Source organism: Peromyscus maniculatus, chromosome 8 (genome assembly GCF_049852395.1).
Source record: "Peromyscus maniculatus bairdii isolate BWxNUB_F1_BW_parent chromosome 8, HU_Pman_BW_mat_3.1, whole genome shotgun sequence".
Taxonomy (NCBI): Eukaryota; Metazoa; Chordata; class Mammalia; order Rodentia; family Cricetidae; genus Peromyscus; species Peromyscus maniculatus.
In genome coordinates this window covers 102,453,154-102,595,755 of record NC_134859.1, presented here as the reverse complement: position 1 = coordinate 102,595,755, position 142,602 = coordinate 102,453,154, and the positions used below count along the sequence as shown (strand labels likewise).

Genomic DNA, 142,602 nt, shown 5'->3' with positions numbered 1-142,602 from the left:
TTCCAGGACAGCCTGGGCTACATAAAAGAGAGACCCTGCCCACCCCCCAAAAAAACCAACTACCAAACAAACAAACAAATAAATCACTAACAAATAAGAGCCACCAGGAGGAAATAGGAGAACTCAGTTTAGAAGAGAGTTGGAGCCTGGGTAGAGGAGGCAGTGCCTGCCTGGATAGAGGCCTTAGGAGTGGAGGTCAATGGAGAGACTGAGCCAGATTCACAGTTCCAGGCTAATTCTTAGGTTATCAATCACACTATTCAATCAGGCAGGGTTCCTTGTCCTTGTCCCTGAAAAGAACACCTTGGACACACACCTGGGTAAAGAGACCGGCCCACAGTGTAGGACACCATCATTACCTTCTGGATATAGAGCTTATTGTGACCTTGTCCCCACAGGCCAGTGCTGAGCAGCATCTACTTCAAGGTCCTGGTCTTTCTGGAGGTGCCCCTGCTCCTGAGCATGCTCAGTGCGGTCCTCTGGGTGAACAGGCCTCAGAGTTGCTCTGGGGAGAAGCATCATTGTCCTGATTATGAGAATCAGTGAGGTCTGTTGACATCAAAGCTCTGTTCATGTCCCTGGACACAGCTCTTCTGGTGGCAGAGGACAACAAATAAATCTGTGATTCTGAGAATACTCTCAGATTTTTAGAAGACTCTTTTTGCTGTGTCAAATGCATAAAAGAATGTGCCCAATTAATACATATACATACATATTTTAATAGAATATCTTTACTTATGCTTTGATAAATTCACACATATACAACATCTCTCTATCATATCCACCTCCAACCCCACTCTCCCACTCCTTCATGTGTTCCCTCCTCCGCTTCATGGTCTATTCCCTCCTTCCATTCTTCTTTCTTTTCCAAACCCACTGAGTCCATAATGTCGCCTGCCAGAATGCTAACCGATCTTATTGTCTTGGTCTTGGACAGGTGACCACAGCCACAGTGTCATGAGTGCAGTGACCATGCCTCAGCCAGATCCCAGCATCTCACAGCACTCACCTCCTCACCTCTGGCTGTTGAATGCTTTCCTCTCCTTCTTCCTTCCATAATGTTCCTGAGCCTTGGGATAGAATGGGGTTGCGTGGGGTATGATGAAGGCACCTTCTGGTAGCGTAGAGGTGCCTTGGGGTGACGAAGGGTAGGGTTTGATATAGATGTCCTGTTTATGGCTGATCACTCAATTGTCACATTTTCTCAGCACTGAGACCACAGCAGAGGGAAGCTTCTCCTACCCAGGCTGAGGACAGCACTAATCAGAGTTTATGGATATAGATATTTAGAAGGCAGTTTGACAACATGTCCAATAAATAGATACACCTCACAAGGAAAGATACTTGGCACTGTGTCCTCCTCCAGATACAGTAATAGAATGTGGTCCATACTGACGATCCTCCTCTCTGACGTCACATTCCTGCTTTCTACCCTCCTCGGTGACAACCTCAACCTGGTATTTCTTTTCTGCTGGCCTTAAGGTCTTGTCACATACATGAACATGGGTTTGCACAGGGTGTATTGTTTAGTGTCTCTGTTTGGAGTTTTTATATAGACAGAGTTATACTTTCTTTTCTAGAGACAGGGTCTCATTATGGAGCCCTGGTCTAGAACTCGCTATGTAGACCAAGCTGGCCCTCAACTCACAGAGATTCACCCACCCGCACCAGCTGCCTGTACCAGTGTCCACTCTTTCCCTCAGTGTTCAGGAGTAAATCCAAAGCCTGACATGCAGAACAAGCACTTTGTCACAGAGATGCATCCGAGCCCTCTTCCTCTGTCTAACTATTTATCTGTCTGTGTGTCTGTCTGTATATCTCTCTCCCTTTCTCCTTCTTTCTTTCCTTCCTTCTTCCCTTTCTTTCATTAGCAGGGTCTCACTGTGTAGCCCAGGCTAGTTTCCAGCTCCTCATCCTCCTGCCTCAGCCTTCCTAGTTCTGGGATTACAGGCATGTGCTACCATGCCCAGTTGGCAGGCCTCATTTCTAAGTCTTTGGTTTTATCATTTGACATCGTTGTGTCTTGGAGGTCCATGCACACTGATGTGTTGACACTGTGACGTGCATCTTGTTTGTGTTGCTCTGGCTGGCTGTGTTAGCACACTATTATATCGTTTTCCTCTGCGGTTAAACTCTTTAGAGCATCCTTTTCCTTTTCTTCTGCCTCCTTCCCTCCTCCTCCTCTTCCCACCCTCCCCCATCCTGTGTTTGTGATGAAACAGAACACAGATGGATGACTTGGTCATAAGCATGTGTCCTGAAGGCCTGCTTTCTGTGTGGGTTCCGCAGATCCAATTCAAGTCCTTATGTTCACACAGCAAACATTTCATTGACTGACCTACCGCCCCAGCCACATTTTTTTTTTTATATCTTTTGATAAATGGCTTTTAATTATAATGAACCAAATTAGTCTACTGATTATACATTTTGCCTCTCATTTAAGAAATTATTAATACCAAGCCAAGCACGTGTCTGTAATGCCAGCACTTGGGAGGTAGAGGCCTGAGTTCTGGAGTTCAGTCATCCTCAGCTACATTGTCAGTTCCAGTTCAGCTTGAGCTCCATAAGACTCTGTCTCCAAGAGCAAGCAGGGCCTGGAGGGATGGCTCAGCAGTTAGGAGCACTGGCTGCACGTCCAGAGGACCCAGGTTTGATACCCAGCCCCCATATGGCAGCTCACAACTGTCTACAACTCCAGAGGATCCAATGCCCTTTCCTGGCCTCTGTGAGCACTGTCATGGTGCAAAGACATGCACAGATGCACAGACATCCATGCACATAAAAACAAATAAGGGAATTTTTAAATAAACAAACCAAAGCCTCAGAGAGGATGAAAAAAAGGAGGAGGAGTAAGGGGGGGGGATAGTAACAACAACAGAGAGAAATGGAGGTGATATCCTGAAAATTAATTTTTTTTATGTTTCTTGTAAACATTTTTATTTTATATCTTACATTTTTATTTATTGGTATTTATTATTTTTGTGTTGTGTGTGCACACATGTGCATGTCACAGCACACATTTGGCAGTCCGTGAACATCTTTGTGGAATCAGGTCTCTCCTTCAACTTCCACATGATTCTGAGAACTGGATTTGGGCCCCAGGCTCACACAGCATCTTCAACCACTGAGCCATCCTCCTAGTCCTTGTGAAGGATTTAAAATTTTTTCCTTTTATGAGTAAGTATGTCCTTGACCAATTTTTTTTTTTTTTTGTTTTTTTTGAGACAGGGTTTCTCTGTGTAGCTTTGCGCTTTTCCTGGAACTCACTTGGTTGCCCAGGCCGGCCTCGAACTCACAGAGATCCGCCTGCCTCTGCCTCCTGAGTGCTGGGATTACAGGGGTGCGCCGCCGCCGCCGCCGCCGCCGCCGCCACCACCACCACCACCACCACCACCCGGCCTAACCAATTTTTAACTGATATTTTTCAGACAAGGCCTTGCTCTGTAACTCTGGAAGGCCTGGAACTCTCTATGTAGACCAGGCTATCCCAGAACTCACAGAGACCCATCTGTCTTCACCTCCTGAGTGCTGGAATTAAAGGTTTGAACCACCGTGTCTGCTCTTTACTGGTTTTTCCATCAAGGCTGAACTAATAATCGATTTTTTCCTCTCAATTAATTGAACACTTATCACATCTTCCCAGTGCCCCGCAATGCCGGCCACTTTGAGGAAGACACTGATTCTGAATATGTTTGGTTTTTTTTTGGCTTCTCTGGTTTGTGTGGTTTGTCTAATTTCTCAGCTCTGAACAGGTCCACTGCTGTTTCATTGCTAGAGCTTTAGTCTCAAGTCTTGATGTCATGTTACTCTTGTGGATGTCAGGAGGTCTGTATACAATGGTCGGGTCCTCTTCTATGCACACCTTCAGACTAGCCAATCATTTCCTAAAAAGAAAACCCCATCTGAGCTAGAGAGATGGCTCAATGGTTAGGAGAAGTGGCTGCTCTTGCAGAGGAGCTAAGTTCAGCTCTTAGTACCCACACTTGTTATCTCAGAACTTGGCTCAAGGAATCCATCGCCCTCTTCTGGCCTCTGTGGGCACTGCACTTACACATACATATGGGTGGGCAGAACACTCACACATGTAAAAAAAGAAAGTAAAACTTTAAAAACGAAAGAAATGTTGCTGAAAGTCCGTTTTCTAAGTCCCCTGGCTCTGCTTCCCCCACCTTCAGTGCTGAAGTTACCGATGTGTGCCACTGTTCCCAGGTTTTAGGAAGGTGCTGGGGACCTGAACTCAGGTCCTCATGATTACATGACAAGCACTTTACCCATCCCCCTAGACTACACATTTAAAGATTTGATGACACACAATTCTTCAAATTTTCTTTTAAAGGTTATGTTTGGTATTGTCTATAAAAATCAATAGCAGCCTTGTATTTGTTGCAACTTTTATACAGTTTTAAAGCATCTATCTACTATATTTATTGACTCCTCCCCAACTCGTGTGTGTGTGTGTGTGTGTGTGTGTGTGTGTGTGTGTGTGTGTGTGTGTGTGTGTGCAGAGGTCACAGGAGGGTGTGAGTTGCCTTGCTATATCACTCTCCACCTCATTCCTTGAGGCAGGGTCTCTCCCTCAAGTGGAGCTCACTGCTTTTTTGGCTAGGCTAGTAGCCAAAAGGCCTGAGTTTTGTAGCTTTTTGTCAACCTTTGAACTCATGAATCATGATTTAATAGGGATTTCTTGTTCTGAATGGGGGGCAGGTCTAGGCATTTAGTTTTCTGAGGTGTGGATATCCAAATGTTTCAGCAGTGTGTGTTAAGCACACCATCTTTCCACACTGCTTTTGCTTTTGTCAAAAACCAGTCAGACTCATTTGAATGGAAGACATGTGACATTACCTAGAGCCCAGGAAAGGATGAGGCCACTAAAATATGGATTCTGAACCAAGGACAGAGCACCCACAGTTCAACTTACACAGACAAATTTCCCTTGAATTATTGTGAGCAAACCAGAACATGCCTGTTAGTCCGTGCAGAACCTCAGATGCTAGTCTGTGACCACTGACCAGAGGATGGAGACTTGAGAGCTGTGGGTGTATGCCTGTGCCATATGGTGCTCCCAGCAGGCATGGGGACTGACCTAAGGTGCACAGATGGGCGTGTGGGAATGAGGAAGGGAACAGTCAGCAGGGCAGAGTCAGCTCTTCTGCCTGCCTTGTGACTGGGCGTGTGTGGTGTCACACCTTCAGATCTTGCTGTCCTTCTAATAAGCAATGAGACCGTCCTAGATCACAACCCTTTTCTGTAGCAGTTTAATGTCCTGGCTGCAGATTCTTTAAAATTCCTATTACCTACCTATCAGGCTCAATCTTCTTTCCCCTTGTGGTGTCTGTTCTGAGGTGGCTTAGGCCAGTAGATGGCAGTGTCTTCTTAATCTTTCCTTCAATCAGCATCCTTTGTTAAATTAACTTTGTTTATTTTACATCCTGACCACAGTTCCCCTCCCTCCACTCCTCCTATTCTCTCCTCCCTCCTCACTTCTATCCACCCCACCCACTCCTCCTCTGTTTGGCAGGCTTCCCATGGATCCCAACAAAGCATGGCATATCCAGTTCAGTTAGGACTAAGCTCCTCTCCTTGGACTAAGACTGGGCAAGGCAACCGAGTATGAGGAGGAGTTTCCCAAAAGACATCCAAAGCACTAGGCACAGCCCCTGATCCCACTGCTATGAATCCCACAAGTAGACTAAGCTACAACTGTCACACATATGTAAATCACCTAGGTTGGTCCCATGCAGGCTCCCTGCTGTTGGTCCAGACTCTGAGCTCCTATGAGCCCAGGTTAGTTGTTTCTGGGGATTCCCTTGTGATGTCCTTGTCCCCCCTGGCTGGTACAATCCTTCCTCCCTCTCTTCAGCAGGATTCCCCAAGTTTGGACCAATGCTTGGCTGTGGGTCTCTGCATCTGTTTCCACCAGTTACTGGATAACGGCTCTCTGATGACAACTGGGGCAGTGCCAGTCTATGAGTATGACAGAATATAGACCTCAGCCTAGAGTTCTTAGAACTGCCAACATCCTCATTCAAACTTCCCTGTACACAACCTAGTGATGCACCTACAGGGTATTCTCCTAGGTGATTTCAAAGCCAGGCAAGTGGGCAATGAAGATTAAATGTGTGTGTGTGTGTGTGTGTGTGTGTGTGTGTGTGTGTGTGTGTGTGTATGCTTAAATTTTCCTCCCAAAAGTTTGATACCAGGCTTACTCTGTACCTGTATCTATGGACACTTACAACTTGTCCTCTGGATTTAAACCAACTGCAGATTCCCAACACTTGGGAGACTCACACTGCAGAGAGTTTGAAGACAACTTGGGGTACACAGTAAAACTCTGTCTTATACAAACAACACAAGAGGTTGTGGATTCATCTCAGTGGGTAGAGTGCTTGCTGGCATTCATGAAACCTTGGGTTCAGTCCTCAGCCCCTCATAACACTGAGCATGGTGATGAATGCCTGGAATCCCAGCAGTTTGGTGCCAGAGGAAGGAGGATCAAGGCAGATTGAGCTACATGAGACCTTGTCTCAAACCCAAACTCTCCCTGTCTCTGAGGGAATACCTGTGGCCCAGGTGGCCATTGTGACAGGTGTCCCTGGCCAGAGAAATCGCTGCTGAGTTCATAGCAGTGCTGCCCCAGGCTGAGCCTTCTGCAGTGCCCGTCACCACTGGGCTAGCCTGGGCTGCCTTGTGCTCCCTTGTCACTGCAGTCACCCTCCTAAGAAAGCTGAAAAGAAGTTTCAAAACCACAGTCTCCCCAGCAGACTTGTGGGTGCTTGTTGAATACAATCATCCCTTCCTGTCCAGTCTGTCATGACAGGGGCCCTTTAAGGCTTAGCTCATGCTGTCAGAGAAATGCTGCAGGCAAGCAGAAAACCAAGGCCAGACAGAAAATCTCTGAACAGGTACAAGATGTTTGAAAATGTTCTTTTGTGCTGAAGAAGGAAAATTAAATGGGTGTAGAGAGCCATAGGGAAAAAATTAAATACTTAGAAAATAATAAAGTAAGTCTTCAAAGAGAGAGTAAAGTAATATAAACAGAATAAGCCATGTAAGAATGGGAAATGCCATACACAGGGCATTTAGACATTATGTAGTGCTTTATTTACTTCAAATATTTTAAATGTTAATGAACAAAAAACAGCTACTGTGGAGAAACAATGAATAGTAAAAAAACTGCTGAATTAAATCATCATATATATTTTAAGCATGTCTTAACTTCAGAATGAAATTCAGGAAATGTGTTACATTGGGGGAGAGGTTATACTTTTTTTTCCACAGGAAAGAAAAAGCTATGGACTCCTTCAAAATTAATAAAGATCATATTTGATCAGGGGAGATCTTCTGAAATCATGGCTGCAGATGAGGAAGGAACCAAGAAAACTATAAGACAGGTAACATTATATGCTGGTCCCTCTACATGGGAACAGCTCTGAAACTGGATGAGCCATGATAAATCTTGTTGCCTACAATGTGCTCCTGACAGTTTGGGTATGTAGTCCAAACAGACTTATAAAATTGACAGATGCCTTTTACCTGCTCAAATATAGAACAGAGAATCATCTTTAGATGATTTGTGCATACCACACATTCCATACTTGTGTTAATGTAGATATGTATGTTACTTTTAAAAGTTTGTATGTTTTCAGAACAAAAGGACCAGACATTAATGAAGACAAGACTAGTAGCCCGGGTGATCCAGACTCAGAATGCCTGTGTTGCTGTTTCCTCAGAAATCTGCATACAGGACAACTTCAAAGCTGCTAGCTAAGATGATCCATCCTCACAGACACCTAGCCAGGATTTCAGTTAAGCCCTGCACTTTTCCATCACAGAGAAACTGGACAACCAATGATACAACTAGCTCTCCCAAGACATGACCATTGTCCCAATTTTCTCTGGGTCACCTGAAGATGCCATCACCCCCAGACAACAAGAAGCAATTTTAAGAACATGTCACTCACATTCCTGAGAGGTATGGAAGGTTGTTTTTTGTCATTTAGTGTTTTACAGATGTTTGTTGTCATTTAGGGGGGGTTGAGTACAAATTATTATTGTTCATGATCATGGAGGAAACTAAACAAAGAGTTAAATTAAGGGATTTCTTCCTTTTTATTTCCTCTATCCTCCTTCCTCTTTTATCTAATGTTGGGGAAAGAAAGGGGAATATGGGATGAAAAAATGGGGGATATAGGAATGATAGGGTAAAAGGGTAGATTTTTGAATCTACTTTGAAACTAAAAAGCAACTACTAGTCTCAGTATTTTACACTGCATGGATTTTTGTGTATTGATATGAATTTAAGTTTATTTTTGTTACAACATATTGTATAGATGTTTCTGCTCCTGTTTAAGGTATTGTACCTATACAACTCATTTAAAAATGTAATGTAGTGTTTTAGCCCTGAAAACTACCATTTTAAACTGTTTAGGATAATTAAGAAATGCAGGTTAATAGTCATCTATAACAATCAAGCTTGTCATCATATTAGGTACGTTTTCAAAGTTAAACAGAGATACATTTTAGATAGATAGGTGGTCTTTAAACACTTCAGAGATTTATAGAATATGACATTTAAGATGGTTGAATAACATAAAGCTTTCATGACAGTGACACTGTCTGCTCAGCACCAATCTCATTTGAAGCAGATGACAGGCACTGAAGAATCTCCACATGAAGTTTGCTTCAAATGTGGCAAAGCTGACCATTGAGCAAGAAACTGTTCTTGCCTTGAATGCAACAGTATGCTGTTCACATCGGACAAATAGGAGACAAAAGAAGTTGACTGTTAAACTTTGCAAAAACAAGGAAGGCCAGTCCTTCAAAGTTTCTGCTCCAGGAAAAGTCGGTCAGATACTCTGGGCCTGAAGGCTGAAGATGGATGCTCCAACATTGCAGAGGAATCTTGAGTGACTGTCCAGGTAGCCAGCCATCTCTGTCATTTTTTAGTTTTGGAAGTTGCTTGCTCTGTACTTTCTGTTTACTCAGGTAATAGTTTATCCTTCTCAGGTCTCTGATGGCATTAAAGACTAGATAGTTATGGTTTTACAGTTTTCATTGCTACCAAATTTAAAAAAGAAACTCAGAAAGAGATTTAAAGTTTATAAAGGTTGAGAAACATACAAGCTTAAGTTGTTTATCTAAAACTGTTTTAATCTCTAAAAGGACATCTTTGCCTAGTAATACAAGTTATGACAGAAAGTGATTTAGGTACAAAACAACAGACTCATCAAGTAGAATAGATGATAGAGTAATTTCTCCACAGTTGGAAATCCCAAATGGGCTGGACATTGGGAATGTAATTCTTGCCTGATAATTGTTTTTATTGTATATAGTTTATTGATGTTAGAGAAAGAGCATTTTATTGGATTTCTAAAAGGGGCAAATGTTGGAATAATCTTTTTGTACAAAGTATAAAGATGTATCTTTCTCCTCCCTTACTGATTGGTTTAATAAAGAGCTGAACAGCAAATAGCTAGAGAGGAGAGGATAGGCAGGACTTCCGGGCAGAGTTAGGAACTCAGGGAAAGATTTTGAGGAGTTGGATATTCCCCAGACAGACATGGAGGAAGTTGGACTTAGGGTACTGAGGAGAGGTAATGAGCTATGTGGCAGAATTTAGATTAATATAAACAAGTTAATTTAAGTATTAAGAGCTAGTTGAGGGGGGTGGAGAGATGGTGCAGAGGTTATGAGTATTGGCTGCTCTTCTAAAGATTCTGAGTTCAATTCCCAGCAACCACATAGTGGCTCACAACCATCTATTATAGGATTTGATGTCCTCTTCTGGCATACAGGTATATATGCAGAGCACTCATACATAAAATAAAAAGACATAAAAATTAAAGAAAAAAAGAACTACTTTGGAACAAGCCTAGGCTAAGGCCAAGCTTTCATAATTTTTAAAAGGTTTCTGTGTCATTATTCAGGAGCCGGCAGTCTACAGAAAAGCTCGTTACATGCTCTCCTCTCCCATGATCCGCTGAAGCTCACTCATGTCCCGGGTGAGCAGCGGGATTGGCTGTATTGTATCTGCCTCTACTGTTCTGTCTATCTGTGTCTCTCCTTGGAAGTCCCACCCATTTTTCAAGTTCAGATCTACCATTGCATCTATCACCTGTACCACACAAGCAATGGCTTGGTCTTCTCAAAGACTGACTTCCTCTTTCAGGAAATATGCAAAAGTGAGAAGTTGTCAAGGCAGTGAATGAGAGAGACCTAAAGGAAATTCAGGCTGAACCACAAGTCCTTGCAGGGTGTTGGCATCAGTCACCACCATGGCCAGGAGAGGAGGCAGGACCATGTGGCTGTTCCCTGCTCTGCTCCTCTTCCTCCCAGGTAAGTAGCTGGGGCTTTAAGACATCACAGAGTCAGTGGTGGCACAGGACACAGAGTCTGCCCTGGGTTAGGGAAAACAGGAAAGGCTAATTCATTCACCAGCTGCTTACTCCCGAAATAAAAGGCAAGTCTTTGGCATCTGATGGATCCTATGGGTGCTTCAGAAAAGCCAAAATAAAAAACAAATTTTCAAAAATCGTCCAGAGTGTGTTTCTCAACCCTGTTGCTCCACAAAAGCAGTTGAGTGAATGGATAAATGAATTATTTTAAAAATATGTTTATACTTTATATTTGGCACTTTGAGATAGGATCTCATGCAGCCTAGGATGATCCTGAATTTGTGATCCTCTGGACTCCATCCTGAGTGTTGGGATTTCTAGTATGCATCTCAATTTCGAGTTGCATGCTGATTTTTAATTGACACAGTATTTAAACATAGTTATAGTGGCTGGGTGTGGTAGTGTATGCATTTAATGTCAGCACTCAGAAGGCAGAGGTAGGTGGACCTCTGTGAGTTCAAGGCCCATCTGGTCCACATAGGGAGACTTGTCTCAAAAAGAGAAAAGAAATTGACAGGTACAATGTCATATCTGCATGTGTGTATGTATATAGGATTTGACAGTCAAATCTAGGTAGCTGACGTTCCACCGCAGGCATTTGTCATTTTTGTGTACTAGAGGCATCGGAAATCTTCTCTATGAAGTAATTTGAAATACTGAATCGTCAACCATATTTCTCAGCTGTGTTGTACAACACTAGACGTTGACAACTCACCAAACGACCCCTACATCCTCAGCACTCTCTCTGTCCACCTCTTCCCTGGCACCCTGCCCAGGCCAATAATGGCTATTCTGTTCACTACTTCTTTGATGTTAACTTTCATGCTTTTTGGAAAAAAAATCTGTCTACGAGGTGTATGCATGTGTAAATATTTAGTGTGTGTATGTATGTGCTTAGGAACATATGTGTGTGCACACATATATGTGGAAGCCAGAGATTACCATTGGATACCTTTATCCCGCTCCACCTTGTTTGTTGAGACAGGCTCTCTCACTGAACCTGGAACTCACTGACTCAGTCTAGGTGGCCAGTGATGGATCCCCAGGGATCCTCCTTTCCCTGACTCCCCAGCTCTTAGGGCTACAGACACACCCCACCTCATCTGAATTTTTCTATGTGTTCTGAAGATCCAAACTCAGGTTCTCCTGCTTCTGCAGCAAACACTTCACTGACCTGTTCATCTCCCCATCCCCTAGACCCAGAGAATAACTTTTTAGCTTCCACATATAGATAGAAATCTGTGGTAGTGTCTTTCTGTGTCTGGTTTATTTCACTTCCTCCAATCCCATCCCTGGATGCAAATGATGGAATTCATTCCATCTACAATCCTATTTCACTGCATTTATGTACCACACTTTATTACCCATCCATCCACAACGAGGCTCATCCTGTGCCATGGCTGTTGTGAATCTGCTGCAGGAAACACAGGGGAAGGATCACTGCAGTACACTCACTAATTCTCTGGACTCTGGGCTTGCTTTCTATCACTGTGATACAGACCATGGCCAAGAACAGCTGGGGGAGGAGAAGACTTGTTTACTTACATGTCCAGATCACAGTCCATCATGGAGAGAATCCAGAGCTGGAGCTCAAGATGGGCAGGAATCTGGAGGCAGGAACTGAGGCAGAGATCCTGGAGGAGTGCTGCTTACTGGCTTGCTCCCCATGGTTTCTTCAGCCTGCTCTCTTTCATTACCCAGGAATGACACCACCCACAGTGGACTAGACCTCCCCACATCAAGAAAATGTCCCCCAGACTTGTCTACAGGCCTGCCTGATGGAGGTATCTTCTCAGGTGATGTTCTTTCTTTGCATACCCCCAGGTGGTGTCAAGTTGACAAAAAGCTCACTAACACAAGCTTTATCTCTGAGTGTAGCTGCTGAATTATGTGGCAGTTCTATGCTTTTCTGACGAATGTCCATACTGTTTCCCACAATGTCTAATTTCCATTCCAACCCACAGCGTGTAGGACTTCCACTGTCCCACACACACATCTACAGTTGTTATATTTTGTCTTTTTGGTAATATCCATTCTGACTGGGGGATGATGACGGCTCTCTGTGATTCTGATTTGCATCAATCCTCCTGACAATTATTGAAATAGAGCATTTCTCCATCTATTTATTGACCATTTGTACATCCTTTTAGAACTCTTTACTGTTCATCTGCTCATGTGTGTGTGGGTCTGAGCAAGTGTGCATGCACACCTTTATCTTTTTATTTTATTTTATTTTTGGCACATGGTCTCACTATGTAGCTCCAGCTGGCCTGCAACTCTTTTTGTAAACCAGGCTGGCCTTGAACTCACAGAGATCTGCCTACCTCGGCCTCCAGAGTGCTGGCATTAAAGCATGCACCACCATGCCCTACTCCTTCCTTTATTTTTTTGAGACAGGGGTCCACACTGACACTGAGGCTGGCTTGGATGGCCACGACTTCCAGGATGCCCTGTGTCTACTGCCCACCTCTGTGCTGGGCTCCAGGGACACACCAGCACTCCTGACATTTACATGGTTGCCTTGAACACACACTCATCTCGATGCTTAGGCCAACACAGCAGGTGTCTCATGACTAAGCCTTCTCCACAGCGCCTCAGTAGACCATTTTTTACTGGATTATGACTGCTGGTAGACTCTTGAGTTGAATTCTTGCTCAAATAGTCTAGAAATGAACCCCTTGTCAAATGCATAGTCTGAAAAGATGCTCTCCCAGGCTGCAATCTGGGTCTCCACTCTGTTGTTTGGGTCATTTTAGTTTGAAATAATTACATTCAGTGACTTTTTTTTACCTGTGCCATTAGGAACACACTTTGGTGTTATTGTTGTTGTTATTGTTGAATCTAATACCCTGAAGGGCTTCCTTTACTTTTTCAAAGCAGGTATTTATTTTGTTTATTTTGTGCTTCCTATGTAAGTAACACACACACACACACACACACACACACACACACACACACACACACACACACAACTCCTAGAGACTGCCGGACTCCCTGAAGAGGCCTCTGCATGGCCACAGAATGTGATGTCTTCTGATGGACCTTTTGAGGGCCATGGGTACTGAAATGAACTCACGATTGCATCCTGTGTACAATCCCTTCTGACACGTCCTCTGCTCCAGGGTAACACAAAGATGGTTGCAAAAGGATCGTTAGAAATGTAATTTTATTGTCCACTGCGGAGTGAAGAGGTGTGGATGACAGAAAACATGATTGCTCATTGTCACCATTTACCTTCTGAGACCTGTAACTGGGCCCTGAGCATTTTTTCTTGAGTCTTTGATCAATAGAATGGCGATGATCTGTCTTGAGAAAGGGGTTGCTCTTAATTGATGATAAGTTGTGAACTCTTTTCAACACAGGATATTGTGTCCCATTCTTGGAGTGGGATATCAGTGGTCCATGGTTTTGTATTTTCCAGGCTGCTCCACTGCCCAGGATCCAATCACAGGGCCAAACATGTTGAGAGGTCAGGTGCAGGGCTCCTTGACTGTACATTGCCGTTATGAGTCATCCTGGAAGAAGTTCAAGAAGTACTGGTGCCAAGGAGCTGATCAGAGAACATGTGAGATCCTCATTCAAACCGATGCATCAGAGCAGTTGGTGAAGAAGGACCGTGTGTCCATCAACGATGACCAGACAGACTTCATCGTCACAGTGACCATGGAGGACCTGAGAATAAGCGATGCTGGAATTTACTGGTGTGCGATTGAGAGATTTGGACCTGATAACATGTTTAACGTTAATGTGAACATTGACCCAGGTAGGAAAAAATTCCAGAAGCTTCTGGCTAGGGTCAGGAATCAGGGAGCCTGAACTCATTACTGTAAAAGTCTTACTGGGAAAGATAACCACAGCTGACTCCTCTGCCCCTGTTTTCTACTGAGATAAAGGTGAGTTGGGGAGGCCTTGTCTTCCCGCCCCCACATGTGAGTCTTGCACATTCTCACTTGTGCACATCTGGGGACTGAACTCAGACCCTCAGGTGTGCTAGCCACGCACTTACCACTGAACTAAACTCCCATCCTGACACCCCCAACACCACCCTTTTACATAAAATAGATGAAGCCACAGAAGCTCTGTTTCTGCATAAGATAGAGTAATAAGGATCAGATTTGTGTCTGTTTAAACAACTACAGTAAAGACAATAGAGAAAATTGGAGCAGGAGAGAGGGCTCAGTGATTGAGAGCACTGACTGCTTTTCCTGAGGACTGGGTTTGGATCCCAGCACCCATATAGCAGCATACAACCATCTTCAACTCCAGTTCCAGGGGATCTGATGGCCTCTTCTGGCCTCCATGGAACCATGGGCACATGGTGGCCATATATATGGTGCACATAGATATGGGCAAGCAAACACTCGTAGACATATAAATAAATATTTTTTAAAATAGAGAGAAACTGCAAAACTGAAGTTTTCCTGCATCTTGCACACCAGGCAGTAATGAGTGAGCCAGGAAGGAAGCGGGTTTTAAAGGGGGGCTGCTTTGCTCCCCACATCATCTTCCTTTAGAAAAGAATTAACGTGAAGGTTTGGATGGTGACTGGAGAGCAAATCCCTTAGTTACTAGTGGGAAAGATTAGGTCATACCCAGAGCTGGACTGTCCACAGGAGTGAACCATGTGCTGTTTGTGTCTTTAGCTCCAGAAACTTCAACTAAAATAATGTCAATCATGGCCCCAGTCCTGACAACCACAGCGTCGACCATGGAGAACACTGGCAACTATGGAGGGACTCAAACCAACACCCACACCTGGTAAGCAGAGCTGGACCCCGGCAGCTCTTCCATCACTGGGCTGTCCCTGTGGCCTCTCCTCTGAATAAAACACAAGATGCCCAGGAGTCCCAAGATACATGAAAACCTTTCATTCTAGCTCATGTACATCCCAAGCATTACACGGCAATATCTATAATTTTGAAAAGGTCACTTATCTGAATATCAAATTGGCCGGGCCATATTGTAATTTTATTTGCTAAACTCAGTGACTATCTTAGAGGGACACTGGGGCTGCTGTATTCTCCTGTCAAAGTTTGAGGTGGGCTCCCCAACCTTTTACCTTTTAGTATACCAAGGCTTCCCTCCTAAACCTCAGCTACAGGAAGGCAACATCTTTATCTGAGTGTCAAAAGAGACTGAGCCTGGACTTTGTTGTCTCCCCATGTGTCCCCCAGAGGGCAGGACAGAGGGCCATGTTTGGGTCTCCTCTGAGTTAGAAGAGATTCTTCTCCCATCATCTCTTGCTCCAACTTCATAAACAAACCTTGTTCCAATGCAACTCTGCCAGCAGCCAGTGTGGGGTCTCCACCGTGAGAGGAGGACATGGGAAACTGAGGGCGGTGCTGTGCCAGTATTATGCTCGTCACTCTAGAAGGTGTCCAGAGGAATTCCCAGCACCTTATAGCTGCTTTGGCATAATTCCTTCCCAGCCTGTTGGGGTCAAGTCTCCAGGTCAAGGACACAGCTAAAACACAAGCCCCCACACCCCCCTATAGCAAAGGAAGAGGTCGCCTCACTAGCCCTCCCTGAGAATTGTCCCTCAAGTCTTATCTAGTCCCGCTCCCTTCCGACCTCTATTGTGTTCTTTCTATCCACTAAATCTTAAGGTAGACAAACATGTCTCAAAACACTCCCACCTTGTAAGCTAGCTTGAGGATCACTTTTTAAATTTTCTTTCTCTCCTAGTACTTTGGAAACGTTCTTGTTAATTTGTTTTGTAAGTGGATGGAGTGTTAGTTATGGAGAGACAGAACGTAAGAGGATCCAGAAATGTATAGAGTTCAAGAGATTGTAGAGCATGGACAGAGCTCAGTCCTGGGAAACATGTCAGCACACCTGATGCATGGTCTGACAAGTGGCAGCTCTTCTCTCTTCCAGGAACATGTTCATGCCAACCTGTGACTCACAGAGTATCTGCAGTTGTAGATCCTTTCCATGAGCTCAGGATGGCCTTGTGTTGGGCCAAAAGAGAAATCAAGGATGGTCAAAAAAGGAGATGGAGTCTTGGCCAGGGGATGAGGATGACAGAGAGGTGGGAATAGGGGATCAATACTGTTCAGGGCCTCAGGCTCCATGGGGTATAATAAAGGAACAAAAAAAAGTAAAACATGAGTATCAATTCATGTGACAGAGTAGGAGCAGCCACCAACCATTTCTTGATGTAGTGTGTCCAAGCCTCCTAAGATGTATATCAGCTTCCACATAGGCAGTGAGGAGATTGGGCAGGGCAATCTGGGTGAAGAATGTAGCAGAAGCCAAGGTCGAAAGATCAGGGAACAGGGAAGCCTGCAGCCTGACTGGAATGCAGACTAGATGAGGAGGACTTCTGGGAGACCAGCTGTCAGGAGACCAGAGTTGGGGTTCCTACCTGACCTATTACAGGGTCCCTTGAAGGAGGGAGTGAGGAATTTGAGAAACACTAGACAGAAATTATAGAAGTAGATGAAGAAAAAAGAAACACAGGAGAGGTTGAGGAGGGCTCTGAGTCAATACCTAGCAGCCTTGAATTTGTTTCCAATGGGCTTTTTATACACTAGCAAGGGGAGAGGCAAAAGACCTCCCACTTTCAAGATCAAAGCACAAGGTACAGCCAAGTGTAGACCCTTCCAAACACCTGGTAACTCATGGCCCATGGCAAAGCATCTTGTGATTAGGCCTTGAAGTATAAGACACTGGTGACCATGCCTTTGCACCCTATTATGCAGCCTTGGAGAGCAACATCAACTCTGACCCTCTGACCTTGAGTCAAACCCAAAGTTGAAATCATTGTGGACTCACACAGTCAGCCAAATAGAGAAGGGAGTGGTTCAAGAAGAGAGGTGGGAATCAGGAGAAGCTTCCCCAGGCTGGAGCTTAGCCTGCAGGCAGCTTGACCAGCCAAGGACCTGGAGGGAGGCCATCCTGCTTGCATCCAGGTTGGTCCTTATCTGATCACTGAAGGTTAGGACATGGACACGAGGAAGCCTGAGACCTCTATGCCCGGTGACAGCTTACTTTGTCTCCTTCATTTCCTGCAGGTCCCTGCTGAGCAGCATCTACTTCAAGCTCCTGGTCTTTCTGGAGGTGCTCCTGCTCCTGGGCATGCTCAGTGCAGTCCTTTGGGTGAACAGGCCTCAGAGGTGCTCTGGGGGAGGTGAAGTTGGCCTGGTGAAGGCCCAGAGTTCTGATGCCCAGTAAAGATAGAAACACCTTCCAAAAGACACAACATACTATCTCTCTCCCTGGTGTGGTGTCGTGTGTGTGTGTGTGTGTGTGTGTGTGTGTGTGTGTATGTGTGTGTGTGTGTTTTTAAACATTGTTGGTGCATATGTGTATGTGGAGGACAAATTTAGGTGTCATTGTACTGTTGTCTGAGACAGGATTTCTCATTGCCCTGGACCTTTGCTAAGTAGACAAGGCTAGCTAGTGGGGAACTCCAGGGACCTACCTGAATCTACCTCCTATCTGGGAATTACAGCACACAAAACTGCCCCAGCTTTACAACACACACACACACACACACACACACACACACACACACACACACACACACTCACACACACGTCAAAACAAAATAATAAACCCATGGGCTGTGGTGATACACTCATGTGCTTGTACTTACAAGGAAGGCAAGCTCTTTACCAACTGAGCCGTCTCCCCAGCCTAGAAAAGAATATTTCTATGAGGAAATGACTGTGGTCAGCAGTACCATGACTCTGGGGTACTGTGGGGTCAGCCACCTCTTATAGCAGGGACAGCTGAGAATCTGGAACCCACTCAGGTTCTCCCTTACTCAGAACATTCTACAGTGCTTCCTAGGCCTTTCTTCCTCTGATGGCCTCCAGTGAAGGAGAAAATACAAGATAAGTCATGTTTCTTTTTAGGGCCCCAGTTTCCTGGAGGACAAAGTCTGTGGGCAACCATACAGATGTTTAACCAAATATCTGGGAAATGTGGCTTCACCAAGTGGCATAAAAGTTTGCAACTGTCATTTTGGATGTCTGTAGTTTACAGAGAGAAAACACCCTGCCTGTTTTCAACACAACTCAGTGACTAAACCTGTTCCAAACACAGATGGAGCAGTTGACTGAGTCTCTGTGCCACCTGTCCAGGTTCCCAAGGTGTAGCTCAGACTTGCTCCTTGATGTCCGGATACTCAGCTCAGTGAGACCAAATGAGGAGTGTTGTGGAATATTATTGTAACTATGTAAAAATGTGTTACATTTGTTTATGGTGGATTTGTTTAACTATGTAAAGATATGTTGCTGTTTCTCCTTACCTGCCTAGATAAAGCACTTGGTAGATCTAATTAAAAGCTGAATGGTCAATATCTAGGCAGGAGAGGGATATGGGCACAGGCAGGCAGAGAGAATAAATAGAAGGAGAAATCCAGGTTCGAGAGAAAGTGGAACAAAGAGAGTGAGGGAGAAAGAGAGGGACACAGCAGAAGCCAGGCGGCCAGCTCCTGGCCAGACAGAGACAGCAGGAAAGTAAGAATACAGAAAGAAAGGAAGGTAAAATGCCCCGAGGCAAAATATAGATGATGAGAAATAGGTTAATTCATAAGAGCTAGCCAGACATGTAAATTGGCGTGAAAGGGGCCTTCCAGAACCCATGTAAGCCACCTCCCTCTGTGCCTCCCAAACTTGCTTCACTAAAGCCATACAGGATCTACTGACAACCACTGGACTCCTGCTAATTGTCTTCATCAATAATAAAACTATTATGAAAAGAAAAAGAAAAAAAAAGAGCTAGCAAGAAATAAGCCTAAGCTAAGGCCAACCATTCATATATCTAATAATAAATCTCCATGTCATGATTTCAGGGCTGGTTGGTGGTCAAAAAGAAATATCCTGCCACAGGGGAATTAACTGGTGAAGGCTGCTTTCCTCTCAGGAATCAGGAGTCCACATCAGCCCCTTGCATTGTAGAATAATCTTTTTGTACAATTTGAAGATGTGTCACACAGATTGCTTTAATAAGAGCCGAATGACGAATAGCTAGGCAGGATTTTCTGGACAATGAGAATGATTAGAAGGGGAGTTGCCAGCCAGATGCAGAGGAAGCAGGACATACAGGAGAAGAGGTAACAGCTTCAAGCCACGTGGCGGGATGTAGATTAATCAAAATGGGTTAATCTAAGTTATAGGAACGAGTTAGAAACAAGCCTAAGCTATAGGCCAAGCATTCATAATGAAAAGAAGTCTCTGTGTCATTATATGGGAGCTGGGTGGTGGGACAGAGAAAAACTCGATACACTGTTGATCCTTCTAGGGTCGATCTCCACACCTGGTCACTCGACTGTCCTTCTGTTCCTTCAGAAGCATCTGTTCAATGTGTAAGCATTACACACCATCCAAATACAAGCTTCAAAATGAGAAAGACCTGGTTGAATCCACAGAGGAACCTGAAAGGTTCAAAGGTAAATGCTCAGCCTGAAAATAGTTGTTCCCAGCTCTCCAGCCTCAGCCATGCTGAGTTATGCACCCCATAACACGCAGTGCTCTTATCAGGCTGGGCTCTGACACCAACAGCTCAAACTCACATCTAACATGGATGTGCTCCCCACTTTGTGTGGGAAGAGACCCCATGTGAGCATCTTCTCCTGGATGACATGTTTGGACCTCTAGTGAGTCTGCTTTGGTTGAGACAAGGCTTTTCACTACTTCAATGGAGTAGTAGAAGGTAAGTTGCCTGTGTTCTACCCATGTTTGGACAAGCAATTCTAATTAAACTCAGTGGTATGTACACACACACACACACAAACACACACACACACATACAGAGAGAGAGAGAGAGAGAGAGAGAGAGAGACAGAGAGACAGAGAGACAGAGACAGAGAGACAGAGACAGAGAGAGATGTCACGTAAGTAGGAGAGGGCTGCATTAGAAAGAAGTTGGCTGGGCGGTGGTGGTGCACACCTTCAATTTCAGAAGAAGGGGGGCAGAGGCAGGTGAATCTCTGAGCTTGAATCCAGCCTGGTCTACAGACTGTTTCAGGAAAGACAGGGCTATACAGAGACAATGTCTCAAAAAAAGAAAAAAATGGAAGGAAGGAAGGAAGGAAGGAAGGAACGAATGAACGAACGAATGAACGAATGAAAGAAGGGAGGGAGGGAGGAAGGATGGGCAGAAGAAAGAAGCCAGGCTGTGACTGACCACTTCTTTAATTCCAGTTCTCAGGAAGCAGAGTCAGAATGATCTCTGTGAGTTCAAGGCCAGCCTGGTCTACAGAATGAGTTCCATGACATCCAGGGCGCCACAAACAAGCCCTGTCACAAATAAATAAATAAATAAATAAATAAATAAATAAATAAATAAATAAATAAATAAATAAATAAATAAATAAATTAATAATAGAGAGAAAGAAACAAAAACTTCCATGGAGATTGCCAGAACTCTCTGTCATTTGCCCATGATATGAAGATAGATTTTTTTCTCACTTCTTCTATAATGATGTCCCTGAGCAGAAATATCAGGCAAACACACTCCCATCTGCCTCAAGCACCCCTGATCTGGCACAAACAGATCATGAAGAAACCACACCACCCACTAATTCATCTCCTTCTTCCTCCCACATCAAGGGCAACTCGAAGTAACTTGCCCCATGCTACATACATAATATTAGCTGAGGTCTGTGATCCCAAGTCTAGCTGTGTTCTCTGTCCCACAGGCTGCACAAGCAGATTCTGTCCACTAACCTTGTGTTTTTAACCAGTTATTGCCCATTCTATAAGGACACCATCAAAGCTCTAAAAATAACCAATGTAGCACAGACCCCACACTATATCAAAATTCCTTCAGCACTGTCTGCACTCATAGAATCTTGATAGGGAACCAGAAGAGTCAGCCCCACCATCATTAGGGACACTTGGGGAGAGATCTTGTGAGACAGGAGTCGGTCATTTATTCTGGCATGTTTGTTCTCCCTGGAATCTAGAACAGACTTTCTCTGACTACCAAGTAAGCCCTATGGTTCCAGGTCTCTAAGGCCACAGAACAACTAACCCAGAACGGGGAGGGGGTCCGGGGGGAGCTGAAAAGGAGAAAAATTGGTGGAAGCCACAGAGTCCTGCTTCCCATCTCATAGCCTCCTTGATCTACAAACAGCAGTATCTCTAGATCTCAGCAAAAATCATCCATGTCCTATCTGATTCTCCTTGAGTATTGTCCTTTAAAAAATCATTGTGTGTATGAGTATGTATTTGTGTGTATGTGTGTAATGGTGTGCACATACATTTAGGAGAACTTTTCTGTCCCATTATCCCACTCCCCAGTAACTACAAAAAGGATTAACATGAATCATAAATGCTCAGCCGATAGCTAAGGCTTGTTACTAGCTAACTCTTATAACTTAAATTAACCCATTTATGTTCATCTACATTCTGCCACATGGCTTTGGTGCAGTGTTTCCTCACTATGCTCCCTTCCCTACGTTTTGGAATGGTAATGTATATTCTATGCCATTATACATTGGAAGTCTGTGACCTGCTTTTTGCTTTGGCTTTATAGGGGTTATACTTAAGAGATTACATGAATCTCAGAAGAGGCTTTGGACTTTTAAACATTGTTGAGACTTTGATAGACTATGGAACTTTGGAAATTAGACTAAATGCATTTTACATTATGATACTGTTAAAGGTTTATGGGGGCCAGAAAGTGGAATGTGGTAGTTTGATTGTATTTTGCCCCTATAAGCTCATAGGGAGTTGTACTATTAGGATGTGTGGCCTTGGTGGAGGAAGCATGGTCTTGTTGGAGAAGGCTGCATGGCACACCTTTAACCTGGGCCACACCTGTTGTTACATGACCACACATATACTGTTCAGTAGCCAAGCAAGGGGCCTTACATCCTACATAATCTGTGAGCTGTGTGGTCACGTAATTTGCACTCAGTGTGACCATGAAATCAATGCCCATGTGTCGCCTACTATGGGAGCCCTAAGTGCATGTGCAGGGGAGTCCATGAAAAGCAGGTTACAGACTCGTTCCTTTTCTTCTTCCCCTTCTTCTTCTTCCTTTCTCTCCGCACAGGTCTCCCAAACAGGCCTGAGTACACCCTTTCCTGTCCCTCCCTTCTAATAAACCCTCATAGTGGGGTTTGTTGTGCCTCGTAGCTTTTCTCTCATGGTAAACAGCACCGCATAATAATAAAACCAACACCACCTTCTGTTGGAGTGCGTGTCACTGTGGGGCGGCTTGCAGGTTCTTTTCTCGAGCTTCACTCAGTGTGGCAGTCAGTCGACTTCCTCTGGCCTCTGAGTCAAGATGAAGGACTCTCAGCTCCAGCACCACATCTCCCCGCCCACCACCATGCTCCCTGTCCTGACGACCATTGACTGAAGCTCTGAAACTAAGCAAGACACCTCAATTGAATGTTGTCTTTAGAAGAGTTGCTGTGGTCATGGTGTCTCCTCACAGGAACAGAAACACAAACTAATACAAACTCCATCCAAGAACACAGAAGAATGAAATGTTACCTAGCAACAGGGACATTTGATTATCTGGACAACTTCTGTAACGTTGGAGCACCTAACTTTGGCCCACAGGCCTAGCATACCCAATAGACATTTTTCAGAAGCAGAGAATTTTCTCTTGGCAAAGTTTGGCAGTTTCTTTTTTGTGTGTCCTGCTAATCCAGTTTGGACAGTATACTGTTAGCAATTGAGGAGAGGATTTCCTTTGCCAAGTGGTTAGCTTTTGACATGAAGAATGCAAACTCCTTATGGAGTTTCTTCGATGCCCATCATCTTTTCTGAAGTAGATTAGTGCTGCCAGGAACAGAAATGTCTCAGTGTTATGAAAAGTTTTAGGCTATTAAATACACTAAATGCCATATTCTGTAGGTCTTTGACGTGTTCAAGGACCATCTGTCTATCTACGTATATCTATGTATGACCTTGAAAACATACCTAACATGACCTATAAGACTGATTATAATAGGTAGCTAACTATTACTCTGTATTTCATAATTACACATTGCATTTTTAAATGAGCTGTATAAACACAATTCCCCACAAAAGAGTAGAAACATAAATGCAGTATAACAAAATTCACTTTAAATTTGTGTCAATAAACAAAAATCCATACCAATGTAAGATATTTGAGATTAATGGTTTCTTTTTTGGATATGTACGTGTGTGTGTGTGTGTGTGTGTGTGTGTGTGTGTGTGTGTGTGTGTGAGTGTGACTGTCTATATCTCTTTTCTTTTCTCTCCCAAGCCTTTGTACATTTTTAAACACACTGTAACCTGGTTACAGATTTTTTTTTTTCATCTGGATCTGTCTTTTATGAGGCTGAATATAGTGACCAATAAAGAGGATCTTGAGTGTCCAGTGGTGGTGGTTTATGCCTTTAATCTCCACACGTGGGAGTCAGGGGCAGGTGGCTATCAGTGAATTTGAGGCCAGTCTGGTCTGCAGAGTGAGTTACAGGACAGCCAGGGCTACACAGAGATACCCAGTCCTGGGAAAATAAATAAATATAGAAGAGAATGATTGAGAAAAGGGGATCAATATAGAGGCAGAAGCTGGATCATGAGGAGAGAGTTTATGTCACTTACAAATAGGAAAAAGCCACCCTGGGTGTCAGTCAAGTGGTGAGGTAACCAGATCTGTCTGTCTCTCTGATCTATTCATCCATCTACCTATCTGTTCTAGTCTGAGCTTTGTGGCAGTGATAAAACACTGACCAAGACCAACTTGCTGGGAGGAAAGACTTTATTTGTCCTCCATGTCAAGTACATTTTGAAGGAAGCATGCAGGAACTCAGCAGCAACCTGGAGGCAGGAACTGAAGCAGAGGCCTCGGGGAAAGCTGCTTACTGGCTTGCTCTACATGACTTGCCCAGCCTGCTTTCTTATAGAACTCAGGACCATCTGCCCAGGGGTGGCATCACACATGGTGTGCTGTGAAAGACCCCCACCAAAGACCCAGACACAGTTCCCCAGAAACTCAAAAGAACTGAGGGGAGAGATATCTTAAAAATAAACAGAACTGAGTTAGTTCCCCCTTCCTGGAGAGGGTGAAGTCAGGTGTTTTCAAAGAACAAAGTCAGGATGTCTGGTGGTGACTGATTAACCATGAGATGCCCCTCTCCAGAGATAACATGACCAGACCCCAGAGATGGGTTGTAAAACTCCTAACAGTGCAAATAGAGAAGCTGAAACAAGACAAAGTCCAGGCCCAGGAAAAACTGGACCAATCAAGGATAGACCTGTACTAACCCCCTCTCCTCTAAGAAATTTTGTGGGTTTTACTTATAAAAACTAACTTCCCCAAGAAAGAGTAACTCCTCCCTGCCTCACTGGGCTGTGGCCAGTGAGTGCTTGAGATGAGTTCCCTGTCACAGCGACTTGTAATGGAAATAAACCTTGCTTTTGCATTCTGGTATGCTCGTCCTCGGTGGTCTCTCTGGGGGTTACAATCTGGGCACAGGATGCTGACCCCTTCCGTATCAATTAGCAATCAATAAAATATCCCTATCGACAAGCTCACTGGTCCAGTCTGATGGAGACTATTGCTCAATAGAGGTTCTTTCTTCCGGGAGTCTCTAGTTTGTGTCAAGTTGACAAAAACTTACTAGACACTATCATCAATCTCTCTGTCTGTTGTTATCTTTCTATTCTTTCTCTTCTTCCCTTCCTTCCCAAAGGCCTTGTGTTAGCTGTTTTTCTCTTTACTGTGACCAAATAATGGGCCAAAAGCAGCTTGAGGGAGGCAGGGTAATTTGAGCTCATGGTTTGGAGGAATTTGCCGCCATGATGAAAAATGCACAGTGGTGGGTGTGAGGTGGCTGGCGACGCTGCATCCATGAGTAGAAAGCAGAGACATGATGTTGGTGCTCACGTCCTTCTTCCCTTTGCTGTTTATTCAGTCTGTCATGCAGCGCACAGTAGGCATGTTCTTGCAGCACGTGCCTCCACTGCCTGAGAGGGACCTGCCTGCATCCTGCTCCTTGGAAGGCCTAGATCACAATGGAAGAACCTGAAGAGACACAGGGAGGGACCCAGAGGTCCAGAGATGGCCTGCTAGGTGCATTGCATGTGTCCATGGCTGTGGAGTTGCAGTGATGAGCACATGATGTGTCTACACACACACTTCCTCTTTCAGTATCTCTAGGTTGTTCCTCTCTCTTTTCAGTGAGATTTTTTGCTTATCACTGTAAGGTGGAGTTTGGCAAGAGGCAAGAGAAGCCCATCCGTTGTCTTCTCCATTTCCTCTTTTCTCCATAGCAATTTTATGTGCTTCTGTGGCTCTGTTGTTCAGACAGATGTGGGGGAGTGTGAATCATCTGCCCCACCCCTGGAGAAAGCTCTGACCATCACCTTTCTACCCTTGCACTAATGTGACTCTTGCACTAATGACCATCTTCAATGTGCAGATGAAGTCAACTCTCGAGAATTGACAGAACAGGATGACAGCAGAAGCCTGGAACCCTGGCTGTGTGGACTCTGTACCTCACCAGAGTTTTGCGGGACACAAAAGTAAGTCACTAATTTCTCTAGTCTCTGAAGGTGGCTGTCAAATGTATAGTTTTATTTCCTATAGCTACCATGGGCAACGCACTAAGAACACAGCAAGTGTGAGCCCTGATTTTTAGAGATCACGGTTGGTGGACACGACTGCTCTGCTTCCAGCTCTGCTTTCTGCTCGCTCTGGGGAGAGGGGAACATTTGCCCCAAGCTACCGCCTTCCTCAAATCTCCTTCCCAGAGTGTCACTCACCACCTGTTTCATCCTGTTTCAAGATCCTGATTTCTGGGGTCTCCTTCCAGGCAGCAGTGTCTAAGTGTGGAGATGGTCCAACCTGAGTGTTTGGCTTCATGCCTCATCAGATTCCAAACTGAGCAGCAGCCAGCAGCAGCCCAGCAGCTGGGGGTCATTTGTTAGCCTAGCCTTGACCTTCATGACCTCCTTCTTTGTTTTCTACTTCCTCTTAGACGACCTGACCTGGTCAACACCCTCTTTCCTAAAAGTGAAGAATGCAGAAGAACCTAGCAGGGTGATCCTGATCTTGGGCCAAGTTTGAGACCAGACAGACTACAGCTGATTTCAGGTCAGCCAGGGATACATAGCTAGACCCTGTCTCTAGGAGACCAGGAAGATGACACCGAGGAGGGGTGGGGAGAAGGAGGAGAAGAGGAGGAGGAGGAAGGGGAGGAAGGAAACAAGTTTTCCTTCTGCCATTCTCCTTCTTTGTTTTGCCAATCTCCTTGGCTCCATCTTTCCTGTCAAAACCAGTTCTTTCTCACAGATTTGCCCATTTACTTCTTTCTGAAGGCTAACTAACTTCCTTGTTTCTGATGTCTATACCTAAGATCCCTCCTCTGACCAGTGCTTTTGACTCAGTAACATTTATAAATCCTTCAAGGTGATGTCCTTGAGTAAATGCTGTAGCAGTGGTGAAGGAGGGTCTAGAAAGCAGAAATGTTGTGTGCTAGTGTGTGTTCATATGGGGTGGGGGCATATGCACACATATGTGAGTGCACATGTACGTGTGTATGGGTGTGTGTGAGTGTGCATGAGTGTACCTGAGTGTGGAGTGTCTGGGTGTTGTTCCTCGGGTACTCCGCTTTGGGATTTTTTTTTTGAGACTTAGGGTCTCTCATGGCTGATTGGCCAGGGCCTCAAATACTTTCCAGCACTTTACCTGTCTTCCCAGTCCCAGAAATTAATTCTTGTGAAGTAAACAAGCTAGCCAAACATGGTAGCACATGTATCTAATCCCACACTCAGGAGGTTGAAATAGGAGAATGGCCATGAGTACAAAACCAGCCTGACCTACATGGAGTGTTTCAGTCTATCTGAGTTACATAGTAAGAACTTGTCTGAGAGAACCAAAGATAAAAATGATAGCCACATGTAGCAGCATATCCCTATAACTGAAAGGGTATACGGCGCTGGTTTGGTCGGCAGCGAAAGAGTCGTGAGAGGAAGAGTCACGAGCCATGGTTACCAGAGTTAGAATGTGCTTTATTAGAGAGAAGAGGGGGTAGGAGAGAGAGAGAGAGAGAGAGAGAGAGAGAGACTGAGAGGAGAGAGAGAGAGAGAGAGAGAGAGAGAGAGAGAGAGAGAGAGAGAGAGAGAGACTGAGAGCAGAGAGAGACACAGAGAAAAACACACAGGAAGACCTCGCGAGAGAGTGCATGGAGAGAGAGTGCAAAGAGAATCATGGGGTGCACATCTGGATCTTAGACTGGGATGCAGTCCCCGCTGATGACGTAAGAAGATGCCAGAGGAGCTGCTCTTATACAGAATCCTTACAATAACCCCTGCACTTTGGAGGCTGAGACAGATGGATCTAGGGTTGGAAACCAGCCTGGGATACAGAAAGACTGTATCAAAACTTTCATTAATTTAATTAAAAACAAAAATCAAATACCCATTACAGTTAAAATCAAAGCTTTCTCTTTGGTTAGATGTCAGAATATCCAAAGAAATAAGAGAAAGATCCCTGATGTTGATGACTGTGTGCCTCCACCTCTACCTGGGTACTCTTGAGAAGTGAGGGATAAGAGATTTAGATACAAATACAGACTGGAGAGAGAAAGACAGAAGCACAGGATAGCTTTAGTAGGGCCTGGGTCCTTATCTACTAGCCCAGAACTTTATTCAAAAGGACTTTTTACAGCAATGCCAAGGGGAGGGGCAAAAGACCATCTCTTTGCTCAATACAACCAAGTATAGACCTTTCCAAACACCTGGTACCCAGGCCTGTGGTCCATTCATCCCCTTATGCAGTCCTGCTGGGTAAAGCAAGCTCAGATATCCCTAGGAAACCTCTATGGCTCCCAATAGCTGTGACTGAGTTAACTTGGACAGTGTCCCCTCAACCTCATGTAGAATCTGTCATCCCCACTAGCCACGGTCCATCCTTCTCCTGTGGTCCAATGCTCCAGGATCTGTCTGGTAGACATGCCTTCTCCAGGAGCCAGCTTGATGGCCATGATGCTAACCTCCCACAGCAAATGACCCTCAGACTTTTTCCATAAATACACTTGAGTTCAGCCTAACCTCCCTGCTGTTACTGGGGTCCCCAAGGTCACTTGGGCTCACTGAGTCACCAGGACTCACAGAGCAGAGCTGTTTCCCCAACAGCTGTGATTTCCTGCAGAGAAGCATGTCATTTCCCTGTCCCCATGATGATGTGGCTTTATGTGACTCAGGGACCTCAGAGCAGAGACTATAAAGGCCACCATGGGGTTTTCTGCCACCTACAGTGGACTGGAGACATCTTCAGTCTGGGCAGGAGGGAAGGGTTAGCTGACTCATTTTTCCTAAGAACAAGAAATAAACTTGTGTGGTTGCAGCAGTCTAGAGTTGATGGTTTTGCTTTGGCAACAACTGTGGTAGAAGCCAGTGAACCCAAGCTGTGTGCACAGGTAGTTCAGAATGGGGATGGTGAGAATCCATTTCTGGGAGCAGCCAAAGCTGTGACTCCTCCTTCCAATCCTCTCTGCCTTCCAAGAGAAGCAGGTGGAGCAACCCTCACTCCTGCACTCTGTGAGGAGAGCCAGGCTCCCAGAGACAGGGCCAGCTCCTGAGCCACAATCTCAGAGCTCATGGAAGTAGCCTGGCCAATCACTGGACTGTAGTTACCCAGGAATGACCTGGCTCCCCAAGGCACATCCATCAATGCAACTGTGACCTGTGCAGGATCTAGAGGGGACATGGTTTATCACACACATGCATGCATTGTCATGTGTATATCATACCAGAGACATGTGAACATTCTGACATTGCTACACATGCCAACACATGTATGCAACACAGTGTACTTATGACACACACATGCAGGGCATAGTGCACACACTACACATGATAGATATATATTGCAAATATTATATGTGTATATTCCATATCTCACACAGCTATGCACCATACACATGCTATACATGCTACACACATGATGTATATATACCATGCACATCACATGTATATATGTACACAACTCTTTACACAGCGGTTTATACCACATAAATACTTTGCCAATGGTCCTGTTTCTCAGACAAGAGTCAGGGTGTATTAATAGGGGTGACTGTGATGGCCAAGGTTGTAACAATACAATATGAACAATGGCTTTGTTGCATAAACAGACACACATGTCCACATACACACTTTCTTACACATAGCCATACACTGCACCCCAAAACACATATGTACCAGTGCTGTGGGATAATGCTTTTGTACACTGGTTTAATAAAACGTTGATTGGCCAGTAGCCAGGCAGGAAGTATAGGTGGGATAAGCAGATAACGAGTATTCTGGGAAAAGAAAGACTGAGTCAGGAGACGCCAGACCTCTGTCCAGGGAGCAGCATGTAACGGGACACAGGTAAAGCCATGGAAAATATGGCGTCATTTAGATTAACAGAAATGGGCTGAGTTTAAGTGTAAGAGCTACTCAGTAGGGAGCCTGAGCTAATGGCTGAGCAGTTTTAATTAATATAAGCCTCTGTGTGTTTACTTGGGTCTGAGCGGCTGTGGACTGGATGGGACACAGGAAAACCTCAGTTACATAGGAACCCTGAGAGTACATGTGTGTGTTACAGTGACCGCTGAGAGTCCAGATGCGTGGTACAGTGACCCCTGAGAGTCCAGGTGTGTGTTACAGTGACCCCTGAGAGTACAGGTGATGTTACAGTGACCCCTGAGAGTCCAGATGCGTGTTATAGTGATCCCTGAGAGTCCAGATGTGTGTACCAGTCACCCCTGAGAGTCCAGATGCGTGTTACAGTGACCCCTGAGAGTCCAGATGTGTGTTCCAGTGACCCCTGAGAGTCCAGGTGTGTGTTCCAGTGACCCCTGAGAGTCCAGGTGATGTTACAGTGACCCCTGAGAATCCAGATGTGTGTTACAGTGACCCCTGAGAGTCCAGGTGATGTTACAGTAACACCTGAGAGTCCATGTGTGTGTTACAGTGTCCCCTGAGAGTCCAGGTGATGTTACCGTGACCCCTGAGAGTCCAGATGCGTGTTACCGTGACCCCTGAGAGTCCAGATGCATGTTACAGTGTCCCCTGAGAGTCCAGATGCATGTGACAGTGACCCCTGAGAGTCCAGATGCGTGTTCCAGTGTCCAGCTTGACATGGTTTCTGGGGATCTGAACTCTAGTCATCACCTGTGCAGAATGAGCACTTTACCCCCTGAGCCATCTCTCCAGCCAGTGGGGGTCCCTGAGACACCACACTCCTTGAAGTGGTCTTGGGCCTTCTAAGTGGCCACAAGAGGGCCACAGGAAGGAATCCAGATCCTACATAGAACTTCCTGTTACAACATTGTGTTTACAAATTTCTATACAACTCTAAGTTTTTCTTGTGTGTGCAAGTTCCTTGTCTGTCCACACTTATCTAACTAACGCAGCTCTTGCAGAGTGACTCAACATCACCATGAGGTACGGCTGGCGGCTCAGCTGTGGCCGTCACCGATACTTCTGAGCCCCTAGTCCTCACTCAAGTCTTCAGCACCAAGGGAATGTGGCTGTGTGTTTTGTTGGTACACTGATTTGCCACAGAGGAGGTTCTGTGACTCCACCTTGAATGTGACTCCCTGTTACCACACTCCTCAAGTCTGGGCCAGAGTGTAAGAACTGATGTGTTCACTAAGCTCAGTTATAAGTCGTTTGCTGTGCTATGAATCAAGCCCTGTGCTGGGGAGATATCACAGGTCCGAGGCCTGCTATAGGACAGACCGGAATCAGAACACATTCCCTCATCTCCATTAGCCATTGCTCAGCAGAGCTCTCTCTCTCTCTCTCTCTCTCTCTCTCTCTCTCTCTCTCTCTCTCTCTGAAAATGAGGGTGTAGCTCTCAGTTATGTCTCCACAACCTTGTCTCCCATGCCTGCCACCATGCTCCCTGCCATGATAATAATGGACTAAGCCTCTGAAACTGTAAGCAAGCCTCCAATGACAAGCTTTCTCTAATATGAGTTCTGGTCATGGTGTCTCTTCACAGCAGTAGAGTAGTGACTAGGACAGATACCAAGCATAGACTATGGCATTGGAGTCCCCAAGTGAATACACAAAGCAGATTATTTGTTCTTGTTGAGCTGATATTGAGTTGAGCATAAAGAAACAAAGGACACAGACAAAATTCAGACAGACACCCTGAAGATGTATATGTGAGAGGCAAGAACTAGAGAAAGTTACAATGAGAAAATTTCTGCATTGTCTGTTAATAGGGATTGGAAACGAATGGAATACATTTGATTGTCCAGAGGAGAGCCCCAGGCCAATGAAGAGCAAGTACCAATGTCCCCCTAAATGTCATCACAGCCTCTAGATACCGACATATATCAGAGAGTTGCAGATGCCTCTATGGTTAGGTGCATCACTGGCCTCCAGGAAGCATTCTCTTGCCTTCTTCCCCAACATGAGAGGGAAATGGACCTCCAACATTAGGAACTGAGTTGTCAGAAAGGAGAGACCTGAGGTTTTTCTTCATTCTCCCTCCCAACACCCAATACCTACCCAAAATAATGACAACAGGCCCATATCTAGATACGGGGCCATGACATACGAAGACAGAGTGGTCAGGTAGAGTGGCTGATGCCCATAATTTTTCTGCACTCAAGGAATGGAGGATTTCGGTGAGTTCAAGTTCAGCTTAAAATAGGGCATTCCAGCCCATCCTGGGTTCCAATGTGAAATACTGTCTCAAATAAACGAGGTCTGACACATATTTCAGTTGGTAGAGTGCTTGCCTAGGATGCATGAAGCCCTGGGTTAAATCCTGAGCACAGCATAAATGGCATGTGGTAGATCACACCTATAATAACCTAGATTCAGGAATTAGAAGCAGGAGGATCAATTCTACGTCATCCTTAGTTGTATAGAGCCAGATTGAGCTAGAGATCTGCCACAAACAAACAAACAAACAAACAAACAGAATAAGATGGAAGAGGAGAGAGAGCTGTGACCTACAAGTCTGTACCCTTTGTGGGGACTCAGTATCAACATAAACTGATTAAAGTATAAGGATCACATTGTTTGCTGAACCAGCTGTGTGAAGCCAGAAATAGTGGCAGAGACCCCATGGATTAAGAGCATGCTATGGAAGGCTAAGCTGAATTTTGGAAGGAGATGGTTCCTCTGTGCTCACAGGGAAGGAGCAAGAAAAGATTGACAGCCATCAGGTCCACTCAGGAAGTGGCATGTCACAGAGGGTGGAGCAGCCTGAACAAAAAAGGAAATACTTTCCAGGTCTCTGCCAGGAGTGGGAAGGTTGTAAAGCACTTAGCTGAAGGCTAAGGGACAAGTGGCATCTTAATCCATGGCAGTGGCTGTGGCTGTGTCCCTAACTGGATTGACAGGAACCAGTGCCCCAAGGCCTGGACCATCTTCAGAGCACTTCCTGTACCAGTTCATCTGGAGCCTTTCCGGTGACCAGGAAGCAGAGGACAGAAAGGAGAACTCGGCATGTGAACACTGGACGTTCTAAGAAAACACTGCCCCTCTCCTCTTGGGCTTGGTGTGGGCAGGAGACATCAGAGCAGAAGAAATGACCCCAGGAGTGATGGGAATGTGGCTGCCTTCAGCTCTGCTCCTCTTGCAGGTCCCAGGTGAGCACGGGGATGGGGGGGTGTGGGGTTACAGCTCTGAAAGGGGAACTCCTGGAGTAAGTGAGAGGGCAGGATGGGGGATGGGAGGTGGGAGAGAGCAGCCAGCAGAGGAAGATGGGCCCAGAGTGAAGACAAGGAGTGATGGGGGGGGGGGCGCAGGAGTGACCAGTGTCACCTCACAGGTGCTGTCAGGAATCAGTGCACAGTACAGTCATGACTACCACACCTGAGACAGTCAGGACCTGCTGAGAGGGTTAGCTGAGACAGGTATTGCCATAACACCACACAATCTTTATTGGGTATACACATGTATTTGCACACCAAAGGTGTATAAGCACTGATTCCTGCAAAGATACATGTTACACCCACAGAGACATACACACACATACATATGTAAAGACTCCCTCCCACCAGCTCTCTGTCTCTGTCCATTTATCTGTCTCTGTCTGTCTGTCCGTCCGTCCATCTCTCTCTCTCTCTCTCTCTCTCTCTCTCTCTCTCTCTCTCTCTCTCTCTCTCACACACACACACACACACACACACACACACGTTGTTTCCTCCTGGGCCCTTCCTTTCTCCAGGGACAAGCCCCCTCTCCGCCCCCTCTTCAGGACAACACAGGTGCTCACCTCAGTCCTGACTTTGGGTCTAACAAAGCCTGTCTCCTTTCTTGATTCTTTCTTTCTTTCTTTCTTTCTTTCTTTCTTTCTTTCTTTCTTTCTTTCTTTCTTTCTTTCTTTCTTTCTTTCTTTCTTTTTCTTTCTTTCTTTCTTTTCTTTTTCTTTTTCTTTTTTTTTAAAGATTTATTTACTTATTATGTATACACTGTTCTGTTTGCAAGTATCCCTGCAGGCCAGAAGAGGGAGCCAGATCTCATTACAGATTGCTGTGAGCCACCATGTGGGTGCTGGGAATTGAACTCAGGACCTCAGGAAGAACAGCCAGTGTTCTTATCCTCTGAGCCATCTCTCCAGCCTTTGATGCTTTCTTCAGACCAGACACCTCTTTAAGAGATGACTAAGGGAGGCCTGACCCCCATCCAACTGTGAGGGTGCAGAATTGGGGCTTGTGTTTTCCAGGCTGTGTCCCTCTGCGTGGCCCCAGCAAGGTGACAGGCACTGTGGGGGAGTCCCTGAGTGTGCGGTGTCAGTACAAGGAGGAACACAAGAATAATGAGAAATACTGGTGCAGAGTGACTATGCTACCATGTAAAGAGATTGTCAGGACCAGAGCCTCAAAAGAAGTTGGGAAAGGCCGAGTGTCCATCAGGGACCATCCAGGCATCCTCACCTTCACAGTGACCTTGGAGAACCTCACCCTGGAGGATGCAGGCACCTACAAGTGTGCGGTGGATGTGCCATTTATCAATTACTCCCTCTGGGAAATTGAATCCACCTTGTGGATCGATGAATTCTTCAAAGTTGTGGTGTCTGTAGTCCCAGGTAAGCTCCCTGAAAACAGGCCAGTCATTCCCTCATGAGGGAAGGAAGGCAGATACAATCGCATGGTGAGCTTGGTAAATCAGTGACTCAGGCCACAGGGGGTGTGAGTCCACATGTGCCATTCTGAGAGCGTGTGTGGTATATGTGATAGCAAAAGTACACCAATATCTGTGTGTGCATGTACACACAGGCACAATGGGGAACCTGAGTTCTTAGAAACTCTCTTTTTATTACATACATTTACTTATTTATTTATTTATTTATTTATTTATTTATTTATTTATTTATTTATTTATTTATTTATTTATTTAGTTGGACTAGCCCTGGTGTGTGCCAGTCAGAGAACTCACACTTAGTTCTCCCTCCACAGTGGGGTACTGGGGCTCTAACACAGGTCATCAGGTTTGACAAGCAGGGTCTTTCCCCACCGAGCTGTCTCATCAACCAATGTTGGAGATTCTCAGAGTGTCCCTTGTGACAGTCTGAGGCTCAGAGACAAGCCATGGATCAGTGGCTCTTTGTGACTTCCTGTCCTGATAGCAGACAAGTCCTCTCTCCCAGGTCTCACTTGGTCCTCTCCCCCTCTCATGTGGGAACAGAACCCAGCCTATCTACTCCCCTCCTTCAGAGGATGCCCTGGGCTGAAACTGAGTGGACACTTCCCTTCCATGGAGGTCCCAAGGTGCCAGCCTCATCACAGTGCTTCTGGGGCTTTTGAAAAGAACCAGAGACACAGGAAGTGTAGATTACATATCGGGGTTCTTGATTCCTGAGAAATCCATTCAATCCGTCCAAGTCCCCCTACATTCCCCTTTCCCAGGAACCATTTACTGCAGGAAGAAACTCAGAGAATCCCCCAAAAGTGCCCCTTCCCAGCAGAGGGTGAAGCTGGATGGAAGACAGTCTCTCAGCTCCTCTGGTCCCAATGTTCTCCATGTCTGCAGTCATTCTCCCCTAAAGGAGCCTTCATTGTTTATAGAACCGACTTAGTGCATCTCTTCAATGGCCCGGTGGGGCGGGGGCTGAAGGCGATGAACTGCTCTGTTGTTCCCAGCATTTTTCTATTCAGAGAGAGGGTCTTGTGTAGCCCAGGCTGGCCACAAACTCACTGTGTGGTAGGAATTCAACTGGAATGACTTAACTTCCTGACTCTGCCTCTCCAGCACTGGGATTACCGGCTCCCATCCCCACACCCAGCTTCCTGTTCTGGTTCTCAATTGTGGTTTCCCCCTCATAAAAGCTTCCCTCCAACATTGTCTGTGGGTTCATAGTGAGGAGTGTAGAACCAAATCCCACTGGTGTCTCTAGTTCCCCTCAGCAGAGGCGACTCTCCACAGGGTCCTTCAAGCATCTCTCTATCTAGAACTTCCCACATGGCCATTCCTCAGAGAAGAGTGTCCAGTGGCCTTTCTGGGTGACAGTGTGGGAATGACTGGGCCAGGCAGACAGAGTCCCACCACTCTGTGTCTGTCCCCAGAAGGATGGAAGACAAGGAGGCAAAAGGTGTCACTGAGGCCGGAAGGGACCTGGCACCAAGTGTCTTGTCACTGACACTTAAACTCTCCTCTGCAGGAAGACTGGCCTCAAGTTTGAAAGTGCCAACCAGCCCCAGTGCACCATGGGAAGGCCTGGGGAGGCAAGCCCTGACCAGGACTTGGTGGGGCCATGGGGCTTGTAGGCTGTCACACAGCGGTCCACCGTGTCCCTAGGGACCCGTGTGCAGCAGAGCTGCAGAGGTTTCAGTGGGGAGGACATGGAGTGGAGGTCACTGGGACAGTCTGTGTTTCCATCCTTTGCTCCAGTCACAGGCTCTAGCCCCGAGAACAGAGCAAATAACCTGGGGTCGCCCACATCCTCTCCAGTGCACACTCAGCCCAGCGTGACCACAGAGGACACAACTCCTGGTTCCAGCCTACAACCCCGGTGAGGACCCTGAGGGCTCTGGATTGTGGGTGGGGAATGCTGAGAGGGTGGAGGTAGAATGGTTTGGATCTCACTACTTGGGCATCTACTGCACCTTCCAATCCCACACTGTCCTGGGGGAGTGTCTTGTGAGCAACAGTTGCTCATCTACAGATTGGGACACAACAGTGACACCCAGACCCAGACCTGCTGAGACAGAGTTAGTTTCCTGTCAAGAGGTTACAACACAAACACAACCAGAATCTGGGGAGACAGCTCTGCTGGTGAAGGATCTGAGTTTGAGCCTCATCACCCACATGTCAGGCATGGAGGCATACACTCTAATTACCTGAGCTGTGGAGGTGGAGACAGGAGGATCCCTGAGATTCACTGGGCAACCAGCCTAGCCTACTTGACAAGCTCCAAGCCAATGTGAGATCCTGTCATATAACAATATAGATGGATCAGGTGTGGTGTCTCATACCTTTAATCCAGCACTTGGGAGGCAAAGGCAGGCCACTCTATGAGCTGAAAATCAGCCTGGACTTCATAACAAATTTCATTCTAGCCAGAGTCGCAGAAAGACCTGTCCCAACATCAACATAACAAGATGATGATTCTTGAGGAATCACACCCAAGGGTATCCTCTCGTGTTTATATTCATGCACACACATGTGCACCTACATACACACACATGAACACACACACACACACACACACCAGCAAATTAATTAATTTTATTTAATTCATAATTACTTAATGAAAATAAATACAGCCACTGGTCTGTTGTGGCACAAGCATTTAACCTCAGTAATTGGAAGGTAGAGAAATGTGGATCTCTGTGAGTTCAAGGCCATCCTGGTCAACATAGTGAGTTCCAGGACAGCCTGGGCTACATAATAGAGAAACCCTGTGCCCCTCACCCCAAAAGAACATAAGTTAATAGCAAAACAACAAAATAACAAATAAGAGCTACCAGGAGGTAATAGGGGAACTAATTTTAGAAGAGAGTTGGGGCCTGGGTGCAGGAGGCAGCCCCTGCCTGCATAGAGGACTTAGGAGTGGAGGTCCACGGAGAGACTGAGCCAGATTCACAGTTCCAGGCTACTTCTTTGGCTCAGTCACATAGCTCAATCAGCCAGGGTTCCTTGTCCTTGTCCCTGAAAAGAGCATCTTGGACACACACCGGGGCAAAGAGACCAACACACAATGCAGGTCATTGTCACCACCTTCTGGGAAGGGAGCTTATTGTGTCCTTGTCCCCACAGGTCCCTGCTGAGCAGCATCTACTTCAAGCTCCTGGTCTTTCTGGAGGTGCCCCTGCTCCTGAGCATGCTCAGTGCTGTCCTCTGGGTGAACAGGCCTCAGGGGTGCTCTGGGGAGAAGCAGCATTGTCCTGATTATGAGAATCAGTGAAGTCTGCTGACATCAAAGCTCTGTTCATGTCCCTGGACACAGCACTTCCAGTGGCAGAAGACAACAAATAAATCTGTGTTCCTGAGAATACTCTGAGATTTTTTTTTTTAGAATACTCTTTGTGATGTGTCAAACACATAAAAGAATGTGCCCAATAAATACATATACATACATATTTTAATAGAACATTATTACTTAGCTGTGGATTTCTGTTTAAGCAGTTTAATTCTGATGAACATAAATATTACCAGAATATTCTTCCTTACTGACATAGGAAAGTAACAGTATTCTCAGTCTCAAAAACAACCTTTAACATATCTTGCAAAGACCTTAGAACTAGTCCAAAGCAGACTAATCTGCCCCTTCAGAATGTACACAGACTAATTCCCAGATGTTGTTCATTGCTGAATCAAGGCCAGGCTGTTTCCATCAGTAGTTTCCTCTCTGCTGCTGGTGCATACAGTACCCTGACAGCTCAAGTTTCAGCCTATGTTTCATGTCTGGGACCCTCACCAACTTAGAGCTACGTGTGTGGGTCAATGTGCCATTACCAGCCTAGGAGAAACTAAGTGGCTTATCTTGTGTTTTGAGAATGGGTAGCACGCTGAAAATGTGACTTATAATTGCCCAGAGTTTGGCCCAGAGGGAGCAGCAGCATCGGTGTGAAGAGAGACGGCTGTGTAGAGCTATGTGAGAGCTGCTGCAGAATGGGTGTGTGTGTGTGTGTGTGTGTGTGTGTGTGTGTGTGTGTGTGTATGTGTGTGTGTGTGTGTGTGTTGAGAGATGGAGACAAAGAAGCATGAGAGAAGTGTGAGGACCTGAACAAGTTTAAGAGTGAATAAAGTGTGAAGAAATCATGTAGAAGTGTGTGTGTGTGTGTGTGTGTGAGAGAGAGAGAGACAGAGACAGAGACAGAGACAGAGATAGAGACAGACAGACAGAGAGACAGAGAGAGACAGACAGACAGAGAGACAGACAGACAGACAGACAGAGAGACAGAGAGAGAGACACACACACACACACACACAGAGAGAGAGAGAGAGAGAGAGAGAGAGAGAGAGAGAGAGAGAGAGAGAGAGAGAGAGAGAGAGAGCTGTGTGGAAGAGCTGCTGCTACTTGGAGGAGCTGTGTCTAGGAGCTGTGTAAGGTGCTGTGTGGAGAGAGGGCTGTTTAGATGATGCTTAGCTGTGGCTGTGTGGAGACAGGAAGATGAAGCTGCCTAGAAAAGAGATGGAGAAGAGAAATGTATGTCAGAGAAATTGTGTAGCCATGTGAAAAGATGTATGTCTGTGAAGATATGCAGCTGTGTGCAGCAGTGTGTAGATGTGTAGCTGTGTGGAGACAGGAAGAGTCAGAGGCCATTAATTTGTTATTAAGATAAAGTAAAAGAGAAAGTTAACATCAGAAAGCATGTGTGTTTCCTTATTTCACCACTAAGAGATGATTAAAACTTATTTCTAAATACACTCAGACAGAAAAAGTCTAGCCCTTGCTCCCTTAGTGGATTCTCTTGCATTACCCTGGAGGTGGCCTTGGAGCAGGCTCTCCAAAAGGCCCCCAATACCTTCATTCTGCTCTGTCCCAGCACTGCACAAGTCCCCATGGGGAATAAATGAGAAGAGGAATACAAGATGTGACAATGTGTTTACCATCCATGTTCACCACCTGGGGGGTTAACAAGACCCAAGATACAAAGAGGAGACTGGCCAAGCATCCATCAGAATTGTCCCATGAATCTCCCACTCACAATGAACTCAAGAGGGTTTCACTGGAGCAACAATGCACATATGGTGTGGGATTCACAAGAGTGAAGGAGGTGGTTCCTCTCCTCACAGAGATGGAGCAAGATAAGATGGACAGATCTCAAGTCAACTCAGGAAGTGGCTTATCACAGAGGATGAACAGCATGAACAAAAAAGGAAATGCTCTTAAAGGCTGGCCATAGGTGGGAAGGTTGTGAAGCCCTTAGCTGAAGGCTGGGGGACAGGTGACATCCTCAATCCATGGCCAGGGATGTGTCTCTCACTGGGAGTGATGGGAACCTGCGCCCCTGAGTCCTGGACCTTCTTCAGAGCACTTCCTGTACCAGTTCATCTGGAGCCTCCCTGGGGACCAGGAAGCAGAGGACAGAAAGGAGAACCTGACATGTGAACACTGGGCTTTCTAGAAGAACACTGCCCCTCCTCCTCTTGGGCTTGGTGTGGGCAGGAGACATCAGAGCTGAAGAAATGACCCCAGGAGTGATGGGAGTGTGGCTGCCTTCAGCTCTGCTCCTCTTGCAGGTCCCAGGTGAGCACGGGGATGGGGGTGTGTGTGGGGTTACAGCTCTGAAAGGGGAACTCCTGGAGTAAGTGAGAGGGCAGGACAGGGGGATGGGAGGTGGGAGAGAGCAGCCAGCAGAGGAAGATGGGCCCAGAGTGAAGACAAGGAGTGGGGGTGGGCAGGAGTGGCCAGCATCACCTCACAGGTGCTGTCAGGAATCAGTGCAGAGTACAGTCATGACTACCACACCTGAGACAGTCAGGACCTGCTGAGAGGGTTAGCTGAGACAGACATTGTCATAACACCACACAATTTCTATTGGTTACACACATGTATTTGCATACCAAATCTATATAAGCACTGATTCCTGCACAGATACCTGTTACACCCACAGAGACATACACACACATATATACATATGTAAAGAATTTCCCCCACCAGCTCTCTGTCTCTGTCTGTCTGTCTCTCTCTCTCTTTCACACATGCTCTCTCTCTCTCTCTCTCTCTCTCTCTCTCTCTCTCTCTCTCTCTCTCTCACACACACACACACACACACACACAAACACACACACACACACACACACACAGGTGTTGTTTCCTCCTGGGCCCTTCCTTTCTCCAGGGACAAGCCCCCTCTCTGCCCCCTCTTCAGGACAACACAGGTGCTCACCTCAGTCCTGAATTTGGGTCTAACAAAGCCTGTCTCCTTTCTTGATTCTTTCTTTCTTTCTTTCTTTCTTTCTTTCTTTCTTTCTTTCTTTCTTTCTTTCTTTCTTTCTTTCTTTCTTTCTTTCTTCCTTCCTTCCTTCCTTCCTTCCTTCCTTCCTTCCTTCCTTCCTTCCTTCCTTCCTTTCTTTCTTTCTTTCTTTCTTTCTTTCTTTCTTTCTTTCTTTCTTTCTTTTCTTTCTTTCAGATTTATTTACTTATTATGTATACAGTGTTCTGTTTGCATGTATCCCTGCAGATTAGAAGAGGGAGCCAGATCTCATTACAGATGGTTGTGAGCCACCATGTGGGTGCTGGGAATTGAACTCAGGACCTCTGGAAGATCAACCAGTGTTCTTATCCTCTGAGCCATCTCCCCAGCCCTTGATGCTTTCTTCAGACCAGACAGCTCTTTAAGAGATGACTAAGGGAGGCCTGACCCCCATCCAGCTGTGAGGGTTCAGAATTGGGGCTTGTATTTTTCAGGCTGTGTCCCTCTGCGTGGCCCCAGCAAGGTGACAGGCACAGTGGGGGAGTCCCTGAGTGTGCAGTGTCATTACGAGGAGATATACAAGAATAATTGGAAATACTGGTGCAGAGCATCACTGCTACCACCATGTAAAGAGATTGTTGGGACCAGAGCCTCAAAAGAAGCTAGGAAAGGCCGAGTTTCCATCAGGGACCGTCCAGCCAACCTCACCTTCACAGTGACCTTGGAGAACCTCACCCTGGAGGATGCAGGCACCTACAAGTGTGCGGTGGATGTGCCATTTATCAATGGCTCCTTCTGGGAAACCAATCCCACCTTGGGGGTGGATGACTTCCTCAAGGTTGTAGTGTCCGTGGTCCCAGGTAAGCACCCTTTATGTCTGGGCACCCTGAGTCCAGGTCCGTCATTCCCTCATGAAGGAAGGAAGCCAGATACAATCGCATGGTGAGCTTGGTAAATCAGTGACTCAGGCCACAGGGGATGTGAGTCCACTTCTACCATTCTGAGAGCATGTGTGGTATGTGTGATAGTGTATGTAAACCAATATCTGTGTGTGCGTGTACACACAGGCACAATGGGGAACTTGAGTCCTTAGAAACTCTCTTCTTATTATATACATTTATTTATTTATTTATTTATTTATTTATTTGTTTGTTTGTTTGTTTGTTAGTTAGTTAGTTAGTTAGTTAGTTAGTTGGACTAGCCTTGGTGTGTCAGTCAGAGAATTCACACTTAGTTCTCCCTCCACAGTGGGGTCTTGGGGCTCTAACTCAGGTCATCAGGTTTGACAAGCAGGGTCCCCACCGAGCTGTCTCATCAACCAATGTTCGAGATTCTCTGTGTGTCCCATGTGACAGTCTGAGGCCCAGAGACAAGCCATGGATCAGTGGCTCTTTGTGACTTCCTGTCCTGATAGCAGACAAGTCCTCCCTCCCAGGTCTCATTTGTTCCTGTCTCCATCTCAAGTGGGAACAGAACCCAGAGTATCTGCTTCCCTCCTTCAGAGGATGCCCTGGCCTGAAACTGAGTGGACACTTCCCTTCCCTGGACGTCCCAAGGTGCCAGCCTCATCACAGTGCTTCTGGGACTTCTGAGAGGAACCAGAGGAACAAGAAGTGTAGATTATATATCGGGCTTCTGGATTCCTGAGAAATCCATTCAACCTGTCCAAGTTCCCCTACATTCCCCTTTCCCAGGAATCATTTACTGCAGGAAGAATCTCAGAGAATCCCCTGAAAGTGCCCCTTCGCAGGCAGAGAGTGAAGCTGGATGAAGACAGCCTCTCAGCTCCTCTGGTCCCAATGTTCTCCATGTCTGCAGTCATTCTCCCCTAATGGAGCCTCCCTTGTTTATAGAACCTGAATTAGTGCCTCCCTTTAAGGGCCGGGTGGTGACAGGGGCTGAAGGCAATGAACTGCTCTGTTGTTCCCAGCATTTTTCTATTCAGAGAGAGGGTCTTGAGTAGCCCAGGCTGGCCACAAACTCGCTGTGTAGTAGAGATTCACCTTGAATGACTGATCTTCCTAATTGCCTCACTGGCACTGGGATTAAAGGCTCTTATCACGACAGCCAGCATCCTGTTTTGATTCTCAGTTTTGTTTTCCCCTCATAAAAGCTTCCTTCCAATAGCCCCTGTGGATTCATAGTGAGGAGTGTGGAACCAAATCCCACTGGTGTCTCTAGTTCCCCTCAGCAGAGGCCACTCTCCACAAGATCCTTCAAGCATCTGGCTTTCTAGAAATTTCCATCTGTCTGTTCCTCAGAGAAGACTGTCCAGTGGCCTGTCTGGGTGACAGGGTAGGAATGAGGGGACCAGGCAAACAGAGTCCCACCACTCTGTGTCTGTCCCCAGAAGGATGGAAGACAAGGAGGCAAAAGGTGTCACTGAGGCAGGAAGGGACCTGGCACCAAGCGTCTTGTCACTGACACTTAAACTCTCCTCTGCAGGAAGACTGGCCTCTAGTTTGAAAGTACCAATCAGCCCCAATGCACCATGGGAAGGCCTGGGGAGGGAAGCCCCGACCAGGACTTGGTGGGGCCATGGGGCTTGTAGGCTGTCACACAGCGGTCCACCGTGTCCCTAGGGACCCGTGTGCAGCAGAGCTGCAGAGGTTTCAGTGGGGAGGACATGGAGTGGAGGTCACTGGGACAGTCTGTGTTTCCATCCTTTGCTCCTGTCACAGGCTCCAGCCCCGAGAACAGAGCACATACCCTGGGGTCGCCCACATCCTCACCAGTGCACACTCAGCCCAGCGTGACCACAGAGGACACAACTCCTGGTCCCAGCCTACAGCCTCGATGAGGACCCTGAGGGCTCTGGATTGTGGGTGGGGGTAATGCTGAGAGGGTGGAGGTAGAATGGTTTGGATCTCCCTCCTTGGGTGTCTCCTTCGTCTTCCAGTCCCACACTGACCTGGGGGAGTGTCTTGTGAACAACAGTTGCTCATCTACAGATTGGGGCACAGCAATGACACCCAGACCCAGACCTGCTGAGATGGAGTTAGTTTCCTGTCAAGAGGTTACAACACAAACACTCCCGAGTCTGGGGAGACAGCTGTGCTGGTAAAGGTTCTGAGTTTGAGCCTCATCACCCACATGTCAGGCATGGAGGCATACACTCTAATTACCTGAGCTGTGGAGGTGGAGACAGGAGGATCCCTGAGATTCACTGGGCAGCCAGGCTAGCCTACTTGACAAGCTCCAAGCCAATGTGAGATCCTGTCATATAACAATATAGATGGATCAGGTGTGGTGTCTCATACCTTTAATCCAGCACTTGGGAGGCAAAGGCAGGCCACTCTATGAGCTGAAAATCAGCCTGGACTTCATAACAAATTTCATTCTAGCCAGAGTCGCAGAAAGACCTGTCCCAACATCAACATAACAAGATGATGATTCTTGAGGAATCACACCCAAGGGTATCCTCTCGTGTTTATATTCATGCACACACATGTGCACCTACATACACACACATGAACACACACACACATAAAAACACACCAACAAATTAATTAATTTTATTTAATTCATAATTACTTAATGAAAATAAATACAGCCACTGGTCTGTAGTGGCACAAGCATTTAACCTCAGTAATTGGAAGGTAGAGAAATGTAGATCTCTGTGAGTTCAAGGCCATCCTGGTCAACATAGTGAGTTCCAGGACAGCCTGGGCTACATAATAGACAAACCCTGTGCCCCTCACTCCAAAAGAACATAAGTTAATAGCAAAATAACAAAATAAAAAATAAGAGCCACCAGGAGGAAATAGGGGAACTAATTTTAGAAGAGAATTGGGGCCTGGGTGCAGGAGGCAGCCCCTGCCTGGATAGAGGCCTTAGGAGTGGAGGTCCACGGAGAGACTGAGCCAGACCCACAGTTCCAGGCTAATTCTTTGGCTCAGTCACACAGCTCAATCAGCCAGGGTTCCTTGTCCTTGTCCCTGAAAAGAACATCTTGGACACATACCTGGGCAAAGAGACCAACACACAGTGCAGGGCATCATCACCACCTTCAGGGAAGGGAGCTTATTGTGTCCTTGTCCCCACAGGTCCCTGCTGAGCAGCATCTACTTCAAGCTCCTGGTCTTTCTGGAGGTGCCCCTGCTCCTGAGCATGCTCAGTGCGGTCCTCTGGGTGAACAGGCCTCAGAGGTGCTCTGGGGAGAAGCATCATTGTCCTGATTATGAGAATCAGTGAGGTCTGTTGACATCAAAGCTCTGTTCATGTCCCTGGACACAGCTCTTCTGGTGACAGAGGACAACAAATAAATCTGTGATTCTGAGAATACTCTGAGATTTTTTTTAGAAGACTCTTTGTGATGTGTCAAACACATAAAAGAATGTGTCCAATAAATACATATACATACACATTTTAATAGAACATCATTACTTAGCTGTAGATTTCTGTTTAAGCAGTTTAATTCTGATGAACATAAATATTACCAGAATATTCTTCATTACTGACATAAGAAAGTAACAGTATTCTCAGTCTCAAAAACAACCTTTTACATATCTTGCAAAGACCTTAGAACTAGTCCAAAGCAGACTAAGCTGCCCCTTCAGAATGTACACAGACTAATTCCCAGATGTTGTTCATTGCTGAATCAAGGCCAGGCTGTTTCCATCAAGACTCAATCCTTGCAATAATTCCCTCTCTGCTGCTGGTGCATACAGTACCCTGACAGGTAAAGGTTCAGCCTATGTTTCATGTCTTGGCCCCTCACCAACTTAGAGCTACGTGCGTGGGTCAATGTGCCATTACCAGCCTAGGAGAAACGAAGTGGCTTATCTTGTGTGTTGAGAACGGGTGGTAGCACGCTGAAAATGTGACTTAATTGTCCAGAGTTTGGCCGAGAGGGAGCAGCAGCATCGGTGTGAAGAGAGAAAGCTGTGTAGAGCTATGTGAGAGCTGCTGCAGTGTGTGTGTGTGTGTGTGTGTGTGTGTGTGTGTGTGTGTGTGTGTGTGCTGAGTGAGAGATGAAGAAGCATGACGTGTAAGGAAATAAGTGGGTGAAAGAGTGAGAGAGTGATTGAGTAAAGAGTGAAGAAATCATGTGGAACTGTGTGTGTGAGTGTGTGTGTGTGTGTGTGTGTGTGTGTGTGTGTGTGTGTGAGAGAGAGAGAGAGAGAGAGAGAGAGAGAGAGAGAGAGAGAGAGAGAGAGAGAGAGAGAGAGAGAGAGAGATGTGTGGAAGAGCTGCTGCTACTTGGAGGAGCTGTGTATAATGTGCTGTGTGAAGAGAGGGCTGTGTAAATGATGCTTAGCTGTGGCTGTGTGCAGAGAAGGAAGATGAAGCTTCCTAGAAAAGAGATGTAGAAGAGAAATGTATGTCAAAGAAATTGTGTAGCCATGTGAAAAGATGAATGTCTGTAAAGATCTGCAGCTGTATGCAGCAGTGTGGAGATGTGTAGCTGTGTGGAGACAGGAAGAGTCAGAGGCCATTAATTGGTTATTAAGATTAAGTAAAAGAGAAAGTTAACATCAGAGAGCATGTGTGTTTCCTTATTTCACCACTAAGAGATGATTAAAACTTATTTCTAAATACTCTCAGATAGAAACAGTCTAACCCATGCCAACTTAGTGGATTCTCTTGCATTACCCTGGAGGTGGCCTTGGAGCAGGCTCTCCAGAAGGCCCCCAATACCTTCATTCTGCTCTGTCCCAGCACTGCACAAGTCCCCATGGGGAATAAATGAGAAGAGAAATACAAGACGTGACAATGTGTTTACCATCCATGTTCACCACCTGGGGGGTTAACAAGACCCAAGATACAAAGAGGAGACTAGCTAAGCATTCATCAGAATTGTGCCATGAACCTCCCACTCACAATGAACTCAAGTGGGTTTCACTGTGAGCAACACAGGCACATATGGTGTGGGATTCACAAGAGTGAAGGAGGTGGTTCCTCTCCTCTCGGAGATGGAGCAAGATAAGATGGACAGATCTCAAGTCAGCTCAGGAAGTGGCTTATCACAGAGGATGGACAGCATGACCAAAAATGGAGAGGCTCTCAAAGGCTGGCCATAGGTGGGAAGGTTGTGAAGCCCTTAGCTGAAGGCTGGGGGACAGGTGACATCCTCAATCCATGGCCAGGGATGTGTCTCTCACTGGGAGTGATAGGAACCTGCGCCTCTGAGTCCTGGACCTTCTTCAGAGCACTTCCTGTACCAGTTCATCTGGAGCCTCTCAGGGGAGCAGGAAGCAGAGAACAGAAAGGAGAACTGGGCATGTGAACTCTGGACTTTCTAGAAGGACACTGCCCCTCTCCTCTTGGGCTTGGTGTGGGCAGGAGACATCAGAGCTGAAGAAATGACCCCAGGAGTGATGGGAATGTGGCTGCCTTCAGCTCTGCTCCTCTTGCAGGTCCCAGGTGAGCAGGGGGAGGGGGTGGGGTGGGGACTACAGCTCTGAAAGGGGAACTCCTGGAGTAAGTGAGAGTGCAGGATGGGGGATGGGAGGTGGGAGAGAGCAGCCAGCAGAGGAAGATGGGCCCAGAGTGAAGACAAGGTGTGGGGGTGGGCAGGAGTGGCCAATGTCACCTCACAGGTGCTGTCAGGAATCAGTGCAGAGTACAGTCATGACTACCACACCTGAGACAGTCAGGACCTGCTGAGAGGGTTAGCTGAGACAGACATTGTCATAACACCACACAATCTCTATTGTGTACACACATGTATTTGCATGCATGTGTGTGTGCATACCAAACATACACACAAGCACTGACTCCTGCATATAAACATGGCACACCCACAGAGACATACACATGATATGTACATAGGTAAAGACTCCCTCATTCCCTCTCTTTGTTCTCTCTCTCTCTCTCTCTCTCTCTCTCTCTCTCTCTCTCTCTCTCTCTCTCTCTCTCTCACACACACACACACACACACACACACAGGTTGTTTCCTCCTGGTCTCATCCTTCTTTAGGCACAAGCCCCCTGCCCGCCCCTTCTTCAGGACAACGTAGGTGCTCACCTCAGTCCCGACTCCTGGGTCTAACAAGGCCTGTCTTCTTTCTCGATGCTTCCTCCAGACCAAAAGTTCTCTAAGAGCTGACCAAGGGAGTCCTGACCCCCATCCAGCTGTGAGGGTGCAGAATTGGGGCTTGTGTTTTCCAGGCTGTCTCCCTTCATGTGGCCCAGCATCATGACAGGCACAGTGGGGGAGTCCCTGAGTGTGCAGTGTCAGTACAAGGAGGAACACAAGACTAACGACAAATACTGGTGCAGAGTTTCACTACCACTATGTGAAGAGATTGTCAGCACTAGAGCCTCAAAAGAAGCTAGAAATGGCCGAGTATCCATCAGGGACCATCCAGCCACCCTCATCTTCACAGTGACCTTGGAGAACCTCACCCTGGAAGATGATGGCACCTGTATAGGTGGAGTGGATATACTGCTTTTTGATGACTCCTTGAGGGAGATCCATCCCTCCTTGGGGATGGATGACTTCTTCAAGGTTGTGGTGTCCGCGGTCCCAGGTAAGCCCTCTTCATGTCAGGGCACCCTGAGTCCAGGTCAGTCATTCCCTCATGAAAGAAGGAAGCAGATACAATAGCATGGTGAGCTTGGTGAATCAGTGACTCAGGCCACAGGGAGTGTGAGTCCACGTGTGCCTTTGTGAGAGCATGGTTGGTATGTGTGATAGTGTATGTACACCAATACATGTGTGTGCATGTACACACAGTCCCAATGTGAAACCTGACTTCTTTAGAAACTCACTTTCTATCACATCTATCTATCTATCTATCTATCTATCTATCTATCTATCTATCTATCTATCTATCTATCTAGTTAGTTACTTGGACTAGCCCTGGTGTGTGTCAATCAGAGAACTGGCACTTAGTTCTCCCTCCACAGTGTGGTCCTGGGGCTCAAACTCAGGTCTTCAGGCTTGGCAAGCAGAGACTTTCCCCACCGAGCTCTCTCAGCAGCCCCTGTAGGAGACTCTCTGTGTGTCCCACCTGACAGTCTCAGACCTAGAGACACTCCCTGAACCACAGGCTCTTTGTGACTTCCTGTCCTGATAGCAGACAAGTCCTCTCTCCCAGGTCTCACTTGGTCCTGTCCCCAACTCCATGTGGAAACAGAACCCAGCACATCTTCTCCCCTCTCTCAAATGCTGCTCTGGCCTGGGCCCAAGTGGACACTTCCCTTCCATGGAGGTCCCGAGGTGCCAGCCTCATCACAGTGGTTCTGGGGCTTCTGAGTGGAACTAGGGACACAAGAAGAAGGGTAGATTGCATTTTGGGGTACTTGATCCCTGAGGAATCCATTCAACACCTCCAAGTTCCCCTACATCCTCCTTTCCCAGGAACCATTTACTGCAGGAAGAAACTCAGAGAATCCCCCAAAAGTGCCCCTTCGCAGGCAGAGGGTGAAGCTGAATGGAAGACAGACTCTCAGCTCCTCTGGTCCCAATGTTCTCCATGTCTGCAGTCATTCTCCCCTAATGGAGCCTCCCTTGTTTATAGAACCTGAATTAGTGCCTCCCTTTAAGGGCCGGGTGGTGACAGGGGCTGAAGGCAATGAACTGCTCTGTTGTTCCCGGTATTTTTCTATTCTGAGAGAGGGTCTTGTGTAGCCCAGTTTTTGTGTAGCCAAAAACTGTAGTGTGTAGTTGAGATTCATCTTGAATGACTGATCTTCCTAACTGCCTCACTGGCACTGGGATTACAGGCTCCCATCCCCACACCAGCTTCCTGTTCTGGTTCTCAATTTTGTTGCCCCCTCATAAAAGCTTCTCTCCAACATCCTCTGTTGGTTTATAGTGAGGAGTGTGGAACCAAATCCCACTGGTGTCTCTAGTTCCCCTCAGCAGAGGCCACTTTCTGCAGGGTCCTCCAAGCATCTCTTTTTCTAGAACTTTCCATCTCTCTATTCCTCAGAAGACTGTCCAGTTGCCTGTCTGGGTGACAGTGTGGGGATGACTGGTCCAGGCAGACAGAGTCCCACCACTCTGTATCTGTCCCCAGAAGGATGGAAGACAAGGAGGCAAAAGTGTCACTGAGGCCGGAAGCGACCTGGCATCAAGTATCTTGTCACTGACACTTAACTCTCCTCTGCAGGAAGCCTGGCCTCAAGTTTGAAAGGGCCAACCAGCCCCAATGCACCATGGGAAGGCCTGGGCAGGGAAGCCCTGATCAGGACACAGTGTGGATATTGGGCCTTGTAGGCTGTCACACAGCGGTCCTCCGTGTCCCTAGGGACCCGTGTGCAGCAGAGCTGCAGAGGTTTCAGTGGGGAGGACATGGAGTGGAGGTCACTGGGACAGTCTGTGTTTCCATCCTTTGCTCCTGTCACAGGCTCTAGCCCCGAGAACAGAGCAAATACCCTGGGATCCCCCACGTCCTCACCAGTGCACACTCAGCCCAGCGTGACCACAGAGGACACAACTCCTGGTCCCAGCCTACAACCCCGGTGAGGACCCTGAGGGCTCTGGACTGTGGGTGGGGGTAATGCTGAGAGGGTGGAGATAGAAGGGTTTGGATCTCCCTCCTTGGGCGTCTCTTGCATCTTCCAGTCCCACACTGACCTGGGGGAGTGTCTTGTGAGCAACAGTTGCTCATCTACAGATTGGGGCACAGCAATGACACCCATACCTGCTGAGATGGAGTTAGTTTCCTGTCAAGAGGTTACTACATAAACACACCCAGAGCCTGAAGAGATGGCTTTGCTGGTAAAGGATCTGAGTTCGAGCCTCAGCACCCACATGTTGGCCATGGTGGCATACAGTTGAATTACCTGAGCTATAGAGATGGAGACTCACTGGGCAGCCAGCCTAGACTACTTGGCAAGCTCCAGGCCAATGTGAGATAATGTCAGATAAGAAGATAGATGGATCAGGTGTGGTGACTCATGCCTTTAATCCAGCACTTGGGAAGCAAAGGCAGGCCAGTATCTGTGAGTTTAAGGCCAGTCTAGAGTACACAGCAAATTTCATTCTAGCCAGAGCTGCAAAGTGGAACCTGTCTCAAAACAAATATAACAAGGTGATGATTCCTAAGGAATGACATCCAAGATTATCCTCTGGGCTGCACATTCATACACACATGTGCACCTGGATACACACACATGAACACACACAGACACACACACAAACACACACACACTCACAACAGTAAATTAATTAATTAACTAATGAAAATAAATACAGTCACTGGATTGTGGTTGCACAAGCCTTTAACACCAGTACTTGGGAGATAAAGGCAGGTGGATCTCTGTGAGTTGAAGGCCATCCTGGTGTACATAGTGAGATCTAGGACAACCTGGGCTACATAAAAGAGAGACCCTGCCCGCACCACAAAAAAAAACCAACTACTAAACAAACAAACAAATAAATCAATAACAAATAAGAGCCACCAGGAGGAAATAGGAGAACTGAGTTTAGAAGAGAGTTGGGGTCTGGGTGAAGGAGGTAGTGCCTGCCTGGATAGAGGCCTTAGGAGTGGAGGTCCACGGAGAGACTGAGCCAGATTCACAGTTCCAGGCTAATTCTTGGGCTATCAGTCACACTGTTCAATCAGGCAGGGTTCCTTGTCCTTGTCCCTGAAAAGAGCACCTGGGACACACACCTGGGTAAAGAGATAAGAACACAGTGTAGGACACCATCACTACCTTCTGGACATAGAGCTTATTGTGACCTTGTCCCCACAGGCCAGTGCTGAGCAGCATCTACTTCCAGCTCCTGGTCTTTCTGGAGGTGCCCCTGCTCCTGAGCATGCTCAGTGCGGTCCTCTGGGTGAACAGGCCTCAGAGGTGCTCTGGGGAGAAGCAGCATTGTCCCATTAGGAGAATCAGTGAGGTCTGTTGACATCAAAGCTCTGTTCATGTCCCTGGACACAGCTCTTCTGGTGGCAGAGGACAACAAATAAATCTGTGATTCTGAGAATACTCTCAGATTTTACAAGACTCTTTTTGCTGTGTCAAAAGCATAAAAGAATGTGCCCAATAAATACATACACATACATATTTTAATAGAATATCTTTACTTATGCTGTGATAAATTCACACATGTACAACATCTCTCTCTCATATCCACCTCCAACCCCTCCCTCCCACTCCCTCATGTGTTCCTCCTCCCCTTCATGGTCTATTACCTCCTACCATTCTTCTTTCTCTTCCTAGAATGCTAACCGATCTTACTGTCTTGGTCTTGGACAGGTGACCATAGCCACAGTGTCATGAGTGCAGTGACCATGCCTCAGCCAGATCCCAGCATCTCACAGCACTCTCCTCCTCACCTCTGGCTCTTGAATGCGTTCATTTCCTTCTTCCTTCCATAATGTCCCTGAGCCTTGGGATAGAATGGGGTTGCGTGGGGTATCATGGAGGTACCTTCTGGTAGTGAGGAGGTGCCTTGGGGTGGCATAGGGTAGGGTTTGATATAGATGTCCCGTTTTGGCTGAGCACTCAATTGTCACATTTTCTCAGCACTGAGACCACAGCAGAGGAAAGCTTCTCCAACCCAGGCTGAGGATAGCGCTAATCAGGAGTTTATGGACATAGATATTTAGAGGGCAGTTTGACAACATGTCCAATAAATAGATACACCTCACACGGAAAGACACTTGGCACTGTGCGCTCCTGCAGGTGCAGTAATAGAATGTGGTCCATACTGACCATCCTCTCTGATGTCACATTCCTGCTTTCTACCCTCCTCGGTGACAACCTCAACATGTTTTTTTTCTGCAGGCCTTAAGGTTTTGTCACATACATGCACATGGGGTTGCCCAGGGTGTATTGTTTAGTGTCTCTGCTTGGGGTTTTTATATAGACAGAGTTATACTTTCTTTTCTAGAGACAGGGTCTCACTATGGAGCCCTGGTCTAGAACTCGCTATGTAGACCAAGCTGGCCTTCAACTCACAGAGATCCACCCACCCGCACCAGCTGCCTGTACCAGTGTCCACTCTTTCCCTCAGTGTTCAGGAGTAAATCCAAACCTGACATGCAGAACAAGCGCTTTGTCACAGAGATGCACCCAGCCCTCTTCCTCTGTCTAACTATTTATTTATCTGTGTGTCTGTGTGTCTGTCTGTCTGTATATCTCTCTCTTTCTCCTTCTTTCTTTCCTTCTTTCTTCCCTTTCTTTAATTAGCAGGGTCTCACTGTGTAGCCCAGGCTAGTTTCCAGCTCCTCATTCTCCTGCCTCAGCCTCCAGAGTTCTGGGATTATAGGCATGTGCTACCATGCCCAGTTCACAGGCCTCATTTCTCAGTCTTTGGTTTTATCATTCGACATTGTTGTGTCTTGGAGGTCCATGCACACTGATGTGTTGACACTGTGATGTGCATCTTGTTTGTGTTGCTCTGGCTGGCTGTGTTAGCACACTATTACATCGTTTTCCTCTGCGGTTAAACTCTTTAGAGCATCCTTATCCTTTTTTTCTACCTCCTTCCCTCCTCCTCCTCTTCCCACCCTCCCCCATCCTGTGTTTTTGATGAAACAGAACACAGATGGATGACTTGGTCATAAGCATGTGTCCTGAAGGCCTGCTTTCTATGTGGGTTCCGCAGATCCAATTCAAGTCCTTATGTTCACACAGCAAACATTTCATTGACTGACCTACCGCCCCAGTCACCTTTTTTTTTAATATCTTTTGATAAATGGCTTTTAATTATAATAAACCAAATTAGTCTACTAATTATACTTTTTCCTCTCATTTAAGAAATTATGAATACCAAGCCAAGCACATGTCTGTAATCCCAGCACTTGGGAGGTACAGGCCTGAGTTCTGGGGTTCAGTCATCCTCAGCTACATTGTCAGTTCCAGTTCAGCTTGGGCTCCATAAGACTCTGTCTCCAAAAACAAGCAGGGCCTGGCGAGATGGCTCAGCAGTTAGGAGCACTGGCTGCACTTCCAGAGGACCCAGGTTTGATACCCAGCACCCGTATGGCAGCTCACAACTGTCTACAACTCCAGAGGATCCAACACCCTTCCCTGGCCTCTGTGAGCACTGTCATGGTGCAAAGACATGCACAGAGGCACAGACATCCATGCACATAAAAACAAATAAGGGAATTTTTAAACAAACAAAAACCTCAGAGAATTTGAAAAACAAGAAGAGGAGGTACGAGGGACGAATAGAAACAACAACAGAACTAAAGAACAGAGATATCCTGAAAATTAATTGTTTTCCTATTTCTTGTAAACATTTTTATTTTTATACCTTACATTTTTATTTATTACTATTTAGTATGTTTGTGGTGTGTGTGCACACATGTGCATGTCACTGCACACATTTGGCAGTCAGTGAACATGTTTGTGGAATCAGGTCTCTCCTTCCACTTCCACATGATTCTGAGAACTGGATTTAGGGCCCTAGGCTCACACAGCATCTTCAACTACTAAGCTATCCTCCCCGTCCTTTTAAAGGATTTAATTTTTTTTCCTTTTATGAATAAGTAAGTCCTCAACCAATTTTTGTTTGTTTGTTTTTCCAGACAGGGTTTCTCCGTGTAGTTTTTGGTACCTGTCCTGGATCTTGCTCTGTTCGAGGCTGGCCTCGAACTCACAGAGATCCACCTGGCTCTGCCTCCTGAGTGCTGGGATTAAAGGTGTGTGCCTCCACTGCCGCCCGGCTCTTGACCAATTTTTAACTGATGTTTTACAGACAAGACCTAGCTATGTAACTCAAGATGGCCTGGAATCCTCTATGTAGACCAGGCTAGCCTAGCCTGGAACTCACAGATACCTTACTGCCTTTGCCTCCTAAGTGCTGAGATTAAAGGTGTGAACCACCATTTCTGCTATTTATTGATTTTTTTCCATGAAGGCTGGACTAATAATCAATTTTTGTCCTTTCAATTAATTTAACTCTGCTCACATCTTCCCAGTGCCCAGCAATGCCGGCCACTTTGAGGAAGACACTGATTCTGAATATGTTTGGGTTTTTTTCCTGGCTTCTCTGGTTTGTGTGGTTTGTCTAATTTCTCAGCTCTGCACAGGTCCACTGCTGTTTCATTGCTAGAGCTTTAGTCTCAAGTCTTGATGTCATGTCACTCTTGCGGATGTCAGCAGGTCTGTATACAATGGTCGGGTCCTCTTCTGTGCACACCTTTGGACAGTTTCTAAAAAGAAAAGCCCATCTGAGCTAGAGAAATGGCTCAATGGTTAGGAGAAGTGGCTGCTCTTGCAGAGGAGCTAAGTTCAGCTCTTAGTAGCCATCCTGGTTATCTCAGAACCCAGCTCAAAGGATCCATCGCCTCCTTCTGGCCTCTGTGGGCACTGCATTTGCACATACATACCTGCAGGAAGAAAACTCATACATGTATAATAAATAAAACTTTAAAAAGGAAAGAAATGTTGCTGAAAAGTCCACATTGGGAGTCCCCTGGCTCTGTTTCCCCCACTTATGTGCTGAAGTTACAGATGTGTGCCACTCCCCAGGTTTTATGTAGATTTTATGAGTTCAGGTCCCCATGACTACATGACAAGCACTTTATCCATCTCCCTGACTACACATTTAAAGCTTTGATGACACACAATTCTTCAAATTTTCTTTTAAAGATTATGTTTTGTATTGTCTATAAAAAAATCAATAATTGCCTTTTATTTGTTCCAACTTTTATAAAGTTTAAAAGCATCTATTTACTATATTTATTTACTCCTCCCCAACTCGTGTGTGTGTGTGTGTGTGTGTGTGTGTGTGTGTGTGTGTGTGTGTGTACTCACATGAGCGTGCAGAGGTCATAGGAGGATGTGAGCTGTCTCACTATATCACTCTCCACCTTATTCCCCTGAGGCAGGGGCTCTCCCTACACCAGAGCTCACTGCTTTTTGGCTAGGCTGGTAGCCAAAAGGCCTGAGTTTTGTAGCTTTTTATTTAACATTTAATCTCCCCCATCATGATTTACTTGGGATTTCTTGTTCTGCATTGGGGAGAGCAGTTAGTTTTCTAGGGTGTGGATATCCAAATGTTTCAACAGTGTTTGTTAAACTCTCCATCTTCTCAGCATTGTTTTTGTTTTTGTTAAAAGCCAGTCTAACACATTTCAGTGGAAGATGTGTGACATTTCCTAGAGCTCAGGGAGAAATGGAGCCACCAAGGGATGGGTTCTGGACCAAGGACAGAGCATCCACAGTGGAACTTACACAGACAACAAATTTCCCTTGAATTATTGTGGGCAAACCAGAACATGCCTGTTAGTCCGTGCAGAACCTCAGATGCTAGTCTGTGACCTCTGACCAGAGGATGGAGACTTGAGAGCTGTGGGTGTATGCCTGGGCCATATGGTGCTCCCAGCAGGCATGGGGACGGACCTAAGGTGCACAGATGGGCGTATGGGGATGAGGTGGGGACCAGTCAGCAGGGCGGGGTCAGCTCTTCTGCCTGCCTTGTGACTGGGCGTGTGTGGTGTCACACCTTCAGATCTTGTTGTCCTTCTAATAAGCAGTGAGACCGTCCTAGATCAAGACCCTTTTCTGTAGCAGTTTAATGTCCTGGCTGCAGATTCTTTAAAACTCCTATTACCTGTCAGGCTCAAATCTTGAGGTGGATGTTCTGAGGTGGCTTCAGCCGATAGATGGCAGTGTGTTCTTAGTCTTACCTTCAATCAGCATCTTTTTCAAAAAAAAATATTTATTTTACATCCTAACCACAGTTCCCCCTCCCTCCTCTCCTCCCATTCTCTTCCCCCATCTCGGTTCTATTTCCACCCCCCAATCCACTCCTCCTCTGTTCAGAAAGGGGCAGGCCTCCTGTAGATAGCAACAAAGCCTCTCCTTGTATTAAGGATGGGCAAGATAACCAAGTATGAGGAATAGTTTTGCAAAAGTCAGCAAATAGCTCCTACTCCCACTGCTATGAGTCGCACAAGTAGACCAAGCTACATGACTGTTACATATATGTAGAAAGCCTAGGTCGGTCCCATGCAGGCTCCCTGCTGTTGGTCCAGACTCTGTGAGCTCTTATGGGCCCAGGTTAGCTGTTTCTGGGGATTCCCTTGTGATGTCCCTGTCCCTCCTGCCTGGGACAATCCTTCCTCCCTCTCTTCTTCAAGATTCTCCAAGCTGGGACCAATGCTTGGCTGTGGGTCTCTGCATCTGTTTCCACCAGTTACTGGATAACGGCTCTCTGATGACAACTGGGGCAGTGCCAGTCTATGAGTATGACAGAATATAGACCTCAGCCTAGAGTTTTTAGAACTGCCAACATCCTCATTCAAACTTCCCTGTACACACCCTAGCGATGCACCTAGGGTATTCTCCTAGGTGATTTCAAAGCCAGGCAAGTGGCAATGAAGATTAACTATCTTAAGCATATGTGCTTAAATTTTCCTCCCAAAAGTTTGATACCAGTCTTCCCCTGTACCTGTATCTATTGACACTTACAACTTGTCCTCTGGATTTAAACCAACTGCAGATTCCCAACACTTGGGAGACTCACACTGGAGAGAGTTTGAAGACAACTTGGGGTACACAGCAAAACTCTGTCTTATAAAAACAAAATAAGGGGTTGTGGATTCAGCTCAGTGGGTAGAGTGCTTGCTGGCATTCGTGAAACCTTGGGTTCAGTCTTCAGTCTCTCATAACACTGATGGTGTTGATGAACGCCTGGAATCCCAGCACTTTGGTGCTGCAGGAAGGAGGATCAAGGCAGATTGAGCGACATGAGACCTTGTCTCAAACCCAAACTCTCCCTTTCTCTGCAAACACCTGTGACCCCAGTAGCCATTGTGACAGTTGTCTTTGGCCAGAGAAATCTCTGCTCTGAGTTCATAGCAGTGCTGCCCCAGGCTGAGCCTTTAGCAGTACCCCTCACCACTGGGCTAGCCTGGGCTGCCTTTTGCTCCCTTGTCACTGCAGTCACCCTCCTGAGAAAGCTGAAAAGAAGTTTCAAAACCACAGTCTCCCTGGCAGGCTTGTGGCTGCTTGCTGCTTTCAACCACACCTTCCTGTTGGGGTGTCATGTGGGTGGCCTGGCCCTTTAAGGCTTGGCTTACACTGTTAGAGAAAGGCTGCCGGCTGCAGAAAGCCAGGTTCAGGCAGAGAAAACCAATGAACAGGTACAGTATGCTTGAAAATGTGCTCAGGTGTTTCTAGGTCTAAATGCATATTTATCCCTAGTAATACAAGTTATGACAGAAAGTGATTTAGGTACAAAACTTTGGATTCATCAAGCTAGGATAGATAATGGAGTACTTTCTCCAAAGTTGTTAAATACAAATGGCCTGGACATTGGGAATGTAATTCTTACCTGATAATTGTTTTTATTGTATATAGTTTATTGATGTTAGAGAAAGAGCACTTTACTGGATTTGTAAAAGGGGGAAATGTTGGGATAATCTTTTTGTACGATACATGGAGTTATCACTCTCCATCCTCACTGCTTTGTTTAATAAAGAGCTGAATGACCAAGCTAGACAGGAGAGGATTGGTGGGACTTCCGGGCAGAGATAGGAACTCTGGGAAAGAATAGAGGTGCAGGAGATTCCCCAGTCAGACGTGGAGGAAGTCGGCCTAGGGTACTGAGGAGAGGGAACTAGACGTGTGCAGAATGTAGATTAATATAAACAAGTTAATTTAAGTATTAAGAAGTAATTGGGAACAAGCCTAAGCTAAGGCCAAGCTTTCATAATTAATAAAAATTCTCTGTGTCATTATTCAGGAGCCGGCAGTCCACAGAAGGCCTGTTACATGCTCTCCTCTCCCATGATCCGCTGAAGCTCACTCATGTCGCGGGTGAGCAGAGGGATTGGCTGTATTGCATCTGTCTCTACTGTCCTGTCTATCTGTGTCTCTCCTTGGGAGTCCCACCCATCTTTCAAGTTCAGATCTAGCATTGCACCTATCACCTGTACCACACATGAATGACTTGGTCTTCTCAAAGACTGGCATCCTCTTTCGGGAAATGTGCAAAAAGGAGAAGTTGTCTAGGACGTAAACAAGAGAGACCTAAAGGAAATTCAGGCTGAGCTTTGAGTTCTTGCCGGGTGTTGGCATCAGTCACCACCACAGCCAGGAGAGGAGACAGGACCATGTGGCTGTTCCCTGCTCTGCTCCTCTTCCTCCCAGGTAAGTAGCTGGGGCTTTAAGACATCACAGAGTCAGTGGTGGGGCAGGGCACAGAGTCTGCCCTGGGTTAGGGAAAACAGGAAAGGCTAATTCATTCACCAGCTGCTTACTCCCTAAATAAAAGGCAAGTCTTTGGCATCTGATGGATCCTGTGGGTGCTGCAGGAAAAACAAAATCAAAACTTAAAAAAATAAAATAAATAAATCCAGAGTGTGTTTCTCAGTCATGGGTGCTCCACAAAAGCAGATGAGTGAATGGATAAACTATTCTTTTAAAAATATGTTTATAATTTGATATTTGGCAGCCGAGGATGATCCTGAACTTGTGACTCTGACTTGTGATCCTCTGGCCTCCACCCTCTGAGTGTTGGGATTTCTAGAAATGAACCTCCATTTCGAGTTACATTCTGATTTTTAATTGACACAGTATTTAAACATACTTCTAGGGGTGTGGTAGTGCACGCCTTTAATGCCAGCACTGAGAAGGCAGAGGTAGGTGAACCTCTGTGAGTTCAAGGCCAGTCTGGTCTACACAGGGAGACCTATCTCAAAAATAAAAAAGAAACTGATAGATACAATGTCATATCTGCATGTGTGTATATAGGATGTGACGGTCAGATCCCCGTAGCTGACATTCCACCACAGGAGTCTGTCATTCCTGTGTACTAGAGGCATCGGAAATCTTCTCTATGAAGTAATTTGAAATACTGAATCGTCAACCATATTTCTCAGCTGTGTTGTACAACACTAGACGTTGTCAACTCATCAAACGACCCCTACATCCTCAGCACTCTCTCTGTCCACCTCTTCCCTGGCACCCTTCCCAGGCCGATAATGGCTATTCTGTTCACTACTTTTTTCAAGTGAACTTTTATTAATTTGAAAAAAAATGTGTCACAAAGTGTATTCACATGTAAATGTTTGGTATGTGTGTGCTCAGGTACACATGTGTGTGCACACATATGTGGAAGCCAGAGATTACCACTGGGTACCTTTATCCCTCTCCACCTTGTTTGTTGAGACAGGCTCTCCCACTGAACCTGGAGCTCACTGACTCAGCCTAGGTGGCCAGTGATGGATCCCCAGGGATCCTCCTGTCCCTGACTCCCCAGCTCTTAGGGCTACAGACACACCCCACCTCATCTGAATTTTTCCATGGGGATCCGAACTCAAGTCCTCCTGCTTCTGCAGCCAACACTTTACTGACCTGTCCATCTCCCCATCTCCCTAGCCCCAGGGGATAACTTTTTAGCTTCCACATATAAATAGAAACATGTAATAGTGTTTTTCTGCATCTGATTTATTTGACTTTCTCCAATCCCATCCCTGGGCTGCAAATGATGGAATTCAATCCTTCTATAATGCTGTTCCACTGCATTTTTATATCACACTTTCTTATCCATCCATCCACATCGAGGCTGATCCTGTGCCATGGCTGTTGTGAATCAGCTGGAGGAAACGCAGGGAAGGATCACTGCAGTACACTCTTCATTCTCTGGGCTCTGGGCTTGCTTTCTATCACTATGATACAGACCATGGCCAAGAACAGCTGGGGGAGGAGAAGGCTTGTTTACTTACATGTCTGGATCACAGTCCATCATGGAGAGAAACCAGAGCTGGAGCTCAAGGAGGGCAGGAATCTGGAGGCAGGAACTGAGACAGAGATCCTGGAGGAGTGCTGCTTACTGGCTTGCTCCCCATGGCTTGTTCAGTCTGCTCTCTTTCACTACCCAGGAGTGATGCCACCCACCATACACTAGACTTTCCTGCATCAAGAAAATGTCCCCTAGACTTGCATCAGGCCATCCTGATGGAGGCTTCTTCTTGATTGATGTTCTTTCTTTCTGCATGCCCCTAGGTGGTGTCAAGTTCACAAAAAGCTCACCAACACAGGCTTTATCCCCAAGTGTAGCTGCTGAATTATGTGGCAGTTCTATGCTTTTCTGAGGAACGTCCATACTGTTTCCCACAATGTCTAATTTACATTCCAACCCACAGTGTGTGAGACTTCCACTGTCCCACATGCACATCTACAGTTGTTATATTTTGTCTTTTTGGTAATATCCATTCTGACTGGGAGATGATGACGGCTCTCTGTGATACTGATTTGCATCCATTTCCCTGAAAATTAGTGAAATAGAGCATTTCTCCATATATTTATTGAAAATTTGTATCTCCCTTAAAAACTGTGTGCTCAGTTCATCTGCTCATGTGTGTGTGTGTGTGTGTGTGTGTGTGTGTGTGTGTGTGTGTGTGTGAGAGAGAGAGAGAGAGAGAGAGAGAGAGAGAGCAAGTGTGCATGCACACTTTATTTTATTTTATTTTTGACCCAGAATCTTACTATGTAGCTCCAGATGGCCTTCCAATCTTTTTGTAAACCAGGCTGGCCTTGAACTCACAGAGATCTGACTGCCTCTGCCTCCTGAGTGCTGGCATTAAAGCATGCACCACCATGCCCTACTCCCACCCTTATGTTTTGAGACAGGGTTCCACACTGACACTGAGGCTGGCTTGGATGGCCAAGGCTCTCAGCATCTCCTGTCTCTACTGTCCACCTCTGTGCTGGGCTCCAGGGACACACCAGCACTCCTGACATTTACATGGTTGCTGGGAACACACACTCAGGTCTTCATGCTTAGGCTAACACAGCAGGTGTCTCGCTGACTAAACCTTCACCACAGTGCCTCAGTAGATCATTTTCTAATGGATTATGATTGCTGGTGGACTCTTGAGTTGAATTCTTGCTCATATAGTCTGGAAGGTGACCTTCCAGATCACCTATCAGATGCATAGTTTGAAAAGATGCTCTCCCATGCTGCAAGCTGTCTCTTTGCTGGGTTGGTTGAATCCTTTTAGATAGAAATAATTACAATTAGCAATTTTTGTTTTCTTACCCATGCCATTAGGAACATACTTTGGTGTTATTGTTGTTGAAGTCAATACCCTGTTGCTCTTCTTTATCATTTCTAGGCAGATATTTATTATTATTTGGTTTCGTCCCTGCTATGTAAGCACCCCACTTACTGAGCTGCACCCTCAGCCCTCACTGGGAGCTTTGGGTCAGATTTACAAGGATCTGAAGGACAGCACAGGATCTGTGAGCTGTGGACTCTGTACCACAGGAGAACAGATTGGTGGCGTCATTTTGGTCAGCTTCCAAGTCATTCATCCAGGGTGGTTCCCTAAAGAACCCCTAGAAACTGTTGGAACTGCCTGAAGTGGCCGCTTCATGGCCATAGGCTGTGGCTTCTTCAGATGGATTCCTGAGGGTCATGGGCACAGAAATGAAGGCAGAATCATGTTGTGTGGACAAGGTCTTCTGACATGTCCTCTGCTCCAGGGTAATGCAAAGATGGTTGCAAAGGGATTCTTTGAAATGTACTTTTATTGGCCATTGTGGTATGAAGAGAGGTAGGTGATGGGAAGTCATGATTGCTCAGTGTCACCATTTTAACTTATGAGACCTATAACTGGGCCCTTCAGCATTTTTTTAGTCTTTAACCAAATAATGATGATTAGCTGTCTTGAAAAGGGTTAGCTCTTCCCTGATTGTTACTCAGTTGTGAACTCTTTTTGGCACAGGGTAGTGCGTCCTGATTTTAGAGTGAGAGATCAGTGGTCCATGGGTTTGTATTTTCCAGGCTTCTCCACTGCTCAGGATCCAATCACAGGTCCAGACATGGTGAGAGGTCAGCAGCAGGGCTCCTTGACTGTGCTGTGTCCTTATGACTCATCCTGGAAGGATTACAAGAAGTACTGGTGCCAAGGAGCTGATTGGAGTACATGTAAGATCCTCATTCAAACCGATGCATCAGGGCAGTTGGTGAAGAAGGACGGTGTGTCCATCAGGGATGACCAGACAGACTTCATCGTCACAGTGACCATGGAGGAGCTGAGGACAAGTGATGCTGACATTTACTGGTGTGCAATTGAGAGAACTGGCTATGATCCCCATTTTGAAGTTAATGTGAATATTGACCCAGGTAAGAAAAATTCCAGAAGATCCTGGCTGGGGTGAGGAATCAGGGACCCTGGACTGATTACTATAAAAAGTAATTACTGGAAAAAGAAAGCACAGTTGACTCTGCTGGCCCTGTTTTCTACTGAGATAAAGGTGAGCTGGGGAGGCCTTGTCTTCCGCCCCCACATGTGAGTCTTGCACATTCTCACTTGTGCAGATCTGGGGACTGAACTCAGACCCTCAGGTGTGCTAGCCACGCACTTACCACTGAACTAAACTCCCATCCTGACACCCCCAACACCACCCTTTTACATAAAATAGATGAAGCCACAGAAGCTCTATTCTACATAAGAAAGAGTAAGAAGGCTCAGATTTGTGTCTGTTGAAACTACAATAAAGACAATAGAGAAAATTGGGGCTGGAGAGAGGGCGCAGTGATTGAGAGCCCGGGCTGCTTTTCCAGAGGACTGGGTTTGGATCCCAGTCCACACAGCAGCTCACAACCATCTTCAACTCCAGTTCCAGGGGATCTGATCTCTCCTGGCCTCCACAAGCCCCACATACACATGGTGCCCATAGATATGTGCAAGCAAATACTCATAGACACATAAATAAATATTTTTTAAAAATAGAGAGAAATTGCAAAACTGAAGTTTTTCTGCACATTGCACACCAGGCAGTAATGAGTGAGCCAGGAAGGAAGCGGGTTTTAAAGGGGGGCTGCTTTGCTCCCCACATCATCTTCCTTTAGAAAAGAATTAATGTGAAGGTTTGGATGGTGACTGGAGAGCAAATCCCTTAATTCCTAGTGGGAAAAGATTAGGCCATACCCAGAGCTGGACTGTCCACAGGAGTGAACCATGTGCTGTTTGTGTCTTAGCCACAAAAACTTCAACTAAAATAATGTCAATCATTGCCCCAGTTCTGACATCCACAGCGTCAACCATGGAGAATTTCAGCAGCTATGGAGAGGATCAAACCAGCACCCTCACGTGGTAAGCAGAGCTGGACCCTGGCAGCTCTTCTCACTGGGCTGTCTCTGGGGAGTCACTTCTCACTCCTCTCTTCTGGGAGGGCTTCCAGATAAAACATAAGATGCCCAGGACTCCTAGGATCCGTGAAAAGAGTTCATCTCTAGCCTATGTATATCCCAAGCATTACATGGCAATATCTATAATTTTGAAAAAGTCATGTATCTAAATACAAAATTATCATGGCCATCTTGTAATTTTATTTGCTAAACTCAGTGACTATCTTAGAGGGACACTGGGGCTGCTGTATTCTCGTGTCAATGTTTGAGGTGGGCTCCCCAACCTTTTACCTTTTAGTATACCAAGATTTCCCTCCTAAGCCTCAGCTACAGGAAGGCAGTATCTTCTTCTGAGTGACAGAAGAGACTGAGCCTGGTCTTTGGTGTCTCCCCTATGTGTCCCCAGAGGGCAGGACAGAGGGCCATGGTTGGGTCTCCTCTGAGTTAGAGAGATTCTTCTCCCAACAGCTTCTGACTGCAGCCCATAAATAAATCTCCTTGTTCCAATGCAACTCTGCCAGCAGCCAGTGTGGGGTCCACACAGTGCAGAGGAGGACATGGGAAACTGAGGGCTGGGCTGTGCTTGGATGATGCTTCCCACTCTTGAAGGTGTCCAGAGGAATTTCCAGCACCATTGCTATCTTGGCCTAATTCTATTGCAGCCTGTTGGGGTCACGTTTCCAGGCCCAGGACACACTGAACCACAAGGCTCCTCGACCCCCTACCTTGAAGGCAGATGTCACTTCACTAGCCCTCCATGAGACTTATTCCTCAGGTCCTATCTAGTCCCTACCCCTTGTACTGTGTTCTTTCTGCCCTCTAAATCTTAAGTTAGACAAACATGTCTCACAGTGTTTTGTAGGCAGTTTTTCCTAATGACCACTGACCAGCTCTGTCCCACCAGCTGCTCCCAAATAACCACACTGTGATTTATTATTAATTATAAAGCTATCAGTCGATAGCTGAGGCTTGTTTTTAGCTGGCTCTCATGACTTAAATTAACCCATTTCTACTAATCTATGTGCTGCCCCAATGCTCATTTACCTTATCTATGCACTTTCCATGTTCCTTCTTTCACATTTTGCTGGTGACCCCCAGATGCCACCCTTCTTTCCAGCATTCTCTTTGCCCTGAAAATCCTGCGATGTTTAGTTTTTTTTTTTTAATTAATCCAGTCACAGTGGTGTATATTCACACATTGTTCCCACCTTGTAGGCTATCTAGAGGATTACTTTTTAAATTTTCTTTTTCTTCTAGTGCTTTAGAAGTGCTTTTGTTAGTTTGTTTTGCAAGTGGACGGGAGTGTTAGCCACAAAGAAACAGAGGGTAGGAGGCTTCAGAAATATATAGAGTGTGGAGCATGGTCAGAGCTCAGTCCTGGGAAATGAGTCAGGACATCTGATGCATGGTCTGACAAGTGGCAGCTCTTACATCTTCCAGGAACACTTTCATGTTAACCTGCGACTCACAGAGTATCTGAAGTTGTAGATCCTTTCCATGAGCTGATGGCCTCGTGTTGGGCCAAAGGAGAAACCAAGGATGGTCAAGGAGGGAGATGGAGTCCTGGGAAGGGGATGAGGATGACAGAGAGGTGGGGAAGAGAGGATCAATACTGTTCAGGGCCTCATGGTTCCACAGGGTATAATAAAGGAACACAAAGAACTACAGTCTCAGTGTCAAATCCAATGTGACCGAGCAGAAGCAGCACCTACCATTTCTCGATGTAGTGTGCCCAAGTCTCCTAAGATGTATGTCAGCTCCCACACAGGCAGTGATGAGATTGGGCAGGGACATCTGGGTGAAGAATGTAGCAGAAGCCAAGGTCAGAAGCTCAGGTATCAGGGAAGCCATCAAACTGACTGGAATGCAGACTAGATGAGGAGGACTTCTCAGAGACCGGTCCAACAGAACAGATAGTCAAAGGGGAATTGAGGAAAATCAGACAAAACTCCCCAGGCTGGAGCTTAGCCTGCAGGCAGCATGACCAGCCACACACTTGCAGGGAGGCCATCCTGCTTGCATCCAGGTTTGTCCTTATCTGGTCACTGAAGGTAGGACATGGACACGAGGAAGGCTGAGACCTCTATGCCCGGTGACAGCTTACTTTCTGTCTCCTTCATTTCCTGCAGGTCCCTGCTGAGCAGCATCTACTTCCAGCTCCTGGTCTTTCTGGAGGTGCCCCTGCTCCTGGGCATGCTCAGTGCAGTCCTCTGGGTGAACAGGCCTCAGAGGTGCTCTGAGGGAGGTGAAGTTGGCCTGGTGAAGGCCCAGAGTTCTGAAGCCTGTTACAGAGATAAACATCTCCCTCTAGATAGAAAATGATCTCTCTCTCTCTGTCTCTCTCTCTGTCTCTGTCTCTGTCTCTCTCTCTCTCTCTCTCTCTCTCTCTCTCTCTCTCTCTCTCTCGTGTGTGTGTGTGTGTGTGTGTGTGTGTGTGTGTGTGTGTGTGTGTGTGTTTGACAAGCCCTAGGCATGTAGTAAGAATTCAGCTGGATATGGTAAAGCTATGCCTGGAAGAATCAAAAAATTTCCTAGAGGATTTGGTGTTATTTGGCTTTTAATATAGCAGCTGTCTTCTGCTATGAATTTCATGTGCACTTTCATAGTTTTTCCCAATTGATTCTTTTCCTAACAACTACTGAACAGTGTTTATTGATCACTCTTTGGACATACATATTTAGTGTATTTGGAGGACAGCCTCAGGAAAGGTTTCCTTCCTCCAGGCAAACAGAAGTAACATTCCAGACCACAACCTGCTTGTGGTGATATTGTGTTCCCCAAAATATTGTGTACCCTAATAAACTTATCTGGGGTCAGAGAACAGAAAAGCCACTAGATACTTAGGATAGGCAGTGGTAACACACGCCTTTAATCCTAGCATTTCAGGAGCAGAAATCCATGTGTTCAAGGATACAGCCAAGCATGGTGACTCACGCCTTTAATCTCAGAAAGCAAGCCTTTAACCCCAGGGAGTGAAGGCAGATAGCAGAAAGGTATATAAGGTGTGAGGACCAGAAACTAGAAGCTTTTGGCTGGTTAAACTTTTAGGTTTTGAGCAGCACAGTTCAGCTGAGAGTCATTCGGATATGAGGACTCAGAGGCTTCCAGTCTGAGGAAACAAGATCAGCTGAGAAGTTGGCCAGGTGAGGTTAGCTGTGGCTTGTTCTGCTTCTCTGATCTTCCAGTTCACCCCAATACCTGGTTCTGGGTTTGTTTTATTAATAAGAACTTTTAAGATTCCTGCTACACCTGCTAGTCTCCTGAATTAAGGTAAATTCCATCTGGAGATACCGACTAGATTCAGGTGAACCTTAGGTACACAGCTTTGTTTCTAGTGCAAGTTAAACTCAGACTCTCCTTCCCCTCACAGCCCAAGTGGCATTCCAGAGCAATTGACTCAGAACAAAAGGGCTTTTGCATACTGGGTGCTGTGAAGTGATGAGGCAGGTTACCTAGCTCTGAGCAGAGGTGCCTCACAGGATCAGAAGGCAACAGGGTGGAGTTTGCAGATGGTAGGGGTATTAAGACCAGGTCACCAGAAGAGGAGTGGGAAGGAGCAAGGACAGAGAAGAACAAAGAGGAAGAGGAGGACAAAAAGAACTCAGAGTTATGAGAGGACAGGAGGGAAAGGGACAGAGGGAAGCTAAACATGAGAACAGATCTGGAAGTGTGTAGATAGAATTTCATCTCAGAGGAATAAAGTGGACAGATAAAAGAGCACGGTGTACTTAGATTCTTCTCCCTCAGATTATTCACACAATTAGTAGTGTCTCTTCTGGATGCCTGGGAATAAAACTAAAGAGGCTAGACCCCAATAGTCTCCGACATGTATGGTGTGTGTGTGTGTGTGTGTGTGTGTGTGTGTGTGTGTGTGTGTGTGTACATTGTGGATGCATATGTGTATGTAGAGGTCAAATTCAGGTGTCATTCTACTATCGTCTGAGACAGGGATTCTCATTAGCCTGGACCTTTGCCAAGTAGGCCAGGGTAGCTGGTGGGTACCTCAGGGGCTCATCTGCCTCAGATATTATCTTACCATTACAAACACACTCAACTGCCCCAGTGTTCACACACACACACACACACACACACACACACACACACACACACACACACACACACCAAAACAAAATAATAAAACCCATGGGCTGTGGTGATACACTCATGTGCTTACACTTACAAGGAAGGCAAGCTCTTTACCCACTGAGCCGTCTCTCCAGCCAAGAAAAGAATATTTCTATGAGGAAATGACTGTGGTCAGCAGTACCATGACTCTGGGTTCTGTGGGTTCAGCCTCAGACTACCCCCTCACCCTATAGCAGGGACAGCTGAGGTTCTGGAACCCACTCAGGTTCTCCCTCTCAGAACATCCTACAGAGCCTTCCGAGGCCTTTCTTCCTCTGATGGCCTCCAGTGGAGTAGAAAATGCAAAAAAAGTCATGTTTCTTTTTAGGGCCCCAGTTCCTTGGAGGACACATGTCATCCCAAGTCTGTGGGCCACCAGCCAGGTGTTTGACCAAATATCTGGGAAATGTGGCTTCACCAAGTGGTATAAAAAATTGCCACGGTCATATGGATGTCTGTAGCTTACACAGAGAACACACTGTATTCTCTTTTTTGTCAACACAGGCCAGGGTTGTGCATTCCAAACACAGATGGAGCAGTTGGCTGAGTCTCTGTGCACCTGACCCATGGGGCAGCTCAGTCTTGGTCCCTGAAGTCCAGACTCTCTGCCCAGTGAGACCAAATGGGGAGTGAACTGGGTGAAGGCTGCTGTCCCTCAGGAGTCACGAGCTCATCTCACCCCGTGGACCCCTCTAGGGCCGGTCTCCACACTAGGTCACTCCGCTGTCCTCGTGTTCCTTCAGAAGCATCTATTCAATGTCTAAGCACTACACACCATCCAAATACAAGCTTCAAAATGAGAAAGACCTGGTTAAATCCACAGAGGAAGCTGAAGGTTCAAAGGCAAAGGCTCAGCTGGAAATAGCTGTTCCCAGCTCTCCAGCCTCAGCCATGCTGAGTTATGCACCCCACAACACGCAGTCTTCTTCTCACACTGGGCTCTGACACCTCACATGGATGTGCACCCCACTTTGTGTGGGAAGAGACCCCCGTGAGCATCTCCTCCTGGATGACATGTTTGGACTTCTAGTGAATCTGCCTTGGTTGAGAGGAGGCTTTTCATTGCTTCAGTGGTGTAGGTGCTGGTCAGCTGCCCATGTCCAGTAAATAATCCCCACCCACACTCAATCCTAATTAAACCCAGTGGAACACACACACACACACACACACACACACACAGACACACCACACACAGATGGTATGTAATCAAAAGAAGTGCTCATTACACGAAGGTAGTGGCACATCCCTTTAATCCCAACACATCTCTAAGTTCAAGGCCAGCCTGGTCTACAGAGTGAGTTTCATGACTACAGGGAGAAACCCTGTCTCCAAAAAAAAAAAAAAAAAAAAAAAAAAAAAGGAAAGAAGTGGAAACAGGAAGGAAGTTGAGGAAGAGTAGTAGCAGTGAAAATGACCAATATTTAGTGTATATACTTGTGAAGCTGTAAAAGCATTTTAAAATAATGAAATAATAATTTAGCAAGGGAAGAGTTTCCATCTGAGTGTCCCCACCTTCTTTCCACAGCAGATTTTGTCAGCACAGCATGTCTTATGCGTGTGATACTCATGCCCCCTTCTGCAAACAGCCCTCTGGGTCCGTCCCCGCCCTTCCTATTTATGCAGATTCTTTGTCCGCACCGCTTCCCCTTTTCTTATTGCTCAACTTGCTGCCTTGTTGGCAAACTTTCACCATGACGTGTTTCGCAATTCTAGAGGGCCCGTGGGCACTGTATTTCTTCCTCCTCTCATGCTGTGATTGTCTGTGGCTGGAGGCCTGGAAAATCTGCCCTGGTGGTGAAACACCAGACCTCTCTGTCATTTGCTCATGATATGAAGATAGATCTTTCCTCAAGTCTCCTGGGATGATGTCCCTGAGCAGAAATGTGAGGCAGACACACTCCTGTCTCCCTCAAACACCGCTGGTCTGGCACAAACAGATCGTGAAGAAAACACGCAGCCCTCTAATCCATCTCCTTTGCCTCCCACATCAGGGAAAACTAGAAGCAACTTCCCCATGTTACATAGAAAACTGTAGCTGAGGTCTGTGACCCCAAGTCTTGCTGCATCCTCTGTCCCACAGGCTGTACAAGTTGGTTCTGCGCACTGAACATTTGTATTTTCACCAATCTGCTTTATGTCATTGCCCACTCTAGGAGGACACCATCCCAAGCTCCAATATAAAAAATTTAGCACAGACCTACACTATGTAAAAATTCCTTTAGAAATGTCTGCACTTATAAAATCTTGGTAAAGAAACCAAAAAAATTAGCCCCATCATTGTTACTGGACTGGACATTGTTATATATTAATGGAGTTTTTTGTCTGAATCTGTCAAATGTTGATGGACTAGACATCATTAATGTAATTTTGACTGTGTATATATTGTATATAATTATTGGATATTATTTTTCTTGTATTAGTTTTAAGTCTTTTTTAATTTTAGACAAAAAGGGGAAATGTGGTGGTATTGTGTTCCCCAAAATATTGTGCACCCTAATAAACTTACCTGGGGTCAGAGAACAGAAAAGCCACTAGATACTTAGGCTAGAAAATGGTGGCACTCATGCCTTTAATCCTAGCATTCCAGAGACAGAAATCCCTCTGGATCTCTGTGAGTTCAAGGCCACATTGGAAACAGCCAGGCATGGTGACACACGCCTTTAATCCCAGGGAGTGGTGGTAGAAAGCAGAAAGATATATAAGGTGTGAGGACCAGAAACTAGAAGCATTTGGCTGGTTAAGCATGTGGCTGGTTAAGCATTCAGGCTTTCAAGCAGCACAGTTCAGCTGAGAGCCATTCGGATATGAGGACACAGAGGCTTCCAGGATGAGGAAACAAGACCAACTGAGAAGTTGGCAAAGTGAGGTAGCTGTGGTTTGTTCTGTCTCTCTGATCTTCCAGTATTCACCCCAATACCTGGCTCAGGTTTGATTGTATTAATAAGAACTCTCTAAGATTCATGCTGGACACTTGGGGAGAGATCTTTTGAGACAGGTCCTGGTCATTTTCCCTGGCATGTTTCTTCTCCCTGGAGTCTAGAACAGACTTTCTCTGACTCCCACCTGAGCCCTGGGTTCCAGGTCTCCAAGGCCACAGAACAACTAACTAGGGGGCTGAAGAGGAGAAGAATTGGTGGCAGCCACAGGGTCCTGCTTCCCGTCTCACAGTGTCCTTCATCTACAAACAGTTGTGTCTCCAGATCTTAGAAAAGAGCATTCACATCCTATCTGATTCTCCTCTGAGTTTTGTCCTGAAAAAAATAATTTGTGTGTGTGTGTGTGTGTGTGTGTGTGTGTGTGTGTGTGTGTGTGTGTGTAATTGTGGGCACAGACAGATGGTGATATATTGTGTACCTTAATAAATTTACCTGAAGATCAGAGAACAGAACAAGCTCAGGTAGTGGTGGCACACACCTGTAATCCTATCACTCTGGAGGCAGAGATCTATTTGGATCTCTGTGAGTTCTAAGCCATCCTGGACCACATGAGATTGACTCAGTCTAGGAGAGGAACAGAGCCAGGCAGTGGTGGCACACACCTTTAATCCCAATACTTGGGAGTTGCATGCCTTTAATCCTAGCACTAGGAAAGTTGAGACAGGAAATGATATGGCTGGGGCGGGAAAGTTATATAACGCATGAGGAGACAGGAACTAAAGTCTTTTGAATGAGGAATCTTTTCAGACTGAGGAGTCCCAGAGGTAAGAGGCAGCTTATTCCTTTGTCTCTCTGATCTCTCAGTATTTACCTCAATTTCTGGCTCTGGGTTTTTATTAAAAGACCAATTAGAATTTGTGTTACACAGACACCTACACTGTGTGTGTGTGAGTATGCTATGGCAGGAGTGTGGAGGTCAGAGAACACTGTTATACACTCGGTCCCTCCTCAGCCTTTCCTTGGGTTCCAAGGACAGAACTAGGGGTGCTGGCATTTACTTACTCAACAGTAATTTCACATATTTACCCTTATTTCTTTTAATTCCTCCCTCTGCCTTTTGTTAAATTCTTCAACTTCCTCCCAATTTCAAGCCTTAAGATACAGTGGCTCAGGGTTCAGAAACGTGACAAGGGACAGTTGGTGCCAAGTGTAGGGGAAGGGAAGGAAGGCAGATTCTGGAGCCACCTCAAGGCCAGAGCATCACTGGAGTCCTGAGATCACAGTCACCATACTGCCAGGTACCCTGGTATGAGTTTCTTTTTGTAATTAAAATTTTTATTTTATGTCCATGGGTATTCAGCCTGCATATTTTTCTGTGTACTATATGTGATCCTGGTGCCCACAGAGGCCAGAAGAAGCCAGACGATCCCCTGGATCTAGAGATACAGAGGGTTGTGAGCTGCTCTATAAACGCTGGAATCAATCCTGGCTGGTGGAACAGTGGCAGGTGCCCTTAACCGCTGAGCCATCTCTCCAGTTCCTGCCATGAGTTTTTTATTTATTATTATCATTTTAAATTATGTGTATCTATCTGTATGTGGGTATGTGCATGTGAGTGCAGGTGTCCAGAGAATCCAGAAAAGGGTGCAGATTCCTTAGCTGGAGCTCAGGTGGTGGTAAGCCACCTGGGGGCAGGGATGCTGGGAACTGAATTCAGGTCCTCTGCAAGAGCAGCAGACATTCTTTTTTTAATTTTTATTTATTCATTCATTTTACATGTATGGGTCTTTTGATTGCACACATATCTGTGCACCGTATGCATGTCTAGTGCCACACAGAGGCAAGAGGAGGGCGTCAGCTTTCCTGGAACTAGAGTTAAGGATGGTTGTAAGCCTCTATGTAGGTGCTGGGTATTGAACCTAGGTCCTCTGGAAGAACAACAACTTAACCACTGAACCATCCCTCCAGACCCTAGCATGGTTTCTGACAAGGACAGACACTGTCCATCATGTATCCAAACTGACCACACCAATTAATAATGAAAGGGGCATGATGAACAAATTGTGAAGAGATGCAGGGTGGTCGTGCAAGTCCTCTCTAGGGACATGGCTTTTCGTCTGGGACCCACAGGGGAAATGCTATAGAATGGCAGCCAAATAATCTGCTTTAAAACCATGAAATGAACCAGGGGGTGGGAATGCATGCCCTTAATCCCAGCACTCAGGAGGTAAGGGAGACAGATCTCTGTGAGTTCGAGTCCTACCTGGTCTACAGAGTGAGTCCCAAGACAGTCAGGACTGTATAGAGAAACCTTGTCTCAGAAATAAAGAGGATGATGAGAGAAGGGCAGCAAGGCAGAGGCAGAAATGGGATCATGAGGGAACAGTGTCAATCACATAGGAAAAAGCCAGCCTCTGTGTCAGTCAAGGACAAGCTGATCCACCTGTTTGTCTGATCTATGCATCTATCCATCGATCCATCGATCCATCTATCCATCTATCCATCGATCCATCGATCTGTTCTAGTTTGCTCTTGTTGTTGCTGTGATAAAACACTGACCGAAACCGACTTGCTGGGAGGACAGGCTCCATCTGGCTTCAATTTCACGATCCTGCATTCTGAAGGACGTGTGAGGGAACTCTGCAGGAACCTTCAGGCAGGAACTGAAAAAGAGGCCACGGGAACGCAGCTTACTGGCCTGCTCTACACGGCTTACTCAGCCTGCTTTCTTGTAGAACCCAGGACCACCTGCCCAGGGGTGGCATCACATATGCTGGCTGGGCCCTTCCATATCAATTAGTAATCAAGAAAATATTTGGTCACAATAGTAAGAAAAATAACTAATACAAGGCCTTTGATAAAAGAAGGAAAGAAGAAAAAGAAGAGAAATATAATAGACAGATAGACAGACAGACAGGTGACAGTGTTTAGTAAGTTTTTGTCAACTTGATACAAACTAGAGACTCCTGGACGAAATAACCTCTATTGAGCAATAGTCTCCATCAGACTGGACCAGTGAGCATGTCTGTAGGTATATTTTCCTATAGCAATATGACATGAACGATGTCTTGGTTGCATATTTTGTCTCTCTCTGTGTCGGTGTCCATCTGTCTGTCTGTCTGTCTCTCTTTTTCCCTCTCTCTCTGTCTCTCTCTGTCTCTGTCTCCCTCTCTCTCCTTCTCTCTCTCTCTCTCTCTCTCTCTCTCTCTCTCTCTCTCTCTCACACACACACACACACACACACACACACACACACACACACACACACACAGACACACTCCCCACCCAAACACACATGTGCAAAAAAGTAAACACAATCACATATACAGAACTTAGTTCCCCTGCCCCAGGTCTTCCCTGTTTCCATGGACACCTTCCCTCCCTGTCCCCTTACTTCCCTACCCCTCAGTCTCAAGTCCAGGGTCTGACAAGGACAGGGTCCCTCCTCAGACTCCTCTAAAATAGAGGTCACTTTAGGACCAGATCCCAGGGAGCCTCAAGCCTGGCCCAAATGAGAAGCCAGAACCGATACTCATGTTTGCTGTGGATATTGTTCTATATAAATAAAACACTGGTGGCCAGTGACGAGGCAGGAAGTAGGTGGGACAAGGAGAGAGGAGAATTCTGGGAAGCGGAAGGCTGAGGAGAGAGACTGCAGCCACGGCCAGGACAAGCAGCATGTGAAGACGCTGGGAAGCCACCAGCCACGTGGCAAGGTATAGATTTATAAAAATGGGTTAATATAAGATAAAAGAACAGTTAGCAGGAAGCCTGCCACGGCCATACAGTTTATAAGTGATATAAGTGTCTGAGTGATTATTTTATAAGTGGATTGTGGGACTGCGGGGCTTGGGGAACCTGGAGAGAAGCCCTCCAGCAACAAATGGCGCCCAACAGCTCGAGTTTCCACCTTAAACCTCAGAATATTTAATAACCAATTCTAAACAGAGCCAAAACCAGGTTCCTGCTTTTTATCTCATACGGGCAGCTAGACAGCGCAAAACGCAGGTTTGAACACTGGCGGGTTCCTGGCGTGTGTGTTTGACCATCAGTATGGCGGATATGAGGCATCTGCCAGCGGCACATTAAGCTGTGTGGTAGATTTAGTCTTTACTACTATTAAAAAAAAAAAAAAAAAGAGGTTTCTGGGCTACACGCTGCTTTGATAAAAACATAGACCTACTATTTCTGAGAATTGATGGCTCCTCAAGCTGGCGGAAAACGTACCACTGCCATGTTGGAAAGCTGAAGTGGGCGGAGCCAGCAGCCACAGCGCTGTTTCAGTCTTAGAATGTACAGTTTAAAGCAATAGGCTCGAGGTAATATAAAACATAAGCCACATAAAGATGGCTACCACACAGACAATCTGGATTATGTTATCTTTGATATTCATAACTGAAGAAAAACATTTGATTGCAAAAGCTGTTAAGTTATGCCAAAATGTATATTTTAAAGGTACCTTCACTTCAAAATTTGGATTTAAGGATATGTTGCTTTGGAAAAGAGATTCTGCTTTTGTTTCCACAGAAAGCCAGAGGCTGTGGATTTGTTCCAGATTAAGATACATCAGGTTTCACCAGCCAAGACCCCCTGAAAGGTCTCCGATGACACCATGGCCCAGATGATCCAACATCCAGAGCGGTTTCAAGGCAACTGGTTCACACAATACAGCCTCACGGACTACCCCATAGGTCTAAAATTTTCTTTACATCCCCATAAGATACAGCGCCCCCCTCCAGCAGGAAGTAGTAAGAGATGCTACGCCCAAATTCCCAAATATACCAAGCTGGCTTTAGAGGTGGAATTGGCTCACTCCCCCTCTAAACCCAGACATATTGCTTTAAAAAAAAAATGGTTAAGAGATTCTTGTGTCCCAAATCAGAAGAGCCCTCTGGTGTGGGACAGAGAAAAACCAATATTTTTATTTAAAACAGGTTGATTATAAATGTGATCTCTTTCTAAAAAAGAAAAGGGGATATGATATGGATATATAGGATATGGAGATGATAAGATAAAAGGGTAGATTAATGAACCTACTTTTAAAGAACAACTTGTTTAAAATGTTTTACATTGGTATAGATTTTAGTTTATGTTTAAAATGTTTTACATTGGTATAAATTTTGGTTTGTTGATACAGACTTGAGGTTAATTTTGTTATACTGTATATATATATTTCTATTCTTGTTTGAGGTATTATGTTTATGTAACTCATTTAAAATTGTAATGGATAATTAAAAATAGATTAATAATTAGTCATCTATGATAATCATATCTGTAGCCATGTTAGTTAAGTTTTCTAGGTATACATAGATATATTTCAGATAGATAGGTAATCTTCAAACACTTCATAGACCTAGAGAATATGGCATTTAAATAACTTAGAATTCTATTGACGTGAGACACAATTGCTCCTGGCTGCACCAATTGATCCCGAGAGAATGTTGGGCTTCTAAGACATTTCCATTTGGAAGTTTGTCTTTTTGGCACAAAATGGCCTACTGGGCAAAGAACTGCCCTTGCCTTGATGGCTGACAGTACAAATGCAATGCTCTCCTTTCTGGACAAGCGGGACACAAGGAAAGCGACCACTGTTCTCTGCCAAGACAGGGTAAGATGGTCTTTCAGAAATCCTGCTTCTGAAAATGATCTGTCAGATACTCTAGGCCTGTAGCCAATTTGAATGCACCAACAATGCTGAGAAACATTAGGTGACTGTCCAGGCTGCCAGCTGTCTTGGTCTACTCTTACAAGATTCCCGAAAGTTGCTTGCATCCATCTACCATTTCTCAGGTACCATTATGTTCCTTCTCAGGTCTTTGATGTGGTTGAAAACTAGATAGTTGTAATTTCCTCAGTTATGATAAAAGATAAGTTAGATATAAAACCTTAAACTCACAAATATAAGATAGATAGGACATCTTCTTTAATATTGTAACTATAATTCTTCTTCGGTAATTGTTTTGTTATATATAATTTTACCATGTTAAAGTTAAAACCTTCCTTTTTAAAAAAAAAAAAAGAAAAAAGGGCAAGTGCTGTGGATATTGTTCTATATAAATAAAACACTGGTGGCCAGTGACGAGGCAGGAAGTAGGTGGGACAAGGAGAGAGGAGAATTCTGGGAAGCGGAAGGCTGAGGAGAGAGACTGCAGCCACGGCCAGGACAAGCAGCATGTGAAGACGCTGGGAAGCCACCAGCCACGTGGCAAGGTATAGATTTATAAAAATGGGTTAATATAAGATAAAAGAACAGTTAGCAGGAAGCCTGCCACGGCCATACAGTTTATAAGTGATATAAGCGTCTGAGTGATTATTTTATAAGTGGATTGTGGGACTGCGGGGCTTGGGGAACCTGGAGAGAAGCCCTCCAGCAACACATGTTTCCCAGGATCCTTCATCCTGCTCTGTCCCAGCACTGTACAAGTCTCCATGGGGGGAATTTCTGAGAAGAGGAATACAGGACATGACAATGTGTTTACCACCCACATTTACCACCCAGGAGGATTAACAAGATCCAAGATGCAAAGAGGAGACTGGCCAAGCATCCTTAAGAACTGTCCCATGAACCTCCCACTCACAACGAACTCAAGAGGGTTTCACTGGAGCAACAAGGCACACATGGTGTGGGATTCACAAGAGTGAAGGAGGTGGTTCCTCTCCTCACGGAGATGGGGCAAGATAAGATGGACAGATCTCAAGTCAGCTCAGGAAGTGGCTTGTTACAGAGGATGGACAGCATGAACAAAAAAGGAAATCTCTCAAAGGCTGGCCATAGGTGGGAAGGTTGTGAAGCCCTTAGCTGAAGTCTGGGGGACAGGTGACATCCTCAATCCATGATCATGGATGTGTCTCTCACTGGGAGTGATAGGAACCTGGGCCCCTGAGTCCTGAAGCATCTTCAGAGCACTTCCTGTACCAGTTCATCTGGAGCCTCTCAGGGGAGCAGGAAGCAGAGGACAGAAAGGAGAACTTGGCATGTGAACACTGGACTTTCTAGAAGAACACTGCCCCTCCTCCTCTTGGGCTTGGTGTGGACAGGAGACATCAGAGCTGAAGAAATGACCCCAGGAGTGATGGAAGTGTGGCTGCCTTCAGCTCTGCTCCTCTTGCAGGTCCCAGGTGAGCACAGGGATGGGGGTGGGGTGGGGTTACAACTCTGAAAGGGGAAATCCTGGAGTAAGTGAGAGGGCAGGATGGGGGATGGGAGGTGGGAGAGAGCAGCCAGCAGAGGAAGATGGGACCAGAGTGAGGACAAGGAGTGATGGGGGGGGCAGGAGTGGCCCGTGTCACCTCACAGGTGCTGTCAGGATTCAGTGCACAGTACAGTCATGACTACCACACCTGAGACAGTCAGGACCTGCTGAGAGGTTTAGCTGTGACAGACATTGTCATAACACCACACAATCTCTATTGTGTACACACATGTATTTGCATGCATGCATGTGTGCATACCAAACATACACAAGCACTGATTCTCACAGAGACATACACTCATTATTTACATAGGTAAAATCTCTCTCTCTCTCTCTCTCTCTCTCTCTCTCTCTCTCTCTCTCACACACACACACACACACACACACACACACACACACACGTGTTGTTTCCTCCTGGGCCCTTCCTTTCTCCAGGGACAAGCCCCCTCTCCGCCCCCTCTTCAGGACAACACAGGTGCTCACCTCAGTCCTGACTCCTGGGTCTAACAAAGCCTGTCCTCTTTCTCGATGCTTCCTCCAGACCAGGCAGCTCTCTAAGAGCTGACGAAGGGGGGCCTGACCCCCATCCACCTTCCAGGGTGCAGAATTGGGGCTTGTGTTTTCCAGGCTGTGTCCCTCTGCATGGCCCCAGCAAGGTGACAGGCACTGTGGGGGAGTCCCTGAGTGTGCAGTGTCAGTACAAGGAGGAACACAAGACTAATGACAAATACTGGTGCAGAGTGTCACTGCTACCATGTAAAGAGATTGTCAGGACCAGAGCCTCAAAAGAAGCTGGGAAAGGCCGAGTGTCCATCAGGGACCATCCAGCCACCCTCACCTTCACAGTGACCTTGGAGAAACTCACCCTGGAGGATGCAGGCACCTACAAGTGTGGGGTGGACATGCCACATATTGATGACTCCTTAGGGATCTATCCCTTCTTGGGGATTGATGATGATTCCCTCAAGGTTGTGGTGTCCGTGGTTCCAGGTAAGCTCCCTTCATTTCAGGGCATCCTGAGTCCAGGTAAGTCATTCCCTCACGAAGGAAGGAAGCCAGATACAGTAGCATGGTGAGCTTGGTGAATCAGTGACTCAGGCCACAGGGGGTGTGAGTCCACATGTGCCTTGTGAGAGCATGTGTGGTATATGTGATAACGAATGTACACCAGTATCTGTGTGTGCGTGTACACACAGGCACAATGGGGAACCTGAGTTTTTAGAAACTCTCTTTTTATGACATGTACTTACTTACTTTCTTGCGACTTACTTACTTACTTACTTTCTTACTTACTTACTTACTTACTTACTTACTTACTTACTTACTTAAGACTTACTTACTTACTTACTTACTTACTTACTTACTTACTTACTTAAGACTTACTTACTTACTTACTTACTTACTTACTGACTGACTGACTGACTGACTTACTTACTTACTTACTTACTTACTTACTTAAGACTTACTTACTTACTTACTTACTGACTGACTGACTGACTTACTTACTTACTTACTAAGACTTACTTACTTACTTACTTACTTACTTACTTACTTACTTAAGACTTACTTACTTACTTACTTACTGACTGACTGACTGACTTAGTTACTTACTTACTTACTTACTTACTTACTTAAGACTTACTTACTTACTTACTTACTTACTGACTGACTGACTGACTGACTGACTGACTGACTGACTGACAGACTTACTTACTTACTGACTTACTTACTTACTTACTTACGACTAACTTTGGGGACTTGCCGTGATGTGTGTCCCTCAGAGGAGAGCTTCTGGCACTTAGTTCTCTGTACACATGTGGTCCTGGAGCTCGAACTCAGGTCACCAGGCTTGGCAAGCAGAGCCTTTACCTCGAAACTGTCTCATCAGCCCCTGTTAGAGATTCTCTGTGTGTTCATGCGACAGTGTCAGGCCTGAACCTTTCTAGAGACAAGCCCTGAACCACTGGCACTTTGTGACTTCCTGTCCTGATAGGAGACAAGTCCTCTCCAAAGGATAATTTGTTCCTGATCCATCTCTGTATGGAAACAGTAACCAGTCTATCTGCTCCCCTCTCTCAAATGCTGCTTTGGCCTGAGACTGAGTGGACACTTCCCTTCCATGGAGGTCCCAAGGTGCCAGCCTTATCACAGTGGTTCTGGGGCTTCTGAGAGGAACCAGAGACACAAAAAGGAGGGTAGATTGTATATGGGGGTTCTTGATCCCTTCAAAATCCTCTGTGGGTTCATAGTGAGGAGTGTGGAACCAAATACCACTGGTGTCTCTCGGTCCCCTCAGTGGAGGCCACTCTCCACAGGGTCCTTTAAGCATCTGTCTTTCTAGAACTTTCCATCTGGCCATTCCTTAGAAAAGACTGTCCAGTGGCCTGTCTGGGTGACAGTGTGGGGATGACTGGGCCAGGCAGACAGAGTCCCACCACTCTGTGTCTGTCCCCAGAAGGATGGAGGACAAGGAGGCAAAAGGTGTCACTGAGACCAGAAGGGACCTGGCACCAAGTGTCTTGTCTCTGACACTTAAACTCTCCTCTGCAGGAAGACTGGCCTCCAGTTTGAAAGTGCCAACCAGCCCCAATGCACCATGGGAAGGCCTGGGGAGGGAAGCCCTGACCAGGACTTGGTGGGGCCATGGGGCTTGTAGGCTGTCACACAGCGGTCCTCCGTGTCCCTAGGGACCCCTGTGCAGCAGAGCTGCAGAGGTTTCTGTGGGGAGGACATGGAGTGGAGGTCACTGGGACATTCTGTGTTTCTATCCCTTGCTCCTGTCTGGGGGATGATGACTGCTCTCTGTAATTCTGATTTGCATCCGTCTCCCTGACAATTAGTGAATGGAGCATTTATTTTTCCATATATTTATTGGTCATTTGTACCTCCTTTGAGAACTGTGTGCTCAGTTCATCGGCTCACATGGGTGTAGGTGTGAACAAGTGTGCATGCATACCTTTATTTTTTTATTTTATTTTATTTTTGGCACAGGGTCTCACTATATAGCTCGAGATGGCCTGAAACTCTTTATATAAACCAGGCTGGCCTTGAACTCACAGAGATCTGTCTGTCTCTGCCTCCTGATTGCTGGCATTAAAGCATGCACCACCACGGCCTTCTCCCACTTTTGTATTTTGAGACAGGGTTCCTCTCTGATACCGAGGCTGGCTTGGATGGCCAAGGAGCTTCCAGGATCCCCTGTGTCTACTGCCTACCTCTGTGCTGGGCTCCAGGGACACACCAGCACTCCTGATATTTACATGGTTGCTGGGAACACACACTCATCTTGATGCTTAGACTAACACAGCAGGTGTTTCGCTGACTAAACCTTCTCCACAGCGCTTCAGTAGATTTTCTACTGGATTATGATTGCTGGTGGACTCTTGAGTTGAATTCTTGCTCATGTGGTCTGGAAATTAACCTCTTGTCAGATGCATAGCCTGAAAAGGTGCTCTCCCAGGCTAGAATCTGTCTCCCCACTCTGTTGATTGAATCCTTTTAGTTTGAAATAATTACATTTAGTACTTTTTGTTTCCTTACCTGTGCCATTAGGAACACACTTTGGTGTTATTGTTGTTGTTATTGTTGAATCTAATACCCTGAAGGGCTTCCTTTACTGGATTTAAAGTAGTATTTATTTTGTTTGTTTTGTGCTTCCTATGTAAGTACACAACCCCACACACACAACCCCTAGAGACTGCTGGACTCCCTGAAGTGGCCTCTGTATGGCCAAAGAATGTGATGTCTTCAGATGGAACTTTTGAGGGCCATGGGTACTGAAATGAACTCAGGATCGCATTCTGTGCACAGTCTCTTCTGACACGTCCTCTGCTCCAGGGTAACACAAATATGGTTGCAAAAGGATCCTTAAATGTACTTTTATTGTCTACTGCCGAGTGAAGAGGTGTGGGTGACAAGTGTCATGATTGCTCAGTGTCACCATTTACCTTCTCAGACCTGCAACTGGGCCCTTCAGCATTTTTTTTCTTGAGTCTTTAACCAATAGCATGGCGATGATCTGTTTTGAGAAAGGGCTTGCTCTTAATTGATATTAGGTTATGAACTCTTTTCAGCACAGGATATTGTGTCCCATTCTTGGAGTGGGAGATCAGTTGTCTGTGGTTTTGTATTTTCCAGGCGGTTCCACTGCTCAGGATCCAATCACAGGTCCAGACACGGTGAGCGGTCAGCAGCAGGGCTCCTTGACTGTGCAGTGCCGTTATGACTCATCATGGAAGAAGCACAAGAAGTACTGGTGCCAAGGAGCTGATTGGAGTACATGTGAGATCCTCCTTAAAACCAACGCATCAGAGCAGTTGGTGAAGAAGGACCGTGTGTCCATCAGGGACGACCAGACAGGCTTCATCGTCACAGTGACCATGGAGGACCTGAGGATAAGCGATGCCGGCATTTACTGGTGTGGGATTGAGAGATCTGGACGTGATCTCCATTTTGAAGTTAATGTGAATATTGACCCAGGTAAGAAAAATTCCAGAAGATCCTGGCTGGGGTGAGCAATCGGGGACCCTGAACTCATTACTATAAAAGTCTTACTGGGAAAGATAACCACAGCTGACTCCTCTGCCCCTGTTTTCTAATGAGATAAAGGTGAGCTGGGGAGGCCTTGTCTTCCCACCCCCACATGTGAGTCTTGCATATTCTCATTTGTGCAGATCTGGGGACTGAACTCAGACCCTCAGGTGTGCTAGCCACAAACTTACCACTGAACTAAACTCCCATCCTGACACCCCCAACACCACCCTTTTACATAAAATAGATGAAGCCACAGAAGCTCTATTCTACATAAGACAGAGTAATAAGGATCAGATTTGTGTCTGTTTAAACAACTACAGTAAAGACAGTAGAGAAAATTGGGGCTGGAGAGAGGGCGCAGTGATTAAGAGCACTGGCTGCTTTTCCTGAGGACTGGATTTGGATCCCGGTCCACACAGCAGCTCACAACCATCTTCAACTCCAGTTCCAGGGGATCTGATCTCTCCTGGCCTCCACAAGCCCCACATACACATGGTGCCCATGGATATGTGTAAGCAAATACTCATAGACATATAATTAAATATTTTTTAAAAAAGACAAAAATGTGCAAAACTGAAGTTTTCCTGCATATTGCACACCAGGCAGTAATGAGTGAGCCAGGAAGGAAGCGGGTTTTAAAGGGGGGCTGCTTTGCTCCCCACATCATCTTTCTTTAGAAAAGAATTAACGTGAAGGTTTGGATGGTGACTGGAGAGCAAATCCCTTAGTTACTAGTGGGGAAAGATTAGGCCATACCCAGAGCTGGACTGTCCACAGGAGTGAACCATGTGCTGTTTGTGTCTTTAGCCCCAGAAACTTCAACTAAAATAGTGTCAATCATGGCCCCAGTCCTGACAACCACAGCGTCGACCATGGAGAACACTGGCAACTATGGAGGGACTCAAACCAACACCCACACCTGGTAAGCAGAGCTGGACCCCGGCAGCTCTTCCATCACTGGGCTGTCCCTGTGGCCTCTCCTCTGAATAAAACACAAGATGCCCAGGAGTCCCAAGATACATGAAAACCTTTCATTTTTAGCTTATGTACATCCCTAGCATTACACGGCAATATCTATAATTTTGAAAAAGTCATGTATCTGAATATCAAATTGGCCGGGCCATATTGTAATTTTATTTGCTAAACTCAGTGACTATCTTAGAGGGTCACTGGGGCTGCTGTATTCTCAGGTCAAAGTTTGAGGTGGGTTTCCAACCTTTTACCTTTTAGTATACCAAGACTTCCCTTCTAAGCCTCAGCTACAGGAAGGCAACATGTTTTTCTGAGTGGCAAAAGAGACTGAGCCTGGACTTTGTTGTCTCCCCATGTGTCCCCCAGAGGGCAGTACAGAGGGCCATGTTTGGGTCTCCTCTGAGTTAGAAGAGATTCTTCTCCCATCATCTCCTGCTCCAGCTTCATAAACAAACCTTGTTCCAATGCAACTCTGCCAGGAGCCAGTGTGGGGTCCACACCGTGAGAGGAGGACATGGGAAACTGAGGGCGGTGCTGTGCCAGTATTATGCTCGTCAATCTTGAAGGTGTCCAGAGGAATTCCCAGCACCTTATAGCTGCTTTGGCATAATTCCATCCCAGCCTATTGGGGTCAAGTCTCCAGGTCAAGGACACAGCTAAAACACAAGTCCCCAAATCTCCCTATAGCAAAGGCAGAGGTCACCTCACTAACCCTCCCTGAGAATTGTCTCTCAAGTCTTATTTAGTCCCGCTCCCCTCCGACCTCTATTGTGTTCTTTCTATCCACTAAATCTTAAGGTACACAAACATGTCTCAAAACACTCCCACCTTGTAAGCTAGCTTGAAGATCACTTTTTAAATTTTCTTTCTCTCCTAGTACTTTGGAAGCGTTCTTGTTAATTTGTTTTGTAAGTGGATGGAGTGTTACTTATGGAGAGACAGAACGTAAGAGGATCCAGAAATGTATAGAGTTCAAGAGATTGTAGAGCATGGACAGAGCTCAGTCCTGGGAAACATGTCAGCACATCTGATGCATGGTCTGACAAGTGGCAGCTCTTCTCTCTTCCAGGAACATGTTCATGCCAACCTGTGACTCACAGAGTATCTGCAGTTGTAGATCCTTTCCATGAGCTCAGGATGGCCTTGTGTTGGGCCAAAAGAGAAAACAAGGATAGTCAAAAAAGGAGATGGAGTCCTGGGCAGGGGATGAGGATGACAGAGAGGTGGGAATAGGGGATCAATACTGTTCAGGGCCTCATGGTCCATGGGGTATAATAAAGGAACAACAACAAAAAAAAGTACAACATGAGTATGAATTCATGTGACAGAGCAGGAGCAGCCACCAACCATTTCTTAATGTAGTGTGTCCAAGCCTCCTAAAATGTATATCAGCTTCCACATAGGCAGTGATGAGATTGGGCAGGGCAATCTGGGTGAAGAATGTAGCAGAAGCCAAGGTCAAAAGGTCAGGGAACAGGGAAGCCTGCAGCCTGACTGGAATGCAGACCAGATGAGGAGGACTTCTGGGAGACAAGCTGTCAGGAGACCAGGGTTGGGGTTCCAACCTGACCTATTGCAGGGTCCCTTGAAGTGAGGAATTTGAGAAGCGCTAGACAGAAATTATAGAAGTAGACGAAGAAAAAGAAACACAGGATAGGTTTAGGAGGGCTCTGAGTCAACACCCAGCAGCCTTGAGTTTGTTTCCAATGGGCTTTTTATACAAACTAGCAAGGGGAGAGGCAAAAGACCTCCCACTTTCAAGATCAAAGCACAAGTTACAACCAAGTGTAGACCCTTCCAAACACCTGGTAACCCATGCCCCATGGCAAAGCATCTTGTGATTAGGCCCTGAAGTATAAGACACTGGTGACCATGCCTTTGCACCCTATTATGCAGCCTTGGAGAACAACATCAACTGCGACCCTCTGACCTTGAGTCAAACCCAAAGTTGAAATCTTTGTGGACTCACACAGTCAGCCAAATAGAGAAGGGAGTGGTTCAAGAAGAGAGGTGGGAATCAGGCAAAGCTTCCCCAGGCTGGAGCTTAGCCTGCAGGCAGCTTGAACAGCCAGGGACCTGCAGGGAGGCCATCCTGCTTGCATCCAGGTTTGTCCTTATCTGGTCACTGAAGGCTAGGATATGGACATGAGGAAGCCTGAGACCTCTATGCCTGGTGACAGCTTACTTTCTGTCTCCTTCATTTCCTGCAGGTCCCTGCTGAGCAGCATCTACTTCAAGCTCCTGGTCTTTCTGGAGGTGCCCCTGCTCCTGGGCATGCTCAGTGCAGTCCTCTGGGTGAACAGGCCTCAGAGGTGCTCTGGGGGGAAGTGAAGATGGCCTGGTGAAGGACCAGAGTTCTGATGCCCAGTAAAGAGAGAAACACCTTCCAAAAGACACAAAATACTATCTCTCTCCCTGGTGTGTGTGTGTGTGTGTGTGTGTGTGTGTGTGTGTGTGTGTGTGTGACAAATTTTGGTGTCATTGTACTGTTGTCTGAGACAGGATTTCTCATTGCCCTGGACCTTTGCTAAGTAGACCAGGCTAGCTGGTGGGGAACTCCAGGGACCTACCTGACTTTACCTCCTATCTGGGCATTACAAGCACACAAAACTGCCCCACCTTTACAGCACACACACACACACACACACACACACACACACACACACACACACGTCAAAACAAAATAAAAAAACCCATGGGCTGTGGTGATACACTCATGTGCTTGCACTTACAAGGAAGGCAAGCTCTTTACCAACTGAGCCGTCTCCCCAGCCTAGAAAAGAATATTTCTATGAGGAAATGACTGTAGTCAGCAGTACCATGACTCTGGGGTACTGTGGGGTCAGCCACCTCTTATAGCAGGGACAGCTGAGAATCTGGAACCCACTCAGGTTCTCCCTTTCTCAGAACATTCTACAGTGCTTCCTAGGCCTTTCTTCCTCTGATGGCCTCCAGTGGAGGAGAAAATACAATTTAAGTCATGTTTCTTTTTAGGGCCCCAGTTTCCTGGAGGACAAAAGTCTGTGGGCAACCATACAGATGTTTAACCAAATATCTGGGAAATGCGGCTTCACCAAGTGGCATAAAAGTTTGCCACTGTCATTTTGGATGTCTGTAGCTTACAGAGAGAAAACACCCTGCCTGTTTTCAACACAACTCAGTGACTAAACCTGTTCCAAACACAGATGGTGCAGTTGACTGATTCTCTGTGCCACCTGTCCAGGTTCCCAAGGTGTAGCTCAGACTTGTTCCTTGATGTCCGGATACTCAGCTCAGTGAGACCAAATGAGGAGTGTTGTGGAATATTATTGTAACTATGTAAAAATGTGTTACATTTGTTTATGTTGCAGAATATTACTTTAACTGTGTAAAAATGTGCTACATTTGTTTATGGTGGATTTGTTTAATTATGTAAAGATGTGTTGCTGTTTCTCCTTACCTGCCTAAATAAAGCACCTGGTAGATCTAATTAAAAGCTGAATGGTCAATATCTAGGCAGGAGAAGGATATGGGCACAGGCAGGCAGAGAGAATAAATAGGAGGAGAAATCCAGGTTTGAGAGAAAGTGGAACAAAGAGAGTGAGGGAGAAAGAGAGGGACACAGCAGAAGCCAGGCGGCCAGCTCCTGGCCAGACAGAGACAGCAGGAAAGTAAGAATAGAGAAAGAAAGGAAGGTAAAACGCCCCGAGGCAAAATGTAGATGTTGAGAAATAGGTTAATTCATAAGAGCTAGCCAGACTGTAAAGTGGCGTGAACGGGGCCTTCCTGAACCCATGTAAGCCACCTCCCTCCGTGCCTCTTAAACTTTCTTCACTAAAGCCAGGCAGGATCTACTGACAGCCACTGGATTCTTGCTAATTGTCTTCATCAATAATAAAAGTATTATGAAAAGAAAAAGAAAAAAAAAGAGCTAGCCAGAAACAAGCCTAAGCTAAGGTCAACCATTCATATATCTAATAATAAATCTCCATGTCATGATTTCAGGGCTGGTTGGTGGTCAAAAAGAAATATCCTGCCACAGGGGAATTAACTGGTGAAGGCTGCTTTCCTCTCAGGAATCAGGAGTCCACATCAGCCCCTTGCATTGTAGAATAATCTTTTTGTACAATTTGAAGACGTGTCACAAAGATTGCTTTAATAAGAGCCGAATGACCAATAGCTAGGCAGGATTTTCGGCACAGAGAGAATGATGAGAAGAAGGCGAGTTGCCAGCCAGATGCAGAGGAAGCAGGACATACAGGAGAAGAGGTAACAGCTTCAAGCCATGTGGTGAGTGTAGATTAATCAAAATGGGTTAATCTAAATTATAAGAATGAGTTAGGCTGGGCGGTTGTGGCACACACCTTTAATCCCAGCACTCCGGAGGCAGAGCCAGGTGGATCTCTGTGAGTTTGAGGCCAGACTGGGCTACCAAGTGAGTTCCAGGGGAGGCACAAAGCTACACAGAGAAACCCTGTCTCGAAAAACCAAAAAAAAAAAAAAAAAAAAAAAAAAAGAATGAGTTAGAAGCAAGCCTAAGCTATAGGCCAAGCGTTCATAATTAAAAGTCTCTGTGTTGCCAGGCGGTGGTGGCACACGCCTTTAATCCCAGCACTTGGGAGGCAGAAGCAGGCGGATTTCTGTGAGTTCGAGGCCAGCCTGGTCTACAGAGTTCCAGGAGAGGCACAAAGCTACACAGAGAAACCCTGTCTTGAAGAACCAAAAAAAAAAAAAAAGTCTCTGTGTCATTATATGGGAGCTGGCTGGTGGGACAGAGAAAAACTTGATACACTGCTGATCCTTCTAGGGCTGGTCTCTGACCAGGTCACTCGGCTGACCTCCTGTTCCTTTAGAAGCATCTGTTCCATGTCTAAGCACTACACACCATCCAAATACAAGTTCAAAACGAGAAAGACCTGCTTAAATTCCAGAGGAGGCTGAAAGGTTCAAAGGCAAAGCTCAGCTGGAAATAGTTGTTCCCAGGTCTCCAGCCTCAGCCATGCTGAGTTATGTGCCCCAACACGCAGTTTTCTTATCACGCTGGGTTCTGACAACTCACACGGATGTGCACCCCACTTTGTGTGGGAGGAGATCCCATGTGAGCATCTTATCCTGGATGACATGTTTGGACCTCTAGCGATTCTTGGTTGAGAGAAGGCTTTTCATTGCTTCAATGGAATAGCAGATGGTAAGTTGCCTGTGTTCTACCCATGCTCAGACAAGCAATCCTAATTAAACTCAGTGGTATGTACACACACACACACACACACACACACACACACACACACACACACAGATGTCGCGTAAGTAGGAGAGGGGTGCATTAGAAAGAAGTGGGCTGGGTGGTGGTGGTAGTGGTGGTGGCGGCGGCAGTGGCAGCGGTGCATGCCTTTATTCCCAGCACTTGGGGGACAGAGGCAGGTGAATCTCTGAGCTTGAGTCCAGCCTGATCTACAGACTGTTTCAGGAAAGACAGGGCTATACAGAAACACTGTCTCAAGAAAGAAAAAATGGAAGGAAGGAAGGAACAAATGAATGAACGAATGGAGGGAGGGATGAAGAGAGGGAGGAAGAAAGAAGCCAGGCTGTGGTTGACCACTTCTTTAATCCCAGCTCTCAGGAAACAGAGTCAGAATGATCTCTGTGAGTTCAAGGCCAGCATGGTCTACAGGATGAGTTCCATGACAACCAGAGCTCCACAAACAAACCCTGTCGTAAATAAATAAATGAATGAATGAATGAATGAATGAATAAATAAATAAATAAATAAATAGAGAAAGAAACAATATCTTCCATGGAGAATGCCAGAACTCTCTGTCATTTGCTCATGATATGAAGATAGATTTTTTTTTTCTCACTTCTTCTGCGATGGATGTCCCTGAGCAGAAATGTCAGGCAAACACACTCCCATCTGCCTCAAACACCCCTGATGTGGTGCAAACAGATCATGAAGAAACCACACCACCCACTAATTCATCTCCTTTTCCTCCCACATCATGGGCAACTTGAAGTAACTTGCCCCATGCTACGGAGATAATAGTAGCTGAGGTCTGTGATCCCAAGTCTAGCTGTGTCCTCTGTCCCACATGGTGTACAAACAGATTCTGTCCACTAACCTTGTGTTTTTAACCAGTTATTGCCCATTCTATAAGGAAACCATCAAAGCTCCAAAAATGACCAATGTAGCACAGACCTCACACTATGTCAAAATTCCTTCAGCATTGTCTGCACTCAGAATCTTGTTAAGGATCCAGAAGAGTCAGCTCCACCATCATTAGGGACACTTACAGAGAGATCTTATGAGACAGGAGTCGGTCCTTTATCCTGGCATGTTTGTTCTTTCTGGAATCTAGAATAGACTTTCCCTGACTCCCATGTAAGCCCTATGGTTCCAGGTCTCTAAGTCCACAGAACAACTAACCCGGAGGGGGGAGCTGAAAAGGAGAAGAATTGGTGGAAGCCACAGAGTCCTGCTTCCCAATCTCACAGCCTCCTTGATCTACAAACAGCAGTATCTCCAGACCTCAGCAAAAATCATCCATGTCCTATCTGATTCTCCTTGAGTATTGTCCTTTAAAAAATCATTAAGCGTGTATGAGTATGTATTTGTGTGTATGTGTGTAATGGTGTGCACATACATTTAGGAGAACTTTTCTGTCCCATCAGCCCACTCCCAATAACTACAAAGAGGATTGACATTAATCATAAAAGCTCAGCGTATAGCTAAGGCTTGTTATTAGCTAACTCTTGCAACTCTAATTAACCCATTTATGTACATCTACATTCTGCCACATGGTTTTGGTGCAGTGTTTCCTCACTATGCTCCCTTCCCTATGTTTTGGAATGGTAATGTATATTCTATGCCATTATACATTGGAAGTCTGTGACCTGCTTTTTGCTTTGGCTTTACAGGGAGTTTTAGTTAAGAGATTACATGAATCTCAGAAGAGACTTTGGACTTTTAAACATTGTTGAGACTTTGATAGACTATGGAACTTTTGAAATTGGACTAAATGCATTTCACATTAAGATACTGTTAAAGGTTTATGGGGGCCAGAAAGTGGAATGTGGTAGTTTGATTGTATTTTGCCCCTATAAGCTCATAGGGAGTTGTACTATTAGGATGTGTGGCTTTGTTGGAGGAAGCATGGTCTTGTTGGAGAAGGCTGCATGGCACAACTATAATCTGGGCCACACCTGTTGCTACATGACCACACATATACTGCTCAGTAGCTAAGCAAGGGGCCTTACATCCTACATAATCCGTGTGCTGTGTGGCCACCTAATTTGCATGCAGTGTGACCATGAAATCTATGCCCATGTGTGGACTAGCTATGGGAGCCCTAAGTGCATGTGCAGGGGAATCCATAAAAAGCAGGTTACAGACTCGTTCCTTCTTCTTCTTCCCCCTTCTCCTTCTTCCTTTCTCTCCACACAGGTCTCCCAAACAGGCCTGAGCACACGCTTTCCTGTCCCTCCCTTCTAATAAACCCTCATAGTGGGTTTTGTTGTGCCTCATAGCTTTTCTCTCATGGTAAACAGTGCCACATAATAATAAAACCATCACCACCTTGTTTTGGAGTGTGTGTCACTGTGGGGTGGCTTGCAGGTCCTTTTCTCGAGCTTCACTCAGTGTGGCAGTCAGTCGACTTCCTCTTGCCTCTAAGTCAAGATGAAGGACTCTCAGCTCCAGCACCACATCTCCCTGCCCACCACCATGCTCCCTGCCATGACGACCATTGACTGAAGCTCTGAAACTAAGCAAGACACCTCAATTAAATGTTGTCTTTAAAGGAGTTGCTGTGGTCATGGTGTATCCTCACAGCAACAGAAACACAAACTAAGACAAACTCCATCAAAGAACACAGAAGAATAAAATGTTACCTAGCAACAGGGACATTTGACTATCTGGACAGTCAACTTCTGTAACGTTGGAGCATCTAACTTTGGCCTACAGGCCTAGCATACCTAATAGATATTTTTCAGAAGCAGAGAATTTTCTCTTGGCAAAGTTTGGCAGTTGTTTTTTTGTGTGTCCTGCTGATACAGTTTGGACAGTTGTGGGGCATTTACCCACCAACCCCATAGCTCCCCAGAGTTTTCTTGAGTGTGAGAAGTAGGAAATATTAGATAGAAGGATTTATATTGTGGAGATAAACAGATAGAAAATAAAGGATACCCTCGAGAGGGCCTGGAACCTTTTCCAACAGGTCCTGGCTGTCTCTGCCTCAGGGTTTTTATAGAGACGCCAAGGGGTAGAGCAAAAGACCTCCCCCCAGCACTGCCAAGTGCAGACCATCTCAGACACCTGCACTCAGGCCCGTGGTCCTAATCATCCTTACTATGAGGATCTGCTGGGTGAAGTCACGAGGAACTTGAAAACGGGCTCCCACAGACAGTATACTGTTAGCAACTGAGGCAAGGGGATTTTCTTTGCCCAGTGGTTAGCTTTTGACACAAAGAATGCAAACTCCTTATGGAGTTTCTTTGATGCCCATCATCTTCTCTGAAGTGGACTAGTGCTGCCAGGAACAGAACTGTCTCACTGTTATGAAAAGTTTTAGGCTATTAAACACATTAAATGCCATATTCTGTAGGTCTTTGAAGTGTTCAAGGACCATCTGTCTATCTAAATATATCTATGTATGACCTTGATAACATACCTAACCTGACCTATAAAACTGATTGTAATAGGTAGCTAACTATTAATCTGTATTTCATAATTACACATTGCATTTTTAAATGAGCTGTATAAACACAATTCCCCACAAAAGAATAGAAACATAAATGCAGTATAACAAAATTAGCTTTAAATTTGTGTCAATAAACAAAAATCCATACCAATGTAAGATATTTTGAGATTAATGTTACTTTTTTGAATATATATATGAGTGTGTGTGTGTGTGTGTGTGTGAGAGAGAGAGAGAGAGAGAGAGAGAGAGAGAGAGAGAGAGAGAGAGAGAGAGACTGTCTATATTCCTTTTCTTTTCTCTCCCAAGTACATTTTTAAACATACTGTAACCTGTTTACAGATTTTTTTCCATAGGATCTATCTTTTATGAGGCTGAATATAGTGACCAATAAAGAGGATCTTGAGGGTCCAGTGGTAATGATTCATGCCTTTAATCTCCACACTTGCGATTCAGGGGCAGGTGGCTATCAGTGAATTTGAGGCCAGTCTGGTCTGCAGAGTGAGTTACAGGACAGCCAGGGCTACACAGAGATACCCAGTCCTGGGAAAATAAATAAATATAAAAGAGAATGATTGAGAAAAGGGGATCAAGATAGAGGCAGAAGCTGGATCATGAGGGAGAGAGTTTATGTCACTTACAAAGAGGAAAAAGCCACCCTGTGTGTCAGTCAAGTGGTGAGGTAACCAGATCTGTCTGTCTCTCTGATCTATTCATCCATCTACCTATCTGTTCTAGTCTGAGCTTTGTTGCTGTGATAAAACACTGACCAAGACCGACTTGCTGGGAGGAAAGGCTTTATTTGTCTTCCATGTCAAGTACATTTTGAAGGAAGCATGCAGGAACTCAGGAGGAACCTGGAGGCAGGAACTGAAGCACAGGCCATGGGGAATGCTGCTTACTGGCTTGCTCCTCATGGATTGACCAGCCTGCTTTCTTGTAGAACTCAGGACTATCTGTCCAGGGGTGGCATCACACATGGTGTGCTGACCCCTTCCATATCAATTAGCAATGAAGAAAATATCCCTACAGATGAGCTCACTGGTGCAGTCTGATGGAGAATATTGCTCAATAGAGGTTCTTTCTTCCAGGAGTCTCTACTTCGTGTCAAGTTGACAAAAACTTACTAGACACTGTCATCAATCTCTCTGTCTGTTGTTATCTTTCTATTCTTTCTCTTCTTCCCTTCCTTCCCAAAGGCCTTGTGTTAGCTGTTTTTCTCTTTACTGTGACCAAATAATGAGCCAAAAGCAGCTTAAGGAGGGCAGGGTAAATTGAGCTCATGGTTTGGAGGAATTAGCCGCCATGATGGAAAATGCACAGTGGTGGGTATGAGGTGGCTGGCGACGCTGCATCCATGAGTAGAAAGCAGAGACATGATGTTGGTGCTCCACCTCCTTCTTCCCTTTGCTGTTTATTCAGTCTGACATGCAGTGCACAGTAGGCGTGTGCTTGCTGCACCTGCCTCTACTGCCTGAGAGGGACCTGCTTGCATCCTGCTCCTTGGAGAGGCCTAGATCACAATGGAAGACCCTGAAGAGACACAGGGAGGGTGCCACAGGTCCAGAGATGGCCTGCATTGCATGTGTCTACGTCTGTGGAGTTGCAGTGATGAGCACATGATGTGTACACACACACACTTCCTCTTTCAGTATCTGTATGTAGGTTGTTTCTCTTCTCAGTGAGATTTCTTTTTCTCACTGTAGGGTGGAGTTTAGCAAGAGACAAGAGAAGCCCATCCTTTTTCTTCTCCATTTCCTCTTTTCTCCATAGCAATTCTATGTGCTTCTGTGGCTCTGCTGTTCAGACAGGTGTGGGGGAGTGTGAATCTGCCCCACCCCTGGGGAAAGTTCTCACCATCACCTTTCTACCCTTGCACTAATATGACTCTTGCACTAATGACCATCTTCAATGTGCAGATGAAGTCAACTCTCGAGAGTTCACAGAACAGGATGACATCAGAAGCCTGGAACCCTGGCCGTGTTGACTCTGTACCTCACCAGACTTTTGCAGGACACAAAATTAAGTCACTAATTTCTCTAGTCTCTGAAGGTTGCTGTCAAATGTATAGTTTTATTTCCTATAGCTACCATGGGCAAGGCACTAAGAACACAGCAAGTGTGAGCCCTGATTTTAAGAGATCACGGGTTAGTGGACACGACTTCTCTGCTTCCAGCTCTGTTTTCTGCTCACTCTGGGAAGAGTCATTTGCCCCAAGCTACCGCCTTCCTCAAATCTCCTTCCCAGAGTGTCAGTGACCACCTGCTTCATCCTGTTTCAAGATCCTGATTTCTGGGGTCTCCTTCCAGGCAGCAGTGTCTAAGTGTGGAGATGGTCCAACCTGAGTGTTTGGCTTCATGCCTCATCAGATTCCAAACTGAGTAGCAGCCAGCAGCAGCCCAGCAGCAGCCAGCAACTGGAGGTCATTTGTTAGCCTAACCTTGACCTTCATGACCTCCTTCTTTGTTTTCTACTTCCTCCTAGTCATTCTGACCAGGTGAACACCCTCTTTCCTAAAAGTGAAGAATGCAGAAGAACCTAGCAGGGTGATCCTGACCTTGGGCCAAGTTTGAGACCAGACAGACTACAGCTGATTTCAGGTCAGCTAGGGATACATAGCTAGACCCTGTCTCTAGGAGACCAGGAAGATGACACCGAGGAGGGGTGGGGAGGAGGAGGAGAAGAGGAGGAGGAGGAAGGGGAGGAAGCAAAACAAGTTTTCCTTCTGCCATTCTCCTTCTTTGTTTACCAAATCTCCGTGGCTCCATCTTTCCTGTCAAAACCAGCTCTTTCTCTCAAATTTGCCCATTTACTTCTTTCTAAAGGCTAACTAACTTCCTTGTTTCTGATGTCTATACCTAAGATCCCTCCTCTGACCAGTGCTTTTGACTCAGTAACATTTATAAATCCTTCAAGGCGATGTCCTTGAGTAAATGCTGTAGTAGTGGTGAAGGAGGGTCTAGAAAGCAGAAATGTTGTGTGCTAGTGTGTGTTCATATAGGGTGGGGGCTTATGCACATCATATGTGAGTGCACATGTACGTGTGTATGGGTGTGTGTGAGTGTGCATGAGTGTACCTGAGTGTGGAGAGCCTGGGTGTTGTTCCTTGGGTACTGTTCACTTTGGGATTTTGTGTGTGTGTGTGTGTGTGTGTGTGTGTGTGTGTGTGAGAGAGAGAGAGAGAGAGAGAGAGAGAGAGAGAGAGAGAGAGAGACCGAGAGCAGAGAGAGACACAGAGAAAAACACACAGAAAGACCTCGAGAGAGAGCATGGAGAGAGTGCAAAGAGAATCATCGGGTGCACGTCTAGATTTTGGACTGGGATGCAGTCACCTGCTGATGACATAATAAGATGCCAGAGGAGGTGCTCTTATACAGAATCCTTACAATAACCCCAGTACTTTGGAGGCTGAGACAGAGGGATCAAGTGTTGGAAACCAGCCTGGGATACAGAAAGACTGTATCAAAACTTTAATTAATTTAATTAAAAACAAAATCAAATACCCGTTACAGTTAAAATCAAAGCTATCTCTTTGGAAAGATGTCAGAATGTCCAAAGAAATAAAAGAAAGATCCCTGATGTTGATGACTCTGTGCCCCCACCTCTACCTGGGTACTCTTGAGGAGTGAGGGATAAGAGATTTAGATACAAATATAGACTGGAGAGAGAAAGACAGAAGCACAGGATAGCCTTAGTAGGGCCTGGGTCCTTATCTACTAGCCCAGAACTTTATTCAAAAGGACTTTTTATAGCAATGCAAAGGGGAGGGGCAAAAGACCATCCCCTTGCTCAATACAACCAAGTATAGACCCTTCCAAATACCTGGTACCCAGGCCTCTGGTCCATTCATCCTCTTATGCAGTCCTGCTGGGTAAAGCAAGCTCAGATCTCACTAGGAAACCTCTATGGCCCCCAATAGCTGTGACTGAGTTAACTTGGACAGTGTCCCCTCAACTTCATGTAGAATCTGTCACCCCCACTAGCCACGGTCCATCCTACTCCTGTGGTCCAATGCTCCAGCATCTGTCTGGTAGACATGCCTTCTCCAGGAGCCAGCTTGATGGCCATGCTGCTAACCTCCCACAGCAAATGACCCTCAGATCTTTTCCATAAATACCCTTGAGTTCAGCCTAACCTCCCTGCTGTTACTGGGGTCCCAAGGTCACTTGGGCTCACTGAGTCACCAGGACTCACAGAGCAGAGCTGTCTCCCCAACAGCTGTGGTTTCCTGCAGAGAAGCATGTCATTTCCCTGTCCCCATGATGTTGTGAGTTTATGTGACTCGGGGACCTCAGAGCTGAGACTATAAAGGCCACCATGGGGTTTTCTGCCACCTACAGTGGACTGGAGGCATCTTCAGTCTGGGCGGGAGGGAAGGGTGAGCTGACTCATTTTTCCTAAGAACAAGAAATAAACTTGTGTGTGCAGCAGTCTAGAGTTTACGCTTTTGCTTTGGCAACAACTGTGGTAGAAGCCAGTGAACCCAAGCTGTGTGCACAGGCAGTTCAGAATGGGGATGGTGAGAATCCATTTCTGGGAGCAGCCAAAGCTGTGACTCCTCCTTCCAACTCCTCTCTGCCTTCCAAGAGAAGCAGGTGGAGCAACCCTCACTCCTGCACTCTGTGAGGAGAGCCAGGCTCCCAGAGACAGGGCCAGCTCCTGAGCCACACTCTCGGAGCTCATGGAAGTAGCCTGGCCAATCACTGGACTGTAGCTACCCAGGAAAGGCCTGGCTCCCCAAGGCACATCCATCAATGCAACTGTAACCTGTGCAGGGTCAAGAGGGGACATGGCTTATCACACACATGCATGCATTGTCATGTGTATATCATACCATAGACATGTGAACATTCCTGACATTGCTACACATGCCACACACATGTATGCAACACAGTGTACTTATGACACATATATGCAGGGCATAGTGTACACACTACACATGATACATATATATTGCAAATATTATATGTGTATATTCCATATCTCACACAGCTATGCACCATACACATGCTATACATGCTACACACATGATGTATATATACCACACGCATCACATGTATATATGTACACAACTCTTTACACAGAGGACTATACCACACACATACCTTGACAATGGTCCTGTTTCTCAGACAAGAGTCAGGGTGTATTAATAGGAGTGACTGTGATGACCAAGGTTGTAACAATACAATATGAACAATGGCTTTGTTGCATAAACAGACACACATGTACACATACACACTTTCTTACACATAGCCATACACCGCACCCCAAAGCACATATGTACCAGTGCTGTGGGATAATGCTTTTGTACACTGGTTTAATAAAACGTTGATTGGCCAGTAGTCAGGCAGGAAGTATAGGTGGGATAAGCAGATAAGGAGAATTCTGAGAAGAGAAAGACTGAGTCAAGAGACGCCAGCCTTCTGTCCAGGGAGCAGCATGTAATGGGACACAGGTAAAGCCATAGAAAATGTGGTGACATTTAGATTAACAGAAATGCGCTGAGTTTAAGTGCAAGAGCTACTCAGTAGGGAGCCTGAGCTAATGGCTGAGCAGTTTTAATTAATATAAGCCTCTGGGTGTTTACTTGGGTCTGAGCGTCTGTGGATTGGATTGGACACAGGAAAACCTCAGTTACATAGGAGCCCTGAGAGTACATGTGTGTGTTACAGTGACCCCTGAGAGTAAAGATGCATGTTACAGTGACCCCTGAGAGTCCAGATGCGTGTTCCAGTGACCCTGAGAGTACAGGTGTGTGTTACAGTGACCCCTGAGAGTCCAGATGCGTGTTTCAGTGACCCCTGAGAGTCCAGATGCGTGTTACAGTGACCCCTGAGAGTCCAGATGTGTGTTACAGTGACCCTGAGAGTCTAGATGCGTGTTACAGTGACCCCTGAGAGTCCATATGTGTGTTACAGTGACCCCTGAGAGTACAGGTAATGTTACAGTGACCCCTGAGAGTCCAGGTGATGTTACAGTGACTCTTGAGAGTCCAGGTGAGGTTACAGTGACCCCTGAGAGTACAGGTGTGTGTTACAGTGACCCCTGAGAGTCCAGGTGATGTTACAGTGACCCCTGAGAGTCCAGGTGATGTTACAGTGACCCCTGAGAGTCCAGGTCATGTTACAGTGACCCCTGAGAGTCCAGATGCGTGTTATAGTGACCCCTGATAGTTCAGATGGGTGTCCCAGTGTCCAGCTTGACATGGCTTCTGGGGAACTAAACTCTAGTCATCACCTGTGCAGAATGAGCACTTTACCTCCTGAGCCATCTCCAGCCCGTGGAGGTCCCTGAGACACATGGCTCCTTGAAGTGGTCTTGGGCCTTCTCAGTGGCCACAAGAGGGCCACAGGAAGGAATCCAGATCCTACATAGAACTTCCTGTTACAACATTGTGTTTACAAATTTCTATACAACTCTAAGATTTTCTTGTGTGTGCAAGTTCCTTGTCTGTCCACGCTTATCTAACTAACGCAGCTCTTGCAGAGTGACTCAACATCACCATGAGGTACGGCTGGCGGCTCAGCTGTGGCCGTCACCGATACTTCTGAGCCCCTAGTCCTCACTCAAGTATTCAGCACAAGGGAATGTGGCTTTGTGTTGTGTTGGGTACACTGATTTGCCACAGAGGAGGTTCTGTGACTCCACCTTGCACATGACTCCCTGTTACCACACTCCTCAAGTCTGGGCCAGATGTAAGAACTGATGTGCTCACTAAGCTCAGTTATAAGTCTTTTGCTGTGCTATAAATCAAGCCCTGTGCTGGGGAGTTACCACAGGTCAGAGGCCTGCTATAGGACAGACCTGAATCAGAACACATTCCCTCATCTCCATTAGCCATTTCTCAGCAGAGCTCTCTCTCTCTCTCTCTCTCTCCTCTCTCAAAATGAGGACGAAGCTCTCAGTTATGTCTCCACAACCTTGTCTCCCATGCCTGCCACCGTGCTCGCCGCCATGATAACAATGGACTAAGCCTCTGAAACTGTAAGCAAGCCTCCAATGACAAGCTTTCTCTAATATGAGTTGTGGTCATGGTGTCTCTTCACAGCAGTAGAGTAGTGACTAGGACAGATACCAAGCATAGACTATGGCATTGGAGTCCCCAAGTGAATACACAAAGCAGATTATTTGCTCTTGTTGAGCTGATATTGAGTTGAGCATAAAGAAACAAAGGACACAGACAAAATTCAGACAGACACCCTGAAGATGTGTATGTGAGAGGCAAGAACTGGAGAAAGTGATACAATGAGAAAATTTCTGCATTGTCTGTTAATAGGGTTTGGAAACGAGTGGAATACATATGATTGCCCAGAGGAGAGCCTCAGGCCAATGAAGAGCAAGTACCAATGTCCCCCGTAAATGTCACCACAGCCTCTAGATACCGACATATATCAGAGAGGTGCAGATGCCTCTATGGTTAGGTGCATCACTGGGCTCCAGGAACCATTCTCTTGCCTTCCTCCCCAACATGAGAGGGAAATGGACCTCCACCACTAGGAACTGAGTTGTCAGAAAGGAGAGACCTGAGGTTTTTCTTCATTCCCCCTCCCAACACCCAACACCCACTACCTACCCAAAATAATGACAACAGGCCCATGTCTAGATACGGGGCCATGACATACGAAGACAGAGTGGTCAGGTAGAGTGGCTGATGCCCATACTTTCTGCACTCAAGGAATGGAGGGTTTCTGTGAGTTCAAGTTCAGCTTGAAATAGTGCATTCCAGCCCATCCTGGGTTCCAATGTGAGATACTCTTTCAAATAAACAAGATCTGAGACATATCTCAGTTGGTAGAGTGCTTGCCTAGCATGGATGAAGCCTTGGGTTCAATCCTGAGCACAGCATGAATGGCATGTGGTAGATCACACCTATAATAACCTAGATTCAGGAAGTAGAAGCAGGAGGATCAATTCTACGTCATCCTTAGTTGTATAGAGCCAGATTGAGCTAGAGATCTGCCACAAACAAACAAACAGAATAAGATGGAAGAGGAGAGAGAAAGCTGTGACCTACAGGTCTGTACTCTTTGTGGGGACTCAGCATCAACATAAACTCTGATTAAGGTATCAGGATCACAGTGTTTGCTGAACCAGCTGCGTGAAGCCAGAAATAGTGCCAGAGACCCCATGGACTAAGAGCATGCTATGGAAGGCTAAGCTGAATTTTGGAAGGAGATGGTTCCTCTGTGCTCACAGGGAAGGAGCAAGAAAAGATTGACAGCCATCAGGTCCACTCAGGAAGTGACATGTCACAGAGGGTGGAGCAGCCTGAACAAAAAGGAAATACTTTCCAGGACTGGGCCAGGAGTGGGAAGGTTGTAAAGCACTTAGCTGAAGGCTAAGAGACAAGTGGCATCTCAATCCCTGGCAGTGGCTGTGGCTGTGCCCCTAACTGGAAGCGATAGGAACCAGTGCCCCGAGGCCTGGAGCATCTTCAGAGCACTTCCTGTACCAGTTCATCTGGAGCCTCCCCGGGGACCAGGAAGCAGAGGACAGAAAGGAGAACTTGGCATGTGAACACTGGGCTTTCTAGAAAAACACTGCCCCTCTCCTCTTGGGCTTGGTGTGGGCAGGAGACATCAGAGCTGAAGAAATGATCCCAGGAGTGACGGGAGTGTGGCTGCCTTCAGCTCTGCTCCTCTTGCAGGTCCCAGGTGAGCACGGGGACGGGGGTGGGGTGGGGGTTACAGCTCTGAAAGGGGGACTCCTGGAGTAAGTGAGAGGGCAGGATGGGGGATGGGAGGTGGGAGAGAGCAGCCAGCAGAGGAAGATGGGCCCAGAGTGAAGACAAGGAGTGGGGGTGGGCAGGAGTGGCCAGCGTCACCTCACAGGTGCTGTCAGGAATCAGTGCACAGTACAGTCATGACTACCACACCTGAGACAGTCAGGACCTGCTGAGAGGGTTAGCTGAGACAGACATTGCCATAAAAGCATACAATCTTTATTGGGTACACACATATATTTGCATACCAAATGTGTATAAGCACTGATTCCTTCATAGACACATGTCACACCCACAGAGACATACACACACACATATACATATGTAAAGACTTCCCCCCACCAGCTCTCTGTCTCTTTCTGTCTGTCTGTCTGTCTCTCTCTCTTTCTCTCTCTATATCTATCTATCTATCTATCTATCTATCTATCTATCTATCTATCTATCTATCTATCTATCATCTATCTCTATCTCTCTCTCACACACACATACACACACACACACTGACATGTTGTTTCATCCTGGGCCCTTCCTTTCTCCAGGGACAAGCCCCTCCCCGCCCCTCGTCAGGAAAACACAGGCACTCACCTCATTCAAGACTTTGGGTCTAAGAAAGCCTGTCTCCTTTTTGATGCTTTCTTTCTTTTCTTTTCTTTTTTTTTTTTTAAAGATTTATTTACTTATTCTGTATACAATGTTCTGTTTGCATGTATCCCTGCAGGCCAGAATAGGGAGACAGATCTCATTATAGATGGCTGTGAGCCACCATGTAGGTGCTGGGAATTGAACTCAGGACCTCAGGAAGAACAGCCAGTGTTCTTAACCTCTGAGCCATCTCTCCAGCCCTTGATGCTTTCTTCAGACAAGACAGCTCTTTAAGAGATGAATAATGGAGGCCTGACCCCCATCCAGCTGTGAGGGTGCAGAATTGGGGCTTGTGTTTTCCAGGCTGTGTCCCTCTGCGTGGCCCCAGCAAGGTGACAGGCACAGTGGGGGAATCCCTGAGTGTGCGGTGTCAGTACGAGGAGAAATACAAGGCTAACGACAAATACTGGTGCAGAGTGTCACTGCTACCACCATGTAAAGAGATTGTCAGGACCAGAGCCTCAAAAGAAGCTGGGAATGGCCGAGTGTCCATCAGGGACCATCCAGCCACCCTCACCTTCACAGTGACCTTGGAGAACCTCACCCTGGAGGATGCAGGCATCTATAAATGTGGGGTGGAAATACCATTTATCAATGGCTCCTACTGGGAAACCATTCCCACCTGGGGGATCGATGACTCCTTCAAAGTTGTGGTGTCCGTGGTCCCAGGTAAGCTCCCTTCATGTCAGGGCATCCTGAGTCCAGGTCAGTCAGACCGTCATGAAGGAAGGAAGCCAGATACAATAGCATGGTAAGCTTGGTGAATCAGTGACTCAGGACACAGGGAGTATGAGTCCACATGTGCCATTGTGAGAGCATGTGTGGTAAGTGTGATAGTGTATGTACACCAATACATGTGTGTGCCGGTACACACAGGCACAATGGGGAAACTTAGTTCTTAGAAGCTCTCTTTTTATTACATTTATTTATTCATTTATTTAGTTAGTTAGTTAGTTGAACTAGCCCATGGTGTGTTTCAGTCTGAGAACTGGCACTTAGTTCTCCCTCCACAGTGTGGTCCTGGGGCTCAAACTCACATCTTCAGGTTTGACAAGCAGAGACTTTATCCACTGAGCTCTCTCATCAGCCCCTGTAGGAGACTCTCTGTGTGTCCCATGTGACAGTCTGAGGCCCAGAGACAAGCCATGGATCAGTGGCTCTTTGTGACTTCCTGTCCTGATAGGAGACAAGTCCTCTCTCCCAGGTCTCACTTGGTCCTGTCCCCATGTCATGTGGGAACAGTACCCAGCCTATCTACTCCCCTCCTTCAGAGGATGCCCTGGCCTGAAACTGAGTGGACACTTCCCTTCCATGGAGGTCCCAAGGTGCCAGCCTCATCACAGTGGTTCTGGGGCTTCTGAGAGGAACCAGAGACACAAGAAGTGTAGATTATATATTGGGCTTCTTGATTCCTGAGAAATCCATTCAACCACTCCAAGTTCCCCTTTATCCCCCTTTCCCAGGAACCATTTACTGCAGGGAGAAACTCAGAGAATCCCCCAAAAGTGCCCCTTCACAGGCAGAGAGTGAAGTTGGATGGAAGACAGCCTCTCAGCTTCTCTGGTCCCAATGTTCTCCATGTCTGCAGTCATTCTCCCCTGATGGAGCCTCCCTTGTTTATAGAACCTGAATTAGTGCATCTCTTTAAGGGCTGGGTGGTGGCAGGGGCTGAAGGGGATGAACTGCTCTCTTGTTCCCAGTATTTATCTTTTCTGAGAGAGGGTCTTGTGTAGCCCAGGCTGGCCACAAACTCACTGTGTTGTAGGAATTCAACTTGAATGACTGATCTTCCTGAATCTGCCTCTCCAGCACTGGGATTACAGGCTCCCATCCCCACACCCAGCTTTCTGTTCTGGTTCTCAATTGTGGTTTTCCCCTCATAAAAGCTTCCCTCCAACATCCTCTGTGGGTACATAGTGAGGAGTGTGGAACCAAATCCCACTGGTGTCTCTAGTTCCCCTCAGCAGAGGCCACTCTCCATAGGGTCCTTCAAGCATCTGTCTTTCTAGATCTTTCCACCTGGCCATTCCTCAGAGAAGACTTCCCAGTGGCCTGTCTAGGTGACAGTGTGGGAATGACTGGGCCAGGCAGACAGAGTCCCACCACTCTGTGTCTGTCCCCAGGAGGATGGAAAACAAGGAGGCAAAAGGTGTCACTGAGACCAGAAGGGACCTGGCACCAAGTGTCTTGTCACTGACACTTAAACTCTCCTCTGCAGGAAGACTGGCCTCAAGTTTGAAAGTGCCAACCAGCCCCAATGCACCATGGGAAGGGCTGGCAAGGGAAGCCTTGACCAGGACTTGGTGGGGCCATGGGACTTGTAGGCTGTCACACAGTGGTCCATCGTGTCCCTAGGGACCCGTGTGCAGCAGAGCTGCAGAGGTTTCAGTGGGGAGGACATGGAGTGGAGGTCACTGGGACAGTCTGTGTTTCCATCCTTTGCTCCTGTCACAGGCTCTAGCCACGAGAACAGAGCAAATACCCTGGGGTCCCCCACATCCTCACCAGTGCACACTCAGCCCAGCGTGACCACAGAGGACACAACTCCTGGTCCCAGCCTACAACCCCGGTGAGGACCCTGAGGGCTCTGGACTGTGGGTGGGGGCAATGCTGAGAGGGTGGAGGTAGAAGGGTTTGGATCTCCCTCCTTGGGCATCTCCTGCATCTTCCAGTCCCACACTGACCTGGGGGAGTGTCTTGTGAGCAACAGTTGCTCATCTACAGATTGGGACACAGCAATGACACCCAGACCCAGACCTGCTGAGATGGAGTTAGTTTCCTGCCTACTCCATAAACACACACAGAGCCTGAAGAGATGTATTTACTGGTACAAGATCATAATTCAAGCCTCAGCACCCGCATGTCGGGCAGGGTGTCATATACTTGAAATACCTGAACTGTGGAGGTAGAGACAGGGGGATCCCTGAGACTCACTGGCCAGCCAGCCTAGCCTACTTGGCAAGCTCCAAGCCAATGTGATATCCTGTCAATTAACAAGATAGATGGATCAGGTGTGGTGACTCATATCTTTAATCCAGCACTTGGGAGGCAAAGGCAGGCCAGTCTATGAGCTGAAAATCAGCCTGGACTTCATCACAAATTTCATTCTAGCCAGAGCTGCATAGTGAGACCGGTCCCAACATCAACATAACAAGGTGATGATTCTTGAGGAATGACACCCAAGGGATTCCTCTGATCTCCACGTTCATGAACAGACATGTGCACCTACATACACACACACACACACACACACACACACACACACACACACACACACACACACATTCACACATACACAGAGAGAGAGACACAAAACACCAGCAAATTAATTAATTTTATTTAATTCATAATTAATTAATGAAAATAAATACAGCCACTGGTCTGTAGTGGCACAAACATTTAACCTCAGTACTTGGAAGGTAGAGAAATGTGGATCTCTGTGAGTTCAAGGCCATCCTGGTCAACATAGTGAGTTCCAAGATAGCCTGGGCTACATAATAGAGAAACCCTGTCCCCCTAGGCCCCCCCCCAAAAAAACATAAGTAAATAGCAAAATAGCAAAATAACAAATAAGAGCTACCAGGAGGAAATAGGGGAGCTCAATTTAGAAGAGAGTTGGGGTCTGGGTGGAGGAGGCAGCACCTGCCTGGATAGAGGCCTTAGGAGTGGAGGTCCACGGAGAGACTGAGCCAGACCCACAGTTCCAGGCTACTTCTTGGGCTCAGTCACACAGCTCAGTCAGGCAGGGTTCATTGTCCTTGTCCCTGAAAAGAACACAGTGGACACACACCTGGGTAAAGAGACCAACACACAGTGCAGGGCATCATCACCACCTTCTGAGAAGGAAGCTTATTTTGACCTTTGTCCCCACAGGTCCCTGCTGAGCAGCATCTACTTTCAGCTCCTGGTCTTTTTGGAGGTGCCCCTGCTCCTGATCATGCTCAGTGCAGTCCTCTGGGTGAACAGGCCTCAGAGGTGCTCTGCGAAGAAGCAGCATTGTCCAGATTAGGAGAATCAGTGAGGTCTGTTGATATCAAAGCTCTGTTCATGTCCCTGGACACTGCTCTTCTGGTGGCAGAGGACAACAAATAAAACTGTGTTCCTGAGAATACTCTGTGTTGCTAGATTTTTTCGCCTTGCCCACAGTCAGGATAAATCTTTGTCACCCGCCAGTCCCACAGCCGCTCAGACCCAACCAAGTGAACACAGAGACTTAATTTGCTTACAAACTGCATGGCCGTGGCAGGCTTCCTGCTAACTGTCCTTATCTTGCTAACTGTGCTTTTATCTTAAATTGGTCCATTTCCATACATCTATACCTTGCCATGTGGCTGGTGGCTTACTGGCGTCTTCACATGCTGCTGGTCATGGCGGCGGCTGCAGTGTGTCTGGTCATGGCGGCAGCTGCAGCGTCTCCTTCTGCCTTTCTGTCCTTTTTTTTTCTCCTCTCTGTTAGTCCCGCCTATCTTTCCTGCCTAGCCACGGTCGATCAGGTTTTATTTATTAACCAATCAGAGCAACTTGACATACAGACCATCCCCCAGCACAGCCAAGTGCAGACCATCTCAAACACCTGCACTCAGGCCCATGGTCCTAATCATCCTCTATACGGACCTGCTGGGTAACGCCACAAAGAACCCAAGAAGGGCTCCCACAGGACATACAGAACATCCCACAGCAACTCTGAGATTTTTTTTTTAGAAGACTCTTTTTGATGTGTCAAACACATAAAAGAATGTGCCCAATAAATACATATACATACATATTTTAATAGAACATCATTACTTAGCTGTGGATTTCTGTTTAAGCAGTTTAATTCTGATGAACATAAGATATAGATGTAACCAACCGTCTTATTAAATAAGAAACACAGAAACAATGTAAAAGAGAAAGCCGAGAGGTCAGAGCTCAGAGCTAAAATCTCACCCATCCTCCTGCTGTCCCAGCTTCGCGAAAAGAGACCTACTTCCTGTCGGTTCGTTTTTTTATAGTATGTTGTTCTGCCTTCTCATTGGTTGTAAACCCAAACACATGACTGCCTCGTCACTGTCTGAATGTACAGCCCCCTAGGTCTTAAAGGCATATGTCTCCAATGCTGACTATATCCCTGAACACACAGAGATCTTATGGGATTAAAGGCGTGTGCCACCACCGCCACACTCTTGCTATGGCTCTAATAGCTCTGACCCTGAACACACAGATATCTATGGGATTAAAGGCGTGTGCCACCACCGCCACACTCTTACTATGGCTCTAATAGCTCTGACCCCCGGACAACTTTATTTATTAACATACAATCAAAATAATAATTCAGTACAATTAGATTACCACCACAATAAATATTACCAGAATATTCTTCCTTACTGACATAAGAAATTAACAGTATTCTCAGTCTCAAAAACAACCTTTTACATATCTTGCAAAGACCTTAGAACTAGTCCAAAACAGACTAAGCTGCTCCTACAGAATGTACACAGACTAATTCCGAGATGTTGTTCATTGCTGAATCAAGGCCAGGCTGTTTCCATCAAGACTCAGTCCTTGCAGAAGTTCCCTCTCTGCTGCTGGTGCATACGGTACCCTGACAGCTCAAGGTTCAGCCAATGTTTCATGTCTTGGCCTCTCACCAACTTAGAGCTACGTGCGTGGGTCAATGTGCCATTACCAGCCTAGGAGAAACTAAGTGGCTTATCTTGTGTGTTGAGAATGGTTAGGACCCTGAAAATGTGACTTATAATTGTCCAGAGTTTGGCCGAGAGGGAGCAGCAGCATCGGTGTGAAGAGAGACGGCTGTGTAGAGCTATGTGAGAGCTGCTGCAGAATGTGTGTGTGTGTGTGTGTGTGTGTGTGTGTGCTGAGAGATGGAGAAAAAGAAGCATGAGAGAAGTGTGAGGACCTGAACAAGTGAAAGAGAAATAAAGAGCGAGAAAATCATGTAGAAGTGTGTGTGTGTGTGTGTGTGTGTGTGTGTGTGTGTGTGTGTGTGTGTGTGTGAGAGAGAGAGAGAGAGAGAGAGAGAGAGAGAGAGAGAGAGAGAGAGAGAGAGAGAGAGCTGTGTGGAAGAGCGGCTGCTACTTGGAGGAGCTGTGCCTAGGAGCTGTGTAAGGTGCTGTGTGGAGAGAGGGCTGTTTAGATGATGCTTAGCTGTGGCTGTGTGCAGACATGGAAGATGAAGCTGCCTAGAAAAGAGATGAAGAAGAGAAATGTATGTCAAAGAAATTGTGTAGCCATGTGAAAAGATGAATGTCTGTAAAGATCTGCAGCTGTATGCAGCAGTGTGGAGATGTGTAGCTGTGTGGAGACAGGAAGAGTCATAGGCAATTAATTGGTTATTAAGATCAAGTAAAAGAGAAAGTTAACATCAGAAAGCATGTGTGTCTCCTTATTTCACCAGTAAGAGATGATTAAAACTTATTTCTAAATACTCTCAGATAGAAACAGTCTAACCCATGCCAACTTAGTGGATTCTCTTGCATTAGCCTGGAGGTGGCCTTGGAGCAGGCTCTCCAGAAGGCCCCCAATACCTTCATTCTGCTCAGTCCCAGCACTGCACATGTCCCCATGGGGAATATGAGAAGAGAAATACAGACATGACAATGTGTTTACCATCCATGTTCACCACCTGGGGGGGTTAACAAGACCCAAGATACAAAGACAAGACTGGCCAAGCATCCATCAGAATTGTCCCATGAACCTCCCACTCACAATGAACTCAAGAGGGTTTCACTGGAGCAACAAGGCACACATGGTGTCGGAATCACAAGAGTGAAGGAGGTGGTTCCTCTCCTCCCTGAGATGGAGCAAGATAAGATAGACAGATCTCAAGTCAGCTCAGGAAGTGGCTTATCACAGAGGATGGACAGCATGAACAAAAATGGAGAGGCTCTCAAAGGCTGGCCATAGGTGGGAAGGTTGTGAAGCCCTTAGCTGAAGGCTGGGGGACCGGTGACATCCTCAATCCATGGCCAGGGATGTGTCCTTCACTGGGAGTGATGGGAACCTGCGCCCCTGAGTCCTGGACCTTCTTCAGAGCACTTCCTGTACCAGTTCATCTGGAGCCTGCCAAGGGAGCAGGAAGCAGAGGACAGAAAGCAGAACTTGACATGTGAACACTGGGCTTTCTAGAAGAACACTGCCCCTCCTCCTCTTGGGCTTGGTGTGGGCAGAGGACAACAGAGCTGAAGAAATGACCCCAGGAGTGATGGGAGTGTGGCTGCCTTCAGCTCTGCTCCTCTTGCAGGTCCCAGGTGAGCACAGGGATGGGGGTGGGGTGGGGGTTACATCTCTGAAAGGGGAAATCCTGGAGTAAGTGAGAGGGCAGGATGGGGGATGGGAGGTGGGAGAGAGCAGCTAGCAGAGGAAGATGGGCCCAGAGTGAAGACAAGGAGTAGGGGTGGGCAGGAGTGGCCAGCATCACCTCACAGGTGCTGTCAGGAATCAGTGCACAGTACAGTCATGACTACCACACCTGAGACAGACAGGACCTGCTGAGAGGGTGAGCTGAGACAGACATTGTCATAACACCACACAATCTCTATTGTGTACACACATGTATTTGCATGCATGTGTGTGCGCATACCAAACATACACACAAGCACTGACTCCTGCATATAAACATGTCACACCCACAGAGACATACACATGTTATGTACATAGGTAAAGACTCCCTCAATCCCTCTCTTTGTTCTCTCTCTCTCTCTCTCTCCTCTCTCTCTCTCTCTCTCTCTCTCTCTCTCTCTCTCTCTCTCACACACACACACACACACACACACACACACACACACACACGTGTTGTTTCCTCCTGGGTCCTTCTTTTCTCCAGGGACAAGCCCCCTGCCCGCCCCTTCTTCAGGACAACGTAGGTGCTCACCTCAGTCTTGACTCCTGGGTCTAACAAGGCCTGTCTCCATTCTCAATGCTTCCTCCAGACCAAAAGTTCTCTAAGAGCTGACCAAGGGAGTCCTGACCCCCATCCAGCTGTGAGGGTGCAGAATTGGGGCTTGTGTTTTCCAGACTGTCTCCCTTCATGTGGCCCAGCATCATGACAGGCACAGTGGGGGAGTCCCTGAAAGTGCAGTGTCAGTACAAGGAGGAACACAAGACTAACGACAAATACTGGTGCAGAGTTTCACTACCACTATGTGAAGAGATTGTCAGCACTAGAGCCTCAAAAGAAGCGTGTCCATCAGGGACCATCCAGCCACCCTCATCTTCACAATGACCTTGGAGAACCTCACCCTGGAAGATGCAGGCACCTGCATATGTGGAGTGGATATACTGCTTTTTGATGACTCCTTGAGGGAGATCCATCCCTCCTTGGGGATGGATGACTTCTTCAGGGTTGTGGTGTCCGTGGTCCCAGGTAAGCCCTCTTCATGTCAGGGCACCCTGAGTCCAGGTAAGTCATTCCCTCATGAAAGAAGGAAGCAGATACAATAGCATGGTGAGCTTGGTGAATCAGTGACTCAGGCCACAGAGAGTGTGAGTCCACGTGTGCCTTTGTGAGAGCATGGTTGGTATGTGTGATAGTGTATGTACACCAATACATGTGTGTGCATGTACACACAATCCCAATGTGAAACCTGACTTCTTTAGAAACTTACTTTCTATCACATTTATCTATCTATCTATCTATCTATCTATCTATCTATCTATCTATCTATCTATCTATCTATCTATCTGGTTAGTTACTTGGACTAGCCCTGGTGTGTGTCCATCAGAGAACTGGCACTTAGTTCTCCCTCCACAGTGTGGTCCTGGGGCTCAAACTCAGGTCTTCAGGCTTGGCAAACAGAGACTTTCCCCACCGAGCTCTCTCAGCAGCCCCTGTAGGAGACTCTCTGTGTGTACCACGTGACAGTCTCAGACCTAGAGACAAGCCCTGAACCACTAGCTCTTTGTGACTTCCTGCCCTGAAAGCAGACAAGTCCTCTCTCCCAGGTCTCACTTGGTCCTGTCCCCAACTCCATGTGGGAACAGAACCCAGAGTATCTGCACCCCTCTCTCAAATGCTGCTCTGGCCTGGGCCTAAGTGGACACTTCCCTTCCATGGAGGTCCCGAGGTGCCAGCCTCATCACAGTGGTTCTGGGGCTTCTGAGTGGAACTAGGGACACAAGAAGAAGGGTAGATTGTATTTTGGGGTACTTGATCCCTGAGGAATCCATTCAACACCTCCAAGTTTCCCTGCATCCTCCTTTCCCAGGAACCATTTACTGCAGGGAGAAACTCAGAGAATCCCCCAAAAGTTCCCCTTCGCAGGCAGAGGGTGAAGCTGAATGGAAGACCGTCTCTCAGCTCCTCTGGTCCCAATGTTCTCCATGTCTGCAGTCATTCTCCCCTAATGGAGCCTCCCTTGTTTATAGAACCTGAATTAGTGCATCTCTTTAAGGGCCGGGTGGTGGCGGGGACTGAAGGCGATGAACTGCTCTGTTGTTCCCGGTATTTTTCTATTCTGAGAGAGGGTCTTGTGTAGCCCAGTTTTTGTGTACCCAAAAACTGTAGTGTGTAGTTGAGATTCATCTTGAATGACTGATCTTCCTAACTGCCTCACTGGCACTGGGATTACAGGCTCCCATCCCACTCCCAGCTTCCTGTTCTGGTTCTCAATTGTGGTTTCCCCCTCATAAAAGCTTCTCTCCAACATCCTCTGTTGGTTCATAGTGAGGAGTGTGGAACCAAATCCCAATGGTGTCTCTAGTTCCCCTCAGCAGAGGCCACTCTCCACAGGGTCCTCCAAGCATCTCTCTTTCTAGAACTTTCCATCTGTCCATTCATCAAAGAAGACTGTCCAGTGGCCTTTCTGGGTGACAGTGTGGGAATGACTGGGCCAAGCAGACCGAGTCCCACCACTCTGTGTCTGTCCCCAGAAGGATGGAATACAAGGAGGCAAAAGGTGTCACTGAGGTCGGAAGGGACCTGGCACCTAGTGTCTTGTCACTGACACTTAAACTCTCCTCTACAGGAAGACTGACCTCAAGTTTGAAAGTGCCAACCAGCCCCAATGCACCATGGAAAGGCCTGGGTTTGGATCTTCCTCCTTGGGCGTCTCTTGCATCTTTCAGTCCCACACTGACCTGGGGGAGTGTCTTGTGAGCAACAGTTGCTCATCTACAGATTGGGGCACAGCAATGACACCCAGACCCAGACCTGCTGACATGGAATTAGTTTCCTGCCTACTACATAAACACACCCAGAGCCTGAAGAGATGGCTTTGCTGGTAAAGGATCTGAGTTCGAGCCTCAGCACCCACATGTTGGGCATGGTGGCATACAATTGAATTACCTGAGCTATAGAGATGGAGACTCACTGGGCAGCCAGCCTAGACTACTTGGCAAGCTCCAGGCCAATGTGAGATCCTGTCAGATAAGAAGATAGATGGATCAGGTGTGGTGACTCATGCCTTTAATCCAGCACTTGGGAAGCAAAGGCAGGCCAGTATCTGTGAGTTTAAGGCCAGTCTAGAGCACACAGCAAATATCATTCTAGCCAGAGCTGCAAAGTGTAACCTGTCTCAAAACAAACACAAGGTAATGATTACTAAGGAATGACATCCAAGATTATCCTCTGGGCTGCACATTCATACACACATGTGCACCTGGATACACGCACATGAACACACACAGACACACACACACACACTCACAACAGTAAATTAATTAATTAACTAATGAAAATAAATACAGTCACTGGATTGTGGTTGCACAAACCTTTAACAGCAGTACTTGGGAGATAAAGGCAGGTGGATCTCTGTGAGTTGAAGGCCATCCTGGTCTACATAGTGAGATCTAGGACAACCTGGGCTACATAAAAGAGAGACCCTGCCTGCACCACAAAAAAAACCAACTACTAAACAAACAAACAAACAAACAAACAAATAAATCAATAACAAATAAGAGCCACCAGGAGGAAATAGGAGAACTGAGTTTAGAAGAAAGTTGGGGTCTGGGTGCAGGAGCAGCACCTGCCTGGATAGAGGCCTTAGGAGTGGAGGTCCATGGAGAGCCTGAGCCAGATTCACAGTTCCAGGCTAATTCTTGGGCTATCAGTCACACTGTTCAATCAGGCAGGGTTCCTTGTCCTTGTCCCTGAAAAGAACACCTTGGACACACACCTGGGTAAAGAGACAAGAACACAGTGTAGGACAGCAACATCACCTTCTGGACATGGAGCTTATTGTGACCTTGTCCCCACAGGCCAGTGCTGAGCAGCATCTACTTCAAGGTCCTGGTCTTTCTGGAGGTGCCCCTGCTCCTGAGCATGCTCAGTGCTGTTCTGTGGGTGAATAGGCCTCAGAGGTGCTCTGGGAAGAAGCAGCATTGTCCCATTAGGAGAATCAGTGAGGTCTGTTGACATCAAAGCTCTGTCCATGTCCCTGGACACAGCTCTTCTGGTGGCAGAGGACAACAAATAAATCTGTGATTCTGAGAATACTCTCAGATTTTACAAGACTCTTTTTGCTGTGTCAAATGCATAAAAGAATGTGCCCAATAAATACATATACATACATATTTTAATAGAATATCTTTACTTATGCCTTGATAACTTCACACATGTACAACATCAGTCTATCATATCCACCTCCAACCCCACCCTCCCACTCCCTCATGTGTTCCCTCCTCCCCTTCATGGTCTTCCCTCCTTCCATTCATCTTTCTCTTCCTAACCCACTGAGTCCATAGTGCCGCCCGCCAGAATGTTAACCGATCTTACTGTCTTGGTCTTGGACAGGTGACCACAGCCACAGTGTCATGAGTGCAGTGACCATGCCTCAGCCACATCCCAGCATCTCACAGCACTCTCCTCCTCACCTCTGGCTGTCGAATGCGTTCCTCTCCTTCTTCCTTCCATAATGTCCCTGAGCCTTGGGATAGAATGGGGTTGCGTGGGGTATGATGAAGGCACCTTCTGGTAGCGAGGAGGTGCCTTGGGGTGGCATAGGGTAGGGTTTGATATAGATGTCCCATTTATGGCTGAGCACTCAATTGTCACATTTTCTCAGCACTGAGACCACAGCAGAGGGAAGCTTCTCCTACCCAGGCTGAGGATAGCACTAATCAGAGTTTATGGACATAGATATTTAGAGGGCAGTTTGACAACATGTCCAATAAATAGATACACCTCACATGGAAAGACACTTGGCAATGTGCCCTCCTCCAGGTACTGTAATAGAATGTGGTCCATACTGACGATCCTCCTCTCTGATGTCACATTCCTGCTTTCTACCCTCCTCGATGACAACCTCAACATGTTTTTTTCTGCAGGCCTTAATGTTTTGTCACATACATGCACATGGGGTTGCCCAAGGTGTATTGTTTAGTGTCTCTGCTTGGGGTTTTTATATAGACAGAGTTATACTTTCTTTTCTAGAGACAGGGTCTCACTATGGAGCCCTGGTCTAGAACTCGCTATGTAGACCAAGCTGGCCTTCAACTCACAGAGATTCACCCACCTGCACCAGCTGCCTGTACCAGGGTCCACTCTTTCCCTCAGTGTTCAGGAGTAAATCCAAACCTGACATGCAGAACAAGCACTTTGTCCCAGAGATGCACCCAGCCCTCTTCCTCTGTCTAACTATTTATCTCTCTGTGTGTCTGTGTGTCTGTGTGTCTGTGTGTCTGTCTGTATATCTCTCTCCCTTTCTCCATATTTCTTTCCTTCCTTGTTCCCTTTCTTTCTTTTTTTTTTTTTTTTTTTTTTTGGTTTTTCGAGACAGGGTTTCTCTGTGTAGATTTGCACCTTTCCTGGAACTCACTTGGTAGCCCAGGCTGGCCTCGAACTCACAAAGATCCGCCTGCCTCTGCCTCCCGAGTGCTGGGATTAAAGGCGTGCGCCACCACTGCCCGGCGATTGTTCCCTTTCTTTCATTAGCAGGGTCTCACTGTGTAGCCCAGGCTAGTTTCCAGCTCCTCATCCTCCTGCCTCAGCCTCCCGAGTTCTGGGATTATAGGCATGTGCTACCATGCCCAGTTCACAGGCCTCATTTCTAAGTCTTTGGTTTCATCATTCGACATCATTGTGTCTTGGAGGTCCATGCACACTGATGTGTTGACACTGTGACGTGCATCTTGTTTGTGTTGCTCTGGCTGGCTGTGTTAGCACACTATTACATCGTTTTCCTCTGCGGTTAACCACTTTAGAGCATCCTTTTCCTTTTCTTCTGCCTCCTTCCCTCCTCCTCCTCTTCCCACCCTCCCCCATCCTGTGTTTGTGATGAAACAGAACACAGATGGATGACTTGGTCATAAGCATGTGTCCTGAAGGCCTGCTTTCTATGTGGGTTCCGCAGATCCAATTCAAGTCCTTATGTTCACACAGCAAACATTTCATTGACTGACCTACCGCCCCAGTCACCTTTTTTTAAATATATCTTTTGATAAATGGTTTTTAATTATAATGAACCAAATTAGTCTACTAATTATACTTTTTTCCTCTCATTTAAGAAATTATTAATACCAAGCCAAGCACATGTCTGTAATCCCAGCACTTGGGAGGTAGAGGCCTGAGTTCTGGGGTTTAGTCATCCTCAGCTACATTGTCAGTTCCAGTTCAGCTTGAACTCCATAAGGCACTGTCTCCAAAAACAAGCAGGGCCTGGTGAGATGGCTCAGCAGTTAGGAGCACTGGCTGCACTTCCAGAGGACCCAGGTTTGATACCCAGCACCCTTATGGCAGCTCACAACTGTAGAGGATCCAACACCCTTCCCTGGCCTCTGTGAGCACTGTCATGGTGCAAAGACATGCACAGAGGTACAGACATCCATGCACATAAAAATAAATAAGGGCATTTTTAAACAAACAAAAACCTCAGAGAATTTGAAGAACAAGAAGAGGAGGTGTAAGCGGGACGAATAGAAACAACAACAGAAATAAAGAACAGAGATATCCTGAAAATTAATTGTTTTCCTATTTCTTGTAAACATTTTTATTTTTATACCTTACATTTTTATTTATTATGTTTGTGGTATGTGTATCACACATGTGCATGTCACAGCACACATTTGGCAGTCAGTTAACATGTTTTTGGAATCAGGTCTCTCCTTCCACTTCCACAGGATTCTGAGAACTGGATTTAGGGCCCCAGGCTCACACAGCATCTTCAACTACTAAGCTATCCTCCCCGTCCTTTTAAAGGATTTAATTTTTTTTCCTTTTATGAATAAGTAAGTCCTCGACCAATTTTTGTTTGTTTGTTTTTCCAGACAGGGTTTCTCTGTGTAGTTTTTGGTACCTGTCCTGGATCTTGCTCTGTTCGAGGCTGGCCTCAAACTCACAGAGATCCACCTGGCTCTGCCTCCTGAGTGCTGGGATTAAAGGTGTGTGCCTCCACTGCCGCCCGGCTCTTGGCCAATTTTTAACTGATGTTTTACAGACAAGACCTAGCTATGTAACTCAAGATGGCCTGGAATCCTCTATGTAGACCAGGCTAGCCTAGCCTGGAACTCACAGATACCCTACTGCCTTTGCCTCCTAAGTGCTGAGATTAAAGGTGTGAACCACCATTTCTGCTATTTATTGATTTTTTTTTCATGAAGGCTGGACTAATAATCAATTTTTGTCCTTTCAATTAATTTAACTCAGCTCACATCTTCCCAGTGCCCTGCAATGCCGGCCACTTTGAGGAAGACACTGATTCTGAATATGTTTGGGTTTTTTTTTTCCTGGCTTCTCTGGTTTGTGTGGTTTGTCTAATTTCTCAGCTCTGCACAGGTCCACTGCTGTTTCATTGCTAGAGCTTTAGTCTCAAGTCTTGATGTCACTCTTGTGGATGTCAGGAGGTCTGTATACAATGGTCGGGTCCTCTTCTGTGCACACCTTTGGACAGTTTCTAAAAAGAAAAGCCCATCTGAGCTAGAGAAATGGCTCAATGGTTAGGAGAAGTGGCTGCTCTTGCAGAGGAGCTAAGTTCAGTTCTTAGTAGCCATCCTGGTTGTCTCAGAACCCAGCTCAAAGGATCCATCGCCCTCTTCTGGCCTCTGTGGGCACTGCACTTACACATACATACCTGCAGGCAGAAAACTCATACATGTATAATAAATAAAACATTAAAAAGGAAAGAAATGTTGCTGAAAAGTCCACATTGGGAGTCCCCTGGCTCTGTTTCCCCACTTTTAGTGCTGAAGTTACAGATGTGTGCCACTGTGCCCAGCTTTTATGTAGATTTTATGAGTTCAGTTCCCCATGACTACATGACAAGCACTTTATCCATCTCCCTGACTACACATTTAAAGCTTTGATGACACACAATTCTTCAAATTTTCTTTTAAAGATTATGTTTTGTATTGTCTATAAAAAATCAATAATTGCCTTTTATTTGTTCCAACTTTTATAAAGTTTAAAAGCATCTATTTACTATATTTATTTACTCCTCCCCAACTCGTGTGTGTGTGTGTGTGTGTGTGTGTGTGTGTGTGTGTGTGTGTGTGTGTACTCACATGAGCGTGCAGAGGTCATAGGAGGATGTGAGCTGTCTCACTCTATCACTCTCCACCTTATTCCCCTGAGGCAGGGGCTCTCCCTACACCAGAGCTCACTGCTTTTTGGCTAGGCTGGTAGCCAAAAGGCCTGAGTTTTGTAGCTTTTTATTTAACATTTAATCTCCCCCATCATGATTTACTTGGGAATACTTGTTCTGCATTGGGGAGAGCAGTTAGTTTTCTAGGGTGTGGATATCCAAATGTTTCAACAGTGTTTGTTAAACTCTCCATCTTCTCAGCATTATTTTTGTTTTTGTCAAAAGCCAGTCTAACACATTTCAGTGGAAGATGTGTGACATTTCCTAGAGCTCAGGGAGAAATGGAGCCACCAAGGGATGGGTTCTGGACCAAGGACAGAGCATCCACAGTGGAACTTACACAGACAACAAATTTCCCTTGAATTATTGTGGGCAAACCAGAACGTGCCTGTTAGTCCGTGCAGAACCTCAGATGCTAGCCTGTGACCACTGACCAGAAGATGGAGACTTGAGAGCTGTGGGTGTATGCCTGGGGCCATATGGTGCTCCCAGCAGGCATGGGGACTGACCTAAGGTGCACAGATGGGCATGTGGGGATGAGGTGGGGACCAGTCAGCAGGGCGGGGTCAGCTCTTCTGCCTGCCTTGTGACTGGGTGTGTGTGGTGTCACACCTTCAGATCTTGTTGTCCTTCTAATAAGCAGTGAGACCGTCCTAGATCACAACCCTTTTCTGTAGCAGTTTAATGTCCTGGCTGCAGATTCTTTAAAACTCCTATTACCTGTCAGGCTCAAATCTTGAGGTGGATGTTCTGAGGTGGCTTCAGCCGGTAGATGGCAGTGTGTTCTTAGTCTTACCTTCAATCAGCATCTTTTTCAAAAAAAATTATTTATTTTACATCCTGACCACAGTTCCCCCTCCCTCCTCTCCTCCCATTCTCTTCCCCCATCTCGGTTCTATTTCCACCCCCCAATCCACTCCTCCTCTGTTTCTGTTCAGAAAGGGGCAGGCCTCCTGTAGATAGCAACAAAGCCTCTCCTTGTATTAAGGATGGGCAAGATAACCAAGTATGAGGAATAGTTTTGCAAAAGTCAGCAAATAGCTCCTACTCACACTGCTATGAATCGCACAAGTAGACCAAGCTACATGACTGTTACATATATGTAGAAAGTCGGTCCCATGCAGGCTCCCTGCTGTTGGTTCAGACTCTGTGAGCTCTTATGAGCCCAGGTTAGTTGTTTCTGGGGATTCCCTTGTGATGTCCCTGTCCCTCCTGCCTGGGACAATCCTTCCTCCCTCTCTTCTTCAAGATTCTCCAAGCTGGGACCAATGCTTGGCTGTGGGTCTCTGCATCTGTTTCCACCAGTTACTGGATAACGGCTCTCTGATGACAACTGGGGCAGTGCCAGTCTATGAGTATGACAGAATATAGACCTCAGTTTAAAGTTCTTAGAACTGCCAACATCCTCATTCAAACTTCCATGTACACACCCTAGCGATGCACCTAGGGTATTCTCCTAGGTGATTTCAAAGCCAGGCAAGTGGCAATGAAGATTAACTATCTTAAGCATATGTGCTTAAATTTTCCTCCCAAAAGTTTGATACCAGTCTTCCCCTGTACCTGTATCTATTGACACTTACAACTTGTCCTCTGGATTTAAACCAACTGCAGATTCCCAACACTTGGGAGGCTCACACTGCAGAGAGTTTGAAGACAACTTGGGGTACACAGCAAAACTCTGTCTTATAAAAACAAAATAAGGGGTTGTGGATTCAGCTCAGTGGGTAGAGTGCTTGCTGGCATTCGTGAAACCTTGGGTTCAGTCTTCAGTCTCTCATAACACTGATGGTGTTGATGAACGCCTGGAATCCCAGCACTTTGGTGCTGCAGGAAGGAGGATCAAGGCAGATTGAGCGACATGAGACCTTCCCTCAAACCCAAACTCTCCCTGTCTCTGCAAACACCTGTGACCCCAGTATCCATTGTGACAGGTGTCCCTGGCCAGAGAAATCGCTGCTCTGAGTTCATAGCAGTGCTGCCCCAGGCTGAGCCTTCAGCAGTGCCACTACCACTGGGCTAGCCTGGGCTGCCTTTTGCTCCCTTGTCACTGCAGTCACCCTCCTGAGAGAGCTGAAAAGAAGTTTCAAAACCGCAGTCTCCCTGGCAGGCTTGTGGCTGCTTTCAACCACCCCTTCCTGTTGGGGTGTCATGTGGGTGGCCTGGCCCTTTAAGGCTTGGCTTACACTGTTAGAGAAAGGCTGCCAGCTGCAGAAAGCCAAGCCCAGGCAGAGAAAACCTATGAACAGGTACAGTATGCTTGAAATGTGCATAGGTGTTTCTAGGTCTAAAAGCATATTTTTCCCTAGTAATACAAGTTATGACAGAAAGTGATTTAGGTACAAAACTTTGGATTCATCAAGCTAGGATAGATAATGGAGTACTTTCTCCAAAGTTGTTAAATACAAATGGGCTGGACATTGGGAATGTAATTCTTACCTGATAATTGTTTTTATTGTATATAGTTTATTGATGTTAGAGAAAGAGCACTTTACTGGATTTGTAAAAGGGGGAAATGTTAGGATAATCTTTTTGTACGATACATGGAGTTATCACTCTCCATCCTCACTGCTTAGTTTAATAAAGAGCTGAATGACCAAGCTAGACAGGAGAGGATTGGTGGGACTTCTGGGCAGAGATAGGAACTCTGGGAAAGAATAGAGGTGCAGGAGATTCCCCAGTCAGCCATGGAGGAAGTCAGCCTAGGGTACTGAGGAGAGGGAACTAGACATGTGCAGAACGTAGATTAATATAAACAAGTTAATTTAAGTATTAAGAAGTAATTGGGAACAAGCCTAAGCTAAGGCCAAGTTTTCATAATTAATAAAAATTCTCTGTGTCATTATTCAGGAGCCGGCAGTCCACAGAAGGCCTGTTACATGCTCTCCTCTCCCATGATCCCCTGCAAATAACTCATGTCGCGGGTGAGCAGAGGGATTGGCTGTATTGTATCTGTCTCTACTGTTCTGTCTATCTGTGTCTCTCCTTGGGAGTCCCACCCATCTTTCAAGTTCAGAACTAGCATTGCACCTATCACCTGTACCACACATGAATGACTTGGTCTTCTCAAAGACTGGCATCCTCTTTCGGGAAATGTGCAAAAGGGAGAAGTTGTCTAGGACGTAAACAAGAGAGACCTAAAGGAAATTCAGGCTGAGCTTTGAGTTCTTGCCGGGTGCTGGCATCAGTCACCTCCACGGCCAGGAGAGGAGGCAGGACCATGTGGCTGTTCCCTGCTCTGCTCCTCTTCCTCCCAGGTAAGTAGCTGGGGCTTTAAGACATCACAGAGTCAGTGGTGGCACAGGACACAGAGTCTGCCCTGGGTTAGGGAAAACAGGAAAGGCTAATTCATTCACCAGCTGCTTACTCCCTAAACAAAAGGCAAGTCTTTGGCATCTGATGGATCCTGTGGGTGCTGCAGGAAAAACAAAATCAAAACTTAAAAAAATAAAATAAATAAATCCAGAGTGTGTTTCTCAGTCATGGGTGCTCCACAAAAGCAGATGAGTGAATGGATAAACTATTCTTTTAAAAATATGTTTATAATTTGATATTTGGCAGCCGAGGATGATCCTGAACTTGTGACTCTGACTTGTGATCCTCTGGCCTCCACCCTCTGAGTGTTGGGATTTCTAGAAATGAACCTCCATTTCGAGTTACATTCTGATTTTTAATTGACACAGTATTTAAACATACTTCTAGGGGTGTGGTAGTGCACGCCTTTAATGCCAGCACTGAGAAGGCAGAGGTAGGTGGACCTCTGTGAGTTCAAGGCCAGTCTGGTCTACACTGGGAGACCTATCTCAAAAAGAAAAAAGAAACTGATAGATACAATGTCATATCTGCATGTGTGTATATAGGATGTGACAGTCAGATCCGGGGAGCTGACATTCCACCACAGGAGTCTGTCATTTCTGTGTACTAGAGGCATCGGAAATCTTCTCTATGAGATATTTTGAAATACTGAATCATCAACCATATTTCTCAGCTGTGTTGTAAAACACTAGACGTTGTCAACTCACCAAACGACCCCTACATCCTCAGCACTCTCTCTGTCCACCTCTTCCCTGGCACCCTGCCTAGGCTGATAACTGCTATTCTGTTCACTACTTTTTTCAAGTGAACTTTTATTAATTTGAAAAAAATATGTGTCACGAAGTGTATTCACATGTAAATGTTTGGTATGTGTGTGCTCAGGTACACATGTGTGTGCACACATATGTGGAAGCCAGAGATTACCACTGGGTACCTTTATCCCTCTCCACCTTGTTTGTTGAGACAGGCTCTTCCACTGAACCTGGAGCTCACTGACTCAGCCTAGGTGGCCAGTGATGGATCCCCAGGGATCCTCCTGTCCCTGACTCCCCAGCTCTTAGGGCTACAGACACACCCCACCTCATCTGAATTTTTCCATGGGGATCCGAACTCAAGTCCTCCTGCTTCTGCAGCCAACACTTTACTGACCTGTCCATCTCCCCATCTCCCCCTAGCCCCAGGGGATAACTTTTTAGCTTCCACATATAAATAGAAACATGTAATAGTGTCTTTCTGCATCTGATTTATTTGACTTTCTCCAATCCCATCCCTGGGCTGCAAATGATGGAATTCAATCCTTCTATAATGCTGTTCCACTGCATTTTTATATCACACTTTCTTATCCATCCATCCACATCGAGGCTGATCCTGTGCCATAGCTGTTGTGAATCAGCTGCAGGAAATGCAGGGAAGGATCACTGCAGTACACTCTTCATTCTCTGGGCTCTGGGCTTGCTTTCTATCACTATGATACAGACCATGGCCAAGAACAGCTCGGGGAGGAGAAGGCTTGTTTACTTACATGTCTGGATCACAGTCCATCATGGAGAGAAAGCAGAGCTGGAGCTCAAGGAGGGCAGGAATCTGGAAGCAGGAACTGAGACAGAGATCCTGGAGGAGTGCTGCTTACTGGCATGCTCCCAAGGCTTGTTCAGCCTGCTCTCTTTCACTACCCAGGAGTGATGCCACCCACCATACACTAGACCTTCCTGCATCAAGAAAATGTCCCCCAGACTTGCATCAGGCCGTCCTGATGGAGGCTTCTTCTCGATTGATGTTCTTTCTTTCTGCATACCCCTAGGTGGTGTCAAGTTCACAAAAAGCTCACCAACACAGGCTTTATCCCCAAGTGTAGCTGCTGAATTATGTGGCAGTTCTATGCTTTTCTGAGGAACGTCCATACTGTTTCCCACAATGTCTAATTTACATTCCAACCCACAGTGTGTGAGACTTCCACTGTCCCACATGCACATCTACAGTTGTTATATTTTGTCTTTTTGGTAATATCCATTCTGACTGGGAGATGATGACGGCTCTCTGTGATTCTGATTTGCATCCATTTCCCTGACAATTAGTGAAATAGAGCATTTCTCCATATATTTATTGAAAATTTGTATCTCCCTTAAAAACTGTGTGCTCAGTTCATCTGCTCATGTGTGTGTGTGTGTGTGTGTGTGTGTGTGTGTGTGTGTGAGCAAGTGTGCATGCACACTTTATTTTATTTTATTTTTGACCCAGAATCTTACTATGTAGCTCCAGATGGCCTTCCAATCTTTTTGTAAACCAGGCTGGCCTTGAACTCACAGAGATCTGACTGCCTCTGCCTCCTGAGTGCTGGCATTAAAGCATGCACCACCATGCCCTACTCCCACCTTTATGTTTTGAGACAGGGTTCCACACTGACACTGAGGCTGGCTTGGATAGCCAAGGCTCTCAGCATCTCCTGTGTCTACTGCCCACCTCTGTGCTGGGTTCCAGGGACACACCAGCACTCCTGACATTTACATGGTTGCTGGGAACACACACTCAGGTCTTCATGCTTAGGCTAACACAGCAGGTGTCTCGCTGACTAAACCTTCAGCACAGTGCCTCAGTAGATCATTTTCTAATGGATTATGATTGCTGGTGGACTCTTGAGTTGAATTCTTGCTCATATAGTCTGGAAGGTGACCTTCCAGATCACCTATCAGATGCATAGTTTGAAAAGATGCTCTCCCATGCTGCAAGCTGTCTCTTTGCTGGGTTGGTTGAATCCTTTTAGATAGAAATAATTACAATTAGCAATTTTTGTTTTCTTACCCATGCCATTAGGAACATACTTTGGTGTTATTGTTGTTGAAGTCAATACCCTGTTGCTCTTCTTTATCATTTCTAGGCAGATATTTATTATTATTTGGTTTCTTCCCTGCTATGTAAGCACCCCACTTACTGAGCTGCACCCTCAGCCCTCACTGGGAGCTTTGGGTCAGATTTACAAGGATCTGAAGGACAGCACAGGATCTGTGTGCTGTGGACTCTGTACCACAGGAGAACAGATTGGTGGCGTCATTTTGGTCAGCTTCCAAGTCATTCATCCAGGGTGGTTCCCTAAAGAACCCCTAGAAACTGCTGGAACTGCCTGAAGTGGCCGCTTCATGGCCATAGGCTGTGGCTTCTTCAGATGGATTCCTGAGGGTCATGGGCACAGAAATGAAGGCACAATCATGTTGTGTGGACAAGGTCTTCTGACATGTCCTCTGCTCCAGGGTAATGCAAAGATGGTTGCAAAGGGATTCTTTGAAATGTACTTTTATTGGCCATTGTGGTATGAAGAGAGGTAGGTGATGGGAAGTCATGATTGCTCAGTGTCACCATTTTAACTTATGAGACCTATAACTGGGCCCTTCAGCCATTTTTTTTAGTCTTTAACCAAATAATGATGATTAGCTGTCTTGAAAAGGGTTAGCTCTTCCCTGATTGTTACTCAGTTGTGAACTCTTTTTGGCACAGGGTAGTGCGTCCTGATTTTAGAGTGAGAGATCAGTGGTCCATGGGTTTGTATTTTCCAGGCTTCTCCACTGCTCAGGATCCAATCACAGGTCCAGACATGGTGAGAGGTCAGCAGCAGGGCTCCTTGACTGTGCTGTGTCCTTATGACTCATCCTGGAAGGATTACGAGAAGTACTGGTGCCAAGGAGCTGATTGGAGTACATGTAAGATCCTCATTCAAACCGATGCATCAGAGCAGTTGGTGAAGAAGGACGGTGTGTCCATCAGGGATGACCAGACAGACTTCATCGTCACAGTGACCATGGAGGAGCTGAGTACAAGTGATGCTGACATTTACTGGTGTGCAATTGAGAGAACTGGCTATGATCCCCATTTTGAAGTTAATGTGAATATTGACCCAGGTAAGAAAAATTCCAGAAGATCCTGGCTGGGGTGAGGAATCAGGGACCCTGGACTGATTACTATAAAAAGTAATTACTGGAAAAAGAAAGCACAGTAGACTCTGCTGGCCCTGTTTTCTACTGAGATAAAGGCGAGCTGGGGAGGCCTTGTCTTCTGCCCCCACATGTGAGTCTTGCACATTCTCACTTGTGCAGATCTGAGGACTGAACTCAGACCCTCAGGTGTGCTAGCCACGCACTTACCACTGACCTAAACTCCCATCCTGACACCCCCAACACCACCCTTTTACATAAAATAGATGAAGCCACAGAAGCTCTGTTTCTGCATAAGATAGAGTAAGAAGGATCAGATTTGTGTCTGTTGAAACTACAGTAAAGACAATAGACAAAATTGGAGCAGGAGAGAGGGCTCAGTGATTGAGAGCCCGGGCTGCTTTTCCAGAGGACTGGGTTTGGATCCCGGTCCACACAGCAGCTCACAACCATCTTCAACTCCAGTTCCAGGGGATCTGATCTCTCCTGGCCTCCACAAGCCCCACATACACACGGTGCCCATAGATATGTGCAAGCAAATACTCATAGACACATAAATAAATATTTTTTAAAAATAGAGAGAAACTGCAAAACTGAAGTTTTCTGCACATTGCACACCAGGCAGTAATGAGTGAGCCATGAAGGAAGAGGGTTTTAAAGGGGGGCTGCTTTGCTCCCCACATCATCTTCCTTTAGAAAAGAATTAATGTGAAGGTTTGGATGGTGACTGGAGAGCAAATCCCTTAGTTCCTAGTGGGGAAAGATTAGGCCATGCCCAGAGCTGGACTGTCCACAGGAGTGAACCATGTGCTGTTTGTGTCTTAGCCACAAAAACTTCAACTAAAATAATGTCAATCATTGCCCCAGTCCTGACAACCACAGCGTCAACCATGGAGAATTTCAGCAGCTATGGAGAGGATCAAACCAGCACCCTCACGTGGTAAGCAGAGCTGGACCCTGGCAGCTCTTCTCACTGGGCTGTCTCTGGGGAGTCACTTCTCACTCCTCTCTTCTGGGAGGGCTTCCAGATAAAACATAAGATGCCCAGGACTCCTAGGATCCGTGAAAAGAGTTCATCTCTAGCCTATGTATATCCCAAGCATTACATGGCAATATCTATAATTTTGAAAAAGTCATGTATCTAAATACAAAATTATCATGGCCATCTTGTAATTTTATTTGCTAAACTCAGTGACTATCTTAGAGGGACACTGGGGCTGCTGTATTCTCGTGTCAATGTTTGAGGTGGGCTCCCCAACCTTTTACCTTTTAGTATACCAAGATTTCCCTCCTAAGCCTCAGCTACAGGAAGGCAGTATCTTCTTCTGAGTGACAGAAGAGACTGAGCCTGGTCTTTGGTGTCTCCCCTATGTGTCCCCAGAGGGCAGGACAGAGGGCCACGGTTGGGTCTCCTCTGAGTTAGAGAGATTCTTCTCCCAACAGCTTCTGACTGCAGCCCATAAATAAATCTCCTTGTTCCAATGCAACTCTGCCAGCAGCCAGTGTGGGGTCCACACAGTGCAGAGGAGGACATGGGAAACTGAGGGCTGGGCTGTGCTTGGATGATGCTTCCCACTCTTGAAGGTGTCCAGAGGAATTTCCAGCACCATTGCTATCTTGGCCTAATTCCATTGCAGCCTGTTGGGGTCACGTTTCCAGGCCCAGGACACACTGAACCACAAGGCTCCTCGACCCCCTACCTTGAAGGCAGATGTCACTTCACTAGCCCTCCATGAGACTTATTCCTCAGGTCCTATCTAGTCCCTACCCCTTGTACTGTGTTCTTTCTGCCCTCTAAATCTTAAGTTAGACAAACATGTCTCACAGTGTTTTGTAGGCAGTTTTTCCTAATGACCACTGATCAGCTCTGTCCCACCAGCTGCTCCCAAATAACCACACTGTGATTTATTATTAATTATAAAGCTATCAGTCGATAGCTGAGGCTTGTTTTTAGCCGGCTCTCATGACTTAAATTAACCCATTTCTACTAATCTATGTGCTGCCCCAATGCTCATTTACCTTATCTATGCACTTTCCATGTTCCTTCTTTCACATTTTGCTGGTGACCCCCAGATGCCACCCTTCTTTCCAGCATTCTCTTTGCCCTGAAAATCCTGCGATGTTTAGTTTTTTTTTTTTTAATTAATCCAGTCACAGTGGTATATATTCACACATTGTTCCCACCTTGTAGGCTATCTAGAGGATTACTTTTTAAATTTTCTTTTTCTTCTAGTGCTTTAGAAGTGCTTTTGTTAGTTTGTTTTGCAAGTGGACGGGAGTGTTAGCCACAAAGAAACAGAGGGTAGGAGGCTTCAGAAATATATAGAGTGTGGAGCATGGTCAGAGCTCAGTCCTGGGAAACGAGTCAGGACATCTGATGCATGGTCTGACAAGTGGCAGCTCTTACATCTTCCAGGAACACTTTCACGTTAACCTGCGACTCACAGAGTATCTGAAGTTGTAGATCCTTTCCATGAGCTGATGGCCTCGTGTTGGGCCAAAGGAGAAACCAAGGATGGTCAAGGAGGGAGATGGAGTCCTGGGAAGGGGATGAGGATGACAGAGAGGTGGGGAAGAGAGGATCAATACTGTTCAGGGCCTCATGGTTCCACAGGGTATAATAAAGGAACACAAAGAACTACAGTCTCAGTGTCAAATTCAATCTGACCGAGCAGAAGCAGCACCTACCATTTCTCGATGTAGTGTGCCCAAGTCTCCTAAGATGTATGTCAGCTCCCACACAGGCAGTGATGAGATTGGGCAGGGACATCTGGGTGAAGAATGTAGCAGAAGCCAAGGTCAGAAGCTCAGGTATCAGGGAAGCCATCAAACTGACTGGAATGCAGACTAGATGAGGAGGACTTTTCAGAGACCGGTCAAACAGAACAGATAGTCAAAGGGGAATTGAGGAAAATCAGACAAAACTCCCCAGGCTGGAGCTTAGCCTGCAGGCAGCGTGACCAGCCACGCACTTGCAGGGAGGCCATCCTGCTTGCATCCAGGTTTGTCCTTATCTGGTCACTGAAGGTTAGGACATGGACATGAGGAAGCCTGAGACCTCTATGCCTGGTGACAGCTTACTTTCTGTCTCCTTCATTTCCTGCAGGTCCCTGCTGAGCAGCATCTACTTCCAGCTCCTGGTCTTTCTGGAGGTGCCCCTTGCTCCTGGGCATGCTCAGTGCAGTCCTTTGGGTGAACAGGCCTCAGAGGTGCTCTTGGGGAGGTGAAGATGGCCTGGTGAAGGCCCAGAGTTCTGAAGCCTGTTACAGAGATAAACATCTCCCTCTAGATAGAAAATGATCTCTCTCTCTCTGTCTCTCTCTCTGTCTCTGTCTCTCTCTCTGTCTCTCTGTCTCTGTCTCTGTCTCTGTCTCTCTCTCTCTCTCTCTCTCTCTCTCTCTCTCTCGTGTGTGTGTGTGTGTGTGTGTGTGTGTGTGTGTGTGTGTGTTTGACAAGCCCTAGGCATGTAGTAAGAATTCAGCTGGATATGGTAAAGCTATGCCTGGAAGAATCAAGAAATTTCCTAGAGGATTTAGTGTTATTTGGCTTTTAATATAGCAGCTGTCTTCTGCTATGAATTTCATGTGCACTTTCATAGTTTTTCCCAATTGATTCTTTTCCTAACAACTACTGAACAGTGTTTATTGATCACTCTTTGGACATACATATTTAGTGTATTTGGAGGACAGCCTCAGGAAAGGTTTCCTTCCTCCAGGCAAACAGAAGTAACATTCCAGACCACAACCTGCTTGTGGTGATATTGTGTTCCCCAAAATATTGTGTACCCTAATAAACTTATCTGGGGTCAGAGAACAGAAAAGCCACTAGATACTTAGGATAGGCAGTGGTAACACACGCCTTTAATCCTAGCATTTCAGGAGCAGAAATCCATGTGTTCAAGGATACAGCCAAGCATGGTGACTCACGCCTTTAATCTCAGAAAGCAAGCCTTTAACCCCAGGGAGTGAAGGCAGATAGCAGAAAGGTATATAAGGTGTGAGGACCAGAAACTAGAAGCTTTTGGCTGGTTAAACTTTTAGGTTTTGAGCAGCACAGTTCAGCTGAGAGTCATTCGGATATGAGGACTCAGAGGCTTCCAGTCTGAGGAAACAAGATTAGCTGAGAAGTTGGCCAGGTGAGGTTAGCTGTGGCTTGTTCTGCTTCTCTGATCTTCCAGTGTTCACCCCAATACCTGGTTCTGGGTTTGTTTTATTAATAAGAACTTTTAAGATTCCTGCTACACCTGCTAGTCTCCTGAATTAAGGTAAATTCCATCTGGAGATACCGACTAGATTCAGGTGAACCTTAGGTACATAGCTTTGTTTCTAGTGCAAGTTAAACTCAGACTCTCCTTCCCCTCACAGCCCAAGTGGCATTTCAGAGCAATTGACTCAGAACAAAAGGGCTTTTGCATACTGGGTGCTGTGAAGTGATGAGGCAGGTTACCTAGCTCTGAGCAGAGGTGCCTCACAGGATCAGAAGGCAACAGGGCGGAGTTTGCAGATGGTAGGGGTATTAAGACCAGGTCACCAGAAGAGGAGTGGGAAGGAGCAAGGACAGAGAAGAACAAAGAGGAAGATGAGGACAAAAAGAACTCAGAGTTATGAGAGGACAGGAGGGAAAGGGACAGAAGGAAGCTAAACATGAGAACAGATCTGGAAGTGTGTAGATAGAATTTCATCTCAGAGGAATAAAGTGGGCAGATAAAAGAGCACGGTGTACTTAGATTCTTCTCCCTCAGATTATTCACACAATTAGTAGTGTCTCTTCTGGATGCCTGGGAATAAAACTAAAGAGGCTAGACCCCAATAGTCTCCGACATGTATGGTGTGTGTGTGTGTGTGTGTGTGTGTGTGTGTGTGTGTGTGTGTGTTTACACATTGTGGATGCATATGTGTATGTAGAGGTCAAATTCAGGTGTCATTCTACTATCGTCTGAGACAGGGATTCTCATTAGCCTGGACCTTTGCCAAGTAGGCCAGGGTAGCTGGTGGGTACCTCAGGGGCTCATCTGCCTCAGATATTATCTTACCATTACAAGCACACTCAACTGCCCCAGTGTTCACACACACACACACACACACACACACACACACACACACACACACACAACAAAACAAAAAACCCTTTAGGTTGTAGTGATTAAACTCATGTCTTTGCACTTACAAGGAAGGCAAGCTCTTTACCAACTGAGCCGTCTTCCCAGCCTAGAAAAGAATATTTCTATGAGGAAATGACTGTGGTCAGCAGTACCATGACTCTGGGTTCTGCGGGTTCAGCCTCAGACTACTCCCTCACCCAATACCAGGGACAGCTGAGGTTCTGGAACCCACTCAGGTTCTCCCTCTCAGAACATCCTACAGTGCCTTCCGAGGCCTTTCTTCCTCTGATGGCCTCCAGTGGAGTAGAAAATACAAAAAAAAAGTCATGTTTCTTTTTAGGGCCCCAGTTCCTTGGAGGACACATGTCATCCCAAGTCTGTGGGCCACCAGCCAGGTGTTTGACCAAATATCTGGGAAATGTGGCTTCACCAAGTGGCATAAAAAATTGCCACGGTCATATGGATGTCTGTAGCTTACACAGAGAACACACTGTATTCTCTTTCTTGTCAACACAGCCCAGGGTTGTGCATTCCAAACACAGATGGAGCAGTTGGCTGAGTCTCTGTGCACCTGACCCACGGGGTAACTCAGTCTGCGTCCCTGAAGTCTGGACTCTCTGCCCAGTGAGACCAAATGGGGAGTGAACTGGGTGAAGGCTGCTGTCCCCTCAGGAGTCACGAGCTCATATCACCCCGTGGACCCCTCTAGGGCCGGTCTCCACACCAGGTCACTCCGCTGTCCTCGTGTTCCTTCAGAAGCATCTATTCAATGTCTAAGCACTACACACCATCCAAATACAAGCTTCAAAATGAGAAAGACCTGGTTAAATCCAGAGAGGAAGCTGAAAGGTTCAAAGGCAAAGGCTCAGCTGGAAATAGTTGTTCCCAGCTCTCCAGCCTCAGCCATGCTGAGTTATGCACCCCACAACACACAGTGTTCTTATCAGGCTGGGCTCTGACACCCACAGACCAAACTCACATCTAACACGGGTGTGCTCCCCACTTTGTGTGGGAAGAGACCCCCTGTGAGCATCTCCTCCTGGATGACATGTTTGGACCTCTATCGAGTCTGCCTTGGTTGAGAGGAGGCTTTTCATTGCTTCAGTGGTGTAGGCGCTGGTCAGCTGCCCATGTCCAGTAAATAATCCCCACCCACACTCAATCCTAATTAAACCCAGTGGAACACACACACACACACACACACACACACACACACACACACACACACACACACACACAGTATGTAATCAAAAGAAGTGCTCATTACACGAAGGTAATGGCACTTGCCTTTAATCCCAACAGATCTCTAAGTTCAAGGCCAGCCTGGTCTACAGAGTGAGTTTCATGACTACACGGAGAAATCCTGTCTCGAAAAAAAAAAAAGTTTTAAAAAAGTAAAAAGAAAACGAGGAAAGAAGTGGGAACAGGAAGGGAAGAGGAAGGGTAATAGCAGTGAAAATGACTAATATTTATTGTATATATTTGTGAGGCTGTAAAAGAATTTTAAAATAATGAAATAATAATTTAACATGGGAAGAGTTTCCACAGCAGATTTTGTCAGCACAGCATGTTTTATGCATGTGATACTTATGCCCCCTTCTGCAAACAGCCCTGTGGGTCCGTCCCCACCCTTCCTATTTATGCAGATTCTTTGCCCGCACCGCTTCCCCTTTTCTTATTGCTCAACTTGCTGCCTTGTTGGCAAACTTTCACCATGACGTGTTTCACGATTCTAGAGGACCCGTGGGCACTGTATTTCTTCCTCCTCTCGTGCTGTGATTGACTGTGGCTGGAGGCCTAGAAAATCTGCCCTGGTGGTGGTGAAACACCAGACCTCTCTGTCATTTGCTCTGATATGAAGATAGATCTTTCCTCGAGTCTTCTGGGACAGATGTCCTTGAGCAGAAATGTGAGGCAGACACACTCATGTCTCCCTCAGACACCGCTGGTCTGGCACAAACAGATCGTGAAGAAACCACGCAGCCCTCTAATCCATCTCCTTTGCCTCCCACATCAGAGAAAACTAGAAGCAACTTCCCCATGTTATAGAAAACTGTAGCTGAGGTCTGTGACCCCAAGTCTAGCTGCATCCTCTGTCCCACAGGCTGTACAAGTTGGTTCTGCACACTGAACATTTGTATTTTCACCAATCTGCTTTATGTCGTTGCCCACTCTAAGAGGACACCATCCTAAGCTCCAATGTAAAAAATTTAGCACAGACCCACACTATGTAAAAATTCCTTTAGAAATGTCTGCACTTATAAAATCTTGGTAAAGAAACTAAAACAATTAGCCCCATCATTGTTACAGACTGGACATTGTTATATATTAATGGAGTTTTTTGTCTGAATCGGTCAAATGTTGATGGACTAGACATCATTAATGTAATCTTGACTGTGTATATATTGTATATAATTATTGGATATTATTTTTCTTGTATTAGTTTTAAGTCTTTTTTAATTTTAGACAAAAAGGGGAAATGTGGTGGTATTGTGTTCCCCAAAATATTGTGCACCCTAATAAACTTATCTGGGGTCAGAGAACAGAAAAGCCACTAGATACTTAGGCTAGAAAATGGTGGCACTCATGCCTTTCATCCTAGCATTCCAGAGACAGAAATCCCTCTGGATCTCTGTGAGTTCAAGGCCACATTGGAAACAGCCAGGCATGGTGACACACGCCTTTAATCCCAGGGAGTGGTGGTAGAAAGCAGAAAGGTATATAAGGCGTGAGGACTAGAAACTAGAAGCTTTTGACTGGTTAAGCTTTCAGGTTTTCGAACAGCAGTTCAGCTGATAGCCATTCAGATGAGGACACAGAAGCTTCCAGGATGAGGAAACAAGACCAACTGAGAAGTTGGCAAGGTGAGGTAGCTGTGGCTTGTTCTGTCTCTCTGATCTTCCAGTATTCACCCCAATACCTAGCTCAGGTTTGATTTTATTAATAAGAACTCTCTAAGAATCATGCTGGAATCCCCATCAAAATCCCAACACAATTCTTCACAGACTTGGAAAGAAAAATACTCAACTTTATATGGAAAAACTAAAGACCCAGGATAGCTAAAAGAATCCTATACGATAAAGCAACCTTTGGAGGCATAACCATCCCTGACCTCAAACTCTACTATAGAGCTATAGTAATAAAAACAGCTTGGTACTGGTATAAAAACCGACATACGGACCAATGGAATTGAATTGAAACCCTGACATTAATCCATGCACATATGAACACCTGGTTTTTGACAAAGGAGCCAAAACTATACAATGGAAAAAAGAAAGTATCTTCAACAAATGGTGCTGGCATAACTGGATCTCAATATGTAAAAAATTACAAATAGATCCATATCTGTCACCATGCACAAAACTCAAGTCCAAGTGGATCAAAGACCTGAACATAAATCCAGTTACACTAAACTTAATAGAAAAGAAAGTAGAAAGCACTCTTGAACGCATTGGCACCAGAGACCATTTCCTAAATGAAACACCAACAGCACAGACCCTGAGCACAACAATTAATAAATGGGACCTCTCAAAATTGAGAAGCTTTTGCAGGGCAAAAGACACAGTCAATAAGACAAAAAGACAGCCAACAGAAAAGATTTTCACCAACCCCACATCTGACAGAGGATTGATCTCCACTGTATATAAAGAACTCAAGAAACTAGACATCAAAATACTGAACAGTCCAATTAAAAAATGGGCTAAAGAGCTAAACAGAAAATTCACAAGACAAGAATCACAAATGGCTGAAAGACATTTAAAGAAATGCTCAACATCCTTAATCATCAGAGAAATGCAAATCAAAATGACTCTGAGATACCACCTTATACCTGTCAGAATGACTACGATCAAAAACACCAATGACAGTCAATGTTGGAGAGGATGTGGAGCAAAGGGAACACTCCTCCACCGTTGGTGGGAATGTAAACTTGTACAACCACTGTGGAAATCAGTATGGCGGTTTCTCAGAAAATTAGGAGCTACCTCAAGACCCAGCCATCCCACTCTTGGGCATATACCCAAGGAATGCTGATTCATACCATAAAGATACATGCTCAGCTATGTTCATAGCAGCACTATTTGTAATAGCCAGAACCTGGAAACAACCTAGATGCCCATCAACAGAAGAATGGATGAAAAAAATGTGGTACATATACACAATGGAGTACTACTCAGCAGAGAAAAACAATGAAAGCATGAAATTTGCAGGCAAATGGATGGAACTAGAAAAAAATCATCCTGAGTGAGGTAACCCAAACCCAGAAAGACAGTCATGGTATGTACTCACTCATAAGTGGATTCTAGATATAAAATAAAGAACATTCAGACCACAACCCATAGAACCATGGAGGCTATATATATAGCATGGAGGTCCCTAGGACGACTGTGGCTTATAATAAATTTCGGTTTTACTCAATTATTAAAAAAAATAGCCAAATGAATGGAAACACATGAACTATGAACCAAAGGCTGAGGGGCCCCCAGCTGGATCAGGCCCTCTGAATAGGTGAGACAGTTGATTGGCTTGATCAGTTTGGGAGGCAACTAGGCAATGGGACCAAGTCCTGTGCTCTTTGCATGAATAGGCTGTTTGAAACCTGGAGCTTATGCAGGGACACTTGGCTCAGTCTGGAGGAAGGGACTGGAACTGCCTGGACTGAGTCTATCAGGTTAATCACAGTCCTGGGGGAGGATTTGCCCTGGAGGAGGTGGGAATGGGGGGTAGGCCGGGGGTAATGGGAGGGGATGGGAGGGGGGAGAATAGGGGAACCCATGGCTGATATGTAGAACTGAATGGTATTGTAAAAAAAAAAAAAACCAACCCCCCCCCCAAAAAAAAAGAAGAATCATGCTGGACACTTGGGAAGAGATCTTGTGAGACAGGTCCTGGTCATTTTCCCTGGCATGTTTCTTCTCCCTGGAGTCTAGAACAGACTTTTTCTGACTCCCACCTGAGCCATGGGTTCCAGGTCTCCAAGGCCACAGAACAACTAACTAGGGGGCTGAAGAGGAGAAGAATTGGTGGCAGCCACAGGGTCCTGCTTCCCATCTCACAGTGTCCTTCATCTACAAACAGTTGTGTCTCCAGATCTTAGAAAAGACCATCCACATCCTATCTGATTCTCCTCTGAGTTTTGTCCTGAAAAAAATAATTTTGTGTGTGTGTATGTGTGTGTGTGTGTGTGTGTGTGTGTGTGTGTGTGTGTGTGTGTGTGTAATTGTGGGCACAGACAGATGGTGATATATTGTGTACCTTAATAAATTTACCTGAAGATCAGAGAACAGAACAAGCTCAGGTAGTGGTGGCACACACCTGTAATCCTATCACTCTGGAGGCAGAGATCTATTTGGATCTCTGTGAGTTCAAAGCCATCCTGGACCACATGGGATAGACTCAGTCTAGGAGAGAAACAGAGCCAGGCAGTGGTGGCACACACCTTTAATCCCAATACTTGGGAGTTGCATGCCTTTAATCCCAGCACTAGGAAAGTTGAGACAGGAAATGATATGGCTGGGCTGGGAAAGTTATATAACGCATGAGGAGACAGGAACTAAAGTCTTTTGAATGAAGACTCTTTTCAGACTGAGGAGTCCCAGAGGTAAGAGGTAACTTGTTCCTTTGTCTCTCTTATCTTTCAGTATTTACCTCAATTTCTGGCTCTGGGTTTTTATTAAAAGACCAATTAGAATTCGTGTTACACAGACACCTACACTGTGTGTGTGTGAGTATGCTATGGCAGGAGTGTGGAGGTCAGAGAACACTGTAATACAATCGGTCCCTCCTCAGCCTTTCCTTGGGTTCCAAGGACAGAACTAGGGGTGCTGGCATTTACTTACTCAACAGTAATTTCACTTATTTACCCTTATTTTTTTAATTCCTCCCTCTGCCTTTTGTTAAATTCTTCAACTTTGTCCCAATTTCAAGCCTTAAGATACAGTGGCTCAGGGTTCAGAAACGTGACAAGGAACAGTTGGTGCCAAGTGTAGGGGAAGGGAAGGAAGGCAGATTCTGGAGCCACCTCAAGGCCAGAGCATCACTGGAGTCCTGAGATCGCAGTCACCATACTGCCAGGTACCCTGGTATGAGTTTCTTTTTGTAATTAAAAATTTTATTTTATGTGCATGGGTTTTCAGCCTGCATATTTTTCTGTGTAGTACATGTGATCCTGGTGCCCACAGAGGCCAGAAGAAGCCAGATGATCCCCTGGATCTAGAGTTACAGAAGGTTGTGAGCTGCTCTATAAATGCTGGAATCGATCCTGACTGGTGGAACAGTGGCAGGTGCCCTTAACTGCTGAGCCATCTCTCCAGTTCCTGCCATGAATTTTTTTATTTATTATTATTATCATTTTAAATTATGTGTATCTATTTGTATGTGGGTATGTGCATGTGAGTGCAGGTGTCCAGGGAATCCAGAAAAGGGTGCAGACTCCCTAGCTGGAGCTCAGGTAGTGGTAAGCCACCTGGGGGCAGGGATGCTGGGAACTGAATTCAGGTCCTCTGCAAGAGCAGCACCCATTCTTTTTTTAATTTTTATTTATTCATTCATTTTACATGTATGGGTTTTTTGATTGCACACATGTCTGTGCACTGTATGCATGTCTAGTGCCACACAGAGGCAAGAGGAGGGCGTCAGCTTTCCTGGAACTAGAGTTAAGGATGGTTGTAAGCCTCTCTGTAGGTGCTGGGTATTGAACCTAGGTCCTCTGGAAGAACAGAAACTTAACCACTGAGCCATCCCTCCAGCCCCTGGCATGGTTTCTGACAAGGACAGACACTGTCCATCATGTATCCAAACTGGCCACACCAATTAATAATGAAAGGGGCATGATGAACAAATTAACGATTCTCCCCTAGTCCTATGAGAATTATGTGAAGTCTCTCAAGGTAATTCCTTTGTTATTATTCAAGAAATATTTATTAAGAGCCTACTAAGTGCCAAGCCCTGGTATAAACAGAAAGGTAGAATGGCAGCCCTCATGGAGCTTACATTCTGTCCCAAGCACATAAAAGACTTGCAAGTTGTCACAAGCTCAGTGGAGGAACCAAACCAGGTGAAGAGATGCAGGGTGGTCGTGCAAGTCCTCTCTGGGGACATGGCTTTTCGTCTGGGACCCACAGGGGAAATGCTCTAGAATGGCAGCCAAATAATCTGCTTTAAAACCATGAAATGAACCAGGGGGTGGGAATGCTTGCCCTTAATCCCAGCACTCAGGAAGTAAAGGAGACAGATCTCTGTGAGTTCGAGTCCTACCTGGTCTACAGAGTGAGTCCCAAGACAGTCAGGACTGTATGGAGAAACCTTGTCTCAGAAATAAAGAGCATGATGAGAGAAGGGCAGCAAGACAGAGGCAGAAATGGGATCATGAGGGAACAGTGTCAATCACATAGGAAAAAGCCAGCCTTTGTGTCAGTCAAGGACAAGCTGATCCACCTGTTTGTCTGATCTACCCATCTATCCATCTATCCATCGATCCATCGATCCATCTATCCATCGATCCATCTATCCATCTATCCATCTATCCATCTATCCATCTATCCATCTATCCATCTATCCATCTATCCGTCTATCCGTCTATCCATCTATCCATCGATCTGTTCTAGTTTGCTGTTGTGGTTGCTGTGATAAAACACTGACCAAAACTGACTTGCTGGGACGACAGGCTCCATCTGGCTTCAATTTCACGGTCCTGCATTCTGAAGGACGTGTGCAGGAACTCTGCAGGAACCTGCAGGAAGGAACTGAAAAAGAGGCCACGGGAACGCTGCTTACTACCTGCTCTACACGGCTTACTCAGCCTGCTTTCTTGTAGAACCCAGGACCACCTGCCCAGGGGTGGCATCACATATGCTGGCTGGGCCCTTCCATATCAATTAGTAATCAAGAAAATATTTGGTCACAATAGTAAGAAAAATAACTAATACAAGGCCTTTGATAAAAGAAGGAAAGAAGAAAAAGAAGAGAAATATAATAGACAGATAGACAGACAGACAGGTGACAGTGTTTAGTAAGTTTTTGTCAACTTGATACAAACTAGAGACTCCTGGACGAAATAACCTCTATTGAGCAATAGTCTCCATCAGACTGGACCAGTGAGCATGTCTGTAGGTATATTTTCCTATAGCAATATGACATGAACGATGTCTTGGTTGCATATTCTGTCTCTCTCTGTGTCGGTGTCTGTCTGTCTGTCTGTCTGTCTATCTCTCTTCCTCTCTCTCTGTGACACACACACACACACACACACACACACACACACACGCACACGAAGACACATGCCCCACCCAAACACACATGTGCAAAAAGTAAACACAATCACATATACAGAACTTAGTCCCCCTGCCCCAGGTCTTCCCTGTTTCCATGGACACCTTCCCTCCCTGTCCCCTTACTTCCCTACCCCTCAGTCTCAAGTCCAGTGTCTGACAAGGACAGGGTCCCTCCTCAGCCTCCTCTAAAATAGAGGTCACTTTAGGACCAGATCCCAGGGAACCTCAAGCCTGGCCCACATGAGAAGCCAGAACCCATACTCATGTTTCTCAGGATCCTTCATCCTGCTCTGTCCCAGCACTGTACAAGTCCCCATGGGAGAATTTCTGAGAAGAGGAATACAGGACATGACAATGTGTTTACCATCCATGTTTACCACCCAGGAGGATTAACAAGATCCAAGATGCAAAGAGGAGACTGGCCAAGCATCCTTAAGAACTGTCCCATTAGCCGGGCGTTGGTGGCGCACGCCTTTAATCCCAGCACTCGGGAGGCAGAGCCAGGCGGATCTCTGTGAGTTCGAGGCCAGCCTGGGCTACCAAGTGAGCTCCAGGAAAGGCGCAAAGCTACACAGAGAAACCCTGTCTCGAAAAACCAAAAAAAAAAAAAAAAAAAAAAAAAAAGAACTGTCCCATGAACCTCCCACTCGCAACGAACTCAAGAGGGTTTCACAGGAGCAACACAGGCACATATGGTGTGGATTCACAAGCGTGAAGGAGGTGGTTCCTCTCCTCATGGAGACGGAGCAAGATAAGATGGACAGATCTCAAGTCAGCTCAGGAAGTGGCTTATCACAGAGGATGGAAAGCATCAGCAAAAAAGGAAATGCCCATGAGTGTAATTTAAAAAATAAAAATTAAAAAAAAAAAAGAAATGCTCTCCAGGGCTGACCATGAGTGGCAAGGTTGTAAAGCCCTTAGTTGAAGGCTGGGGGACAGGTGACATCCTCAATCCATGGCCGTGGATATGCCCCTAACTGGATTGACAGGAACCAGTGCCCCTGAGTCCTGGACCATCTTCAGAGCACTTCCTGTACCAGTTCATCTGGAGCCTCTCAGGGGAGCAGGAAGCAGAGGACAGAAAGGAGAACTCAGCATGTGAACACTGGACATTCTAAAAGGACACTGCCCCTCTTTTCTTGGGCTTGGTGTGGGCAGGAGACATCAGAGCTGAAGAAATGACCCCAGGAGTGATGGGAGTGTGGCTGCCTTCAGCTCTGCTCCTCTTGCAGGTCCCAGGTGAGCACAGGGATGGGGGTGTGATGGGGGTTACAGCTCTGAAAGGGGAACTCCTGGAGTAAGTGAGAGGGCAGGATGGGGGATGGGAGGTGGGAGAGAGCAGCCAGCAGAGGAAGATGGGCCCAGAGTGAGGACAAGGAGTAGGGGTGGGCAGGAGTGGCCAATGTCACCTCACAGGTGCTGTCAGGAATCAGTGCACAGTACAGTCATGACTACCACACCTGAGACAGTCAGGACCTGCTGAGAGGGTTAGCTGAGACAGACATTGCCATAATACACACAATCTCTATTGTGTACACACATGTATTTGCATACGTGTGTGTGCATACCAAACATACACAAGCACTGATTCTCACAGAGACATACACTCATTATTTACATAGGTAAAATATCTCTCTCTCTCTCTCTCTCTCTCTCTCTCTCTCTCTCTCTCTCTCTCTCACACACACACACACACACACACACACACACACACACACACGTGTTCTTTCCTCCTGGGCCCTTCCGTTCTCCAGGGACAAGCCCCCTCTCAGCCCCCTCTTCAGGACAACACAGGCGCTCACCTCAGTCCTGACTCCTGGGTCTAACACAGACTGTCTCCTTTCTTGATGCTTCCTCCAGAGCAGACAGGTCCCTAAGACCTGACCAAGGGAGGCCTGACCCCCATCCACCTGCGAGGGTGCAGAATTGGGGCTTGTGTTTTCCAGGCTGTGTCCCTCTGCATGGCCCCAGCGGGGTGACAGGCACTGTGGGGACGTCCCTGAGTGTGCCGTGTCCGTACGAGGAGGAACACAAGACTAATGACAAATACTGGTGCAGAGTGACTATGCTACCATGTAAAGGTCTTGTCAAGACCAGAGCCTCAAAAGAAGCTGGGAAAGGCCGAGTGTCCATCAGGGACCATCCAGCCACCCTCACCTTCACAGTGACCTTGGAGAACCTCACCCTGGAGGATGCAGGCACCTACAAGTGTGGGGTGGACATGCCACATATTGATGACTCCTTAGGGATCTATCCCTTCTTGGGGATTGATGATGATTCCCTCAAAATTGTGGTGGCCGTGGTCCCAGGTAAGCTCCCTTCATGTCAGGGCATCCTGAATCCAGGTCTGTTATTTCCTCACAAAGGAAGGAAGCCAGATACAATAGCATGGTGAGTTTGGTGAATCAGTGTGCTGTGGGATGGTCTGTATGTCAAATTGCTCCAATTGGTCAATAAATAAAACACTGATTGGCCAGTGGCCAGGCAGGAAGTAGGTGGGACAAGGAAAGAGGAGAATTCTGGGAAGTGAAAGGCTGAGGTGGAGAGACACTGCAGCCACCGCCAGGATAAGCAGCATGTAAAGACGCCGGTAAGCCACCAGCCACATGGCAAGGTATAGATTTATAGAAATGGGTTAATTTAAGATATAAAAACAGTTAGCAGGAAGCCTGCCACGGCCATACAGTTTATAAGTGATATAAGTGTCTGAGTGATTATTTTATACGTGGATTGTGGGACTGTGGGGTTTGGTGGAACCTGGAGAGAAGCCCTCCAGCAACACAGTGAATCAGGCCACAGGGGGTGTGAGTCCATATGTGCCTTGTGAGGACATATGTGGTATGTATGATAGCGTATGTACACCAATATCTGTGTGTGCGTGTACACATATGCACAATGGGGAACCTGAGTTCTTAGAAATTCTCTTTTTATGACACTTACTTACTTACTTACTTACTTACTTACTTACTTACTTACTTACTTACTCACTCACTCACTCACTCACTTACTCACTTACTTACTTACTTACTTACTTACTTACTTACTTACGACTTACTTTGGGGACTTGCTGTGGTGTGTGTCCCTCAGAGGAGAGCTTCTGTCACTGAGGCCGGAAGGGACCTAGCACCAAGTGTCTTGTCACTGACACTTAAACTCTCCTCTACAGGAAGACTGCCCTCAAGTGTGAAAGTGCCAACCAGCCCCAGTGCACCATGGGAAGGCCTGGGGAGGGAAGCCCTGACCAGGACTTGGTGGGGCCATGGGGCTTGTAGGCTGTCACACAGCAGTCCCCCGTGTCCCTAGCGACCCGTGTGCAGCAGAGCTGCAGAGGTTTCAGTGGGGAGGACATGGAGTGGAGGTCACTGGGACAGTCTGTGTTTCCATCCTTTGCTCCTGTCAAAGGCTCTAGCCCCGAGAACAGAGCAAATACCCTGGGGTCCCCCACATCCTCACCAGTGCACACTCAGCCCAGCGTGACCACAGAGGACACAACTCCTGGTCCCAGCCTACAATTCTGGTGAGGACCCTGAGGGCTCTGGACTGTGGGTGGGGGTAATGCTGAGAGGGTGGAGGTAGAAGGGTTTGGATCTCCCTCCTTGGGCGTCTCCTGCATCTTCCAGTCCCACACTGACCCGGGGGAGTGTCTTGTGAGCAACAGTTGCTCATCTACAGATTGGGACACAGCAATGACACCCAGACCCAGACCTGCTGAGATGGAGTTAGTTTCCTGTCAAGACGTTACAACACAAACACAACCAGAGTCTGGGCAGATGGCTCTGCTGGTGAAAGATCTGAGTTCGAGCCTCAGCACCCACATGTCAGGCATGGTGGCATACAATTGAAATACCTGAGCTATAGAGATGGAGACAGGGGGATCCCTGAGACTCAATGGGAAGCCAGCCTAGACTACTTGGTAAGCTCCAGGCCAATGTGAGATCCTGTCAGATAAGAAGATAGATGGATCAGGTGTGGTGACTCATGCCTTTAATCCAGCTCTAGGAGGCAAAGGCAGGCCAGTATCTGTGAGTTTAAGACCAGCCTGGAATACACAGCAAAGTCCATTCTAGCCAGAGCTGCAAAGTGGGACCTGTCTCACAATAAACACAACAAGGTGATGATTCTTGAGAAATGACACCCAAGGTTATCCTCTGGGCTGCACATTCATGCACACATATGTGCACCTGGATACACTCAAATGCACACACACACACATACACACACAACCAAACAAACAGTAAATTAATTAATTAACTAATGAAAATAAATACATTCACTGGATTGTGGTGGCGCAAGCCTTTAACACCGGTACTTGGGAGATAAAGGCAGGTGGATCTCTGTGAGATGAAGGCCATCCTGGTCTAGAAGTGAGTTCCAGGACAGCCTGGGCTACATAAAAGAGAGACCCTGCCCGCCCCCCAAGAAAACCAACTACCAAACAAACAAATAAATCAATAACAAATAAGAGCCACCAGGAGGAAATAGGAGAACTGAGTTTAGAAGAAAGTTGGGGTCTGGGTGCAGGAGCAGCACCTGCCTGGATAGAGGCCTTAGGAGTGGAGGTCCATGGAGAGACTGAGCCAGATTCACAGTTCCAGGCTAATTCTTGGGCTATCAGTCACACTGTTCAATCAGGCAGGGTTCCTTGTCCTTGTCCCTGAAAAGAACACCTTGGACACACACCTGGATAAAGAGACAGGCACACAGTGTAGGACACCAACATCACCTTCTGGATATGGAGCTTATTGTGACCTTGTCCCCACAGGCCAGTGCTGAGCAGCATCTACTTCAAGGTCCTGGTCTTTCTGGAGGTGCCCCTGCTCTTGAGCATGCTCAGTGCGGTCCTCTGGGTGAATAGGCCTCAGAGGTGCTCTGGGAAGAAGCAGCATTGTCCTGATTATGAGAATCAGTGAGGTCTGTTGACATCAAAGCTCTGTTCATGTCCCTGGACACAGCTCTTCTGGTGGCTGAGGACAACAAATAAATCTGTGATTCTGAGAATACTCTCAGATTTTACAAGACTCTTTTTGCTGTGTCAAACACATAAAAGAATGTGCCCAATAAATACATATACATACATATTTTAATAGAATATTTTTA

At 46.2% G+C, this 142,602-nt stretch overlaps 6 protein-coding genes, 1 long non-coding RNA gene and 2 pseudogenes across 13 annotated transcripts in view; 8 read left to right on the top strand and 1 right to left on the bottom strand.

Moving 5' to 3' along the window:
- LOC102921845 (CMRF-35-like molecule 4) overlaps positions 1-636 on the top strand; it is a 4,250-nt gene extending 3,614 nt beyond the window's left edge. Inside the window, exon 5 of the mRNA XM_076577793.1 lies at positions 399-636. Within this exon, the coding sequence (XP_076433908.1) occupies positions 399-546 (148 nt within the window). The 3' untranslated portion in view covers positions 547-636. The remainder of the gene's footprint in view (positions 1-398) is intronic.
- Cd300lf (CD300 molecule like family member f) overlaps positions 1-17,932 on the top strand; it is a 134,350-nt gene extending 116,418 nt beyond the window's left edge. Inside the window, exons 4-5 of the mRNA XM_076543702.1 lie at positions 15,069-15,152; positions 17,411-17,932. Coding sequence (XP_076399817.1) covers positions 15,069-15,152; positions 17,411-17,570 — 244 coding nt within the window. The 3' untranslated portion in view covers positions 17,571-17,932. The remainder of the gene's footprint in view (positions 1-15,068; positions 15,153-17,410) is intronic.
- On the bottom strand, positions 13,544-18,129 carry LOC143267038 (uncharacterized). The gene is made up of 2 exons (XR_013041966.1): positions 17,995-18,129; positions 13,544-14,066 (listed from the first exon to the last, which is right to left on the bottom strand). It is a non-coding gene; the product is annotated as an uncharacterized LOC143267038 (long non-coding RNA).
- Positions 18,130-30,593: 12,464 nt separating this feature from the next.
- LOC143267037 (CMRF-35-like molecule 4) lies at positions 30,594-38,050 on the top strand. Its single transcript, XM_076543704.1, has 4 exons — positions 30,594-32,934; positions 34,014-34,376; positions 36,179-36,299; positions 37,547-38,050. The coding sequence occupies exons 1-4, from the start codon at positions 32,874-32,876 to the stop codon at positions 37,692-37,694; spliced, it is 693 nt and encodes a 230-aa protein (XP_076399819.1). The 5' UTR covers positions 30,594-32,873; the 3' UTR covers positions 37,695-38,050.
- Positions 38,051-39,250: 1,200 nt separating this feature from the next.
- Positions 39,251-44,788, top strand: LOC143267093 (CMRF-35-like molecule 4; annotated as a pseudogene). The gene is made up of 3 exons (XR_013042016.1): positions 39,251-39,983; positions 41,148-41,513; positions 44,700-44,788. The product of XR_013042016.1 is annotated as a CMRF-35-like molecule 4 (transcript).
- A 1,114-nt stretch (positions 44,789-45,902) lies between these two features.
- On the top strand, positions 45,903-51,540 carry LOC102920928 (CMRF-35-like molecule 4; annotated as a pseudogene). The gene is made up of 5 exons (XR_013042015.1): positions 45,903-47,019; positions 47,767-48,204; positions 48,508-48,586; positions 49,823-50,067; positions 51,304-51,540. The product of XR_013042015.1 is annotated as a CMRF-35-like molecule 4 (transcript).
- A 6,788-nt stretch (positions 51,541-58,328) lies between these two features.
- LOC143267035 (CMRF35-like molecule 3) lies at positions 58,329-86,005 on the top strand. Its single transcript, XM_076543699.1, has 4 exons — positions 58,329-58,665; positions 62,306-62,647; positions 83,190-83,304; positions 85,565-86,005. Exons 1-4 carry the CDS (start codon positions 58,629-58,631, stop codon positions 85,683-85,685), a joined length of 615 nt encoding a protein of 204 aa, XP_076399814.1. The 5' UTR covers positions 58,329-58,628; the 3' UTR covers positions 85,686-86,005.
- A 148-nt stretch (positions 86,006-86,153) lies between these two features.
- Positions 86,154-141,042, top strand: LOC102908600 (CMRF-35-like molecule 4). Of its 5 annotated transcripts, XM_076543695.1 has the most exons (9): positions 86,154-87,675; positions 87,861-87,906; positions 88,071-88,277; positions 93,943-94,049; positions 94,508-94,623; positions 100,557-100,677; positions 101,691-102,056; positions 103,842-103,956; positions 105,261-105,498. In XM_076543695.1, the coding sequence occupies exons 6-9, from the start codon at positions 100,617-100,619 to the stop codon at positions 105,394-105,396; spliced, it is 678 nt and encodes a 225-aa protein (XP_076399810.1). In that variant the 5' UTR covers positions 86,154-87,675; positions 87,861-87,906; positions 88,071-88,277; positions 93,943-94,049; positions 94,508-94,623; positions 100,557-100,616; the 3' UTR covers positions 105,397-105,498. The 5 variants fall into 5 exon arrangements, with proteins under 5 accessions (XP_076399810.1, XP_076399811.1, XP_076399813.1 ...); XM_076543696.1 differs by lacking the exons at positions 86,154-87,675; positions 87,861-87,906; positions 88,071-88,277; positions 93,943-94,049 and having other exon boundaries at positions 94,324-94,623; XM_076543697.1 differs by lacking the exons at positions 86,154-87,675; positions 87,861-87,906; positions 88,071-88,277; ... (1 more) ...; positions 94,508-94,623; positions 105,261-105,498 and adding an exon at positions 127,241-127,712 and having other exon boundaries at positions 99,001-100,677.
- LOC121831516 (CMRF35-like molecule 3) lies at positions 119,762-125,895 on the top strand. The gene is made up of 4 exons (XM_076577792.1): positions 119,762-120,153; positions 123,760-124,101; positions 125,002-125,074; positions 125,772-125,895. Exons 1-4 carry the CDS (start codon positions 120,117-120,119, stop codon positions 125,893-125,895), a joined length of 576 nt encoding a protein of 191 aa, XP_076433907.1. The 5' UTR covers positions 119,762-120,116.
- Positions 141,043-142,602: the final 1,560 nt, after the last annotated feature.

Coding starts and splice junctions, on each gene's coding strand:
- LOC143267037 (XM_076543704.1), top strand. CDS start 32,874: ATGACCCCAGGAGTGATGGGAATGTGGCTGCCTTCAGCTCTGCTCCTC. Junction 32,935..34,013: donor GCTCCTCTTGCAGGTCCCAG/GTGAGCACGGGG, acceptor TGTGTTTTCCAG/GCTGTGTCCCTCTGCGTGGC. Junction 34,377..36,178: donor TGTGGTGTCTGTAGTCCCAG/GTAAGCTCCCTG, acceptor CCTTTGCTCCAG/TCACAGGCTCTAGCCCCGAG.
- LOC143267035 (XM_076543699.1), top strand. CDS start 58,629: ATGTGGCTGTTCCCTGCTCTGCTCCTCTTCCTCCCAG. Junction 58,666..62,305: donor TCTGCTCCTCTTCCTCCCAG/GTAAGTAGCTGG, acceptor TGTATTTTCCAG/GCTTCTCCACTGCTCAGGAT. Junction 83,305..85,564: donor CAAACCAACACCCACACCTG/GTAAGCAGAGCT, acceptor CATTTCCTGCAG/GTCCCTGCTGAGCAGCATCT.
- LOC102908600 (XM_076543695.1), top strand. CDS start 100,617: ATGATCCCAGGAGTGACGGGAGTGTGGCTGCCTTCAGCTCTGCTCCTC. Junction 100,678..101,690: donor GCTCCTCTTGCAGGTCCCAG/GTGAGCACGGGG, acceptor TGTGTTTTCCAG/GCTGTGTCCCTCTGCGTGGC. Junction 103,957..105,260: donor GGTCCCAGCCTACAACCCCG/GTGAGGACCCTG, acceptor TTGTCCCCACAG/GTCCCTGCTGAGCAGCATCT.
- LOC121831516 (XM_076577792.1), top strand. CDS start 120,117: ATGTGGCTGTTCCCTGCTCTGCTCCTCTTCCTCCCAG. Junction 120,154..123,759: donor TCTGCTCCTCTTCCTCCCAG/GTAAGTAGCTGG, acceptor TGTATTTTCCAG/GCTTCTCCACTGCTCAGGAT. Junction 125,075..125,771: donor CAAACCAGCACCCTCACGTG/GTAAGCAGAGCT, acceptor ATTCCATTGCAG/CCTGTTGGGGTCACGTTTCC.